This window comes from Pleurodeles waltl, chromosome 9 (genome assembly GCF_031143425.1).
Source record: "Pleurodeles waltl isolate 20211129_DDA chromosome 9, aPleWal1.hap1.20221129, whole genome shotgun sequence".
In the NCBI taxonomy this organism is placed as follows: Eukaryota; Metazoa; Chordata; class Amphibia; order Caudata; family Salamandridae; genus Pleurodeles; species Pleurodeles waltl.
Window position 1 is genome coordinate 893,586,644 of NC_090448.1, and position 144,179 is coordinate 893,730,822.

General features: G+C 43.9%; 1 protein-coding gene across 2 annotated transcripts; it reads left to right on the forward strand.

Moving 5' to 3' along the window:
* The first annotated feature begins 422 nt into the window (after window positions 1–422).
* Window positions 423–83,095, forward strand: OTUB2 (OTU deubiquitinase, ubiquitin aldehyde binding 2). Of its 2 annotated transcripts, XM_069208234.1 has the most exons (6): window positions 423–597; window positions 31,923–32,018; window positions 38,408–38,526; window positions 59,432–59,516; window positions 70,111–70,305; window positions 82,214–83,095. In XM_069208234.1, exons 1-6 carry the CDS (start codon window positions 595–597, stop codon window positions 82,412–82,414), a joined length of 699 nt encoding a protein of 232 aa, XP_069064335.1. In that variant the 5' UTR covers window positions 423–594; the 3' UTR covers window positions 82,415–83,095. The 2 variants fall into 2 exon arrangements, with proteins under 2 accessions (XP_069064335.1, XP_069064336.1); XM_069208235.1 differs by lacking the exon at window positions 31,923–32,018.
* Window positions 83,096–144,179: the final 61,084 nt, after the last annotated feature.

Here is a 144,179-nt window from a genome sequence, read left to right on the forward strand (position 1 = left end):
GTGCTTGCATTTCTTCGAATTGGGGAAGCGCGGCAGCCATCTTTGAATAACATACTGCTCACTCTAGCTCACCGGAAACTCGAATAAATAATTAATAAAAAATAACTGCCTTAAAAGAAACATTGGCGTGTTCGTGCCAATTAGAAAGAATGAGATGGGCACAGAATAATACATTAAAAAAAATACAACATTCACGTGTTGTTTTCTTCTGCATTCTATGGTATTTAATATCCAGCAAGCGTGTCAATTACTTCAGGTCGTATTCACAGTTTCGTAAATACAAACAAAAATACCGTCGTTTGTTTTAAAAGTACGTTAAACACGTTATCGCTCATCAACTAGGGAGAGGCTTGCACTTGTTCAAAAATAGGCGGCGTTCAGCATGACTTCTTCTCCCACTTCTGGTAAAACAGTTTGAAAAGCCACCGTCTTTCCACACCTAATATGGCCGCCAGTTAAGTTCAGCAAGAGAAATGCAACTGGGATATAGAAACTTATTTTACTGTTCCTTGAAGAGGAAATTAGGACACCGTGAATCAGAGGTTTGCCCGGAGACGCAGTGACTCCCCCTTCTGACAGAGGGGATACGACGCCATGGTTAGTGCGTGTTCGTGTAATTACGTATGTTAGCTGTGCAGTTTCTTGTCTCAGGTTTATATATAAAGATTTAATCTGGGTGGTGCACGCGCAACATGGTAACAAAAATCTTGCGAGATTTCTCCGGTTGAACAATCAACAATAGCTTGCAAAATCTTTCTGAAATTGTTCGCCGGAATAAAATAAAATAAAATGTATTCCATTAGTGTTAAAACGAAGATGTTCTGACTCCTACAATAAGAACTGTATGCTAAAAGTTTTCTTTATATAGCTATTATACAGGCACAAATTCTATGTAAAAGTTGGAGTTTCTCAGTATATTAAATAATGAAGCAAGATGTTTTTAATAATAATGATGAGCGTAGGGAACTGAATGGGCATCCCTAGGGGTTCGTGGCTAAGGTAGAGGTGAAAGTGCTCAATTTGATCAAGTATTGCTGGATAGAAAACTATAGGCCATGTTAACTGTGTTCGCTCCCAACACAGTGGCAGGTCTTGATTTCTAGGAGAATAGGGTGATCCTTAGTGTTGAAGTGGGTGCTAGGCAGGGCACAAATCCAAAAGAAGAAGTGGGGGGACTAACCCAGACTAACCAAGTTAGGCAGTATGCAAGTGACACCGAAGAGCATGACACCATGGCATCACATCTCGAGACCTCGCAGGAAGTGACATTACAAGAAATGACATCAGATCTTAAGACCTCACACGTGTTTTTCAAGTATATCATGAGTACATTTGATCACCTTACAATATTTAACAAATGAGATTTTGCGTTCTCCCAAAAAGTGATGCAACCCTGATGTGAAATCTGGGTCTCAATGTATACATTTATTTTTAAAAACTCTGCCACAAAGAAACTGGCAACAAAAGGAAAGAGCAGGGTTAAGAAAATTGGTGAGAAAAGTCAAATTATGTAGCATTATGCAGCACATTTTGTGATAGTATTATTTCATTATTTTGTAATTTTTTACCTCGTTAACGCTGCCTGGGTATTAGTGGCACTTCATTAGTACAAGTTTAACACCTAACTATAGCAATAAGCTACAGAAAGGTGACCAGTCAACCTATGCAGAGGGCCTTCCACTACTTGGCCACATGTGTCCCTGCGTTTTTAGTAAAGTTTGAACTGTTTGAGCCAGAAACATTTTTTGATGTTAAAATCTGCAGATTATGCAGCAGACGGATTATGTGGCAAATGCAGCAAATCTACAATTATGCAAAGTTCGCCAAAGCCTCATAATCGCATAATTCCAGTGGCCCTGCTAATGGGGTTAAGTCACCTGTTGCAGAAATCTTTGTGTGACCAGTAAATCTCTGGAAATAATAACAATGGTAAGAGAAACCTGGAAGTTTACATATTTGCTGGCGAGCTCTCTGTTTTGTATAGTTTCAGTTTAGAAGCGCAGTAGCATAGAAGGTTAATGTGTCTCCTACTAGGTTCTACAGATGACAGACTGTTATTGTATGTAGATAGGTAAGTGGGTCACTGCCTTTCACACAGAGATCCTTATGCTAGTTGCAGTTCATACATTGTAATACTTCCAGTATAGCACAATGAACTATGCAGGGCATGTGACTTCCTTACCTTGTAATCCTCACTGTCTAATGTAACACATCCTGTACATTTATTTACACAATGATATGATTTATTGTCAATGTATAATGTGTACGTGGGATGTAAAGTGCTCTGACACCATGCACTGGAAAGAGTAACACTATAAAAGAAATAAAACCAAATAGTGGTATTCATATTGTTATTTGTGTAAATACTGAGACAGACCAACACATCTGACACTCATACAGTGCATGCATATCTCTTGTATACAGTCAAAGGCATGCCTCTCACCTTTGATTCCCCTCCATTGCACTTATATCTAGGCTCCAGATAGCTCCCAGCCAGGATACTCCAACAAAAGGAGGCCTGATGGCCCCTTCAATTTGCCTTTGATTTGGCCCAGCTCGTATTTAAAATAACAAAGCCCCCGCACTGCCTGCACATTGCTGCTTACAACAAAGGCAGACAATGTGCAGGCGCTGCTGAATGTGTCTGAAAATGATACCCGGAGGAGTTCAGCATATTTCTGTGGGGCCCAAATTCTTGGCAGGGTGGACGACATCTAGTCTGTGAAAAGAGTAAATAGACACCGCCTGCCCACATATAACCTTAACTTGTGCTCTCCTGGTAGGTACGGTAGAAACTGGGGAACCAGGTTTGAGTCTCGCAGTGTTCAATGTCCTGTGATTCTGGGCTAATCACTTAGGACCTGATTTAGAGTTTGGGGAACAAGTTACTCCGTCACAAGTGTGACGGATATCCCGTCAGCCATATTACGATGTCCAAAGGATATACTGGACTTGTAATACTGCAGACGGGATATCTGTCACATTTGTGAGGAGTAACCCCATCTGCCAAACTTTAAATCAGGCCCTTAATCTCCTCGTGCCTAGAAACAAAAACAAAAATGGTTGTGTCCTTGTGTAATGTAACTGGTGCTTATCTAAAGCGCTCTGATACGTTGAGGTCGAGTTTGTGCACAGAACTATTAAAGCAGACTTCATCACTTGCTTTGGTTGAAATCAAGATTGCAGGGTAGACAGGTGAAAGTGGTAAATCCAAAAACTGTTGTAGGGCCATAGCTGCCACATTTTTGGTTCCTTATGTGTGAAATTTCAATGAGTTTAATTTGATTATGTGTGGCATTTCAGTGCGCTTTGAAAATGCACTTATGTGTGACATTTCCACTGGCTTAGTATGGTTATGTGTGACATGTTATTGCATTTTGTGTGCCACTCATCTCCAGATCTTGAAATAAATGTCATTTATTAGTACCTCATGGTGCTGTATTTTGTGGTCTGGAAAATGCATTAAAACTGCTGCAACGCTCCTCAAATACTTAATATAACATAAATACCTATGTCTCTTTTCTAACAAGATTGTACCTCTTACATTAGGAAATCAGGAGTGAGCTGAGGTGGTAAAAGCAACTGGAAGAAGGCAAGTTGTCCTTGGTTAAATAGCCAGTGTATGCTAAAGATGTCACTCATTCAAGAAGCAAGGGCTTGGAAGCCATTCCATAGCCTCACCACATCAATCCCTGACAGCTCCCACAAAAACTCTACATTATTTATTTACATGTATTTAATTTGAATGATGCCCCATCCTTGTCCATAGCACGCATACCTGCTAACATTTTACAAGAGCAAAGTGGGAGATTAAAAAAAAAAAAACGGGAGAATAATCGAATCATATTGAACAAAAGGCAATTTCAGGCCAGAAACAGACAAAATGAAGATATTTTTGGCTTAAAAAATCGGGACTCTCCAGCCTTAACCAGGGCTTGAGGCCTGGATGAGAAGGTTGCATTCTGGGGGATGTAGTTTCCATTTCTACTTTGCTCTTGACTACACAGTCCGAACATACTGCTGATGTCCGTTCTGAAAGTTTCTGTCACGGGGCTTAACCATTCCTGAACTTTACATTTTCTTGGTCTTTAAAGTAGTAGCGGAACAGTTGCGGTATATTTACATTTTGACTCTTCTTAAATAAAACAGCATTTTGAAAGGACTGCTTCTAATTTTGAGACAAAAAATACGACGGGCATGAAGGCCGTTCTGAAGCCCATCTCCTAGTCCGTAACAAGGGGAGCCTAAACATTGGCAAGGGTACAATTCCAGTACCACAGGGTGAAAAAAAGTACAATTTGATCTGCATTTCAGAACTGTTCAAGTGAGCTAACTATCTTATTACAACAGTTACAATAACACAGAAATAATTCAGGCAGCGGAGCGCTCCCAGAAGATCTGAGCACATGCTAACATTCAGTGTACCCACAGCCTGCACTCAGCCCTCCCTTTATGTCACTCGTCTGCCTCTGTTTGTGGTTCCAATTAGGATCTGTGGTGAAGCTAGAGAAAAATGAAAGGACGGGGAAAATACACTTTCGGCTCAGGAGTTTCACTCTTTGGTATTGTGATGGACAAGTCAGTAGACATTTGTTGAGAGCATAATTACACTGTGCAAAGAGGAGGCGGCCCACCAGGTCACTCTCCATGGCAATAGTAAAGGTCACTGATGGCAGACGGTCCTTTGTGATATTCCATTGTTCCCCAGTACCCAGCCTGTCGCATGCAAGCGAAACAACAGAGACTACCACATGGCCTATTTTGTTTAATTTACTCATCTCATTATGACATCCCTTCCAAGTACCATTATTTGTGTAAAATTGTCAGTCCCTGCGCAGATGCAAGCCTATTATGATTATGGGCTAATCTGACACAAAATGCGTGGCTCTTATTAGGGCTGTTGGGCTACCACTATTTTTTCCATAATTTTGCGAAGTATTGGTAGACCGCTAATGTATCTCCAACTAGAGTCAAATGTCAGTATGGGAGTTTCCAATGCAGTTTCAAGGTCAAAATTAATTATTACTCTTGATAAAGGTTTAGTTATAAGACCACGAAACAACGCACAAGTGTGTGTGTTAAGTAACTAGTTCAGATTCTGATCAAGGGGTGAATTAGTAGTTTTGAGTTGGGTCATTAACTTTGTTACTGTCTCTAAAGAAACTTTCTCTAATAACAAGGAAGGAGTAGGTTTAAGCTTGAGTATTGTAATCGGGAGGGCATCCGTTTGCGCAATAACCAGCAAGCCTCGCTTATAGTACAAAATATTTTCAGAAAATAAATTTACTGTTACATTTACTGTTTACTGTTACATTAACTTGAGACATCGTAATTTTTGGTTGACATAATTTGAGACGACAAACATCTGGAACACAAAAGAATTTTTTGCAGTTGTCTTGATACATTTTACACCTAATAGTCTAGTTTGGTAAGGGTAATAGAATCTTTGTTGAAAGCTACAAGGTTTGTGTAGTGAGTTTTATCTTTAGGCTGACCATGTGTACATTTTTTACTTTTGACTCTATGATACTGTTGTTTTAATTTGTTTAGCTTTACAGAATTTTATCGGTCAGGACTTGTGAATTCCACGAGGGCTATACAGTGCCTTGGAGGTGATGAAAAGATGATTTAAAGTTTGCTGATACCTTTTCACAAGTCCAGGCATTTAGGTGAAATGATACATTTTTTAACAAATTGGATAAGAATGGATTTATTGATTGGAGCTTTAAAACATTTGAAGATAGTCGGGGGTTTCAGTTTTCTTAGGGGAAGTTGTAGATGTGTATGCTCGAGCAAAGCTAACCAGAAAGTAATGCAACCATATGCCTTGTCATGGAGTGCAAAGTGATCAGGTTCTGGTTAAAGTAGATGCTTTTGCGCCTACTCTTAACTATCACCACTAATGGCGACATTCACATCTAATGAACCGAACCTTCATGAGGAGGAGGAGGGGGATTCCTTCATGGGCTTCTTCATTAAAGTAGCCTTACATACCCGGTAGTGGTGGTTAAAAAAGAATGCTTACAAAGCACAGCAAGTGCTCACTTCATATCTGTCTGAAAGCAGGATAAGAGCAGTTGTACAGGAAGCAGTGGTGACTGCACTGATGACAAAGCTCATGGAGGACGAACATCATTCTCTTTCAGCATTACTCTTCTCATTCAGTAAAGGAACGGGATAGAGCACTCATACAACCTGAGCACAAGGGCAAGAATATCAAGGTGGACATCTTCCCTCAGGCACTAGCTCATGTGAATGAGAACATTGGCTTTGAAAGGGAGGGAGATGCAGCCTCATCAAAGCACCCAGTCTTGATGCAATTACAGAATTCACAACAGATGAGATCTCCCCTTCAGGGAGAATTCAGAAAAGTGATTCACGAAGAGGGGAGAGACACAGACATGTTTCCTTCACAACTCTATTTTCTGCTGAGCCTTGAAGTTTTCTGTCTGGAGATGGTCATTCATTTCTGACCGGTATCACAGGATGCCTGCCCATCATCTTAAAGGGATCTAGCATCAGACACGTGCATCTTATACATAATAGTCCATATTAACAGACTTTTTAGAACTATGTGTCATGATACTGGTTAATCAGCTTTCCTGCACATGACATAAAAAGCAAAGCTATTATTTGACACTGTGTGTGTGATGGAATGATTGCATTCCTTTGTCTTTGGGTGCATAATTGCTGCTAGAAGGCAAGTGTACATTTGTGAATGGAAGACTATGAGCCAGAAACCAGAATCTCTTAAAATGCCTTTTTTTCCTTTTATGGGTTTAGCTGTCCTGGGAGAGAAAGTCTATAAGGAAATTTAAAGAATGAAAACATGTCAATGCAAACCTGGATCATCATAGAGCATCATCCTCAACATATAGACAACCATCCTTCCAACAACCATGCACTCTCAATCATCTCAGCGAGCAGATAGACCCATCAAACAGATGAAGCAGCCAGCACCCCATTTCCTGTTCTGAAGAGTCTCTCCAGCTCCATAGAGCAAGACTCATCACTCCTATCTATGGAGCTTGTAGACATGAACAGGCAACGGAAAGGTCTCTTTTTTTTAAGCAGTCTGGGTAGCAACATATCATCAGGTATTAAATATAACCCATTAGGATTACCGAAAGTATTTCATAGCACTTTTTCCTGGCAGAGAGACGAGTTTCTACTTGGCTAATGGTTCCAGAGAAAAGTGCAGGAATATTCGATGGTGTTGCTAAATTTGAGGAAAAATGTGACATTGCTTTGCATCTGGACCGAAGACATGGAATGGCTGCAGAACTTGCACGAGACATTAATCTATAGAGCTTGAAAAACGGTGTGATATTGAAATCCGAATGGACATGTTGAATAGAACTGCCACTTTTGTAGGTTGAGGATGTCTGTTGGCATCTTTGGATCGGAGGGATGCTCACTTACAAGTGCCACTCGATCGAGACGGTCAGAAGTTTGCACATAAGAAAGGCCACTGCCATTCACATTGCTATTTGGCTTGAAAACGTCAGTACAAGTTTACAGTAGTGCTGGATTCATTGACTGCTCACTTGCACAAGCAGCCTTTGTCTGTATTCTCATACCTTGGTGGCTCTCGCATTTCCAGATCTCATTAGCAGATGCAGGATGGCAATGGTTTTCTGTGTTTTACACGTACAAAGCTTCACAAGAGAAAAATCCTGCTTGACCCCACCTAAAAATGTTTAAGTTACATGGGCAATATTTGCAATGGCCACGGATTCATGATAACTGGCGTTTTGCCTAAGAAAAAGAAGAGAGTCAAGGCATCAGTTCCTGCCAAGATTTTAACTCCGGATTTCGGGGCTGACTGTCCTCCCAACATACTAACTTATTCTCAGTTACGTAACCTGATGGTGAACTTGGAAAATTTTATAGTCACGTCTTTTAAGCAATATCGCAACAGACTTTCAAAGTAGAAAGTGTTCTTGTCCAACTTACTAAGACATCTCCTGCTTTCACAGCTATCACATTGGCACCTAGGACCACACTTGTTGTCTGTAGCCACATCTACGCCATATTTGACCCCCTCTGTGGGACCTTTGCATCTTTCTAATGTTTCTGCAAAGTGCACGGAGTCAGAACGCAAAGTCAATTGCACTCGTGTCTCTTCCAGCCACTGAACGAGTGAAAGCCGTTTGCACGCAGGACAGTTTGAGGTGCGCACCTACTGAGAAGGCCTAGTCTGGTACGGGGATGGCTTCCTCTGGTTCTGACCTTTTGTGTTTACATCTCCCTTTGGCAGCTGCTCCGCTTTTTGTTTTGGCTGATATTCCTGTGCTTAAGGCCGGGACCACAGAGGATATTTAGCAACTAAGAAACAAGGTTGTCCACTGGCTCCATAGTCAACTTGGCTTTTTGTCAAATCACATCAATATGGTCATATGGGTTGCATGGTTGGATAATGGGCTCAAAATTCTAGCAGGCAGCTGTATAGTCATTAATTTCAAAATTGCCTTCTTTGCACGTCATATTCTAAGGGATCTCTTAGCCCAGCATAGGCATATTGCCATTCCCTCTGGATTCATTTTATAAAGATCACCTCGTGCGTGCTGTCAGTGCTGGCCTCACCTCCATTACATCAAGTTGTGCTACTCATTTAACTCATTCAGGTCACTCAAGCAGGATTAACTCTACTTATATCAAATGTTTTGGAACCCCTGAGTAACATGGATGCTAATGAATGACTTCCATTTTATCTTCATCCTCTGTACCCACTGTGTCCAAGGGCTCAATTATATCGGAGAACATCACCAACTCAATTAGTTCCTCATCCACACTTAATATCCTTTCCCAGAATATTGCAGGCACTGCAGGTGTTGGGGACGATCCCTCCTGGCTGTGTCTACTAAGGAGATTTAACATCATCTGTCTTCAAGAAACTTGAGAAGTTGACTACAGTATACTTCCAGATGTTTTTTGTAGCAACTCGATGCCTGCTGTTAGCTTACATTGAGGTAGGACTTAGGTTAGTCTTCTGACCGTGGTTTCTCTTGCCCTCAACTGCAAGCTGCAACAAGTGACTCTGGCACACCCAATATACTTGGTTTGCGCTTGACTTTCTCTAGTTCTCAAAGGCTAATAGTTGTAAACTTCTATTGTGCCAAGTGCTCTCACTTCTCTGGGGATAATGTTAGTGGTCTTAGATCCCTGTTTGATAAGCCTCTTCATGTTACTGATGTTCTACTGTGATTATGCTGGGTGATTTTAATACATATTCTTGGCAGAGCTGCAGACCTACCAACTTGGCTCTTTCTCCCTCCTCTGATAATCATTTTGACAACAACCCAAGGGGAATTGGTTAGTGCTGTGATTAATGACTATAACTTGTCAGCTTTGACCAATGATAATGTGCAGCCAGGTCTTAATGCCTCAACACCCACGTTCATTGGCAGAAGTGCTGCTACTGTGATAGATTTCATTTTTGTTGCTCTTGCCCTGGTTCCTTTGTTGTTATCATATAAGGGACTCTGAGACACTCGAGTGACAACAATCCTGACTGCTTAATTTTCATGGTCATATAACATGACTTTGATTAAGAAATGGCCCCGCAGGCCATTAACCTCACTTGATCAGGAACGTAGACTCAGGTGGCAGGGCATCAATTCTGATTTCTTTCATTACAACTTACTCAGACGTTGCTGTGAGGCCTTCCTATTTTCTTTAGTAGATAAGCTCCCTGGCAAGATTCTTCTAAGCTCTTTTAACACCATAACCCACAATGGAAGAGTCCTTCTTGCATCATCAAGGCATTACTCGCTGGTCCCCATGAGATTGTTTGATCGCTCCAGCTCCAAGGCCCACAGAGTTCTACTAAATGCTCTCAAGGAAACTCCAGGGGATCGGCTGAAAGTTGTCTCCCTTACAGCTTAGGAAGCGCAATTTGAAGCAGAAGGCTTGACAAGACCTTATTTATGCCCACAACTCTAGGTGCAGTTCTAACTTTTGGGAAATTGTCAACCACCCTTTATTTAACCCCAGTCTGGGTAACTTACTGACGCAGCACATTTCCCCAAAGGCCTGGGTTAAACATTTTGAAGGCATTTATGAGATGCCCTGTGACACTGGCTGTGTTGCTAAGAGCCTGATTTAGAGCTTGGCGGAGGGGAATACTCCTCCAGAAATGTGATGGATATCCCATCCGCCGTATTACGATATCCATAGAATTTAAAGGGGTAGTAATATGTTGGACGGGATATCCATCACGTTTGTGGCAGAGTATTCCCCTCCACCAACACTAAATCAGGTCCCTAAGTCTTTTTCTGCTATAGTGGTCTCTTACGCTCTTTCAAGTGGAAAGAAGTTAGACAAGCAACCCTAGCTCTGGCCAGCAAGAAATCTCCAGGCACCGATGGAGTACTTACAGGCTTATTTAAGGCCAAAGTCTTTTTATACTATTAAAATTAATGTGGCCCTTAGACATAAACGTTCTGCCTCATGGTCCAAGTCAGTCATTGTTCCAGTGTTTAAAAAGGGCCTAAGAGATGACCACAGTGTTATCTCCTGTTTTCTATAATAGATTCAGAAGTAGGTGCTAGGGAAAATGGTACTCGCTAGATAAATGACCTGAGCCAAAGATCCTCACCTGCTCTCTAAAGTCCAGTATAGTTTACGACTGTGGAAAGACACAGTGCTTGAACCTTACCTTGTAATTAATAAATACACTCTGGCTAAAGCAGAAGCTATCCATCTAGCCACGGACCTGAGCTCTGCGACAATCGGGGTCAATAGAGAGAATCAGTGGTCTATAATGATGGACTTGGAGACTGATAAGAATATTGTTCTGTTTTGTGTCACCTGCACCTTACCCTGAACACTTCTGTAAGACATGGGTCGAAGTGAGAATGCACTGAGCACTTAACACTTAATAGTGGGTCTGTCAACATTGCATTATGGCCCTGTTTTTATTTGCCCTTCACAGGACAGGTGGAACACGTTTTAAATGCATGGGGACATGATATGCCTTCGCTAAGTGGCAGGTATGTCCCGTCTTTGTTATTCACTGACAACAAAGTTTTAATTTCTTAAACGTCTTATAGCCTTCAAATTCTACTGAATATTTTCAACAAATATACAATATGGACCCGTTGGATCTGAGCATTAATTCTGTTAAATCCCATACCATGTCCATAGGACCTACGAACACCAAAGGAAGAATGTATTCTTGCAGGAGCAGTACTCTTAGCAAAGTCAAAACATTTCCTGACCTTGGTATTTTGTTTGAATTTTCTATTACTTGGTCGCCATTGACCAGGGAGAGGCGGCATGTCTTTGATAGAAGTATTGCTTCTATTTTTGACTTTGCAGCCAGATGTGTGTAAAAGTCAGTGGGAGCATTGCTGAAGATATATAAGTCCAAATTTGTGCCCATAGGGACATATGGTTATGATATTTGTGTGTATGCCAACACAACTAACCTACAATGTGTTGAGACTATGTTTCTGAAAAGACTCCTTGCCCCCCGCAGTTCTTGCCCATTTATTACCCATGAAGAGTTGTGGCAAGGCTTCCTGTGTGACACCATTGGAATGTGACCCCTCATTTTCTGTCTGGCTTAAAGCTGATCTGGATCTTGATAGGAAATTTGTTTTGGGCTGCATGTGTTCAAAAAGCAAACACTCAGCTTCCAGCAAGCGGGAGCTGTGAAAATGCTCTTCCTTGCTGGAAGCAGAGATTTCACCTCTTTCCCTGTCCGCAGACATGCGGGCAGGGAAAAAGATTAAAGTATTGCGCCCACACTCAAGGAGCTGTATTTCCAGCACCGCCCTGTGTGTGGGAGCAATGCCCGCACACGCAGGAGGTGGGGAGCCGGCTAGGACCACGATGGCCTTGACCCTCCCCGCAGTCCCCATTAAAGAACAGTGGGTGCCTTAGATGGGGCCTGGTCACCAAGTAGGCATGGCCAGGCCAGGGAGATGGAGTCCCCTGGGCCAAAATCAGCCTAGGGAGGGGAGCCCTATGCCCCCCCTCTATTTTAAAGTAAATATATGGTTCCAGGGAGGTTGTAGTACCTGGGGCCTAGGGCAAACAACACCCCCCAACTATTTTTAATTTGTTGCCCCATGGAGGTGGTGGTCTCCGGGGCCCTGGTGCTGTCTGTGTGGCCACCGAACAATTTTTTCAGGTAGCCCCACGAAGGTGGTGGTCTCTGGGGCCCAGGGGGGTCTGTGCACCCCCCCTATATATTTATGAAATGTAGCCCTGGGGAGGTACTGGTCCCCGGGGGGTCTGTGCGGCCCACTAAAAAAAATTCTTATGTAGACCAAGGGAGGTGGTGGTCCCCGGGGCCTGGGCGCATATCCTCACCCTTGTATATTTATTAAATGTAGCCCCGTGGAGGTGGGGATCACCGGGGCCCAGGTGAGTTCTGTGCACCCCCCTTAAAACTTTTTCTTATTTAGCCCCATGCAGATGGTGATCCCTGGGGCCCAGGGGGTCCGCGTGGGTCCCTGTATATTTATTAGATGTAGCCTCAGGGAGGTGGTTGTTGCCGGGTCTTTTAAAAGTTTTAGGAGAGGGGCCCTGTGCCACATAAGTAAAACTCGCACCCGCACCATGCACTCCTAATTGCTTCACATATTACAACACTCATAACATCATTGACAATATGAATGTAATATTTGCACTAAAGTTATTGAGGAGAAAACTGTACATGTCAGGGGCACGAGTTATAGTTACCTTAGGGCACGAGTTATAGTTACTTCAACTAACCAGAACTATAACTACTGAATTTTTATGGTTTTGTGTAAGTAAATTCAGAACCTAACTATAATGTCATAACCTTGAGTGAAAAAAAAAAAATTATATATATATATATATCTCTCTATATATATATACCATTTTATGCAGCCCACTATAGGTGAATGGCTGTCTAATAAACAAAAATCTTGAATTTGTTAAAGTGCTGGAATGATCTCCATATAACATTGTAAAGCACGAAGACTTCAAATAATATGAGAAATATAGGTTCTCGAGTAAGATATTGGATAAGCTATTTAATTCCTTTATGGGAATATGGAACTACTTTACATATGTGACAGATTTTAAATTGTGCTAATCACTCAGATAAGTAGTCATTGCAGAGTGAATGTGGACCTTTGACTATTGCCATTTGTGAGTAGCCTTCACTTGCACTGTATTAAAAAATTGATGTGTGAAACTAAGATACATTTCATGGATAACATCGCGCCAACTCAAAACTATCTTCAGTAAGGTTTTTCTGAATTCGTATTAAAATGTGTTATGATACAAAAGATCAGATAGCATGGACATACTAAATAGATTTCCCCATTGTCATCTTTATGATGAAGTCAGATATGAAACATGATACTATTACTTATTACAATGTGAGTTGTTAATATTTTTGCACAGCCCTAGAATTAGTGAATGTTATCTTTATAGTTTATATGACTGTGATGATGGTTTGGATTTTAACCTGTTATTATAGATTTTACTTACTACAATTTTATTGAAGTGTATGCATTGTGAGATATATTCACCATGCAATGTGGCTAGGAATTAACGGAAATAATTGTGTAAGATAACCTGTTTATCCTTTTTACGTATGACCCATTATAGCCCTGAAGTAATTCTCAAATTCTCAGTTTGTGAAACAAAACACTTTGGCTGCATTGTGCCAATTGATTTTGATATATGACGTGATATTGTTTGCAAAGGAACCTAATTGAAGTCTATTTTTGGCACAAACAAGCAGTTGATCTCGTATTTCTTGGAGCCACAGTGTATTAATGGATTATTATTTTATGACACTGCTTATGCTAATGTAATTACATGTAATGGTGCATGTGAGCGTGCAAGCCTAACACCCTATGCAGCTGATTTTTGTATCCTTTAAGAACACAGGAATGACTTAATGAGCCTAAGAAAAATAGATGAATATTGCAGTATAATACATTAAAGTCAGTGCTTAATTTGAAGTGAAGGTTGCAGGTGGGGCCCACTTATTTATCACCAACAGACTTCCAAAGCGAAAGTGAGAAAAAGAAAAAGAGGGAAAGAAGAAGGCAGAGAAAGATGAAAGATCAGTGCTAAAGCGAGACAGCAGGGTTGAAAAATCTGCAAGAGTGAAAAAAAGAGAAAGGGAGTGCCTTGTGGTGGACTAAAGATACATAACGTAAAATCAAGACCATGCATCCTTGGTATTTGGCACACCAACCTTCGATAGCCTTGGCCACTGGCTTCTGGGCAAAACGTTTGGCCCCACACCACTTACTGTTTTACAAATTGAGCACTGATTAAATTCCATATGTTTCCAAGTTGAACTGAGTCAGCCTATTCTGTTGCATATGGCACTGTTGAGAACCACGTGATCCTGATCTTTTCCCAGTAATGTCCAAGGTGTCCTGCAGAGAGCAGAATAGTACGAACTGAACATGTTGTTGGCCACTGAGAGTCCTGAAGGAATTAAAGAGGTAAGAAATATTTCCCAGCAACTTCACACATATGTTCAACATGGGTAACATGGGTGAACAGTTATTAGGCTTTCAGAACCTTCAAGGCTTAAGCAAAGGCTTGACACAAGGTAACCACTGCCGCACAATGTGTGATATTTTAAGGTGGAGAGAACTCGATAGATCGTAGTTCCTGCCACCCCTGATAACTAAAGCGATTACATATGCAGACATAATGCCTTCTGAAATGGCTGCGAAAGAGCCAGAGATCAAGCCTCATTCCTAAAATAAGGTCTGATGCCCAATTAAGTAATTTCAGAATCATAGCCATTTTCAAAGCAAGTCGACGCAACAGTCTCCCTGTTCTTTCGACATTCGACCGGCAAGCCCCTGTATAAGGCAGATTTACTTAAAAAATAAGATGGGATCATCTGCATGTGCCCACACTCGATGAAGCTGCACACCGCCGTGGGAACCTGCTCACCGATGAGTCCAAAATCGCCCGTAATTGAGATTTTCCTAGCCTTGGTGTCTGAAAGGCTAGATTTGATTAAAGACACGGAGGCGAGTATTATGCAGGCTTTTCTTGCTTTAATTTTAATAGCAGCCAAGAAGAAAACTACATTTCCCAACAAAATCTAAATTTTATTACAAGACCGGAGGCTCATATTATGCATGTTTAAAGCATAGCAATAACAGAATCCGAGACATGAGAAATTGGTTTACAGTAAAAGGTTCTAAAGGTACTTTCATTAGACCAGTCTGCAGACTTGAGAATATCCTGTAAAGAGGATCCCGCCCAAAAAGCCCGAGAAGCCATAGCCCCTCTGGCAGAATGGGCTCCAAAATAATTTATATCAATCCCCGCTAGAGACATGATCCATTTGACCCAACGAGCTAGGGTAGGTGAAGAAACAGGTTTCTGGAAGGAAATAAGTAATTGGGAGGCAGAGGATGATCTCAAATCTGCAGTACGAGTCACATAAGTTTTGAGACAATTTCCAACACACAATTTGGGTTGTGAGGGAAAAAATGGCTAATTGACCGATGCTAAATTAGTTTTAGTACGTCTTCTAACTTGAAAAGAAACACCAAGACGAGAGAAGAAAAAGGAGGTAACATCTAGGACTTTAACATCCGAAACACGTTTAAGTAAAACTAGACACAAAAGAATATTCAATTTCTCTGAAAGTTGCTTAAGAGAGAGGAATTCATTATCCGGCCAAAATGTAAATAATTTTAACACTAGATTGACATTCCACATAATATTATATTTAGGAGATGGAGGGAAAACACATCTTACTCCCTTTAAAAGTTGACAGAATAGAGGATGTTCACCAATCGGTATGCCGTTGACTCTGTGATGCTCAGCAGAGATGGCAGATCTGTAAGTGTTGATAGTGCGATAGGCCTTATCCTGGGAGGCCAAGGAAGCAAGGAAATTCACAACCAATACTACATCAGCTGAAAAGGGATCTTGTTAGACCTGACAGCCTTATGGTAGTCACCCCTAACTTTTTGCCTGCCTCCCTCAATTTTTTTGGACACTGTTTTTGCTGGTTTATAGACTCTGCGCACTTTACCACTGCTAACCAGTGCTAAAGTGCATATGCTCTCTCCCTTAAAACATGGTAACCTGGAATCATACCTGATTGGACTATTAATTTACTTATAAGTCCCTAGTAAGGTGCACTTTATGTGCATAGGGCTGGTAAATTAAATGCTACTAGTGGGCCTGCAGCACTGGTTGTGCCACCCACTTAAGTAGCCCCTTTTTCCTTGTCTCAGGCCTGCCATTGCAAGGCCTGTGTGTGCAGTTTCACTGCCACCTCGACTTGGCATTTAAAAGTACTTGCCAAGCCTAGAACTCCCCTTTTTCTACATATCAGTCACCCTTAAGGTGTGCCCTAGGTAACCCCTAGGGCAGGGTACTGTGTAGGTAAAAGGCAGGACATGTACCTGTGTAGTTATATGTCCTGGTAGTGTAAAACTCCTAAATTCGTTTTCACACTACTGAGAGGCCTGCTCCCTTCATAGGCTAACATTAGGGCTGCCCTCATACACTGTTGAAGTGGCAGCTGCTGATCTGAAAGGAGCAGGGAGGTCATATTTAGTATGGCCAGAATGGTAATACAAAGTCCTACTGACTGGTGAAGTCGGATTTAATATTACTATTCTAGAAATGCCACTTTTAGAAAGTGAGCATTTCTTTGCACTTAAATCCTTCTGTGCCTTACAATCCACGTCTGGCTGGGCTTGGTTGACAGCTCCTTGTGCATTCACTCAGACACACCCCAAACACAGGGTACTCAGCCTCACTTGCATACATCTGCATTTTGAATGGGTCTTCCTGGGCTGGGAGGGTGGAGGGCCTGCTCTCACACAAAGGACTGCCACACCCCCTACTGGGACCCTGGCAGACAGGAGTAAACTGAAAGGGGACCTGGTGCACTTCTTAGCCACTCTTTGAAGTCTCCCCCACTTCAAAGGCACATTTGGGTATAAAACAGGGCCTCTGCCCTACCTCATCAGACACTTGCTGGAGAAGAAACCTGAACCAGAAACTACATCCTGCCAAGAAGAACTGCCTGGCTGCTCAAAGGACTCACCTGTCTGCTTTCTACAAAGGACTGCTGCCTTGCTGTTGCCCTGCTGCCTTGCTGAACTCTTGTCTGGCTGTGAAAGTGCTCTCCAAGGGCTTGGATAGAGCTTGCCTCCTGTTCCTTGAAGTCTCAGGACCAAAAAGACTTCTCTCTTTTACTTGGACGCTCCGTGCAGCGAAAATTTCGACGCACAGCTTGTCTCGCGGCTAGAAAAACGCCGCACTCCGACGCTGATCGACGCGACGCTCTTGGGACGATCGAAGATCCGACGCACGGCCTCGCAAGGACAACGCCGCCCGACCTCTAGAGGAGAAATCGACGCGACGCCTGCCGTGAGATCGTAATTTCAACGCGCAGCCCCGCAGATCGAAGTCTAGAGGAGAAATCGACGCGACGCCTGCCGTGAGATCGTAATTTCGACGCGCAGCCCCGCAGACCGACGCGCAGCCGGAGAACAAGCAGGAAAATCCACGCACAGACCCGGGACATCTGGTAATCCCCGCGATCCACAGAAAGAGACTGTCCGAGCGCCGGAAAACGACGCGACTTCCCCGCGTGGAAAATAACGACGCAAGTCCGTGTGTGCTGGGGAGAAATCGACGCACCCACCCTTTTTCCACGCACCTCTTCTCTTGTGGCCCTCTGCGGAGATTTTTCCACTCCCAACCAGGTACTTGTGCTTAAAAGAGACTTTGTTTACATTCTAAAGACTTAAGACACTTTATATCACTGTCCTGTGATATTTCTACAATTTTCCATTGCAACTTTATTCTTTTTGACCTACAATTATCCTGATAAATATTATATATTTTTCTAAACACTGTGTGGTGTATTTTTGTGGTGCTATATGGTGGTATTGTATGATTTATTGCACAAATACTTTACACATTGCCTTCTAAGTTAAGCCTGACTGCTCGTGCCAAGCTACCAGAGGGTGGGCACAGGATAATCTTGGATAGTGTGTGACTTACCCTGACTAGAGTGAGGGCTTTTGCTTGGACAGAGGGTAACCTGACTGCCAACCAAAAACCCCATTTCTAACATTGGTGATCAGCGGTGAGGATAGGACTTGTATTTGTGCAGTGACATACAGTAGCTAAGTATTTCACTACCTACCCACAGTTGAAGGTCAACTTGGTTTTTATCTCTTTTTGAAAACCCGATTCTTTTCCTGACAATTTTCAAAAACTAAATCCTCACTCAACATGTCTCTGACTGGGTCTCAGACAGGGGACTTTGACCTAGTCCAGTTGGATGCATATACGGTCAAACAACTAAGAGGATTCTGCAGGGCATTGAGGGTACCCACCCAAGGGGCCTCCAGAAAGGAGGACTTTCAAGTGGCGCTGAGGGCCTGGGCAGAAGCCCATTTAGAGGATGATGAGGAAGAGGAGCCAGAACATGGTCCCTCAGAGGAATTTTCACTATCGGTAGATGGTGTTACCACTGCAATTGTGCACCCTTCCAGACCAGGGAGCAGTGTCTCCATGCAAAGCCTGACCGCAGAGGAAAGGAGAGAGGAATGGGAGTTCCAATTGCAAATGGCAAAACTGAAAATTGAGGCTCAACAGGAGGAGAGGAGGGCAGAAAGAGAAGCCAAACAAGCTGAGGCTGAAAGAGCAGCCAAACAGATTGAAGCTGAAAGAACAGCCAAACAGATTCAAGCAGAAGCTGAAAGGGCAGCCAAACAAGCAGAAGCTGAAAGAGCAGCCAAACAAGTGGAAGCTGAAAGAGCTTTGGCTGAAAAGAAACTATTGTTGGCTCATGAACTGAGTCTCAAGGAGCTGGAGATCAAGGCAAGACAGTCTGAATCCAGCAATAATGGTGGCAGCATACAGACAGGACCTGCTGGAGAAAAGAAGGTTGGTATACCCAAAAATGTGGTGCCCAGTTTTGTGGTGGGAGATGACATAGATAAATGGTTAGCTGCTTATGAAGTTGCACTAAGGGCTCATGAGGTTCCTGAAGGGCAATGGGGGGTAGCTATGTGGGGTTATGTGCCGCCATTGGGGAGGGACACACTTCTCACATTGGATCCACCGGATCAAAACACATACCCACTCCAGAAAGCCACTTTACTTGCCAAGTTTGGGCTGACCCCTGAGGGATACCGTCAGAGGTTCAGGGACAGCACCAAACAAACCACACAAACATGGGTAGATTTCTTTGATTTCTCTAGTAAGGCACTGAATGGATGGGTGCGGGGCAACAAAGTAGCAGATTATAAAGGTTTATATGACTTGATCCTGAGAGAGCATATGCTTAATGTTACTTATACAGATTTGCGCCAGCACCTAGTGGATAGTAAGCTGACTGATCCCAGGAAGCTTGCTGAGGAGGCGGACCTCTGGGTTAGCACCAGAGTGTCCAAAAAGGTACCTGGGGGGGACTCCCACAAAGGTGGTCAGGGTTCCCAACAGAAGAAAGAGGGGGGAGATAAACTTACAGATAAGGAACTCTCTAAAGGCTCCCAAAAGAATTCCCAGGGAGGGGGTGGCAACCCTTCCTTTTCCAAATTTGGGAAAAAGCCAGGGACATTTGACAAGTCAGGAAAATCTAGCCCCAAATGCATGGAGTGTTACCAATATGGTCACTACAAAGGCGATCCACAGTGCCCCAAGAGGGCACCGTCCACTACCGGACAGGCACCTGGGTTGACTAGTGTAGCACTTGGGGGGGAGATGGACCCAACTAGCTTTGGGGAGCAGGTAGAGATTTCCCTAGTGTCCCTGGGAGAAGGAGAAATGGTGCCCAAGGCCCACATGCCCAGAAATACTTCCAAGTACCGGCAGTGGGTCACCATTGATGGGCAGAGGGTGGAGGCTCTGCGTGACACAGGAGCCAGTATGACTACTATCAAGAGTCAGCTGGTGTCAGCAGAGCAGATAGTACCTAATACATTCCACCAGGTCAGAGTCGCTGACAATCGCGAGAGTCACCTACTGGTGGCTCTGGTTCCCTTTGAGTGGGGGGGGGGTCTCTGGTACTCTGAAAGTAGCTGTGAGTCCTGCCATGCCTGTAGATTGTCTGTTAGGCAATGACCTTGAGCACACTACTTGGAAAGAAGTGGAGCTCAGGTCTCACCTGGAGATGTTAGGGTTACCTGAGTGGGTCTGCATGACCACACGGTCCATGGCTGACCGAGAGGGAAGTCAAGGGCATCTGGAGCCTGGAACGATGGCCCAGAGAGCTGCCAGGAGGAGGGACCAGGGGTGCGGGAAACCGGCCCCAGCTGTTCCCACAGTGGCTGACGGGGCTCCTGAGGAGGAGGCTTCCGAGCCAACTGGGGAAGACATTGCCGCCCTAGGTGACTTACCTGAGCTTGCTGGCTGGCAAGTTGAGGGTGGACCCACCAGGGAGGAATTCTGCAAGGCGCAGAAAGAATGTCCCACTCTAGAAGGTTTGAGGAAACAAGCCTCAAACCAGGCAGCCGGCGACGCCTCTGGCGATCACCACCTATATTGGGAGAATGATCTCCTCTACAGTGAGCCTAAGGTTCCGGGCTTTGGAGCAGCACGTATGCTGGTGGTCCCCCAATGTTACCGAACCTTCCTACTGGGTCTGGCTCACGACATTCCCCTGGCAGGACATTTGGGGCAGGGCAAGACCTTTAACAGGCTTGTCACCCACTTTTATTGGCCCAAAATGAGGACACACTCAGACAAGTTCTGCAGATCCTGTCCTACCTGCCAGGCCAGTGGTAAAGCAGGAAAAAGGGTTAAAACCCCCCTGATTCCACTTCCTGTCGTTGGCACCCCCTTTGAAAGGGTGGGCATCGACATTGTTGGTCCCTTGGACCCCAAAACTGCCTTAGGCAACAGGTTCATCCTGGTTTTGGTGGACCATGCCACCCGTTACCCAGACGCAATCCCTCTGAGGACAGTAACTGCACCGGTGGTGGCCAGAACCCTGATGGGGATATTTACCCGTGTGGGATTCCCCAAGGAAATAGTGTCTGACAGAGGGACTAACTTCATGTCTGCATACATGAAGTCTCTGTGGGATGCGTGTGGTGTAATTTACAAGTTCACCACACCCTATCACCCCCAGTCGAATGGTCTTGTGGAGAGATTCAACAAGACCTTGAAAGGCATGATTGGTGGCCTCCCTGAGGCCATTAGGCGTAAGTGGGACGTCCTCTTACCATGCCTTCTCTTTGCTTACAGGGAGGTCCCCCAGAGAGGGGTAGGGTTCAGTCCCTTTGAACTTCTCTATGGGTACCCTGTCAGGGGACCCTTAAGCATTGTCCAGGAGGGATTGGAGAAAGCTCCAAAGACACCCCCTCAGGATGTGGTCAGCTATATGTTGGCCCTCCGCAACCAGATGACCCGCTTCTGGAAAGAAGCCCAAGATAACCTTGAGGCCAGTCAAGAGGTGATGAAACAATGGTATGACCAGAAGGCCACCCTGGTAGAGTTTCAACCTGGAGACAAAGTGTGGGTAATGGAGCCAGTAGAGCCCAGAGCTCTCCAGGACCGCTGGTCTGGCCCATTTGAAATAAAGGAGCGGAAAGGGGAGGCCACTTACCTAGTGGACCTCAAAACCCCTAGGAATCCCCTAAGGGTGCTCCATGTGAACCGACTAAAAGCTCATTGTGAGAGGTCGGAGATCAACATGCTTCTGGTCACAGATGAAGGAACGGAAGAGGAGAGTGAACCTCTCCCCGACCTCCTCTCTGCCCAAGAAGGTGATGGGTCAGTAAGCGGGGTCATTCTGTCTGACTCCCTGACTCTAAATCAGAAAGGAGACTGTTATGAGCTGTTGGAGCAGTTCTCCCCCCTGTTCTCCCTTACTCCTGGGCTGACCCACCTCTGTGTTCATGATATTGATACCGGTGACAGTCTCCCTGTGAAAAACAAAATTTACAGGTTGTCGGATAAGGTGAAGGCCAGCATCAAGGAGGAGGTCTCCAAGATGTTGACTCTAGGGGTCATTGAGAAATCCAGTAGTCCCTGGGCCAGCCCAGTGGTATTGGTCCCTAAGGCTACTGCCCCAGGTGCGAAGCCAGAACTCCGGTTCTGTGTGGACTACCGGGGTCTCAACTCAGTCACACGGACTGATGCTCACCCCATCCCCCGAGCTGATGAGCTCGTGGACAGGCTAGGCGCTGCCAAGTTCCTGAGTACGTTTGATCTTACTTCAGGGTACTGGCAGATCGGCCTAACTGAGGGGGCCAAGGAAAGATCCGTATTTTCAACCCCGGATGGCCATTACCAGTTCCAGGTGATGCCGTTTGGGTTGAAAAATGCCCCCGCTACCTTCCAACGGTTGGTTAACGGGGTCCTAGCTGGCTAGGATGCCTTCTGTGCAGCCTACCTGGATGACATAGCTGTCTACAGTTCCAGCTGGGAGGAACACCTGCTTCACCTCAAGGAGGTGCTTCAGGCCCTGCAACAGGCAGGCCTGACCATCAAGGCCAGTAAGTGCCAGATTGGGCAGGGTTCCGTGGTGTACTTAGGACACCTAGTGGGTGGTGGCAAGGTGCAGCCACTCCAGGCCAAGATTGAAACTATCAAGGCTTGGCAACCACCCCGAACACAGACGGAGGTGAGAGCCTTTCTAGGCCTCACAGGATACTACCGCCGATTTGTCAAGGGCTATGGTACCATTGTAACACCCTTGACAGAACTCACTTCCAAGAAGCAACCTAGGTTGGTGAATTGGACAGAGGCTTGTCAGAAAGCCTTTGACGCCCTGAAGGAAGCCATGTGCACGGCCCCCGTACTCATGGCCCCTGACTACTCCCAGGAATTTATCGTGCAGACAGACGCTTCAGAGCATGGCATAGGGGCAGTCCTAGCACAGCTGAATGAGGAGGGCAGAGATCAACCGGTAGTCTTTATTAGCAGAAGGCTATTACCACGGGAACAGAGGTGGAGTGCTATTGAACGAGAAGCTTTTGCTGTGGTCTGGGCACTGAAGAAGCTAAGACCCTACCTGTTTGGGACTCACTTCTGGGTTCAGACAGACTACAGGCCCCTCAGATGGCTCATGCAGATGAGGGGTGAGAATCCAAAACTCTTGAGGTGGTCCATTTCCCTACAGGGGATGGACTTTACGGTGGAACATCGCCCAGGGGTTGACCACGCCAATGCTGATGGTCTCTCCAGGTACTTCCGCCTTAGCGATGAGAGCTCCCAGGAGGTCGGGTAGCTCTCCCCACTTTCAGCTGGGGGGGACACATGTTAGACCTGACAGCCTTAGGGTAGTCACCCCTAACTTTTTGCCTGCCTCCCTCCATTTTTTTGGACACTGTTTTTGCTGGTTTATAGACTCTGCACACTTTACCACTGCTAACCAGTGCTAAAGTGCATATGCTCTCTCCCTTAAAACATGGTAACCTGGAATCATACCTGATTGGACTATTAATTTACTTATAAGTCCCTAGTAAGGTGCACTTTATGTGCATAGGGCTGGTAAATTAAATGCTACTAGTGGGCCTGCAGCACTGGTTGTGCCACCCACTTAAGTAGCCCCTTTTTCCTTGTCTCAGGCCTGCCATTGCAAGGCCTGTGTGTGCAGTTTCACTGCCACCTCGACTTGGCATTTAAAAGTACTTGCCAAGCCTAGAACTCCCCTTTTTCTACATATCAGTCACCCTTAAGGTGTGCCCTAGGTAACCCCTAGGGCAGGGTGCTGTGTAGGTAAAAGGCAGGACATGTACCTGTGTAGTTATATGTCCTGGTAGTGTAAAACTCCTAAATTCGTTTTCACACTACTGAGAGGCCTGCTCCCTTCATAGGCTAACATTAGGGCTGCCCTCATACACTGTTGAAGTGGCAGCTGCTGATCTGAAAGGAGCAGGGAGGTCATATTTAGTATGGCCAGAATGGTAATACAAAGTCCTACTGACTGGTGAAGTCGGATTTAATATTACTATTCTAGAAATGCCACTTTTAGAAAGTGAGCATTTCTTTGCACTTAAATCCTTCTGTGCCTTACAATCCACGTCTGGCTGGGCTTGGTTGACAGCTCCTTGTGCATTCACTCAGACACACCCCAAACACAGGGTACTCAGCCTCACTTGCATACATCTGCATTTTGAATGGGTCTTCCTGGGCTGGGAGGGTGGAGGGCCTGCTCTCACACAAAGGACTGCCACACCCCCTACTGGGACCCTGGCAGACAGGAGTAAACTGAAAGGGGACCTGGTGCACTTCTTAGCCACTCTTTGAAGTCTCCCCCACTTCAAAGGCACATTTGGGTATAAAACAGGGCCTCTGCCCTACCTCATCAGACACTTGCTGGAGAAGAAACCTGAACCAGAAACTACATCCTGCCAAGAAGAACTGCCTGGCTGCTCAAAGGACTCACCTGTCTGCTTTCTACAAAGGACTGCTGCCTTGCTGTTGCCCTGCTGCCTTGCTTAACTCTTGTCTGGCTGTGAAAGGGCTCTCCAAGGGCTTGGATAGAGCTTGCCTCCTGTTCCTTGAAGTCTCAGGACCAAAAAGACTTCTCTCTTTTACTTGGACGCTCCGTGCGGCGAAAATTTCGACGCACAGCTTGTCTCGCGGCAAGAAAGACGCCGCACTCCGACGCTGATCGACGCCACGCTCTTGGGACGATCGAAGATCCGACGCACGGCCTCACAAGGACAACGCCGCCCGACCTCTAGAGGAGAAATCGACGCGACGCCTGCCGTGAGATCGTAATTTCAACGCGCAGCCCCGCAGATCGAAGTCTAGAGGAGAAATCGACGCGACGCCTGCCGTGAGATCGTAATTTCGACGCGCAGCCCCGCAGACCGCCGCGCAGCCGGAGAACAAGCAGGAAAATCCACGCACAGACCCGGGACATCTGGTAATCCCCGCGATCCACAGAAAGAGACTGTCCGAGCGCCGGAAAACGGCGCCGACTTCCCCGCGTGGAAAATAACTACGCAAGTCCGTGTGTGCTGGGGAGAAATCGACGCACCCACCCTTTTTCCACGCACCTCTTCTCTTGTGGCCCTCTGAGGAGATTTTTCCACTCCCAACCAGGTACTTGTGCTTAAAAGAGACTTTGTTTACATTCTAAAGACTTAAGACACTTTATATCACTGTCCTGTGATATTTCTACAATTTTCCATTGCAACTTTATTCTTTTTGACCTACAATTATCCTGATAAATATTATATATTTTTCTAAACACTGTGTGGTGTATTTTTGTGGTGCTATATGGTGGTATTGTATGATTTATTGCACAAATACTTTACACATTGCCTTCTAAGTTAAGCCTGACTGCTCGTGCCAAGCTACCAGAGGGTGGGCACAGGATAATCTTGGATAGTGTGTGACTTACCCTGACTAGAGTGAGGGCTTTTGCTTGGACAGAGGGTAACCTGACTGCCAACCAAAAACCCCATTTCTAACAGATCTGCATTCCTGTCCATACACCAGCTGCACCAAATGGCCCATGCAGATTTGTAAGCCTTGGAGGTACCAGGGGCCCTGGCTTGTTGGATGAGTTTGAGAGCATCTTCCGAAATTCCTGGGGTTCTCCAGGACGACCTGAAATCTTCCAAGCAATGAGGAACAAGGAATTGTTGAGAACCAAATGATGTTGTCGACCTTGGGGATCTAAGAGGAGGTCGGGGAAGTGAGGAAGCCAGATGGGTCGGACGGTTTTTAATTCCAATATAGTTGGATACCAAGGCAGAGCCTGCCAAAATGGGAACTAGAACTAGAGTGGATTGGTGTCTGCGCGCTTGTGCAAGGACTCGAGGAATGAGAAGGAAGGGAGAAAAAGCGTAAAGAAGAGATGACGGCCAAATCTGAAGGAAAGCATCCGTGGCAAGAGCCTGCGGATCCGGCCTCCAACTGAAAAAGGAAGGAAGGTGAGAATTGAGGCGAGAGGCAAAAAGGTCTATGGACATTTCGCCAAAGATGGAAATAAGGTGATTGAATATTGAAGGGTGCAACTGCCAGTCGCTGGAGTTGTGAAGATGTCTGGAATACCAATCCGCAACTGTATTCAGATTACCGGCAGGTAAACCGCTCTGACCGAGATTTGTCTGAGGAAGACAATATTCCCAAAGATGTTTTGCCAGGGTAGACAGAATCTTGGACCTGGTGCCCCCTAGATGGTTGATATATCTGACGGCGGTTAGGTTGTCCATTCTGAGAAGAATGGTGCAGCTTACCTTGTCCTTTATAAAGGAGCGGATGGCAAAGGAACCTGCAAGCATCTCTAAACTGTTTATGTGCAAGAAGGACTCCTTCAGAGACCATGCGCCTCCAGTCGAGAACTGGCCACATCTTGCGCCCCAACCGGTCTGACTTGCATCGGACTCTAATACAAGATCTGGGGCGGCAGAGAAGATAGTTCTTCCGTTCCAGGCGTCTAGGTGAGTCAGCCACCATAGAAGCTCTTACTTGGACTCGGAATCCAGAACCAATGGATCGAAATAGGCCAGACCCTTGTGAAGATGGCGAATCTTCAGCCGTTGAAGGGCGCGATAGTGTAGCGGACCCGGGAAAATGGCTTGGATAGAGGAGGCGAGGAGTCCTACTAAACGAGCCAGAGTTCTGAGGGAGATGTGAGGAAGGGACAGGGATTGACAAATTTATTGTTTGATTAAGGAGACCTTGTGCTGGGGAAGTTGAAGAATTGAACGAGTAGTGTCTATGAGAAAGCCGAGAAATTCCAATTTTTGAGTTGGAACCACAGCTGACTTCTGAAAATTGATGAGGAAACCCAATTTGAGAAGAAGATCTTGACAAAACTGTAGGTGAACGAGGAGAAGGCGTTTGTCTTGTGCCATGAAGCGAAAATCGTCCAGATAGAGGATCAGACGAACACCGTGGGAGCGGAGAAAAGCCGCGACGGGTTTGAGAATCTTGGTGAAACACCAAGGGGCAGAAGAGAGTCCGAAAAGGAAGAACTTTGAATTGGTAGAAAGAGTTTTGCCATTGAAATTATTGAAGAAATTTTCTGTGTGAGGGGTGAATTGGAACCGTGAGGTAAGCATCTTGAAGGTCCAGTCTGACCAAGTAGTTGTTTTGAAGCAATATATCCTTGAGGTGGAGGAACGTCTCCATCTTGAAGTGCCAGTAAACCACAAAATTGTTGAAATTTTTTAGGTTCAGAACTAGTCGAAACTTCTGATTTTTCTTTTGGACCAGGAAAATGGTACTGAGAAAACCTGAAGAGTCGAACAGAACTGGCTCTATGGCCTGTTTGGTGAGGAGAGACTAAATCTCGTTGTGGAGAAGTTGATTTTGTTCTTAGGAAAACACAAGGGGAAGAGGAAAAAGGGACTGAGTTGGGGGTTGATAAGACTCTAAAAGGTAACCTTGAATGGATTGAATTATCCAGGGATCTGATGTGAGAAACAGCCATGAATTTGGAAATAGAGCTAGTCTGCCTCCTACTGGAGGAAGGCCAGAATTGGAAACACTTACCGGAGATTTGTTCTCCTTTGTTGACGTAGCCCCTGTGTCGATAGCCTCTTGACCGGCAGGGGTAGAATCATAGCTTGTATCCTGAGTAGGTGTCAAGCTGGGTTTGCTGGTTGTAGGAGTCTCGATTGGCATATTGACCTCTGAGGGAACGGCCGGCAAAGCGACTTCTGCCTTTGCCGGCCCTGGCAAAAACCTGAGATGAAAATATCTTTTTAATAGAAAGCTGAGCTTTGTCCAGGGAGGCGAAGGTGGAGACATACTTGCCCAGCTCCTTGATAAAGGAGTCTCCAAATAATAGGCCTTTAGCCGAAGGGCCCTCATCCTTAGAGGCCAAAGATGCCAGTTTAGGGTCAATCTTGAGCAGGAGACTTTTCCTTCTTTCAATGGACAATTGGGTGTTCGCATTGCCTAGCATACAGATAGCGCGTTGCGCCCAAAGGATCAATTGGAGAGTTTTCCATTTTGGCTTCCTCTGCCAAATCAAAAATCCTAGTGAGAGGACCCACCAAATCCAGAAGTTTATCCTGGCAACTTGACCAGGCTCTATCGACACCCTTCTTAGGGTCTTTACCAAATTTAGTAAAAAACATGAGCATATTAGGGTCAATCACCGGGGTAGCAGTGATATTATCAGGTAAAGAGGGACGGGGACATTCAGATTTCAGTTTATTCCAGGTAACTTTGTCTAGAGAATGGCGTAAGAAAAAGGAGACATAGGGGGTCATTCTGACCCTGGCAGTCCAAGACCGCCAGGGCCACGAATGACGGAAGCACCGCCAACAGGCTGGCGGTGCTTCCAAGCCTATTCTGACCGCGGCGGTAAAGCCGCGGTCAGAAAACCGGGGCCGGCGGTTTCCCGATGTTTTTGCCCCGGCTGGGCGAATCCGCCAGGGCAGCGCTGCAAGCAGCGCTGCCCTGGGGATTCTGACCCCCTTTACCGCCAGCCTGTTTCTGGCGGTTTTCACCGCCAGGAAGAGGCTGCCGGTAAGGGGCGTCCTGGGGGCCCCTGCACTGCCCATGCCAGTGGCATGGGCAGTGCAGGGGCCCCCTAACAGGGCCCCATGAAGCTGAAAAGCGCGACGGGTGCAACTGCACCCGCCGCAACACCGCCGGCTCCATTCGGAGCCGGCTCCTGTGTTGCGGTCCCCATTCCCGCTGGGCCGGCCGGCGCTAACTTGGTTAGCGCCCGCCGGCCCAGCGGGAATGTCCAAATGAGGGAAGCGGTATTTTGGCCGCATGACGGCCAAATGCCGGTTCCAGCCTGGCGGGCGGCTGCCGCCACCCGCCAGGGTCGGAATCAGGCCCATAGTCTGCCACATGGTCAGCAGGATACCATTCTTTTGAGTTTGGATGAACCATCAGGGAAGGATCGAACATGGGTTCACCAGAATGGTCCACCAATATCTGAGACACCGGGTGAGCGTCACCACCGTCACCAGGAGAAATTCTGCACCTTTTCTCCGGAGGCCCATAAGAAAATGGATCTGAAGATCCGTCCATATCATCTGTATGATTAGGAGAGTCATCATCATCATCATCCGCGTCTCTTAAATGGGTAATGTGGAGCGGGGAGAAAGGGGTTCCCGATTTGGATACCTCTCAGGTGGAAGGACCAGAAAAAACGCCTTTTGAGGGCCCCGTAAGGGTGGCCGCACGTTTCTTGCCTTTCGTAGAAGGCATATCTGAAGCAGACATAATCTTGGAAAAGGAGGCTTCTAAATTCTTTGTTATGTCAAGCATAGAAAAAGAAACTGCCTGTTGGACAGAATCTTTAATAAAGGACTTTAAAGATTCCTGAAAAAATTGGGAGTCGTCTTCTTCAGCCATCATGAAGAAAGTAATTTAATATATATGCTGTAAAAAACGAAGTTAAGCTGAAAAAACTACAAAAAATCCTGAAATATAGCTTCAACTGGTAAAAAAGGGGTTAAATAGTGAAGCCGTGAGGGAAGGGCGTGGCCCTAGGGGTGGGCGTGAGGAGAAAGTCGAGGCAGAGGAGCCCCTCTCAAGGGAGCTGAACCAGGAAAAGGGGCTTCGCGTGAAAGCGCACCCTCAATAAACAAACAAACGCGTCAACAGAGACGCGCGCTTGAGGAATGCAGCTGGCTAGGAAACAGGGCTTCGCGAGTGAAAACGCGCCCGGAATAAACAAAGAAACGCGTCTGAAGAAGAAGACGCGAGCCTAAGGAATGCAGCCGGCTGTCAAAAGGTGAGGCAAATGACACGCCGGCTGCGCGCGTCTACAACGGTGAAAAACAACCGTAAGTAGACGCGCCGGTAACTAGACTAAAGGAAAAATAAACAGTGTGCACAGGCAAAAGCAGAGCAAATGACACAAACATATAACCATACAGGCATATATAAAGAATGTAATTAATATCAAATGCACATGTTAAAATTTTGTAAAGACGAAAGAATGATGGTAGTTATCTTGACTGCGAGCAGCAAGAAAAGAGGACTTGTTGTTCGCAGTCAAGATACTAGTAGTGGTATTCGACGTCCTATTGGATGCTTCCTTTGTGATGTCACTTTGTAGTTTCTTATTTTGTTGGGAAATGTAGTTTTCTTCTTGGCTGCTAGTAAAATTAAAGCAAGCAAAGACTACATAATATGAGCCTCCGGTCTTGTAATAAAATAAAGCCTCAAAATCTCACAGCAGGAGCACGTTGCGAAGCGAAAGTCGAAACAGGCCCTGAAGCGCCCAGAAACCAGTGCACGAGCACCCACAAATTAAAATGCAAAATCATGCCCTGAAGTGCCCAGAAGGCATCAGGGCTGTGAGGCGGTGTCAAAACACGCAAGATCTCGCAGGACCGTGGCGGGCATCTTAATGTCAGGGAAGTCCCCATTGAAGTAAGTAGGAGCAGCCATTTTGAATTCAGGCCATCCAGAAACTGCATAGAACAAAGTGAGGGTGGTCATTTTTAAGTAAGATGAAGCCAAGTATTACATTGAAATCATTAGCAGCTGCCATTTCAAGGCCAGGCAACGACTACCAGCAGCAAATTAAAGCATGTAAAGGCCAATAAAGGAACGAAAACAAGGAGTACACAAATCAGGGAAAAGGAAGTGCGAAGCCAAGACCAGTACCGTGTTAGAGGAGAGGTCTGCAGAAAGCATCCCCAGCTCCATATTTTGACGCCCTCTCCTTTTCGACCTTTCTGACTCGCAGCCAAAGGGCGCAAGGTGGGAGAAGTGAATCAGGCGTTTTGAACGCTTCTTGCAAGCAACATGCAAAAACCACGCAGATGAACAAGCGAGAGATCTGTTCCCCCACCTCGTAGGTGATGAAGTGGAAGACTTGCTTGTGTCATTCCCACCTGAATCAACAACAATATACAAGGGCTTAATCAAATGTCTCACAAACAGCTTTGATCCACAGAGGAATGTTGACTATGAATGGTACACGTTTCACACTATGTGCCAAGGAGCAGATGAGTCCCTTGATGACTTCACCATTCGGCTGCGTAAGCTAGTGAGTTACTGCGAGTTCAACAGTGAAGAAGCAATAACGCTAGGCATCATTGAAGGGTGCTACTCAACAGGCTTCCGCACAAAGGTGCTGAAAAGAACATACACACTGGACAAAATACTGGCCATGGCGAGAACGGATGCCAGGGCCACATTTCGCGCAACCACCATGAAAAATGGCAGAATAAGAACGCTAGAACAAGCCCACCGCTTGGCAAGAAGGAGGGCCAACAACAATAACAGTCACCACCACTGCCTGAGAATGAGAGAACATGCTGTCGCTGTGGACAGGCATAACCCCCACACTGTCACCTGCCCAGCCTTGGGGCAGAGGTGGAAGCGTAACAGAGACAAACAATTTGCAAGTGTATTTAAAGGCACACACATAAGGACAGAACGAGGTCGTTCCAAATGGCTGAGCGCCAAAGCGAGTCATTACGCAAGACCTGTGGAAACAGGCAATCGCATTTCCTCTGCATATTCTGACACCCCCCCCCCCCCCCCCACCATGAGAAAGCAAAGAACGCCTATGCCTCATGATAGACAGTGCAGTTCCAGAGAGACAGTCAAAATGCGTACAGCTAATAGATAAGCAAGGCAAAAAAAACTGCAACTGTGGATCTGAGGGTAGACGGTCACACAGCACAGTTTGTGCTTGACAATTGAGCCACGTGCATCCTCATGTATGCTTCGGAATACAATAAAGTGAACCCTAATCCACAACTCTCCCTCTTTTCGGCACTGCAACAACCTGCAGTGTTATTTTAAGAAAGAAAGGGAAATGCCCTTTAATTGGATCAGAGACCAAAAGTAAGAGAAAGGGAGGGTTTGCCCTTACTTGGTGGTGTCAGATATACCCACAGAATGGAACGATTCTCCTTTTCACACTAAAATGTCAATTTAAAAAATAGCAAGATCAAATGCCGTGTCAGCTTTTTACATTAGTAGCCTCTTTAATGCATAAAGTTGTGATCTAGTTATTATATTAATATATCATCACAAGAGACACATCATTAACAGTCGTTTTTTTTTTTTTATAGTGCGACTGTGCTCCCCATCTAATATCAGAAAAGGTTGACATTTTATCAATTCTAAACGATAATGCTGAAGATGGAATTTACCAGAGAAAAATAAGGGTAAACTGTTTATTTTTTGTGAAGTGATATTAATATAACATCTGTGGTATTGGTATTCTATTTAGCTGATTAATTCCTGGTATGTTGTGAAGTATTTAAAAAGAAACACTCCACTCCACTTATTGTGTACAGTGTGTGCCTAGGGTCATCATATTGCCATCAAACTGAAACATAAGTGGTGTGACCCCGACAAACAAATAATCATTTAAAAAAAGCATTAGCATGACCATTTGCCTTATCTTTCTGTTATGAAGCAATGACCTAGCCCAACTTCCAACTACTAGCGTTCCTCCTAACTCACTAGTCCTTTCTCCATGTTTGCATAAGGATATTGGACTTGAGTTACAAAGATTGCCAACGTCAGGTCACACACGGCATTGGATCCCACACAGCTTGCTACACTGCAAATATATGATAGACATGGAATGGCATTGCCAGTAGAAAGAAATGCTTCTATGAGGCTTGGAAAAAATAATTCAGTAATTCTGTCTGTGCTTCATTCTTGTTCTTGTTAAGTAGCTGCAGCCTTTTAGATCCGGTATATAGCCCCAATCTGGGTGTCTTTATTAAACTCTTGACAGATAAAGCAAAGTGTATGAAACATTGCAGTTGCTTTGGCGGGGAGTATTTATATTTTGCCGCAGCCCTGCCGAGTACAACGCATTAGTGGTCCGCGCCGCCGCATTAAAATGCATTGTCACGCGTTTTTAGAGCCTTGAGCACCTGTGCGTGCTGAGCCTGGGTGCACTAAAGCAGGTAATTTAAAGTTACCGCAGCGCTCGCGCTGAATTATAGCAGAGGAGAATTTCTTTACAGCCCTGAAAACACAGCAGATATGCCTGCTTCCTGACTACTGTTGCTTATATTTTAGACAGAAAAGCAAGATCGTAGTTTACTAGGAAAAAGTGAAAGAACGTGTGGAAAAAAACGCGTTGTGTACTGCCCTCTTGTGGCAACATCTTTAATATACTGTCTGCTGCACATAAGTGATTTGGAATACTAGTAATGTTAAAAGGTAATTGTATAGCTCACAATTTACCAAGAACATACCTATTTCCACTTGTCAATTATAGACTTGACTTGTGACTTAATTGCTTCCATTACCTTGCCCATTATGCAGTATGTTTTTAATGTCAATTTCCTGTCCACCCGGACCCCCAGGAGTTACTGCTTCCACCTGGCGCCAATCAAAATTATAGGAGACAATGTCCATCCTCCTGACCTCGAAACACATGCTGTGCCCTGTCTTGGGCGGGGTCTCCAGGTGTTGTGTACGATCATGGTGTGAGTCTGAGAGCAGGTGGTGACTGTCTTTAAAAGGCACACATAGGGCTCTTATCTACAGCATCTCTCTGCAGCCTGGGAGTGTGGCTCAGGGAGACACTTAAGCAACCCATATGCAGCAGGCTTTATTTTCTTAGCTGCAGCACTGTTTTGACTCTCAGACTTTTGGTAGGCAAGTCCGAAATATGACGTTGCTGATTATAAATGTTCCTGCTTTAAGGTCTGAGTTTTGTGGCATTTTTGACTGCCATGATGTACTAGTGAAGAGAGGTAATATTCCTGCTGCAAAGAATGTGTACCAATGTGCATTTTCGAAAAAATGTATTTTATGAGGTTGGATACCTGTGTAAGTTGCTGCTTTTCTCACAGAAATCCTTTTGTTACTTGTGGAACTTCTGCGCATGACACCTGGCACTGAGCTGAGGGATTGGAGGATGGTTTGAAACATTTGTTTTACAGTGTGATCAGGTTACCAGGGCACATGGTTAGTGCCCTTCCATTTCTGGTGCTTTGCAGCAGTCTTAAGATCTTCTTAGGGTTTCTCATTGCTCAAATGAGTGTAATTTCTGATATTTATATGCTGCCCTGGCCTTCATTGCTTGATTTTGCTTGCAAGAAAGTGCCACTCACATTCGTTGAAATGTGACTCATAATTACACTGAAATTATGAAAATGTCACACATAGCAACCTGAAACCTTGACAGCTATATTTCTGTGCCAAGTCAAAGCGACAACAAATACAAGAAGTTTTAAAAAATGCTCAACGTTTGATTTTTTGAATGAATCACATACAGGTAATCTAGAAATGCACAAAATATTTGCAAACAAAATGAGTTAGTATCTTGATGTTTCTAACTCTCACATATTTCACATTAAATGCGTCTGACGTATATTCCAGTTCCCCTTAACGTGCTAGACTCCTTAGATACAGTGTACCTTGCTGTTCTAATAAAAAGCACATACCTCTTGGCATTACTGGAAACAGCTCTAACTGGTTCTCTTGCTCTACCTTTTAAAAACCTCTTTTTTGTCTTGGTGCACAGGCTGCTTCTCATACACCCCTTACAGTGGGCACCCTCATGACTCACTCTAAGCCTCTATACTTATCTATCTATATTCCTCTGTCCTGCATCACATTGTGTGAATTTAGGTTGTTGGTGAAGGGGGCAATCCCTTCTCACACAACAGCCTCAATCCCTGTCAGAGCGCACCACAAAAGTCACTAAATTAACCTGTGCTGGGAGGATTTTCAACTTCCAAAGAAGAGACTAAGTCCGAAGGTAGGAATCTTCATTGTGACTTCATCCTGTGGCTCCTTGACGGTGACACCTCCTCCTAAGACACCTCCTTCTTCCTAGCCCCACTGACTTTTTCTTTTGACTAGATTTTTGCAGTGAATAGCATCCCTATCTTGCAAAAACGTATTTTCTAGTGGTACCCTAACAGCCACATTGGTTATGCTCGGTAACGCCGACCCCCCAGAGTTACTGATGCTCCTGGTGTCAGTAATTCATAGAGTGCAGTTTCTGGGCTTAATTACGCGGCCCTATTAATGATGCCCTGACTGAAGTTTAGGAAAGCCTTAAAATAATCCCTGGATACAATATTTGTTTTATGCACGGCCTTTGTTTTTCAGCCGTCAAACACTCAGTAGCATCAAGAAGCCTTTAGGTGTAAGACTGTGGCTTATAATACCCCCTACCCCAAATTACAAATACAAATTATGCTCAAATTTATGGCTATATGTGACCACTAACCCAATTTTGTCGTTATGTACTGCTTTGGTTTCGAGTTAAAACGCTTCGTGTTGAAAAAATCTTGCTTACCAATAAGTTCAAATGCTATTCTTTAACATCAGATCTCCCACCTTTCTTCTCTTTTTGAAAAAGTTTGCTCCCGTCGATCAGACCTCTATAGTCCTGAAAGGCTTCGCCCATCCCCTTCTTGGCCAATGCTTAGAAAGGGCGCTGAACTGTGCTAAGACAATAATTTTATAGCTGCATGCCTACCCCATGCTCTATAGATCTTCATTTTAATGGCGTGCACAAGATTGATTCACTAAGAGAAAGGATTACTACGTTTTAAAATTGAAAATAAGCGAGAAGTGCTATGGAAAAACGAGCTGGCAGATCAGCAAGAACTTGGGGGCACATCATTCTAACTTCATGAACCCCTCCTGCAATTTTAGGTCTGCTCTGCTAAAACATGTACTAATAAAAATCTCTTTAAATTTGTATTCCTAATCACGTAATTGGGTCGGTCGGACTGTTTGTAGTGTACTGAATGTCTGCCATGCCCTTAGGTAGCACTGAACTAAAATAGGTTCTCAATGCATATATAGGTCAGGCGGGTGCTTGGTAACTCCAGGGCCTTGTGAGGATGGAATACTTCCCTGCATTTTTCTTTACTGCCTCTGGGTGGCAGGGTCGTTTCATGTACAAATCTGCACACTGTTTTTTTTTTTTTCACTAGATCGTCGACTCTGGTTATTGTTAACCTTTCTTTAGATGTCCTGGTAGCGTGTATGTTACAGCTGCCAGTTGTTGATGCTCCAGTTGTGTAGGTGATATGAGTACGAGTCTATCATTGCTGTGCCTGTGAGTTTATTGCACATGCTTCTGATGGTAATGTTGGAGTTGTTTGTTGCTTTTCTTGTCTTCGCCATGCAACATGTCCCTCTGTCTGCACTTAGTGTGAAGAGAGAGGTGTATTTGATCATAAATGGCATCTGCTCCATGTATGTTTGGGTAATTAAAAAATGTGTGTATTGCCCACCCCGTTAAGTGAGTTTATTTGGACCTTACACGCAGCTAAAGAAACATATCTGCTCCTGGAGAGTTTTTCTGCTTACTCCCCCGTTCTTATCTCCCTCCTGTTACTGGGTCTCCTTATACATAAAGAGTGCTCGCGTTTTTATCCTACTGGAGATCAGATCTTAATTCATGCAAAGCAGCTCACTTTTGTTACACGTCTCTTCTTATCAGTGGCGGCCGGCAGCTTTAGGAGGGAGGGGGGCGGGCAGGGCACACACACACACACACTCATTCTTTCACACCCGCACGCACGCACATCCATTAACAACATTCATACCATTCAAACATGCACGCATGCACCAAACATTCAATTTGAAACATCACACACATACACACACACACACTTACCTTCGGCCTCCAGGTCCCAGGAGGGTTGGGACTGCTGCCTTCCCTCATTGGCTGACCTTAGGTCAGCCAATGAGGGAAGGCAGCAGTCCCAACCTCGTCACAGAGTGGGATGGGGTCAGTGAGACTGCTGACCCCACCCCACTCTGTGACGAAGTGTCACTGATTGACACTCGCCCTGGGCACTTCAGGGCTTAAACCTGAAGCGCCCAGGGAGAGTGTCAATTGGTGACGCTTTCCTCGTCACCCAGGGGAGGGCCTTGAGGCACCTTTGCTGGGCTGAGGAGGTCACGCCCATAGGAGCTGTGATCTCCTCAGCCCAGCAAAGTTCAGCTCAGGCAGCCAGGAGTCTGCGCTAATCGCGCATGTCTTCTCCTGGCTGCCTGACCTGAACATGAAGAGTGTCTGTCAGGCTGACCTTTGTTCAGCCTGACAGACACTCTTCATGGGGGGCAAAAGGTGGGGTGGCGTGGCCCCTCCGCCCTAAAGGACGGGCCGCCACTGCTTCTTATGAGAAAGAAGTTGAAGCATAAATCTAATAAACTGCACATAGAACAACAACAATTGCATGACCAGGGGATGCACACACATATATATCAATTGGCATGGAGTTCCAATTCAAAATAACCCTAAACCAGTGATACTCATAGTACGGCCCGGGGGCCGCAAGCGGCCCTCCTGACCTTTACATGCAGCCCAGCGGCACTGGGCTGCTCTTAACTAGACTCAGCACTAACATTAAAAACATGTAAATAAACAGGCAAGCATTTATTTAAGGTGAGTTGAAGGTAAAAAAAATAGATAACGGAGGGGTTCTGTACACTGTAACATCAAAAACACCTTCATTTTTAAAGACGTATTTGAAGCAAAAATGTAAAAGCACGATCAAGTCTGCTCAAAATTAAAAAAAAGTGTATTTCATTAACATGCAGAAACGTCACCTTAGTACACCAAATTATATCAGTGCATTGAAGAAATATATGTTTTCAAAGTGATAATTTTCTAACCTGAATTTAGAAACATTCACACCCCCATCCCCCACCCCGACAACAATTCCTTTGGTGAGCTAAGAGGCAAGTCAGCCATGTGCACTCTTTGGGTGGCCTAGGTTTCAATTATACAAAAACATTATAGTTTATTTAATCAAACACAAAAAGGTTTTGTGCAGCACACATCCTGAAGTCATGCGAGGTCCCCATATGTGATAATGAAAAAAAGCAGGGAAAGTGAAATAAAACATTTGCTTAGGATCGCACAGTTTGGTTAAGTGGAGAAGCCGTGATTATTCCCAAGTTTATGGTTTCATGTTGTGCTATTCAGACACTAGAAGTATATCTTACACCCACTTTACTGCCAACCCCCGACTGCCACCCTGGTGGCATCAGTGCGGCCCTCGGTCACATCAAAGACCAAACTCTGCGGCCCCTGTGAAAATGTTTGTGAGTACCCATGCCCTAAACTATTGACTTAAAGTGAAAATCTACTTACTCCCATTTTTTGGCATATGCTATTGACATGAGTTATGGCCACGTTAGATCTGTGAGGAATCCTACTTGGTGGAAAACGTTTCAGTATGAAAGAAAATACTTATTTTGTAAGCGCTGTAGATTGATAATATTGTTACGTAGCCATGCCCGCACTATAAGGGTCTGTGCACCGCACTTGATTGGCACAGGCATCATATTGTAAAAGTTGTCATTAACTGTACGGTGCTTTCAGTCTCCTCATCTCGCTTCCTCTCCACCATTACGCATAGAGGCTTTGCTTTAGGCGCGTCAACCAAGTCCTCCCTGAACGTCTTTTCCGATCCTTAAGAACTTTGCATGAATGTTGGACGAGAATTTAATAGAATGGGGAAATCACCCCTGAGAACAAGTTTAATCTCTCTATTACTTTATGATCACAAGTATGATGTAATGAAATACAATTACTGTTTTACTTTCCAAGGAGCTCAGCCACAGATATACATTTGTTAGAAGAACCAGAGGAGACGGAAATTGTTTTTATAGAGCGTTGGCATTTTCCTACTTGGAGTCAATTCTTGGCAATCACAGACAGATAAGCAGGTAGGTTGCACATTTTTGCACTGCGTTTTAATGAAAGAGAAATATATATTTAAAATGTGAATATATTTGCAAAAATAAATTGATGTATTACAACGTCCGAGTGGGTATTAATTCTGACGGGGCCAGTAGCTTTGGTTACCAGCCCATTGTAATTACGAAATATGTAGTACTACTGCATAGCTCGTGTCTTTCTCCCACCTACTTAAAGCAGGTGAAAGAAGGTGACATACGGCGACAAAATGAGGCATAACCTGAATTACCAATCCTCCCAGTGATTGCTTATTCTGAAAGGGACCCTCAGGGTCCCACTTGTAATCAGCCATTAATGATCTCCTCCCGGGGTACTGGTACCCTAGTATTAGTACAAGGGTGTCAATTACCAGCTGCATTACTATGCCACTTACAATAAGGCCCTAGGTGGATATAGCAGGTTTGGGAAGGGCTCAGCAATAGAGGTATGCAAATGTAATGCTCTAGGGATCGAGTGTAACTGCTGCACCATGCCAGTGTATCAAAAGCAGTTTGTCAAATAGTAGGAAAAGATATATATTTGGAACTCACATTCAATGAAGCAATAAATCTAGCATTGGAAACGCGATTTAATTACACTTAATAAAATCGTATTTGTTACTTCCAACAGTTAGGACAAACATCCAATTTACAATATATTACAAAAGTCGTGTATAGACATTATGACAAACATACATAAAATATTCAACATTAAACATAAATCAATGGTCCAACATTACTCTCCTTATTCACAATACCATTTGGTGATCGCCAATAATTATACCAGGAACCCACATATAAGAGATGGTTGCCTCGTCCATCACAGCCCTAAATCAAAATTGTTTCCATCCCTGTTCGAACAGAGCTCTGATACAGAGTCCTTGGAGGGCAAATTAAATCTTCCTCGCAACCTCTCAGTGTACAAAGTGTTGACACGTTTCGGCCCCTTCGGATATGGGCCTCCCCAGGACTAATGGAGAGAGCCAAACCCCATGTTGAGAGGTACTAATATGTATCCAAAATTGCTTTGTACCTATCTTGTTCGGTTGAAGCAACACAAACCCATCTTAAACTGGACACGGCGCGTACCGGGACCTTCTCAATATACTTTTCACCTCTTGTGGGCCGGGCGTGTTCATACTTTGTATCTGCTGTTTTCACGTGGCCTTGCAGAGGCATGTTTTGGGCAACCACATGTGTAATTTGCTTGCCATGTAAAATACATGGCTCCCCATCTCACAAAAATATGTGTATGTCTTTATTTCGTAAAGTGAATCGTGGTTCTCTGCCCAGACCTATTTTTATATCAGAATGCAGTTTTTGAAATAGGTGTTATCTGGACACGATGCTGCTTTAAAGTAGTGCGTGCGTGTTTTCAAAGCTAAATGTTATTTTTCAGAAACCACTTTTTGTTCTTGAGTGCACATATTTTGTTCAGAATATATGATTATAATGTACTTCTTGGTAGCCCCTCTCCGCCTTGCAACATGACCTTTATATCCTGGGAAGGTAGCACAAGTGAAACCACTGCCACATCACTGCCTACCTGAGAGATCTACATTGGCTCCCCGTCAACAAGAGAATCACCTTCAAACTCCTCACCCACACTCACAAGGCACTGAACAACATTGGACCAGAATACATCAACAGACGGTTCTCCTCCTACACCCCGACAGCTTCGCACCACCGACCTTGCCCTCGGCACCGTCCCACACATCCGCAGAACAACCACCGGTGGCAGATCGTTCTCGCACCTCGTCGCCAAGACGTGGAACACTCTTCCCACCCAACTGCGTCAGACCAAGGGCCTCCTTACCTTCAGAAGACATCTCAAGACATGGCTTTTGAGCAGTAGCAGCCTACCCCCCTCAGTGCCTTGAGACCCTCACGGGTGAGTAGTGCGCTTTACAAATTCCCTGATTGTGTTAAACATTGCGAAGGTTATATTTATGTATGTTTTAATTTCAAAATTATCCAGCAAAGTGTGCATTTAGCCATGGATTTACCTCCTAAAAAGCCCACGTCTTGTGTGAAAACTTCAGATGGTCCTTACTTTTTAGCTAACAGACATTTGCATTCTCAGCTTTCACTTTAGCTTTTGGTATTTTAAGCATAAAATTACACCTACTTGTGTTCTAGACGTTCTTTGCGAAAATCCCATCCCTGGCTGAAAGTTTCACTCGTGAAACAGAAGCTTGCCAACTGGTGATGAGTGCATGGATTTTCACTTGTGAGTTCTGTGTGTGCCAGTAAACCTGCCCCTGTGCCAGGGCAAACGCTACTGACTGACTGTGCAGCTGTCCCACCCTGTTAATATTCCCTCGGTCCCTGAAGTTCCTTTGCAGTTCCTACTTTTGAATAAGATTGAAGGGACCTTAGTTTCTAGGGGCAGACTATCTATAAATGTAGTGCTCCATAGGAAACTCCTGCAATACCCTAAGATAAGAAGACCCTACAGTGGTTTCCACCCCTGTGGCATTGAGGGTGTAGACCCTTAATCCTTTTTACCAGGTCTCGCTTGGGTGGTATTTATGTATCCTTTGGACATGTTAGTTGCACCCAGGATGATTTGTGCTACCCTCTAATTCTCACTTAATCTCAGCTTAGATCAATGGAGCCCCTTCATTTTTATTTTTTTTAATGATTGTGAGTGTTCACAAACAAAAACAGAATTGCTTTTATAATAATAATGGACGGCTGATCATGATCACCTATGGCACACCTGACATAAAGTTTACCCTTAGATGACTGTGAACATCTTATTTGAAATCATCATTGACTGTGAAATTGAGGATTGTTCTTTCCCAAAGAGAAAAATGAAATCCTCAGTCAGTCTAAGGAGTCCGAGGTGCTGAAGCTGACATAGAGCATCAATAAACCTCTTTGCCCCTCACCAGCAACCAAAGTAGGGGTGTCTAAGAATTATTTACCTACAAGCGTAGGCAGATTGATGACTTTGCCTCCTAAGCAGTCTTTCTACTCATGCCAGTGTTTTCTTTGATCATCGACATGCCTATATTACTCTGGCTTGCCCATTACAAGTATCCAGAAGTCTCTGCTTATCTTGGCAAGATCTCAAGCCCATCACTAGATATTCAGCTAAGCCATACATTCTTCCATTCACCCACTTACACACCCACCCACATGTAATCATCCACAAGCTACATAACCATCTGCAAACCATCTACTCATCCACATGCACCTACTCAACCACTTCCACCTCACAACACATTTGTTGACCATCTACTAATGCACCATCCACCCAGTCAACCACCTCCCTATATAAGCATGCACTTACACATGCCCATCTATCCACTCAGCCATTCATATATTTACTCACACACCATTCACCACACATAATCGATCTTTTCAGCCTCTACTCACAAACCCATCCACTCACTTTACCACCACATACTTACCTGCACTCATTGAAGGCACCCTTACCCACTCACCTCCTCACTCACTTGTCTACCTTAACACTTATCCATCCACCTACACACTCATCCAGTCACTCAACTACTCACTTAACTATCCACCTACACGTGTCCCTACTGACTCATTCATCTACCAACACATGAATCCACCTTGTTATCCATCCAGCCACTTGTTTATTTACCCACTAATCTATTGGAACAATCATACACTCACCATTATGCCTACTTCATCCTGCCACACACCTCCAGTGTCCATGGTTGCACATGTCCATCTTTTCATTACTGATTAATCTTTTGCTTGGTCAGGAATTCGCCCAAATGTTTGATTGATGTCCTTGTTCAATGTTTCTATTGTCTATAAAGTTCTTTATGGGCTGCCTTATTTGATACACATTGGGGTATTAGGTGTGGGGTGAGAGCTCACCTCAAGTAATACCTCAAGTAATATAACAATCCTTGTCTGGGTGAACTACAAAAGTCACTAAATAAACCTACACTTAAACCTCTTTCAGTTTGGCACAGAGTTGTCAGGCTTAACATAGAGGCAATGTGTAAAAATATTTGTGCAGTACTTAAACAGTAATAAAGTCGAAATGCATAACAATAAAAATCACAAAACAAATTAGAAAATTAGTGTATAATTTATTTAATAAAAAGATGACCCCAAAATAACAGAAATGAAGTAAGAGGAACTTGACTAATGAATTGTGAAAGTTTTAAGTAAAATAGTGCCAAGATGCACAAAGCGCCAATAGTAGTTAATGATCGTGGTAGAACATGACCTTGATGCAATTTTATGCTGACTGCGAGGGAGCGCAAGTCAGATACACCAACCAGATTTGTCTTGGTCAAAGAGTTTACCTTCTGACTTTAGTCCTTTAAGTCCTAATCCACAATAGTACACATCTAAAGCACCAAAGAACCTCAGGAGAGGCACTTAGAAACTCACTGGGTGGCAGGTAGTGGCCACATCAGGGTAAAGTCTGATCAGCTGGGCAGTTGTAGGAAAAGGCCTCTTAAAGCTTTTTGTGTCCCTGTAGCTTTAACAAGGAGGTCAACCAGCTGACCCTTGGAGTCATCTATGTGGTCCTGGGTTCAAAGCAAGCAGGTGTAAGTGAGGGGGGACCCTTTGCCTACCCTTGAACGGGTTGTAGTCAATTCTTCCCTTTTTCCTGGGTTTGGCGCCAGCCTGGCTAGTGAAACAAAGGCAGGTGTAGGCTGGATGTCAGATTTCTTTGTATGTGCTGTGTCACATCCTTTTTAAGTGTAACTGGAGCAGGGCACAGTTCCTCCCTAGCCAGAACCACTCCCATCTGCACCAAGGCCCTTTAACACTCTCTGGCTCCAATACACACACTTCACAATGGGGAAGCCATCAACAGGCCAGGAAAGATGGCCACTCACAAAAAAGCCCCCAGAATCTTTAGGCAGGGAAATGCAAATGTCAGAAAGTGGCATTTCCAAAACAGTAATTTTAAATACAACTTTATAATTTAAGAGGGTTTTAAATTACAATTAAAATAAGTGGGAGAAGTATTTATTAGCTGTTTCCAAACACAATTAATCACTTGATAATTGCAGTAGGATTATCTAGTGATAGGCTATGAAGATTATCTCGTGATAGCCTATGAGAGGCCAGCCTTGACAAAGTGAAAAAATGACTTTTGAGGTCTTTCCCTGCCTGACATGTTAAACATTAAATACACATGTCCTACTTTTAAAATACCATGACCCTGCCCTATGAGTCGTTACAGCGTCTTTTATGGGTGACCCACACATATTGAAAAGAAATACTGAAACCTGGCAATAGGTTTATTTGATGGGTTAAAATGGCAGTTTAAAACTTCGCAAAATGCTGCAATGGCTAGTCTGACACATGTTTTTCAATGCTGCTTTAGGCGATGGCAAAATGAGTGCTGCAGCCAACTTCTAGCATTTAATGTACAGGGCTTAGGGGCGTATAGTATCATATACAAGGGGCTTATAAGTAAATTAAATGTGCCAATTAGGTATATGCCAGTTTTAGACTGTTTAAAACGGAGAGGATAAGCACTGTTAGTTAGCAGAGAATTATAAGGCCAACCATAAGCAAAAAGAAGGAAAAAACTTTGATGACCTTACAGAACAGGAAAATTACCAACATCTCTCTTCTTGACTTGCTAATTTTGAGTTGCCTCTTTTTATGATAGGTATAATGTTATGAACAAGAACCTTTGGGACTGAGATATTTTGCACAGTCTATTCATTTAGCTTGTTCATCAATTTTGTATAGGGCTACTGCACTGTACAGTATTAGTGTGATTTGCATAGAACCAAGTGGGGAAAATGCCACAAACAACATGAAGAGTTAGGCATTAGGTTAAAATGATCAAATAAGTAAAAACATAAGTTCCTAACAAATAGTCAAACATGTTGGTTGCAGAGAAAAAGTGCTCTGATTAGTTCAGGGATAGCCTAGAGTGATGATTTTTAGTCATTTGATATTTAAGATTAAGAGAGTTAAAACGTTATTACCCATCCCTGATAAAGTTTGAGTTCGTGCATGGGAGGATTTATATTTCAGGATTTCCAGAAGCCACTTAGTTCCAGAATTTCCTTACTTTGCTGTTAAAATGAAAGCAAAACTATATAAGAATCTTTGTATATTCAATACAAGACTGAATTAAATGTGTAGTACGCATATTTCTTGTGTTTGGAATCCCAGTTTTGGCTCTACTCACACACTGTAAGCATTTTCTACTGCACTGGACACATAACTCCAGAAGAGTCCTCCATAATTTGATAAAGCATTTCCAAACTGGCTATCAGAACCATTCATTCATGAATATGCAGTGCCACGATAGAACTCTACAAATATTAAAAAAAGGAAACATATACCTCCTCAGACACATCCAGTATAAAAAGTGTTCAGTGCCTGGAACTCTTGGATTAGTCTCCAATTAAAGAAGGTTGGTAACTCAATGTTGAGAACTAGATGGAAGCGAATCTTCCCTAAAGTGGTCCAACTTTCCTGAAGTTTCACAAACAACTTTCTTTTGAATATCCACTTACTAAAAGCTTTCGAATGAAGAAAGACTCGCCCTGCAACATCAGACCCACTCTCGCTTGCAAGAGATATTGTATACAACAAAGGGCTTGCAGCCCACCCTTTGCTTAACATTAGTTTGCTTGTGTTGTCACTCTTAATTGCTGCCCTCTAATGGGCCAGCACGTGCTGGCTTTACCTCGTCTTCTTTCTGATGGACCATGGACCAAATACTGATTGCTTCAACTTGATTGCTGTACTTCCGCTGATCGTGCTGTGATTGAGGCGATACTTTTATTTTTATTCTTCCCTGTCATCTTTGTTGAACCTCCTGCCATTTGTAGCTATGCTTTACTATGCCACACACACACCAAAGAAGCCATTGTCCCCTTTGAATTGGATGTTTTTTGTGATAACAGATGTTCTCTGGTTTTATTGTGGCAAATTATGTTCTCTCCTTCCAGATGTACGAAGACATGCAACTGCTTTCTTAATGTCATAGGATTTTTTGCCAACCGTCATATTTTTTATTTTTCATGCATGAGAAGATTAACTGATTTTCTCAAAATCTCATTGGTGTTGTGCCGAGATCCAGCAATCATTGGCAACACCAATAGGTCTCATCTTTGAGTCTATTGGTTCTGCCATTGCCTTTTCTTCATGCTGAGGCCTCGACAATTCATAAAAATGTCTCTAGACCTGCAGGTTGAGTAGCTTGAATAATCTACTCGACCTAACTGTAATGTACTTGACCCGGAAACGGGTCTCAAATTGTGTGATCTTAGGCAAATATTGTATTTTACAGCCGCCTTTTTCTTCCTTCTCACATATGAGTGCCCCTTCAAATATGTGAGCTCAGCATTTGTGATATAAAAAATCCTCTTTTGTTTGATTAAATACACTATACATTTGCTCTATGTATAATAAATCTAACCCGCATATAGGGTACACATTATCCATGCATGACTTGCCTCTTAGTTTACTAATGGCTTTGCCATCGGGCAGAAGTGTTTCTCAATTTATGTTTAGACACTCACTTTTAATAAATAGATTACTAAAGCATGATGTGGTAGTGCACTGTCATTTACAGAGAGCATGTTTCCCAGAAATGTCCAAAAACCTTCCCACTAACATTCAGCTTTACTGATAAAACTATATAGTGTATTAACAATAATCTGTGAAAATTGGGTTTCAGAAAACATTTATCATTTGCACATCACCAAGTAAAGTGTTATGACTTTTTTCATCCTATTTAAATATTTTTTTAATCACACAGAAGTACAAAAATGGTCTTTTGCAGCTACTGAAATATATTTTGAAATGTTTGTAAAATTGACTTAGTTATGTAAATGTTGTGTGTTAGGAAAAACCTGATACCAAAAGCCTTTCATTTCACATAGGTCAGACAGTTTACCTTACAAAATCCTGGAACTCTGCAGTCACAAGGAAAAGTATTTTCATTGCAAGAAGACAAACTGACTTTTGACCTCTGTCTCTGAACACAGAGCAAATGTGACAAGAATAAGATTTAAAGGCATCTTAATTGCTAATTCAGTTTCTAACTGAACAGAACACCTCTTCTTTGTCCACTCCCTTGAAGGGTCGAGTGGAATCTAAAAATAGCTCATAAAATAAAACTCACCATAGGGAGTGGTGGAGTAGACTGTCAAAATAGATCTATTTCTAGAAAATGCTACTAATTGGAACCAATGGGACAAGCATATGAATCTTCAAAAATAGCTGTTTTACACATAATATCCTGCATTGTATTTAGTCAGTGTTAGAAATGGGGTCTTTGGTTGGCAGTCAGGTTACCTCCTGTCCAAGCAAGGACCCTCACTCTAGTCAGGGTAAAAAAGAATCACCCTCAGCTAACGCCCGCTCACCCCCTTGATAGCTTGGCACGAGCATGCTGGCTTAACTTCAGAGTGCTAGGTGTAAAGTATTTGTACCAACACAAACAGAAACGTAGTGAAAACACTACAAAATGACACAACACAGGTTTAGAAAGATAGAGAATATTTATCTAAACAAATCAAGACCAAAACGACAAAAATCCACAATACACAAGTCAAGTTATCAAATAAAAAGCAAAAAGAGTCTTCATGTAATTTTAAATCCAACACTCACGCTGGGTGTGTCAAAAATAACCCCGCAAGGGTGAGAGTGCGTCAAAAAGGGCTTGCAAAGCGTCAATATCACTCACGAGCAAGACCTTGCACCGTTTCTCCTTCAGTCGAGTCAGCGTGCGTCGTTTCTTCTCTCCACAGGAGAGCGGAACGTTAATTCGAACCGCACTCTCGGGTCTGGGCAGGCTTTGCGTTGTTTTTACACGCCCAGCGATGTTTGCATCGGAAATCCTGCCGCACGATGATCTGAAAATGACACAGTGCGGGTTGCGATCTCACCAGCCTCCGTCAGCGATGTTGCGCGTCGTTTCTCCAGCTGCGTGCGCCAATCTTTCAGTCGCGCTGCAGACGAGCGTCGATTTTCAGCCGCGAAGCCAGCGGCGCGTCACTTTTTTAGCCGTGGATCGGAGTGGGGTCGATCTTTTCCCCGCAAGGCGTTCGGTGCATGGATTTCTCACTCTTGGTCTGCCAGCTTCTCCTTTCAGGGTCCCAGGAACTGGAAGGGCACCACTTGGCAGGGTAGGAGTCTCAGGAGGCTCCAGGTGCTGGCAGAGAGAATTCTTTGCTGTCCCTGAGACTTCAAACAACAGGAAGCAAGCTCTAATTCAAGCTCTTGGAGAGTTCTTCACAAGAAGGAAGGCACACAAAATCCAGTCTTTGTCCTCTAGTACAGGCAGAAGCAGCAACCGCAGAATAGCTCCACAAAGCTCAGTCACAGGCAGGGTAGTTCTTCTTCCTCAGCTCTTCAGCTCTTCTCCAGGCAGAGGTTCCTCTTGGTTTCCAGAAGTGTTCTAAAGTCTGTGGTTTTCGGTGCCCTTCTTATACCCATTTTTCCCTTTGAAGTAGGCTTACTTCAAAGAAAAGTCTCTCTTGTTTGTGAAATCCTGCCTTGCCCAGGCCAGGCCTCAGACACCCACCAGGGGGTTGGAGACTGCATTGTGTGAGGGCAGACACAGCCCTTTCAGGTGTGAGTGACCACTCCTCCCCTTCTTCCTAGCACAGATGGCTCATCAGGAAATGCAGACTACACCACAGCTCCGTTTGTGTCACTGTCTAGTGAGAGGTGCTACCAGCCCAAATGTCAAACTGACCCAGACAGGGAATCCACAAATAGGCAGAGTCACAGAAATGGTTTAAGCAAGAAAATGCTCACTTTCTAAAAGTGGCATTTTCAAACACCCAATCTTAAAATCAACTTTACTAAAAGACGTATTTTTATGTCTTTTTAAATTGTTAGCTCAGAGACCCCAAACTCCACATGTCTATCCGCTCCCAAAGGGAATCTACACTTTTATCTTTTTTAAAGGTAGCCCCTATGCTAGCCTATGAGAGGGACAGGCCTTGCAACAGTGAAAAAGGAATTTAGCAGTATTTCACTGTCCGGATATAAAACACATTACTATCTGTCCTACCTTAACCATACACTGCACCCTGCCCTTGGGGCTACCTGGGGCCTACCTTAGGGATGTCTTACATGTAAGAAAAGGGAAGGTTTAGTGGGTACACTTGCCAAGTCGAATTTACAGTTAAAACTGCACACACAGCATCCATCATTGAGGTGGTTATTCAAACAGCCATGTCTTCAGCTCCTTTGTTGAGGAGGGGGGTAGTCTGAGGTGGAGCGGGAGGGCGTTCCAGTCTGTGGCTGCAAGGTGGGAGAAAGAGCGTCCCCCCGTTTTTTTTCTTCCTGGTGCTGGGTACTTTGGTGAGAGAGAGCTGGGCTGAAAGTAGGGTCCTGTGGGGTATGTGGAAGTTGAGTCGCCTGTTCAGGTAGGCTGGCCTGGTATTGTGGAGGGCTTTTGTGGAGGGCTTTGTGTGCGTGGGTGATGATCTTGAAGGTAATTCTTTTCTCCTTTGGAATTCAGTGAAGTGTGCGCAGGTGTTGAGAGATGTGGCAGTGTCGGGGCAGGTCGAGGATCAGTCTGGCAGCGGCGTTCTGGATGTTCTGTGGTTTGCGGGTGAGTTTCTTGTTTATCCCGGCATAGAGCGTGTTGCTGTAGTCCAGTCTGCTGGTGATGAGGGCATGTGTGACGCTCTTTGTATGTTCATTGGGGATCCTTTTGAAGTCTTGTGTAGGAGGCGGAGGGTGCGGAAGTAGGTGGATGTGACTGAGCTGATTTGGCGGTCCATGTTGAGTCTGGAGTCCAGGATGATCCTGAGGTTTCGGTCTTGCTTCGTGGGGGTGGGCGGGCCTCCGAGGGTGGGTGGCCATCAGAAGTCGTTCCATGAGTCTGGTTGGGAGCCCATGATGAGTACTTCTGTCTTGTTCACGTTGAGGCAGCTGTTTTTCATCCAGTTGGCGACTGCTCCCATGCCTTTGCCGAAGTTGTGCTTCCTGCCCTCCTGCAATAGCCACAACATATTTAGTCACAGAAAAGGGTCTTATCATGCACTCCCAAGCCATTCTTATGTATACAACACCCACCTCATACATCTGCACTGACCCAGATGGTCCCAGTAAACGAAATAAGTGCTTGATGACTGACAGAATACCTCACATCTGTAGCCAGCAAAGAGGCCCCCACTACAGTGCATCCACATCTTTCCAGAGAACCATTAACAGTCAGCTGAATATGCTAAAACATTCAGTAGTACACAGACACAATTTATGTAAATGTATTTAAATACCTTTGAGTAGTGCAGAGGTGAGTTGTGACAGAAAGGGACTGCATGCTGTTAATTGCTGTGGCTTGACATTAAAGCACACTCTCTGAATTGTTTAATCATAAATCACATTTTCTTTTGTATCCTTTAACTTTACCAGTAGGAAACACAGGGTTTACTGGATGTTAGTAGGTTATTGATTTCAATGGTTTAGTATATTTATTTACTCATTTATTAAGTTGATCAGTAATGCATTAACATGTTGCCAAGCCCACTTCACAGAAAAATATTAGCACATGAAATTTCAGTTATTGAATTTGTAAGAGAGTAGGAGCAAGTTTGCATGCTGATCAAGTGAGGACAGATAAAAAGGGAACATCTAAAATGTCCAAAGGGGCCCTTAAAAATAAGGGATAGGGGGTTGTCTTGATAAGAGTCTGATCAGTAGTTGAATGTTTCTCTGAAAATCCTGGTTTTCAAAGCTTTTTTGAAACATGTTATGGGAGCTGTTGGATTCCAATGAGATTCAGCGAGTTCTAGAAGTGGGCTCCCTTTTCCCTGGTGGACACATTTGCTTTGCTTTATACAAGCTCATGGTCATGGTTGTAGAGGGGGTTCATGTCTCAGAGGTACTTGGGCCTTTTACGACAGTAGAAGTTTAAAACTAGCCTCAGACCTTTCAATGTTATCCTTTGTTCCAGTGGGAGACAGTGAAGCTTTGTTTATAACTGATGTGATGTAGCCACGTTTCCTCATATTGAGTTTTGTACGTTGGTTTTACATACTTTGGAGTGTTGGAGTTTGCATACTTTAGAGTTTGGGATTTTATACAATTTTATATAGTCTGCATATGTATGCATATAGGCTAAACATGTGCCCTTTTTGGGGCACATATGTAGACTATGTTGCAGTAGGTCTTTTAGATAGAACCAGAGCTTTTATTAGTTAAATTTACTGGTTTACATGCAACAAATAATGAGTTGAAAGTTGACATCTCTGCTACTGCAGTGATTTGCAGACTGGACAAGAGTTTGGAGTTTAACCCTGTCGCGTAGGCTCTCATTATTCTAATGAGACTACTGGATTTTGAGCAGCAAGATCGTCCACGGTGTGGGAGACTGAGTCTGACCCACTGTGGGTCACACCTGTCGCCCTAAATCCGGGTTTTGCTCCAGCTAACTAGCTGTGCCCCATCTCTACCAGAAGATAGGGATGATTGGGCAGCCGAGCGCATGACATCTTAGGTTTCTCAGGGAAGTCGTGGTCACTCAGGTCGCATCCGGTTCTCTCATTCTGACTTCGGTCTCATATAAAAATGACAATAAGAAGCAGTATAAGTTTTAATGACTGGTTTAATAAAACGACTGCATTTTATATAGCAAAGCGTGAGCTGCAATAACCAGGACGACACAACATGACAATATTAAAATGGTGATGAGGAGAGTGTAGCATACGAATAATGCTATCATATTGTCACTAGGATTTATGAACTATTTCCTATCTAAGTCATAATCTGAGCACAACATGTTAAGCTCTATTTCTGCCTTTCAGGCTCCCCCGGGAGGACATTAACCCTCATACCTGAGCAAAGGCCTGTAGTCTGCGTTAGCATCTGCAGCGAAGCATTCAGCAATCAGCATACAGTCGTGGTTCCCTGGCTGGAATCTCCCTCTTAACGTGTTCTAAGAAAATGTCCCTACGTAAGGCTGTGTATTTTCTACTAATGTTGGAGACTAAACGTCTACCACGTTCACCGGCAATGTACCAAACTGTAGCCTTGACTGAAGCACAAAGTGATGAAGAATATCTTGTTTGAGAACACAGTGCCGGGCTAAGCAAAAACAGTTAGATAGAAGAAAATAAAACAAGACCTTAAAACTGGTTATTGTTAAAATAACAATGCGAAGCCGAATAAAATATATCTAGGTTAAAGTGCACAGCGGCCTAGTGTGTTAAAGTAATGTGCATGGAGCTATAACTTAAATGGCTACACAACAACCCAACTCACATTTTTGTTTATTACGGACCTTACTGGTGTTGGGGCGTATTTCAGTTCCTTTGGGTAGTCGATTGGTGGCAAAGAGTCATGTGGATTTCCTGTATTTTTCAGTGTTAGATAAAACATCAGAGAAAAAAATATCTATGTAAATTATTGTGTCCAGCATATCGAGTCCAAAAATATTGTGAAGATAAGTTTACATAGCTAAGCCGTTTTACTATATATAACTCCACATACAAATACCTTGATGATTGATATATATATATATATATATATATATATATATATATATATGTATGTGTATATATATATATATATATATACATATTATTTTTAAGGCACGTACATGTGACTTTAAGAATACTAAATATATACTTAGCTATTTGCACTTACCTTCTTGATATTTCGGTCCTCAATATTTTGACATCATATTCTGTCCACACAATATTTTTATTTCCACTATTCTATCAGTGATCCATATTCATGTTTATTTTGGTATCATCCAAGTACAAGACTTTTTCTCATCCAGAAATATATAAGTACATATGCTTTAGTTCATTTGAGATACTACCACAACTTTGCTCTGCAGTGCCATTCCTGACACCATGCTATAACACTTTCCCCATACTATTGTCAATGATCACAGTAATACTTCACCCACAAACTTACACTTATACCCTCCAAGAAAGTACTATTAGCCCCTACCTCCGTCTACTTACACAACACCCACAATCCCACCCATACATCACCAACACACTACCCTTACTTTTTAAATATTGCCATCTTCAGAGCATCATGATTCCTTCCTACGCCACCGCACTAGCACCCTCCAGCACTGTGGCACCTTTCAGCTCTTTACTTCCACCACCACCACCACCACTTTCCTCCTCTCCTCCTCTCCCCAACCCTTCCGGACAGCAGTTCAATACCAGACACTGTATTACACTCATATTTCACAATAGAAGTTGTGGTGCCTTCCCACAAATATACATAAAACACATCTTCATGTTCCGGTATGAAAAGCCAACTCCCATTGGATTTCTGAACATAGGCTTCATCTGGCAGCTATTTGGACACCATTAATGGGTTTAAAGTGAAAAGAACACACTTGACTGCTAGTAAATACATATGTGATATGTAGAATGTTAAGTGCAATGTTTTGTGGCGGAAGTAGGGGCGCATGGAAGGGTGCTACGTTTTACAGTTTCCTTCGTTTTGCAAAATAGTAGCTACATTTACATTATTTGGGCAATTATAAACATCCATTACTCGTACTTAATAATATGTTCCTTTTTCTCAGAACTATCAATGATCCATTGGTTTTTGCCTCTGGCATGATGAATTGTTAGCTGTGTATTTTTCTTTAAATGGAACAAGCATTCCACCCAAGAAAATGCCACACAATAGAAAGTCAGTAGCTATATTTCTAAGATAGAAGAATATGGATAAGGCTTGAGTTATTTGTCACTCCACGAGGAATGCCCGAGTTATCACTCGGCAGAAAACCTATCCCCTCTTGGTAAACATGATTGACTCACAGCCCCACCTAAAATCTATGCAGGCAAACCTTGCAACCTTCCAACATCTATCACCCCCAGATCCTCCTTTTACCCCACCACTGTCTGTCCATGTATTCACCCCCCTACCCATGACACGGCGACCATTTCCGGCTCACCGAGCAATCATGACAACGATGCTCCACCCATCTTGCAGGCACATTGCCCACCAAACCTAGAGCTGCTGTCTAGGCCGGCAAGCATCTCCTTGATCAGGACCAGGCCTGTTCCAACAGAGGAACATCACCAACCACCACAAGCCTCACGGGCAAACATTGGTATCAACCCATCTCTGCTCCCTCAGCCACATCTGCCAAACCAACCCCCGACAGCCAACTTCACAAACCCCGGGCATTTAGGCAGGACAACTCAGTCACAATCTGGGGTACGACTTGTCTCATGGAACGTGGCAGGTCTGAAATCTATTCTTCCCCTTCCATCCTTCTCCTCATTTGTTGACGAACATGACATATGTCTCCTACAGGAAACATGGTCACTCGACCCACTCTTCCGAACAGGCTACTCAAATTTCCACATCCCCGCTGTGGCCAGCACGAGAGGCAGGCCCTCAGGGGGTCTGACCATCTGGATCAAAACATCGCTTAGCTGCCATATATCACAGCTACCTACCGCCTCTCCCGACCTGTTAGGCCTTCGTCTGTCCTTTGGGCCTGACTCTGTGGTGAACATCTTTAATATCTACGCTCGAGGGGTCAGGGGGGGTCAAGTCTCCAAAACCCTCAGCGCCCTCGTAGCCCTCTTACAAAATTATCCCCGCCATCATAAAACCATTGTGGCTGGGGACTTCAACGTCACATTCGAACCCCTTGACTGGGACGATCTCAGGTCCACCCGCGAGGAAGATCAAGCCTGGTCTATCCCCGCCCTGTCAATTCCACCCATCAAAAGGTGGACGTCAGTTGCCATTCAGGTTAAATCATTGACCATGGAGTTTGGACTCAGGGCGCTAAATGGCAGAACTAATTCAGACACCAACGGTAGTCACACATACAACAAAACGAACCACACCAGCAGAATCGATTATTGCCTATTCGATATAAGATTATGGCCTCTAGTCATCGATATGACAATCATCGAAAGGACCGAAAGTGATCACAACCCTCTCTCTGTCCACACATTAGCCCTAGGTAACCTCCCAGCCACGTCTAACCCCGCAGCAGTAGCACCCGAGGGTATTAACCTGGCCAACAACAAAAGACACCTAAAATGGGTCAATATTGTGGCCCGGCCCGCACTCATCAATGCTGCCAACAACACCCTAAAATCCACACTAAGGGACCTAGAGGCGGGTTCTGCAACACCCCATCAGGAAATTAGCTCAATCCACACCTCCTGCTTCAGGGATATCGCGGACCACTTCTCAGCTTCCCCAGCCCACGACGACAAACGACCCAAAGCCAGGCACCGCTGGTTCAACAAAACGTGCCGGTCCCTAAACAAGCGCCTAGTTCAAGCCATTAAATCCAAGGACCCCATCGCCATCCGCGTAGCTAGGAAGTCCTATAAATCTGCAATATGCATAGCCAAGCGTGATCAAGATAGCAAATGGTGGATAGCACTCAGCGACGCTGTGCGCAAGAGAAATTATAGTCTGTTCTGGTCCCTGGTAGCGCGAGGCCCAGAAACCAGTGGTTTGGACATCACAACCAATATTGCCCCAAGAGACTGGATAGCCCACTTTAGTAGTCTGTACTCCCCTGATCATGATAGCCCCACCTCTGTTTGTACGGGTCCCCTCCTACTTCACTCATTAGCACCAACCACCGCAGCACCCCTGTTGTTCTCCCAAAGTGATATTACTTATTCTCTAAGCACTCTAAAACGCGGCAGGGCCCCTGGTTCAGACTGCGTCCCAGCAGACCTATTCTCAACAGACCTAGCATCCTGGTCAAGATATCTCACCATTCTAGCTAACGCAATAGCATCTGGGGCGCCAATTCCCGACTCTTGGAAAGCGGCCATTGTTATTCCAATCTTTAAAAAGGGCGACAGATCTCTTCCCTGTAACTATAGACCCATTAGTCTAATTGACTGTGTCCAAAAAGTCTTCTGCCACTGCCTCCTAGGGAAGATAGAAGAATGGATAATTGACCACGATATCCTTAGCCCCCTCCAAGCCGGTTTCCGAAAGAAGATTTCCACCACTGATCAAGCCCTCAGATTCCTATTATTATATTGGAAAACAGTGTTCATTGATAAAGGCAGCCTTTATGTAGCTTTCGTGGACCTCAAATCTGCCTTTGACCTAGTACCTCGCAACAAACTGTGGGTCACTCTCTCTCGGATGGGAATCCCGGAACACATCCTTGCCATTTTGATACGACTCCACGAAGACAACTACGCACAAGTCAGGTGGGGCAACAAGGGCCAACTTACCGATAGAATCCACGTCTCTAGGGGTGTGCGGCAAGGTTGCGTACTTGCCCCGACCCTCTTTTCCCTGTACATCAACGAAATTGTCCCCTCCCTCCTCAGACTGCAGGCTGACGCACCTTCACTTGGCACACAAAAAATCCCAGTCTTACTCTTTGCCGATGACACTCTTTTGATATCTAAGACCCCTAGTGGTCTAAGGAAACTCCTTGCGTGCTTCGAGCATTTCTGTTCATCCCAGGGACTCGAAATCAACGCAACGAAAACCAAACTAATGACCCTTAATCCCCACAGATCCTTCAAAGGGAAATTTACTTTAGAGGGCTCCTCAATCGAGAAGGTGGGCATTTTCAGCTACCTGGGCATAACACTCACTGACAACATGTCCTGGAAGCCACACATAGGAAAACAAGCCCTTAAATTAAGACAAACAACTGGGGCTCTACTAAAAAATTTCCACCTCTCACACACAAAACCAATTCGCCCAGCATTACAGTTATACGAAGCCCAGGCAGTTTCCTCAGCGCTCTACGGGGCTGAACTTTGGGGTTATACCAAAACCCAAGACCTAACCATCGCTGAAAACAATTTCTTAAGAAACCTTGTGTCCCTTCCGCTAAGCACCCCACTGTTCCCTCTTTTCAAGGACCTCGGCATCAAACGCATTGGTCACAAAGCCCGCCTGCGACCTCTGCTGTACTGGCGGCGTCTCTGGACCACTCCGGAACTTGACATCTTCACCGAAGCTCTACAGGTCATCCTAAAAGCCGACCACCTGCACAGAATCCCCTGGCTACGATCCATCAAGGATTTACTTCACTCTATCGGGCTCGATGATCTCTGGAACTCACCAGCCGCGTCAGTCTTTCCCTCGAAAAGCGAACTAAAGAAACTTTACTGGCAAATGGCCAACAACGAAGACACTCGGGCTGCACTCCACACTACATTATCTTGTGACTTTGCCAACCTAAAAGAGTCATGCAAGTACGAATCTTTTTGGGACCTAATCACGGTCCCAAGGGAAAGGAAACTGTACTTCCAGCTCCGCATTGGAACACTCCCATTAAGTCTTTTCACCAGCAGCTGGTCACGCAACGAATCCACCGCATGCCCTGCTTGCAAAGCCCCCGTCGAGAATCTCCCTCACCTCCTTTTTGCATGCCCTGCGTATACTGCCCCCCGTAGGAAATGGCTGGCCCCGGCATGCAGACTACTGGGAGCACGCTGCTCTGCGCTAGCTCTGCGAATCCTTAGATCAGACACCAGGCCAACGCTAGTGATCGCTATCGCCAAATTCCTCGGAGCTAGTTGGCTTATTAGAGGGAAAACTCTCCTGGACAAAGACTCCAAATAAGACTGTCCCAACATCCTGCACAGTGCATTTCATTTCATTTCATCTAATTTTATTCCATTTTATTCTATCTCATTTTTATTCCATTTTAATTTTTATTTATGTTTTACTCCCTTTTATCACCATATTTACCTGCAATTTTATTTTATTACGTGCATTTACTTGTATTTATTACTGCTCGCGCTTTTTTGGCTCTTGTAGCCGCAATAAAGCTTCTTTGAATTGAATTGAATTTGTCACCCTGCCCCTGTTGCTGCCCCTGTTGCTTGCCATTTCTTCACTATTTTTGCTTCTCCTGGGTTTTTCTTTTCTGCTCATTATATGGTGTTATCCACTGTTTTATGCAGCATACCTTTTAAAGTTGTACAGAGAAATAAGACCACGATATTTGCTCCCACGTTTATTTGCCACAAGTTATCAAAATATTTACCACTACTTTTCTATTAATCAGCTGTAAGGGGGTAGAACAAAGTTCCCATTTCTGTCCCGCTGCAATTCTCAAGAACACATTTCTGCTTTTTAAGTGGATTCGCATTACCTCAAAAATCGTCAAAGGATTCTATGACTGGGAGTTATATTCCACACCCTGTGCTTGCCTATTCCCACTTTGATTCGAAACATCATAAAAAGGAATTTAAAAGATCAACGTGTTGTTCATTTTATTAACACTATTGTATGGATATTATTTAAAATTGTTTGTTAAAAAGGTATACGTAAATATGCAATTTTTTGTTATATTTCACATTAATTTTTATTATCCCATATCAACTTTTAAAACCTTTCTTAGCTAGATTTTAACACTTTCTAGAGGAATATCAGTTTAAAAAAAAAAAATATAAACCTATTTTTTATTTTAAAGTGATCTCTTTCTTGTTTGGTTTCTACTTTTTAACAACTCTATATAAATGTAATGCTTTTAGATGTGATAAAACCGAGAACGTGAGTGAGAGTGTGAAAGCTAACTATTTTAAAATAAATTGGTGCAGCGACATTGGAAGCAAACAAACATTTTTAAATGTTTAGAAAAGTGTTCAGTGACAGTTGCTGTTGAAATAAGACACCCCTTTTATCAGATAAAAAGTCTGCGAGCCCTGACTTGTACTTTTTTTCCAGCACAAATCTAACCTTAAGGAATGTAAACTTTAATTGGAAAATATTTTTTCTGATTGGATGGAATGACTCAAAATTTCTTTTCTTAGAGACAAGATTCGTCTGTTGTGAAGCCGCATGATGCCTTGATGCACACTTAGCACCATACCTAATGGATAGATTGATGTATGTATGCACACTGGCATGCTTAGCAAAGGAATAAAATAATAGCAGAATAGTGTAGCCAGGCATGATTAGAGTCCCATTTTGTTTATATATTTGTTAAAGGAACTATGTGCCTCATGTACTATATGTTTTGCAGTAGCAAAGCCAGGACCACAGGCCTCAAAACCACTAGCCACAAAGTACCAAAGACAGTTTGCGAGCCAGAAATGTCTACATTGTGTGGAGTGCACTTTGCATCATGTTATGCTTTGGAGGGAAGAAGAGACATGAAAATGACATAACTCTCTTTACGAATCGCAATGACATGTATCAATGCTTTGTGACCACAACTGCAGTTATAAGCCAATCATACCATACTGCTTCTCTAAAGGAGGTTGTGTTGGAATTGCAAAGTGGAAGCTGTCATTGAGGGACCGCTTCCATATTGTAACCGTGAGCTTAGGTATTGGGGAGGAGCAAACATTGGTCCTGGGGACCAATGCACGCTCCCAGCAATGCCTTCACAAAATATAATTTTTTGTCTGTTGTGAACGCTGATGTCATCAATACAGGGGCAGACCATATTGCTCCAGGCAGCCCCTTCATCATTCTTTTTTACACGCATGGAATAATGATGCCACCCTTTGTTTACTTTACAGTAATAGAGGCATACATTACAGTGCAAACCAGATGCCATTGTCAAGTGCTGGTTTTTGGTACAGACATTGTCCCTTCAAGAGATAGGGGCTGCAAGCAGAAAAAAGTTTGCATTTTGAGAATGCACATATGGAGGTCTTTTGTCTCATGCAAGCCTCAACGCAGCATTCAGAAGAGGTCTGAAGGAGTTGCAAACTGATTTCCATCCCCTTAACATTAATATGACGGGAGATGTACACATTTTTGTAACCTATCCCTTTATCGCACTAGGGCTTTTGTAGATCCTTTGCACCACGTGTACAAAGGCAGGTTACAGCACAACACATAAGTTGTTCTGTGTTCAACCTCTTTTGTACATTAGGCCTATATATCATTTTACTGCTGATGCAATTTTAATTTCTGTATGATTTATAGATCATAGTGATCTTTATATTTCTTTAACAATCATAGAAAGTATTTTTGTATTTTTAGATATATATGTATACTTTTTTAGGTTCAAAGACATTGTGTTGCAAAGCAAATATGAGCTCACATCAGCAGGATTTGAAGATCATGAATTTAGAAACGTTTTTAATCATGTGAGTAAGCCCTGCTAAACTATACTTTTTAAAATGATTTTATGAATGTGTTTCTGTCTTTTATGAAACAAAAAACTGAATATTAATGTATTTTCCTCCCCTCATATATTGACTTTTTTTTTTTTTTTTTTTACTAATATGTGCCTGGTTGAAAAGCCATAATTCAGTCTTGGACCATCAAACTTTAACAGTAATAATTATGTTCTCTTTTTGTGAGAATGGTAAAACGTTAATTTTATTGTCACCAACATTCATGCCCTATTCAGCTCCCATATTCAAAATTTCCATGTTTATTTTTGTAGCAAACTGTACTGAAGGCAGGGGTCTCAGATGATAGTTATTCCCAGTCGGCTTGCTTTCCCTACCTTTTTTATTGACTTGAAACAAACATACTATGAGGAGACTTAATGATAACTTCTTTAATCACTAAGTAGCATCACCACAAAACAACGTATCTTGCATACGACTTTTATATAAGATTTCTAAACCCACGTACATATAGTTTGATTTCATCACATTACTAAAGTGTGCAGCCAGGAGTCAGATCTTTCTGAACACTATCCAGACATCGATAAAAAAAGAGCAGTATCTGTGGTGCTCACTAGCAACTTTAGGTATTGATCTTACTCCATTATTTTTGTTTTGAAAAAAGCGAGAAGTGAAAAAGGTGTCTACAATTTAGAGAGACAGCAATGTGGAAAGGTATTATCCTTGTAAGACTTCACTTCTTCATTGCATAAGTTTGATCATTTTTCCAGAACATATCCTGTCTTTACATCAGTTCTCCTTCTTGCACCCAAGATTAATTTCAGGATAGATCTTTAGGACTTCTGGGTTCTTCCCTTCTAACTGCCGTAGCCTCTGGTATCTTTGATAGTTTTGACACTACAGGGTGTATGGATTCTCTGCACCCAACAATATACTTGTCAGTAACTTCAAATCCCAGGCCATATTGCAGCCTTCACAGAGGTAGTAGTTTGATTCACATCACAGTTAAAAAGGATGGCCTGGTGTGGCATTTCTAATACAGTGAAAACCCATTTGTTAGAAATTACATTATACTGGTCCCCCTTACCTGTGTCATTTGGGATGCACTCATTTGGTGTCTGGTACCAGATCAGCTGTCTACAAGGACTGGTTTTGCTACAGGGTGTCCTATAGTTCTGACAAGGGTCAATAGTTGGAATGACTTGGATCTGGGTTCTCAGTCTTTTCAAGTATATTTGGAAATCTTGAAATAGGGTATTAGAATTCTCGGTGCTTCAGATTTTTTACAGTCAAGTCCTAAAGGCATATCTAAACTATCTGGGCAGGACACGGTCTCAACGCCAGTTGAACTGAGCTCAGGTAATTTGTCCACAGATGGGGAAACAGCCACAGTCACTGACTTGAACATATGTACTGGGAAGGAAAAAAGTAAGCAGGCATCACTTGAGCCATGTATTGCTCTTCTCAGTCAATTATTGTTTCTGTCTGAAATTTCTCTCCTGTTTGACCTTCCATGATTTGATTTCTTTGCTCTGAAGAATAGTGATTTCTTCCAATGTTTAGTTCTAGGTAGCTCATCATATCGCATTGGTTGGGTTGATCCAAAGTCCCAAGGGCTTACTTCATTTTTTAAGTTTTAAATAGAATTTATTGGAAGAAAAAAGCACGACAAAAGAAGTCATCATAAAAAAAATTGGTTTATCTACCAATTAAATATAAATGAATGACAATAGAACAATATATCGTCCTGAAAGATAGAAGGAAATCAAAAAGAGGAATAAGTAGAGTAGTAAAAAACGTAAGTGTATAAGTTTATCACACAAATCAAGAAAAAAGAAGCACATTGGCCATCTGTAAGTAACTTAAATTACTACATAGCCAAAAGCATTACATTGAAACACAATGAATAACTATAATTACAAGGGGAGATGTAATTTGAAATACCATTCAAGGAGCTTTGTTAAATTGTTCAGGTGATGGGTGGTGATTAGTAGGGGGTTGAGAAGATGAGTCTATGAAATTTATAACAGGTGTCCAAATTGCGTCTCTTTGTATTGCTAAAGCCAAAGCATTAACATAAGCGCTGTCCAGTCTCTCATTGTAACATACATCATGCCACCATGTTTGACATGAGATAGTGAATTCATCTTACCAGTTTTTAGTTACTATTTGAAAAGTGACAGCCAATCAAAGGTCAATAATATCAGCAGTATAAGAAGAACATTTCCAGTCTTCTAATAAGATACCTAACAATAAATCTGAGTAGGAAAAGGAAACATTGGTGTGAAAAATATCATTAATTTGTCTCCACCCTTTCAACCATAATTGATATGTGCGTAGGCAGGAGAATATATTATGAAGAAAAACAGCAGACAAAGATTTACAAGCCCTGAATTCAAGGGATGGGTAGAATGGAAAGATTAATTTTATATAATAAAAATATGTATTACCAATAGTCTGTTATATATAACAAGTAATGTTTGGGTAATGTTTGCTACTCTAGAGGATTTATGTATTTTAATCCAAATTTTATTCCAGAAGTTTGTTGACCACAAAACCTTAAAACCTCTTTCCTTCTAGAGTTCAATTCCTGTCTTGTCTCTCGAGCCACTGGATGCAATAAGGGCTCTGTAAAGTATGGAAGCTCAACAAGATGATAATTGGAGATAGAAAGGTTGTGATGTTAGAGCATCCACCATGTTAGTAGAGGGGAGAATCAATAGTGCTTGTGAGCTAGAATCTATTATTGAAGTACACTTCTGATTGGAAGAATGAGGAATTTTTAAATTTAAAAAGTAATTGTACATGTTGGAAGGAAATCAACGTATCGTTCTGAACAAGTTGTTTAACCCATGAGAGGCCTTTGTTTCTTCAAGATTTCCAAAAAATTGTTCTATCCTTAATCTTAATTAATTTATTATACCATAATGAGAATTTTAAAAATCTATAATTTTTAGGAAAATTAATATCGAAAACTGGACGCAACAGTCTGCAAATTTATTTAAGAATGCAAACAGACAAGGAGAGAGTTCTTTCAGTGAATGATAAAAATTCAATGAGAATGGTAATGTAAAATAAAGTTTAACTTCTGTCCATAAAGAAGGATTGTCAAACATGTCATCCGAAGTAAATACTCGGACTGGTTCAAAAGAAAACAGTATGATAAGAAAACTATAGAAAATTAACTCCACCTAACTCTTTAGGTCTTTTTAATTTAATAAGTGACATCCATGGTCTTATATTATGCATAAAAATATTGATACAATAGAGTATTTGAATTTTAAATAATGATAACGGATTTGCACGGGAATGCTAGATAAAGTAGATAAAGTAAACAAAATATTAGTTATGAGCATCATTTAATCAAATCCAGTTTGCACCACCGTAATGGAAAACAATAGATGCCACTTAGATGTTAAAGATGCAAATTTAGCATGTACTGAATTTAAATTCAAAGAAATTGTATCTTTGATGTTATTTGCAAACCAAAGTCCTAGTTATTTAATTTTTTGAAGGGCATAGTTGGTACATGCAAATTCATGTTTAAAGCAAAATTTATTAAGAGGAAGGATTTCAAATTTATCCGAATTAAGTTCATATCCCTAAACAGTAGCAATACTTTCTAATTCTGTTATAAACACAGGTAGGGATAAGGTCAGATTAGATAGAAACAGTAAAATATCATCACCATATACAACCAATTTTACTTATTTCTCACAGTATTGAAATCGCTGAATAGCAGAGTTTCGACTTATTTTGAGTAAGAAAGGTCCCAAGGAGAATAAAGAGCAGCAGTTAAAGATGGCAACCTTCTCTTACTCCCCTATATAGTGGAAAGGAAGAGGACACTAAACCACTGACAAATATAGCAGTCGTATGGGAAAAATACAAATGAGAAATCAGATTTAGAAAATTAGGGCAAAAACCAAACCATTTAAGAGAAAAATGAAAGACCAGCCCATGTGATCGGTGCTTTTTTTTAGCATCAAAGGAAATAGCAGGTAAGGAGTGTTTATATTTATTAGAGTTGCTTAATACATGAAAAAAACTCTTTTGTTGTCTGATGTATGGCTACCCTTAACAAACCCCATTTGCTGTGGTCCGATCATTTTAAGTAGTAATGGATCAAGACGGAGAGCATCAAGCTTTGCAAAGGTTTGATAATCTAAGGTAAACAGAGATATGGGTCTATATTTTTTTACACAATTTAAGATCCTTTCTGTACTTGGGGATAGGACAGATTAAGAGTTCTGGAAACGTTCCCCCTGTATATTTGCTATTTATAAAAAAAAAGTGGAAATCATCTCACTATTTTGGGTAATAAGAATTTAGAAACACAAAGATAAAATGCAACTGAAAAACCATAGGGACCAGGAGATTTCCTATTCTTGATCAAATTAATAGCATTTAGATTCTAGTGACTAGTAATCTAATCTTTGAAAGGAAAAAGATCAATAGAGGAATCATGTTCTTTTGAATGTGAGGTGGATACTGTGCAATAGATTCAGAAGAAGGAATTAAATCAGGTGTATACAGGTTAGTAAAATACTTCTTAAGTTCCTCGAAGATTTCAGCATCTTTAAATAGAGACGTTATCGTCTTTCATAATAGATTCAATTTTAACACACTCCTTTTTAATCTTAAAATAGTTTGCTAAGAGTTTTCCCTTCTTATTTTGACCTCCCTAATATTTAGCACTAGATTTGAGCGAATAAGAAGCTGCATCCTCTGTAGAAATCTTATTATATTGAAATGTATCTTTGATTAACTCATCAAGACACAATTTGGAATTTGCAGTATAGTATAAATGTTCCAATTGTTTAATATTAGCAGAGAAGCCACGTGACTTTTGATTATTAAGTTTCCAATTTTTAGAATTAAATGATATGATGTAATCTCTGACAGTTGCTTTAAAAGAATACCAAAGAATTTGAGATAAAAGTCAGGAGTATCATTGAGGGGAAAAAAAAAGTTTACAAATGTTTCAAAACTTTGGGTAAACATGGTATCCAGTAAAAGAGACTTACTAAACTGCATCTCCTATTGCCATTAGAAACAGGGAGAAGATGTAAATCCACAGTAACTGGAACATGATCAGAGATTAATATTAACTCTGTTTTAGAATTCAGAAGATGTTGAGACAAAGATTTAGAAAGAAAGAAATGTTCTATCCTGGACTGAGAAGAAAGTACAGAAGAAAAGTATATTCCCTCAGGGAATGATTACAGAGCTTCAAGCATCCACTGGTAATCCTTGTTTTATAGCTCAAGTAAATTGTTTGTGGATAGTAGAGGGCACAAATGTAACTATATTTGCTGTCAATGAATGGGCCCATGGCAAGATTGTAATACTCACCAAACATCAACTATTCCTCTGAAATAGACAATAATTTACATGAAATGTCAGGCCAGAAATGTTTGTCTGGATGCGCAGGTGCATAAACATTAAATATAAAAAAAGGAATTTGATTAGTAAGTCATTTTACAGTAAGCCATCACTTATCCGCATCAGATTCCTTCCATACCAATTTAATTTCTGAAACAAAGAACAATAAGCTAATTTTTCTTACCAGAACCTGTTAAAGAAAACAGCTTTCCCACCCAATTATGTACAAGCTTTTGCATTTCAGATTCTGTAACATGAGTTTCTCATTAGGGAGGCACATTAATGTGTAACTCATTCTTAAAGACATTAAGATGTGTTTGCAATACTGGTGGTCTAATTACACCTTGAAGAGAAATAATGAGCAGTGTTTTAACTTTATGGAAGACAAGTGGCTATGCCGATGGAGAGTAAATACATAAAGGTAGAAGAAGAGTGCATCATAAGAGAAATAGAGGTGAGAAGAAAAAAGAAGATAGCAAAATAGGAGAGAAAAAGAAAATTAAAGATAAGGAAACACAAAAAGCAGAATGTTAAAACTTACCTATTGACAAACAAATAGGTAGTGATGGTGAAGCCACAGGAAGAAAACAATACAATCAGGGTCTGGGGCAAACCACGAGGGGAACCAGACCAACGACAATGAATGGATGACATCATCAGATTAAGGAATGTACCTAAGGGGAGACAAGCTAACTAAAGTTACCTACTGAACACTTTTATATATAAACAGAGAAAAATCTGTTGGAAAACACTTATTAGTACTGCATATGAATATATATTCAAAAACATGACAGCAATAAAATGCAAGGATCAGGTAGTCCAGAGGAAGAAAGTCTTGATGCATCCATATGTTCTTCTCTACAGTTATTCAAAAATACCTTTATATGTCATAATTTTAAATTTGTAAGTTTCTTTAAACATGCATAGATGAAAGAGGCGAATTCTAGCATTTAATGAGCATAGAGAAGGGTGCATTGCAAGAAATCTTTTTCGATGACCTACAGTATATTTTGTCAAATCCTGAGAAAAGTATAAATTATTACCAGACCTGGAAACTCAGCCTTTACGTTTAGCAGCTCTTATGACCTTAAATAAATCTCTGTATTCAACAAAAATAATGATGACTCCTCTGGGTTTTTGACAAGAAGATGGAACTGGTTCCTTTAACCCTGGAACAGACATGAGTACTACACTACCACCTATTGACAATGTACCACTGTCTTCTACCAAAGGATTACAGTAGCTGCAGTTGACTGTAATGTGTGGCTATAATTCAGTTCATGAACATAGCTATGAAACTTTGCACCCTGGCTCTTTGTGTGTATTTTTAGTGGTTGTGCCCTCCCTGAGACACTAGGCGATACCCTGTTGTTCTCTCTTTCTCTGGGTATTGTTGTTTAGCCCCACACCACCACTGCAAAGCATTGGGCTGGTAGGGCACGGGGTAATAAAAAGTAGAGAGGAGGAAAGCAGAGATATCTGTCAGGCAAATTAGAGACAGGAACTTGATACAGGGAAAGAAAGAAAGTGAGAAACCAAGAGAATGGGATTCAGATGGGCATAAAGGTAGCAAAAGTTGGAAGGCAGGGTATAGGTGCAATACCAGTGAGGGAAAATATATAAATGACTGGAAGTTCGAGAGGCTAGAAGGTAGAGAGAGGAAAGACTGAGTTAGAGGAGATGAAGACAGAAAAAAGTGGGGTAGGAAGCAACATCCAGAGTTCAATGTGGATTAAGCAGGAGAGAGAAAAGAGCAGAGGTGGAGAAAAGAAAAGAGGAAAGTCATAGTGCTGGTAGCAAAAGGGGAGAGAAGAAACAGTAGAGAAAGAACAACCAAGAAGGAGCAGAAATTGAAAGAAAAGGGAGATAGGCTAGCAAAGACATACTTAAAGATTCCTTTGTCTCAGGAAATAGTGACATGTATTAGGATTGCATGGTCCCAGGCAAGTCCTCTACCCTGTGGACACCTGTGGTTTGCCAAAGTTTCTTGGACTGAGAACCAAATTCTTCATACACTGTTAATGACATTAAAGCTGGCCCTAACACACATGTCGTAGTTCTCAAACTTTCCTAGCATACTATAAATCATAAACAGGAAAAGAAGGGAATAGTGTCACATTGAGTCCGTTTTACACCCTTTTAACGGAGTCAGATGGAGTGCCTGAGTCCATGATCTTTCTAGAGGATGTTATGAAAACTCTTAGCCCTAGAGTGATCTTCAAGTTTAAAAGATTGAAGTTTAAACAGATCCACCGGTTCTTCCCCACAGATTCCATTAGAGTTTTGAGACATAAGCAATGATTTATTCCCAGAGCAAGATCCTTTGAGGATGTCTCTGACTCCCCTTCCATAAAATCACACAAACAAGAAGGCAATGTTTACTGCCTCTTCCCCCTCCAGAAGAGGCAAAATCTATAGATTCCTGTCCAAGGTGAATTATCCAGTAGCATTCAGGGAGAAGCTGAGTTTATTTGTCCCTTATACCACTTCATATTAGTTTATATTAGTTTGAGGTAGGACTGTGGAAACCATAGTCCTCAAAGGTGCATATACTACTGTTTTCCTTATCATTTTAGTTTTTACTGAGGGCCTCTTTTGAGTAAAAAAAACTTTGCATTCCCCCCCTCATTCTGGTGTTTTTCCAAACAGTAGGAAATATGGGAAGTGCCCCTATGTATATGTGGTTCCTACGATGTAAGCCTCAGAGGAAATCCCCTCTTCACTTCAAGATTCCCACCACTTCACTGTCCCTTTACAGTTGCTCTTTCTTGTGCTCCGACCTCCACCTCTGTGGTTTCTATATTTAATACCTCTTTGCAAGCACGGCCATACTCGGGCAAATGGAGAGTGTCAGAGCTCCAGGCTGCTAGTTGTTCCTTTTCTCTGAACAGATCATGGATCTGCCAGTGTGCTGTGCTCCCCTTGCTGACCGCTGCAGAACAGACCTCCAAATGAAGAAATAGCCTGCTGGAAGGCCCCAAAGAGAGGTCACTTTTACCAGACCTTCACAGGGCCAGTGCCTCATGGCCGCCTACTTGGCCATGCTATATTTTCTGCTTCATCTCAATCTGGGCATTGGATTTTATCTTTTTTACAGCATCCAACAGCTCCATAGAAGGAACTGCTTTATAATTTGGACGTACTTCAGGTTCTTATGATCTGTGTCAATTGTACTGATGTGTTTCTTTTCTGGGATTGTCATTTTGTGATTTTCTTTGGTATGGCTTTGAAGAGTAGGAAATAGTTCTCATATACATAACAAAAATGGAGAGGCATTCTCAAACGTAATACAGAATACACTTAATTTGGATATCATCCTCAACACATAAGCTTGGTGTCAGGGAGTGAAACATGTTGGCTTCTGTGGCTGTGTTTTATGTGAAGAATCAGAAGTATAATAAATAATCCATTTTCACAACAAGCTCAAAAAGATTTCTAGACTTCTTTTTCCTATGCGTAAATGAGCTGTATTACATTTGACATTACCTCTCCGTTCTGTATTATTTCTGAAGTTTGGGTATGGGGCGACTGACCCAGTGAGGTGGGCTACACGTATGGTTAATAATAAGGGGAACTAGCTGATTAGTGCGGTTTGAGAGCCCTTAGCTGTCCAAAGGTAGTTAAATAGGAAATTGTTCTCACCAGCAATGATTAATTAGATTTACTTTACTGTTACCATATTCATTTGAATCTTGATGTTGCATTATCTCCATCAGTAGAGGGCTGTTTCAAGAGAGGAATGATTGCATCCTACATCTAAGATCCAAGAGGTCTTTGTTCATTGGTATTTGCTATGCCACCATCTCAGCACCCCCATTCATTTTTTTTACATCATTATAAACTTGGTGTGAGCGATCTGCATTGAGTCAAATATAGTTCTACAATTGTCTCCTATTTTAATTCAGCAATTGCATTGTCTAATGATACCTTGTTTTCTGTTTATGGTAATGTTCTTTGAAGTTCAGTGACTGCTCTTTTAGTAATTTACTAGTTTCTTAACACTAATGTTTATTGGAACCAATACTGTTTTTCTTGGCCACAGCCCTTGCATACCTTTTTTTTCCCTACAACTGTCCTGGTAGTCAGTGTACGACTATTGGCGATACAGGTTGGGTACCACAAACTGAAAGATGAGAGGATGGGTGTGTACATACATACGTTGCTAAATGGGTGGGAAAAATACATTTCTAAAGCTGCAAGTAAGGTTGCCTATCTCTTGTACATAGAATCTATCTCACGTAATGAGTAATTTAGCGAGAAAGAAAAAAAAACAGTGTAGTGAAGAAACTCCTGGTGAATAATTCACATATTTAATTTTGCACTCTGCATCAATATTTTAAGTTAGTGCAGAATCCAAGGATGAAATGGTCATGAAAACTGAACTGTATTATTATGTGGCATGGGCATTCCAAAGTAGGCACATGGCACAATGACATCGCAATGTCCTACCACTGCTATCTTTATTCCTGGAACTACATGAAGTGCCTACATTTTCTGTGCCTTTATTTCCATGGCTTTCCTGGTATGTCAGTGCCCTGGCGTTCTAGAACATTAAATCAGTTATAAAATATGACAAAGCTATGTTTCTGTATTAGTGTCTGACACCTGGCTTGGTAAATTTAAAAGTCAATCAGTCAGTAATGCGAAAATATATTGTATGTTTGTGCTGTGTAACTAGTTGATTGGTGTTACACCAAAAAGTATGCACAAGGATTTTAGTAAAGAGCTTCATCACTGAAATGATGACACATTGGAGACATTGTTAACATGCTTCCTTTGAATCTCACTTTATCCAAAAGGAAAAGAAACAAGAAAAAGAAGGGTAACACAAGAATTGACAAAAAAGGCACTGTTTGCGGTTGATAATTCTTTGGAACATGAAGATGAGCCAGCACCTTTGCTAGTTGGCGCTCCAGTTGTTCACACTGTCTATTTGAATTAGAAAGGTATACGGTTAGCAGCAGGGGACATTCTCTCAATGGTACTCTTGACTACGAAGGGCCGCTTCCATCCCCACCGCCCGAATGATATACGGTACTTGAGCTTCTACTCTGTTTTTCATCCACTTGATTGACAAAGCATTGTGAGTGGTGTGCTTGAGCCAAGACGTTGCTTCCGCCCCATTGATATATGTGTTTTAACTTCTAAACATATCTTAAAAATGTGAAAAGTTTTTCCTGCAACCAGTATTGTTTTATTTTAAAAAACACACTGTTTTTAGTTTTTCAGTGTGATTGAATTGGTGGAGACTGATGGATCGATTTCAGACCTCCTCAGAGTATTCAACGATGAGAACTGCTCGGATAGCATCGTCCAGTACCTCCGCCTTTTGACCGCAGCATTCCTTAAGAACCACACAGAGTTTTTCCAACAATTTATGGAAGACGGAATTGACATTAAAGATTTTTGTGCTCAGGTTTGTGTTTAAGAGTTAGTGGGACTGGAATGAAAAATGTTCTTATACTAACCAGTTATGTTATTTCACATTTCCTGGTCAGTTGTTATTAGGACGTACCTGTCGAAGGATATCCCCTATTCTCCGGAATTTCGAGAATTCCATTCATGGCAAAATTAGTGAGTGGTAACCATGCGAATGACCAGAACCTGAGTAGCTGTCATCAGTATTTTTGTGTTTTTGGAGCTATTTGTTTTAGAAAAGTATGGGTCCTCGCATGAAACACAAGGACACATTTCATGCTGAAATATACACTAAGTGTCATATTTGCAGTTTGCTTTCTAAGCAGAATTTCGTGTGATTTTTATGAAATGTCGCATAATCACGCAAAACCAAATTCCACAAATTTTGCAGACTCCTATTTTGGAACTGCTTTCACATCAGTGTTTGTGAATATAAAAACTGGGAATACAATTCCAGAAGGACTCTGTAGTTATGCAAGCCGTGCCATTGCATTCCCAGGACAATTGAAATCAGTTAATTTTGCATTCGGGGGCCCTCTGTTTTAAAACAAATTTAGTATAACCGAAAGTTGTGGTTTTAAAAGTGCCAACTTAAGCAAACAGAGGCATTCACAAATCTCTTTTACATGTGTTGTGTGCCCAAGTGCTAGTACATTAAACCCTGTCGTACTGACTTTGGTAATACAGGCAAAACGGTAGCAAAAAGGGATTCTATTGAATGGATATAGGACAAACCAGGTGTCAATTGAGTGTACTTTTCAGATGACAAAATAGCCCTCCATGCATTGTAATAGAAGCACTTCTGGGACTGCTGAATGATATGCCAAACAGTTAATAAAACGAGCTGCAGGAGTAATATTCATGTGAGGGGAGCCAAATCCTATCTATATTTGTTTTAAAGAATTGATAACAATGCATAATGCAAGCAGCTGGGTAGAGAAGCCAGAACTAAACAGCTATTGATTGTCTTTGTGACCCACCGTCTGATATAACTACTTTTGGTCTCACTTATTTGATAAACACCACTGCATATTGGCTCTTTAAAAAAAGGGAAGCTGACCCCCATTGGTGCAGGACATTAATGTAATCTTTTTTAATTATTGAAGTTGCCACATTTTAGTACATTATGATAATTACTGTTTTGGGCATAGCTGCAGAAGAAAAATGTCACTAGAATTTTAGAGGACCAGTGTACTGCAACCAATACAAAAATTATATTTCAACAGCCCTTCTAATTACAGGCGTGTGGCTCTGTTAGACGATGCAGTAAAACTAGGTAAGAGCAGAGAATTGCAGCCATCATCAAATAGCTTAGTTACGAGGTATACGGTGACTCCTCTCATAGTTGACAAGGGGCATGGTCCCCAACTCCAAGTTAGATTACTTTTTCAGTCTTCTGACTTCTACTCAACCATGACACCACGTGCAAGGCCTGCCTTGCCTTCCATTTGAAGAAGACTCTTAGCTACTGACGGGAGGGAAAGTGCGCACATCAGGGGGTGCAGAGGCAAGCCACCAACAACACACCCAATATTTTTGGTCCAAAAGGACTGTCCAGTTTCTCCCTATATTTAAGGGTATGCTGAAGCTTACCACAGATACCTTAAAGAAACCAGTCAAGGCAAAGGTGCTCACTCTATGGGTGGAGAAGAAGTACAAACCCTCCCCCAATGACCCATTTTACATCAGGGGGTCATGTCCAGCCCAATTCTCTAGTGGTCCATACCGCATGTAAGCGCACCAATGATCAGACCACAAACTATGTTCGTCTGACCGACAAGGAGAGCAAGGAGCTCAATACTGCTGGTAGGAGGGTAGCAAAAGGGGTTACCACCCAGTGGAGGGTTGACAATTCTTGCACCCTGCTTTCCAGGTACTATAGAGCACAATGAGATGAGATACAAGAGCTCATCAAGCATCTTCTAGATAAGTATAATAAAAGAGGGGAAGATTTGGTGGTGGAAGGAAAAAACATTTCCACTGCCACCGTCCATTGCTGCCTAGACGCGACTGACACCATGGCCAGAGGATTTAACACTAATGTTCTGATCATATGCCATGAATGCCTCCAAATATCAGGTTTTAAACCTAAGGTACAGTAGCATCTGCTCAACCTGCCTTTAGATGTGAACACCTCTTTGGGCCACAGTTCACAGATGCTGGAAAAGATAGAGTGTCACAGACACTGCCAAGGCCATGGGTGCCTTTCAGACTTTAACCCCTAGTGGCTCCTTTCGGATGCACCAGTACACAGAATGCTCAAAGGCCACTTTCTTACAACCTACTTCCTCATACCAGAAGCAAACACATGCATTCCAGCAGCAGTCACCACAGGGTACGCCACAAGTGCCTACAATGGCAAGGGCAAAGGAGATTCCGGTAAAAGGGCCTCCACGTCCAAACAGTCACTCCCTCACCTTTCGCTGATCACACAACACCTGTCGGTGCAAGGTACAGGATTTCCTCCCTCGCTGGCAGGAAATCACATCAGACAAATGGGTCCTCACCATGATCTCCAGCGGCTACTGCCTAGAACTCCTCATAGCAGCACCCAACATCTCACCCCATAGACACACTCAGCCTGATAGAGGAAGAGGTCCAAGAGCGCCTTCATAAAGATGCAGTAGAACCACTTCCCCCATGAGCAGGGCAAGGGAGTTTACTCCCTGTACTTCCTCATCCTACAAGAAGGACAGCTCTTGCAGGCCTATTTAGAGCACAGGCCTTTCAGCTGGGACATCCTTTATGAACACTTGGTAACACTGCAGGATGTCATTCCCTGCTGAAACAAGGCGACATCACTGAGGCACTAGAACCCAAGGATGCCTACTTCCACATCCCCCTTCATCTCATCCACCAACACTACCTTCATGGTAAATGGCCATCATTATCAGTTCAAAGTACTGGTTGGCATCACCTCTCCCCTAAGGGTCTTCACCAAGTACCTGGAAGGGGTCACTGCCCACTTAATGAGGGGAGGCATCCATGCCTTCCCTTACCTCGATGACTGACTGATAAGGAGTGCAAGCAGGCAATGATGCCTAGTGCATACCCAGACTACCATCTCCCTCCCTGACAGCCATGTGTTCACAGTAACTGCCACCAAATCCTACCTACTACCTCTTCAGAGCTAACGTTTCTTGGGCACCATAACATGTAGAAACAGGGTGACTCTCACTCTTTTCCCCTCTCCCTGCTGGTGCAGACCATTTGCACTGGGCCCTTTGACACTGCATCCACTTGGCAGAGAACCCCCCGGGGATGGCTGGGTGGAGCAGGGTGGTCAGTGACCTAGCAGACCTGCTCAGCAGATCGCATCAATAAGCCCACAAGTAGGAACTCTACTCACACTGTTGGAGAACTCCACACATAAACTTCTTTGCAACTCCGAAGAACTCAAAATGCCCAGGCTTCACCTATAGGTAACCAAACCCACAGTTCATGTCCCATGCATTATAGATGAACCAGTCAATTACATTTTGCTTACTCTTTTCCACCTTCCTCCCCCTTCCCTTTGTGTCGCAGAAGATGCAGCAAACCTCCCAAACCCTCCTTTTCATAGCCCCCACTGCTTCAGGCAGCCCCGGTACTCAGAACTCATCGAGATGTCAATCAGTAAAAATGAGAATTTCCCTACAGGCCAGAACCTCTCAGGCACCCAGGCCACAAGCACCTCATCCTAGCAGTCTAGCTCCTGAGGTCCTAGAATTTGGCTACTTATGCCTCCCACCGGAGTGCATGTGCATCCTATGAGAATCCCACATGCCAAATACATTTGCCTGCTACACTGCAAGGTGGAAAGAATTTGGCTATTACTCCATTCTCAAAACCTGTTCTCCATAAAGTATGCATTTCAGGACATCATATGCTACTTGCCTCAATTCCTAAAGTCAAGCTTAGCATATACCATGATACGCTCCACCTAGCAGCCATCGCAGCTTACAAGCAAACAGAGAACATTAACCCCTCTTCTGTGTTCTGGGAATTAAAGTCTTTATAGAAGTTCTCAAAAAGGTTGTTCGTCTAAGGATTACCCTGATCCAGTGTGGAACTTTAACATAGTCCTCACAAGACCTATGGGTCCTCCCTTTGAACACTTACACTCTTGCCCTCTTCTTTCCTGGAAAGTGGTGTTCCTCGTTGCAATAACCTCGCTTAGATACTTAAGTGAGCTGAAAGCCCCCACACTTCAGGAACCCTTTATTCAGGTTGACAAAGACTGGGTATTGCTCAGAACTAACCCAAACTTCCTCCCTAAGGTGGTCTTTCCTTTCCATCTCAATCACACAATAGAGGTCCCAGTCTTTTTTCCCCAACCAGACCGAGTGGCAGAAAGAACTCTTCATTCCTCAGATGTTAAATGCACCCATATACACTTCATCGACAGAACCAAGCCCATCTGCAAAGCAGGCCAGCTATTTATGACCTTTGTCAGCCGATATCTAAAACAGGCTTTGCCAGATGGATAGTCAAGTGCATTCACACTTGCTGTCATAAAGAGGAGAACCCTCTCTCTCACACTGAGGCTGTTGTCTACACATAAGAAGGCTGCAACTATGGTCATCCTGGGGAATATCGCCCTAGCTGACATATGTAAGGCAGCTACCTGGTCAAACCCAAACACATATTCACTAATATTGTTGTGTGGATCTCCTAGACAGACAGCAGGTCAGTGGTTGGCTAAACTGTCCTACGTAGCTTATTCCAGACATCTACATCATCCACATGCTATCCACCACGAAGGGGAGGGTTGTGTGTAGTGCTGTAATTCATATGCACCCACCCTCCCCTGTAGCGTGTAGTTCTGATCTGATATTTCTTATTTATAAATCAATTTCTTCATATTACACATGTGCCATCTACTGTATTCACTCTCTATTCCATACCACACTTTTGTGCTGTGCGAAAAAGAGTATGTGCCCATGTGTATTTCCAACTAAGGGAGGATTCACCATATACCTCATGACCCAAAAGACTTTTTCAAAGAAAGACCACTTTCAAACGCCCAAGCCCAACAGAAGTTGGCAGGAGCAAGCATAGCATGTGAGTCTACAGCACTACATGGTGTGAAAAGATGCTTTTTTCTAGAGACTTCTAGCCGCATATTACTCACCTTTTAAATATTTCCCTGACTTTAGGCTGGATCCGGAAACTTTTTAAGCAGTACCTCTGCATGCTAGAAAGTGGTGCCTTGTTGCACTAACTCCATTCTGCTCTGGAAAATATGTGCGGGCCTAGATAGGTGCACTCCCATGCTATGACGTCAGATTCTTTCTTTCTGTGCCACTAGATGTGAATCTGGAGCTCAGCCTCATCTCTTTGAGGCACTTACCATGATATTTCAACAAATTTCTACAGTGTGCAAAGGATGTCACCCCCTAAACATCAGGTTTCCAGCCCTTTAAGGACTATAGTAAACAATTGTCTGTGACAGATCCCGATTGGGTGTGGCTGTGGTGTCTGGGGTCGAGTCAAGACTGTTTGTGGATGAACCTGAAGACATAAGGGTACGTGAGCTGAAACTTTACATTGTCAAGCTTAAGAAGACTGTACTTTAGGACCATTCCAAAGTCTTGCTGCACATCCAATGCCCACTTTGGGTTCTATTCTCAGAGTCGAAGTAGCCCCTCCAGAGGTTAGTCTTCACCACGCTCCAAATCCTCAGGTAAGGATAAGAAACACAAGTGGAAGTGGGGTTCTGCTCCATTGTGTAATTCCCTTGAGCAAGTGCGGGGGCACCATTCTTCTCAATATCGCTCCTGAAGTTGTTGGACTTCAAAGCCGATCCCACTGCTGGTTCCTGTACAACCCAAGTTTCTGGGGCCTTCAGCCACATCACGTCTGATCAGAGTTCAGCTCAACCAATATTTGCCTCTTTGGATTTCTGCTGACTCTCTTTGGTGTGCTTTCAGGCCCCAAGAAGTTAAGAGCCCTTTCACCTGGGATACTGCCGGCGGGTTCACCCTCAGCTTGACCCTCCTTCCCGTGCCATATGGCCCATGCTGGCCCCTGGCAGGTCAAATCAGTGCTGACTGCCATCTCAAGAAGCAGCTCTCATTGTCCTCTCAGACACCAAGTCGACGCTGGTCAGACCCTGACTGACGCCGTGCCGGAATCCGCCTGAGGCGCTGATTTCACCCTCCCCCACCCCCTCCCCCTCTTGAATTACCACAAGCTTGACAAGACTCTTGGCATTCCCTTTTTTGGGACTGATTCTGATATTGACTATTACCCTGGTGATGAGTTTGCTCACCCCTACCAAGATGACAACTGCTACGAGGACTTACATTAGGCTAGTGGGCTCAAAACCACCTTGGAGACAGGTCTTTTTTCTCCCCGTGGCCTTGCCACAGAGGAATTTGCCTGCTGCATCATCATAATGTATAGGACAGCAGAAGTACTTGATCTCCAGCTCCCCACCTTGGATGTTAAAACAAGTGTCTTTACGGAGGTCCTTCAACTCGAGCAAACATCTTTTGGGCCTCTTCTTTCCTTTAAAAAAAGCACTGATGGATACCCACCCTAGGTAGTCATCAACCACTTTTAGACTAAGACGAAGCTCCTGCCATCTTTGGGATTCACTGGCAATGCGCGAAAGTCACACTTGACTTCTTCTTAGATGCTCCCCTTCATCAGAACCATTCTGGACACAGTTTGGTTTCCTGCTTTTCCCTCAGGATAGAGAGTCTAGGATATTTAAGCTGTGATCCTGATCTTTCACCATCAGTCCTGGTTTTCAGTGAGATTGACTCTAAGGCTGCTGATGACCTCCCTCCTCCTGGTGGCTGAGCACTTACGATGGCATATGCAGGCTCTACAGTGGGATCTGAAGTCCCAGGGGGCTCCAAATCAAGGAGACCTCTCCAACTACGTTCAAATGTCGAAAGAGACTGTGAAAGGTCTGCAGTGGTGGATACTGGACCACTACTGGGTCAGTGGCAGACCCCTCTCCCCTCCTCACCAAGAGCTGACAGTGGTGATCGGTGCATTGCTTCTGTGTTGAGGCAGCCATTTGGCATAGGTGGAGATCAGAGGCCTCTGTCAGAGACCTGTCTCTATATCAGCTTTCTGGAGTTGTAGGCCATCTTATTTGCCTTGAAATCCCTCCTTTCATCCATCCAGGGGAAGCTGGTGCAGGTGCTCATTGACAACACCACCGCTATGTAGTACTGCAACACACAGGGTGGGACGGGGTCATGGAACCTGTGCCAGGAGGCCTTGCGCCTCTGGAAATGACAGGATCACCAAGACATTTTCCTTGTGGTGAACCACCTGGCAGGATCATTGAGTGCCAGGGCAAACAAGCTCAGTTGCTGCCGCCTGGCGGATCATGAATAGCAGCTGCATCCGGAAGTGATGCAAGGTCTCTTCTGTGAATGGGGAGAACTTTGGCTTGATCTTTTCGCCAGCGCAGAGAAGTTGTAATGTTGATGCTTCTGCGCATTAAACTTTCCAAGGTCTCTCTCACTTTGATACATGTTCTGCCTCGTGTGGAACTCTGGTCTCCTGTATGCCTTTCTGCTGATGCTACTCTTGCCCCGGGTTCTCAAGAAGATCAGGACAGACCAGGCCTATGTCATCCTCGTGGCTCATGATTGGGCATGGAGAGTATGGTATCCCGAACTCCTGGGCTTGAGCATATGTCTTCCGATCAGGCTGCCCCGCCAGGAGGACCTGCTGTTCCTGCAACAGGACACTGGGCTTTTGCAGTCCTTACCTCCATGTTTGGAGATTGAGCTGCGCCAGCTGAACACTTTGACCTTCTTCCAGATGTTGTTAATGTCATCCTGGCAGCCAGGTGTCTTTTAACAAACACTGTATATGCCTGCTGGCTTGGTGCAGCACTTGCCAGACTGACCACCTCCAGGCCAAGTATTCTGATGTTCTGTCATTTGTTCTGCCTCTTGCCCTACAAGGTTTTGCTTTTGGGAAAGTTAAGGGTTATATTTAAGCCCAAGAAATCAAAAAAGATTACACACGGTTCCACCTAGTGTCGTGGGTTTCTTTTGAGGAAAAAATTCAACAAATCATTGAAAAGCGAACTTAATCGAAGCAAGAGCCCTCACTCACCATCCGGTGACATGCTTCATCATAGGGCCAGCTCCTCGTCAGGCTGGCACTGCAATACCTGACGGGCCCCGCCAGGGGGCTCTTTGCCGGAGATCTTTTAAGAATCGGTTGTGGCCGGTTGAAAAAGAAATGAAGTGAAAGATTGGTAAATAAGAAAAGGTTAAAAAATGTCTAGAGGTAAAAATTAATAAATTTTAATACTCATGACTCTACCTCTGACAAGATTAAAATCGAGTAAAGTTGGGAATTGGTAGGATAATGTCCGTAATTCCCATAAAAGCTAGGAAGGTATAAACGTCAAAGGACGGAGCACACAGGGTCCCCTGTGTCACTCTATATAATTGGTCAACATGTTTCTCGCTTGTCACCAAGGAATTACCTTATGCGATTCGTCAGGACCTTGTAACATACCTAATCCTTTAAATTGTGAAGTTATCACATATAACAGTCAAAAAAAACCTCCAAAAATTAGTGGTAGGGTCACATCGGGGGAGGCCAGGCTAAAAAAATCAATCAATTCTGATTTTTAGAAGTCTATGGACACTGCCGATAAACCTACGCCAAGTTCTTCACCCCTGGCGGGGCCCGTCAGGCATTGCAGTGCCGGCCTGACGAGTAGCTGGCCCTATGATGAAGCATGTCACCGGATGGTGAGTGAGGGCTCTTGCTTCGATTAAGTTCGCTTTTCAATGATTTGTTGAATTTTTTCCTCGAAAGAAACCCACGACACTAGGTGGAACCGTGTGTAATCTTTTTTGATTTCTTGTCCATTGGGAACCTTACACACGGGACCAGGAGTTATTCTCCGAATATCCCATTTCTCATGCCCCTCCTTTGTTGCTTTTTTGATTATATTTAAGCCCTACAGCTTTCTACGGTTGCCAGATCAGTCCTCATTGTGTAAGTCACCGGTGGCGATGCAATTTTTTGAAACGGCTACAACTTGTTTCCCCTTCTGTTTTTGTTATGCCCCAATAGTACTTTAATCAAGTCCTGAAATTTAATGTGCACTCTGTTTGAGCTACTTTTCAGCTGTCCTTTACAGTTCTTTACTATCAAGACTGTAATCCTCATTCCCATCACCTTGGCATCGAGTGTGAATGAGCTTCAGGTTCTATATGTCAATCCACCTTACACTTCCCAGACAAACTGGTTCCGTGGACACCAGCGTCCTTCCTACTGAAAGTTGTGATGCTGTTTCACGTCGGTCAAACTATTGCTTTACCTGCTGTCTATGCATCTCCTGACCCTTCTAAGGAGGAGGAGAGACTTCATCACTTAAACCCCAGAAGAACGCTGAGCTTCTACATGTATCTACCAAAGACCACAGGTTGGATGATTTGCTCTTTGCGGGGTTGTCTTGAATGAGAAAAAGTCAAGGAAGTGTAGGAGAGAACAATCTTCAGCTGGATCATGAACTGAACAAAGATCTCCCACCCAGTGGCCTCTGGAATGACTGCCTGCTCACTCTACCTGGGCCAAAGCTGATATCACTGCCTTGGCACTTGGAGTCCCTGTTCTAGACATTTGCCAGGCTACATGGCCAGCCAGCCATATGTTTATGAAGCATTATTGCCTGTTCAGTCCGAGAAGGGCATTTTGCATGGTTGGTCCTGCAAGGCTTTCTAGTTTGAGTTCATTCACAAACCCACCTCCAAATAGGTATTACTGTGGTATCTATTGAAAAGTTAAGGAATCTGGAGATAGAAGTCTCTCTCAGAAATAACTTACTTTTGATAACGCTCTTTCTGGTAGAGACTTTGTCTACCCACAGGTTCCTTGCCAACCGTCCCATTCTGCCCTTTCTGTGATTATATTCTATCCATTATTAAGATCAAAAGTCTAGGAATCTGCACACTGTCTATCAATTTGCTTTTGGGGCTCTGCATCTGGGGGTGCTGACAATCTCAAAAGGAATTGACATGAGCACACTGGAATGGCACCTATGTAGCCCCGCATGTCATTTCTGGAGCGGAACAGCATCAATGTGGTGCCGCCGGAAGCCACCTTCCAGCACTAGTAACGAAAATGTTCCCGATCCAGTTAGACACCAGGGGACTATTCAAAGGGTGAGAAATCTGTAACTAGATAGCATCACTACCAGGAATAGCATTACCAAAGGTAAGTAGTTTGTTCTTACAGGTTAGCATTTTCCTTCCAGGTGGGGAAACCCCTTCATGAAGATCATTTTTAAGAGTTTCCCCTTCCCCTTCCTTCCCTTGCTAGGAGTTTCTGTTCAGGGTCAGGAGGCGTGTGGGAGGAAGGTCACCTTTTGTGAATGCTTTCAGTGGTAAATTGTCTCATTTGCGTTTGTAACTCCATCCTGATCAGTAATTTGTGGAGTAAAATGAACACTAAATGAAATGTTTTAATGTGTAAGATCGTGCGTTATTTTATTGCTATCTGTCAGTCGACCACCGAGGCACAGCTGTGATTGAAGTTTGATTGACCCTTTGTCGGTGCACAAGTTAATCAGGTTTGTCTCTAGTTTGGTACATTCAGTGAGACTAAGAGACTTAGAATTTCTGTTGTAAAAGTATGGATTAACACAGTCATGGAACAATCAAGATATGCGGCCATTTATTTTAAAACAATTGATGAAATATTCTCTGCCGAAGAGACTTTTGAGCCTGTTAGGTAGGCAGTCTAAAGATTCAATTCTGTCATTTATTCTTATGAAATTCCATAGGCACACAGGGATTCGTAACATATTTTGTTTCTATTCTTTGTATGCTGGTCTTTGAAGATTTAAGTGACGGCCTTTTTTCTACCAGCTGGGTGCAGAAAGGACCTTGTTGAAGCAAGTGCTGTTCGCTCCGCCATTGATGACTTACCTCTTGAAAACCTTTGTGATAGAATATTTTTGAAACAGTTATTGTGACTTCTCTTTAATTACGGATTTGGTTATACTTGTTCACAGTTTTATTTTGTCAGATTTTGCTGGCTAGTTGGATGAGTCAGTGGAGTTCAGTACATTTCAGAATTTACACAGTTCTGGAATGTCTCCTTACTTTCCTCTACGACATGAGCAAAGTACACCCTAAAATAAGTCTGGGAGCTGGGAAACCCTTGCCGAGTGTGATGTAGGTGAGGCCCTGCTGTTCCCGTGGGTTTCTTGAAATGATTTATGATTAGGACTCCCGGTGTTATGGTAGTCATTTATCCATTTTTATTTTTGGACCATCACATTGCTATTTATTCATATTTATTTTGTGTCTTGTGGATAAACTCAATTGTAAAATGTTATATTTCAATATTTATTTAACCGGTAAACGTACACACAAAATATGCTTTGGACGTGTTTATCTGTGCAAAGTGGCCATATGTTTGTTAGGAGCCGAAAAAGTACTACAACCATAAGTGGGTAGATGGAAACTCTGAAGTGTACACCTATTTCAGAAAAGAGTGCTGCGTGTTTGTTTTTTTCTTTTACTAAGAACCCGGCCAGTGTTTTAAAACTTTATAATATTTGTAAGATGTGCATCTTTTGAGGAGTGACTTTATTGTGATGCATTTAAGATTTGTGATCTAAGTGTAGGATGTTACATTTTAAAGCCGCTTTGTACAACTGTGACTAACGACGGTTTGAAGTCTGTGGGGGACTAGGCATTTATCGGGTACCTCATTGCAAAGGGGAAAGAGTGAATATTTTATGATTCTAAACACCTTGTTTATTTTGTATGAAGTGCGTTATTACTGTTTTGTCTTTGGATAAATTATTGTGTGATTTATTTAATCTTAAAAATAAAACAATTTTACAATTGCAAGAGACGAATGCGAGGTTAGTGAGGGCATCCTGCTCCCTAAAATGTTTTTTTCTTAACTTACATTTTCAGGAAGTGCAGCCTATGGCCATGGAATGTGATCATCCTCAGATCGTGGCTCTCACGCAAGCCCTGCCTATACCTCTACAAGTGGAGTACGTTGACGATGCGGACACTGCTGTAAATCACCACAGGTTTCCAGAAGACGCAAGTCCGCACGTTTATATGCTCTTCAGGAGGCAGCACTACAACATTCTTTATTGTGCCTCTTAATGGCGATGTTCACTTTTTAATCTTCATTGACTAAGACAAAGGTTCAGAACAATGTGAAAAGGTGGCAGTCAAAGACATCTCTCAAACGTTTTCATCCATCACAGACCTGTTCTGCCTAGTTTGAAGGTCGTTGTTGTGATGTGTTTGACATACTTGGAAAACAATTATGCTCTAGGCGTGGCTATTACCAAACAGCCTTAATGGTATGGAGAATAAATATTTGGAGAAAATGTCTTATCCTCCTTGTCAAATCAGCAAGTCATCAAACGCGCTAGGTTATGTTGTAACGTTTTGTAAAAGTATGGGCATTTTACCCAGAAGCCACCTCGGTCAGTTAGCACAACATGTAAGGCCCCCATTGCCCTCGGTACTGGTGTAATAGGTACTAAGTAGAGAAGTGCTACTGATAAATGTTTGTAAAGAACTCTACAGTTTTTTCTTTGAAATTAAATCTGCAGCTATGGATAGTGATACACCTTTTACATAACTTTTTTACATTAATAAGCTGCTTTCAATTTTTAACTTAAAATTGCTTTTGGAGGCTTTTTTAAATACATTCATTAACTCAATATGTATATTTTTATGATTTTGGGCAACGAGTTTGGACAAAAGTATATAAATTCCCACACTTTAAAGACATTACTTCCAATAAAAAGCTTTACGATTGTGTTTCATAACTGAGCAATGCTGTTTATTGATTTCTGTGTATTTCAGTATGCTCTTGGGCCAAAATATAGAGGGTGTCTAGGCAGCCTAGGGTAAGGGCTGATACTCTAGTAGCCTAATGCAGGCCACTCGAGGCTAGGTGAGTGCCAAACAATGACCTTCTCCATCCTGAGGAAGTGCCTTCTATTTGACCGAGATGCCACTGCTTCCTTACCCCAGAGATTAGAGCACATAGAAATGAAGGTGAACGAACCTAGTAGTCTGAAGATATCACTCGGGCGAGTTCCATATTCAGCTTGTGGGCTCCACATTACACAGGGTGATGCAGCAGGCTGAGTTCTGATTGCAAGAGCGGTCAGCCTATTGATCTTTGGGGTTGAGCTTCTTCTGGGCCTAGTATCGCTCCAAAGGGATACCTTGATTCTTAATCACCCTGACGGGCACAAATTCCACCACTAGTAGGCCGTCATATACATGTAAGCAAACGTTCTAATTAAATCTCTTTCTGCCAACCAATCTACCAAAACTGTCTTCCAGGCCTTATTCCTCTCTCCAACTGTGCCCTTTTCAGGTCTCATTTAGATCTCATACCCTCACCTACCCCCTATTTCTTGTTTCCCCGGCTTTCTCCTTGATGCTTGTGCTTCAATCTTTCTTAATGCTCACCAGACACATATGTCATTTGACTGCTATACACCACTACTCCATTACCATATCTTATATGAGCATTTAATCTTCCTCTTATTTAAACATTTCAGGCCTGTATTTAGTGGTTTACAACAAATCAGAATACAATACCAAATAAAGAATACAATAAAAAACTTCATGTATTGTTTTCCAGGAAAATTAATGTAACTGAAAAATCTGTAGAGCTACGAGGCTTATAATGCTTTTCTAAAATTCTAGCATTTTCTCAGAGCATAAACTTCAGATGCGTTTACTATGTGGACCTCTTTCATTCATATTGATGCACCTGTCTTACATAGTAAGTAAAACTAAAGGGGCCTATCAGACACATCACACTTTGTAGTATGTTTAGTATTGCTACAATGGTCCTACACGTACCACAAAATGATATTCACAGAACTATGTGCAGAGTACTATGCCTCCGCTCCTCCTTTCTTTTCTCCATGGTTGCGGGGATCTCTGCACAGGTACACATACATGTTTGTAGTATCTGTGGGAGAAACGGGGGAGTGGCTGGAAAATGAGTGCCACTTACTGCAAAACGAGAGGGGGTTAGGGAAGGGTAAGAATGGCCTTACAGAAGGTCACGAAGGGGTTTAAGGAGGGGCAAACCCCACTCACAATATAGTAAGACATTGGTATCCACAAACACCACTTATAAAATTCATGCTGCCAAAAAGGACTCAAAACAGTAGTAAAAGTACTCCAGCCCCACCCTTGGAGTAAGTCCAGCACAACATATGGTCAACCACCAGTAATGCAACAGAATTGTGGAGCCACCAGGTAAATATAGAAATATATTGGAAATTAAGGTAACTTTTATTTATAAGGTCCAAAAATGTAGGCAAACTTAAGAAAATTCAGTGTAGTGTTAATACATGTTTTTTTAACCTACAATATTTTTTGGAAAGCTTATCCTGTTGAATTTTATAAAAACAAAACATACAAGAAACAAGACTTAAAACACTTGAACGCAAGTAGTAAAAGGAGTGATTTGCCTGAGCTCCACTAGCCATCTATAGCTGAAACAATCATATACAGTCTGACCAAATAAGGAATGAACTCACAAATCAAACATCTTATCATGTCTTCACTATGTTGGTGAATTTATTTTTGCTCTGGCTTTTTAGGGACAAAGGGCCAACATCTTTGGAATATCCAGGGAAGGAGTAATTGCAAGTTACATCTTCTCAGCTGAAGTGATCCTTGACATATTATGTTATTGTAGGAAACGGGGTTACTGTTCTGAGTTGGGAGGGTGAAACCCTACTCAAGCAGAAACCACAATTCTTGTCAGGGTGAATACAGAAGCAAACCACAATTTAACCTGTGCTGACCCATCTGTTAGCTTGGTACAAAAGTAGTCAGGCTTCACTCAGAGGCAGTTTTATAAAGTTTGTATGCAGCACTTCAAACAGTAATTAAGTGGAAACATAACACAAGAAAAATCACACACCAGTTTAGAAAAGTAGAGTACAATTTAATAAAATAATTTGAGACCAAAATGACAAAAATCTAATGGGTAGAACTGGAGATATTCCATTTTGAAGATTTAGGTATAAATATTGCTTAAATGCACAAATCGCCAACTGAGGTTATATGGTTGCACCGAACCAGGGCAGAGTTTATTGTTCAGGCTGACTGGGAAGGAGCACGAGCCGGATAGAGGGACCAATTGAGGCCCGCTGAACAAAGTACCTTATTTCCTTGCTGCTCTGCCTGTGTGGCATTGCGTTGAGAGGCTTCACATCATCCGTTATGAGTTCTGCTAAAGCTGTGCGGCGAAGGTTTGTGGGGCTTTGCATCGCTGTCGGTCGGTTCTGGGGAACTGTGTGACAAAGCCTGGTGTGGCTGTGTGCCGCTCTGCATCAGTTCTGAAGAAGCTGACAACTGTGCAGTGAGGCTTTGCTAAGCTCTGTGCCAATTCTGATGACGCTGACAGCTGAGTAGCAAGGTTTTGCAGGGCTTAGCATCACCTTCCGTTGAATGGCGAGGTGTCCGTCTGGATCAACGCATCGCTCTCTCGCAGGAGAGAAGAAACACGCACGACGACCCGACCAGAGGAGGAATGATGCACAGTCTCGCTTGCGAGTGAGAAATCAATGCATCGCTAGCCTTTTCCGATGCACACTCGCCCGTGCGGCTTTATTTTGATGCTACCCAGGTACTTTTGTGCAATAACGGCGTTCTCACTGTTTTCTAAGGATTAAGACTCCTATTATTTTCAAAATTCATAACTTGACTTGTGTATGTTGGATTTGTGTTGTTATGGTCTTGTTTTGTTTAGATAAATATTCCCTATTGTTCTAAATCTGTGTTGTCATTTTGTAGTGTTTTCACTGAGTTACTGTATGTGTTGGTACAAATACTTTACACCTTGCTTCTGAAGTTAAGCCTGCCTGGGCGTGCCAAGCTACCAAAGAGGTGAGGTGGGGGTTAACTGAGGGTGATTCTCCTTTACCCTGACTAGAGTGAGGGTCCTTGATTGGACAGAGGGTAACCTGACTGCCAACCAAAGACCCCATTTCTAACACAGTTCATATTGTTGGGGACATGTTTCATTCAATTTTAATGTTCAACCATATGAGCATTCACAACATTACACCGTATTCATGATTATGTTGAATAATACGTTTTCTGACCTCCTGAGTTGTTTTTCCAATGTAAGAAAATGGGAATTGAATTGTAATGTCCACAATAGGAGCATTAACAACATTACACTGTATTCGTGATTGATGATGAATAATCTGTTTTCTGACCTCCTGCGTTGTTTTACCAATATAAAAAAAAGAAAATGGGCATGGAATACGCTAAAAAACATTTTTAGAACCACATTTAGTTAAATGTTTCAGCTACCACGTCCTCTCATTTAGACAACATGTTTTTACAATTCTAGTGGAAGCACACGCACTGCAGTTCCCACATGGGTAATATCTGACCCTTGGTGCTAGCCCTCAGATGTTACTAAGTGTTTGTGGGTATAGTTCATTGTGGGCCCTCACTCTCTCAAGTTTTCTCCCCCTTTGAAGGCAAATAATGGGTTCTCAAGTGGAATGTCAAGAGAGGCTAGCAAATGCAAATTTTTCAAAATAATTCCATTTGACTCTGAACCAATAGTTGTAACACAAGTCATACAAGAGTGAACACCTTTCTTTTTGACCTGGAATAAGGCTTGTCGAGCATAATACCAGGCACGTTTCAGGGATCTTTCAACCATTCTATATGGATAGCCTCTCTTAATCAATTTGGACATTAAGGTCTTGGCTTCCAAAAAATAGTCGTCTTTCTTGGTGTAATTACGTTTAATCTTTAATAATTTCCCAATAAATTGCCCCTTAAATTCCTGTGATGATAGCTATTATAGCTCAATAGAGTATTTCTGGCAGTGGGTTTAGTGTATAGGCTTACATACAACTCACCCTATCAACTGTAATTTGCAAATCTAAATAATTAATTGAGTGGGTTTCATATTCTAGGGTAACTTTTAGGTTTGTATTTTGATTATTAATCAATTCACCAGTAGTAAGTCATTTATTGGACCATGCCAAACAAAGAAAATGTCATCTCTATACCGGAGCCATTTTGTGATGTAACTGCCATAAGGATTGCCCTCCTTATGGACTGCATGCTCTTCAAAAGTGGCAACATATAGATTCATAATAACAGGAGCAAAAATAGCTCCCATTGCTACTCCTTTTATTTGTGCAAAGAACTCATCATTGAAGAGAAAGTAATTGTGTTCCAGTGCAATCTGAGCACAACTTGTTATAAAATCAGTGGGGACCTTATAAGGTCTTGGTCTAGAGTCAAGAACGGTGGTAATTACTTCATGTGCCTCATCTTGTGGAATATTGGTGTACACGTTTTCTATATCCATCGTAACCAAGATGTCAACCTCAGGAATAAAAGGAGACACTTCCATTTGAGTGATCACAGACTATCTCTTGTGTATAACTTGGTTAGAGATACAAATGGTTTGATGAAAAAATCAACATATTTTGCAAGTGGTTGTAAAACCAGCTGGCAGCCAGCCACAATCGGTTTTCCTGGTGGCTTCTTGGTATCTTTATAGATTGTAGTTAAATCATAGAAGGCTGCTATGACAAAGTCATCCATATTAAGGTAGTCATATTACATGTTACTTAACCACCCACTATGCAGACTCTTGATAGTCATGTCAAGGATTTCACTTCTGATGGATGGTGTTGGATCTTTCTTTAATTTGTTGTAAAGTGAGGGATTATGTAGTTGTCTGAAAAATTCCTGTTCATAATCTGTTCTATCTTGAATTATGATGCTTCCTCCTTTATCAGTAGGTTTGATAACTATATTTGTATTCCTGGATAGGATGGTTAAAGCTTCATTTTGAGCTCTAGTGGGAGTCCACGTTTTAATGAAGCCCCCGGGTGGGCCAGGATGCTGGGGCATGTCAAAAATAAGTAGGGGGGGCGCACTGCCCCCACTCCCCTCCTGGGCTTACTGAATCACCAGGTACCGCCTCCTCCCTGGGGCTTAACATACATTAAAATGCAGAAGGGCACTCGGCCCCCCGCAGCCCCAGAGACTGCCACTTCAATGAAATGCAGGGAGACCACCTGGCTCCCCTGGAGCCTTGGGGAGTGCCACCTCCCTGGGGCCAAAGATAGTATTAAATACAAGGGGGTCGCCCAGCCCTCCTGCAGCCCCAGAGACCGCCATCTCCCCGGAGCCGAAGATAGAATGAAGTACGGGGGACACCTGGCCCCCTTCAGCCCCGTGACCACCACCTCCCCAGGGCCAAAGATAGAATTAAATGCATGGGGATCCAGCCAGCACCCTGAAGCCCCAGTGACTGCTACTTCCCCGGGGCTGAATTTGAAGAAGATAGATGGTCCATTGCTGACCCGAGGCCCTGGGGACCTCCACCTCCCTGGGGCTAATTCTAATGTTGGAGAGGGCTGCGCGGCCTGCCTCATGGCGCCAATAATGGTCCTGAGGACCACCACCTCCCAGGGCCGTCTCTTGCTATGTCCCGGGGTGCCCACCCCTGAGACATAGCTGTTTGCTCTGACTTGGAGGGAGCTGTGTAGCAAACATTTAGGAAACTATTGCTCTCACAGAGAGGGTGCTGCATCTTTAGCAGCTCCCTCTCTGTGACAGCAGTGCCGGCTCCCACAGGAAGCAGGGAGCTGGCAGGGTCAGTGGGGGGGCCTTCAGGCTTCCCTCACAGGGGACATGGCCAGGCCCTGGGGGAGGGGTCCCTGAGGCTGAGATCAGCGTAGGGAGGGGTGCTGCGCTGTCCCACCCCTCCACCCCTCAAAAAATGTTTAGGCTGGGCGATGGGATCCCTGGGGCCGAGATCGGCCAGGGGAGGGGGCCCGTGGCCCACTCCTAAAAAAAAAAAACACAAATATATATTAATGCCAGGAGATGGGGTCCCCGGGGACGAAATCGGCCAAGGGAGGGGAGGTAAAAAATAAATAAATATATTAACACACATGGTTAACACACGTGGTCCCACTTCCGCCCTAAATATTTATTTTTAGAAGGCTGGGCCCGGGGGCCACTAGGGCCGAAATTGGCTGGAAGAGGGGGGCCATGTGGACCTGCGGCCAACTCCTGCCTCGCATAGTCAAAGGCAGTGTGGGGTTGGGTGGTTAAGGGGGTTGGCCACAGGGACTGGCCACAGGCCATGCCCAGCAGCCAACCACTGCTGCACACCACCAAAGGCGATGGTTGAACTAACATATAGTAATTAAAATTACTTTGTTAAAAAAATATAGAAATTCACTTAAAAAACAAAGGTTACAGAGATGTTACAGTTAGGCTCGCCTTTTAAACATACAAAACCATAGAAACTCACCTGTTAGAGTAATCTCAAGTAACTGTAACTCGGGCCCTAAGGTAACTATAACTCGCGCCTTCACCATGCTCTGCTAATTACCCTACAAATTATGCCATTCAAGACATCTTTGACAACATAATTGGTAATATCAGTGTAATATTTGCAGCAACATTTTTGATGAAAAACTGTGCATGGCGAGGGCGCGAGTGTTAGGAGCCTGCTCATCCCACTGAGACACAATGTTGACCAAGCTGCTTGTTCCCAATTCCACCTAAACGCTGCATGCCTCGCACTTAAAAACACATGATTGGCACCGCATCGTCCCAGGGGAAAGGGATGGATGAGAGAAGGAGAGAGACAGTGGAGTCGCAGGGCTGAATCCGGACGCCTAGTCATGGTTCTTGAAGAACCGGTCTTTCCTTTGATAAATTACACATCTGTCAAATAACTAATATTGCATAACCCACATTTTCTCTACTGTTAAACTATGATGTGCAAGCTAGATGTAACGGTTTGGGTCCTCTTTCCCGCATGTGATGGCTCACCCTGTCTCTAGGAATTTTCGGAAACGATGTGGATTACATGTAATTAAATAGGAGCCTTGAACCTCCTATTAGGCTAAAACTACTCACAGTGTGATCCTTGATTAGTCCCCTGTCACTTCAATTAAGCCTACTGAGATGTTCCCTGACGTTCAGTGGATATCTTGCGGGTTTTACCTTAATGAGATTTCCCAAGATGCTGACTTACTCAACTCAGTCATCTATATAGGCAACAATAGAAAGAACAAGCTCTCAGGAAGTTAGATTCGCCAGATATTTATGGGTTAATCTTTGTACTGTGCTAGTATTGTGAGGAACGCAATTCAGTGTTTAAATCATACTAAAAACATAGGGTTAATATTAAGGATTACAGTTCACTTTCTATTACTATGAAAACATAGGGTTAATCAATAGCGTTCAACTTCATGAGCAACCAGCTTATCACTGTTACATCACAGCGTAATTTTGAGCATTGCAAAGATAAGCTTCTAATTAGTTTAAGCGTGACACACAGAATGTTTGGCATCACCAGCAACAATTTGAAATAATGCGAAAGCCACTTTGAACTCAGCGATAATAACCGTATTCACAGTAAATCGTATCGCTAACAACAATAGCAATTTCACATTAAACTCAGCAATAATAAACGTATTCACAGTATATCGTTTTCATAATATTTGTTCAATAGAAACTCCTTTCTGTGGTATAATGCAAGAAACTACAATAAGCGTTATAGCATGGCAACCCACAAACATCCCAATGACCTTAAAACCCAAAGAAGTGCTCTTTTAAGCGCATCGCATCCTGCAACATTCGCTTATCAAGTTTCAAATCTGCATGTATCGAGTTTTAGCAATAAATGTTCTTAAATCGCACGCGCAGCGCATTACCGCTTTTTAAGAGTTAATCCCCTAGGTCTTATCTTCTTCCAGAAGCGGCCTCCAAGATGCTAGACAGAAGAGAACGTGAAGATCAAAAGCAGAGGATCAGAGATTCCTTTTAAGCAACCAATGACATTTACAGCAAGGAATTCACTCAGGCCGGGTGTGGTTTAAATACCTGCTACATCAAGCCACACCCAGTGTGAGTCATAGGGAGCCACACCCAGTCTGAGTCATAGGGATGTTGGAGGCTTGTGCAACAGTGTTCCCAAACAAGCATTGCCCTCTAACAAGCGTTAGTTCCAACAACGACTGGTCTCTGCAAACAAGCATTGGTCCCTGTAAACAAGCATTGGTCCCCACAAAGGCAAATGATCAACTCAGAGGTTTTTTACTGGGGCATATCCAGGTTTGCAGGCCCAACAGCAAGTTTAGTTACCTTAGAGCAAAGTCAAATGAGCCTTAATGTGTTCACTGAAAGATTTGAGAATTTAATTTCGATATTTTGGAATTAGAAAGTTAATATGTCTATTTATAGAAGAAAATTATCAATGTAATTTAAGAATTCATGGTTGAGAGTGCACTCCAGAGTTTGTTTAGAAGCCTTTTGTTAGTGCTTATTATTAACAGGTGATGCTGTATATACACAATGGAATGTTAATTTGTTGTATTAATGTGATTAAGGTCATGCCTGCCGAAACACGTTATCTGTTTCCTCAGCTGCAATAAAATTCACCAAGCATCGCTGACTGGAGTGGGTCATCTTTACATCCACCAGTGAAGTTGTGGCTGTGTTTTTGTATTTTTTTTAGTGGCATTTGCCGTTGGGCCTCAGCCCATTGGGAGGGTGTCCCATACGCTGCACACTTGTGGACGTTTCTGTAAGGTGAATGATCAAGGGTTGTCCACGGTAAGCTGCACAAGTAAATACCATGAGCGTGACTGAAAGGTGGGCCTGTCTGGGACACCATACATGGCAATTGAAAAGCATCTGATACACAGCCAGGGTCTGCAAGGAACTCAATGAGCGGGGGAAAGCGCAGTCAGTGAGACGAGTGAGAAGTTTGTTGATAATGGCTGAGGATTTTTTGAAAGAACATGAGGCCTCGGCAGAGATGATTTTTAAACCCTGGATTGGCTGAAATATAACTAATGCTGAGATAGCGGCTGGAAATTTGAATCGGAAACAACATTTGAATCTTTTGGAAAGACTGAGATAGAAGGAAGTGAGCCGGTGGTGGGAGGCAGCTTCGTTGCAAAAGTACTTGGATGTGGGGAGGATTCCACGAGGATTACGTATTTTTACAATCCCTACCTTTTCCAATACTAAACCCCAACACCTCAATAAATGGGCGTAGAACTCTATAGCTTGCTCGCAGGGCACATTCAGGGTATTGATCAAACATGCTTGGAAGAAGCACCTCAAACTCGCAACACAAATAAACTGTTAATGGAATGAAAATGGACCCAGATCCGGAAGAATTGAAGAGTTTATTGAAAACAGTGGATGAATGAATGAAGAAATGCGAGCAGGAAGTTGTTGCTCAAAAGCAGTGCAAATTTCAATGAGATGCATTTGACTATGAGTCGGGCCAGGTCCTTACCTTTGTGAGAAGGTTTGACGAGGCTAGGGTACAGCTGTCCAGGGATAAACCATGCAAACCATGGATGGAAGTATTAGCAGTTTGATAATGGGTGTGAGCTCTGACCCAGGTTTAATCGATGATCCAGAGTCAACAGGATCAGGTAAGTTATCTTTTTCCGAAGAATTTCGGCTCCTCCAGCAAGACAACAAACATTCACACAGGAATGTACGTAGGGGCAGAGGCAGAAAAGACAAAATAAGAAACAACCTCAGCAAAGAAAGAGGGAAAAATGGAGGAGCTGGGACACGGGGTCGCAGGAAAGAAACTCAACAACTAACGGTAATCAATTTGTCCTCTAGAGATTTAAGTGAAGTGGTATGGAGGTGTTGAGTCTAGGATTGTCTTTCTGTACGGATGTTGCGAATGACCCACAAATTATAATTGTGTAAAATGTATGCCCAAAAGAAAGATAGAGTGACTATAAGAGGAAAGGGTATCCACTGAACGATCAAATCTGTTAATTGGCGATATTGAGGTATTGTATTCCCTGCATGAATTATGCAATACTCAGTCTTCAGATGGACAAAGTGTCAGTAAGGAGCCTTTTGACTCTGCAGAAATTAAGGAGATTTAGAGTGAATTTGGGGTGCATACTGATTGGATTGAAGAGTCTAATTTCAGGCAAACCTCTAAGTTTTTGCCCCAGTCACTAAGGAACAATATAGATGTGTTTTGTGATTTAGTTGCAGATGATTTATTAAAGCTGAGCAGGAGATACTGCAACATGTTAAATTTGGCGAAGAGCCAATAGGAAGCAATCTATTCCTTACGATTATACTCTGGAACACCGAATTAAAAACAACTACTAACCTTAACAACGAGGTCGGAACACCGACCTCGTCCTTACTACTAATGATTTTACCACGAATGCCTTAACAACGATATTTTGTTGTAAAGGCATTCCTGATAAAACCATTACTAATAGGCACCATTCACCCTACATCCCTCACCCCACCCCCCCAACCCCACCCCAAAACCTAAAACCCCCTGACTCCCCACCCCCTCCCCAAAACCAAAAACGCCCCCCCAGCCCCCCAACCCCACCCCAAAACCTAAAACCCCCTGACCCCCCACCCCCTCCCCAAAACCGAAAACGCCCCACCCCCCAACCCCAACCCCACCCCAAAACCTAAAACCCCCTGACCCCCCACCCCCTCCCCAAAACCAAAAACGCCCCATCCCCCCAACCCCACCTCAAAACCTAAAACCCCGTGACCCCCACCCCTCCCAAAAACGCCCCACCCACCCAACCCCACCCCAAAACCTAAAACCCCCTGACTCCCCACCCCCTCCCCAAAACCAAAAACGCCCCCCCAGCCCCCCAACCCCACCCCAAAACCTAAAACCCCCTGACCCCCCACCCCCTCCCCAAAACCGAAAACGCCCCACCCCCTCAACCCCACCCCAAAACCTAAAACCCCCTGACCCCCCACCCCCTCCCCAAAACCAAAAACGCCCCATCCCCCCAACCCCACCTCAAAACCTAAAACCCCGTGACCCCCACCCCTCCCAAAAACGCCCCACCCACCCAACCCCACCCCAAAACCTAAAACCCCCTGACCCCCCACCCCCTCCCCAAAACCAAAAACGCCCCATCCCACCATCCCCCCAACCCCACCCCAAAACCTAAAACCCCCTGACCCCCCACCCCCTCCCCAAAACCAAAAACGCCCCATCCCCCCAACCCACCCCAAAAACTAAAACCCCCTAACCCCCCACCCCCTCCCCAAAACCAAAAACGCCCCACCCCCCAACCCCACCCCAAAACCTAAAACCCCCTGACCCCCCACCCCCTCCCCAAAACCTAAACCCACTACTTACCTTAGTCAACCCCTTTTCACCTGCGTCGTCCTCCTTCGCCAACTCCCTTGTTTGTACCTTAACCACGCATGTTTGTTGTTCAGAACATACGTAGTTAAGGCACACAAAAAACAAAGTCGTGGTTAAAGAAAGCATTGTTGCGCTTTCGTTAACCACGACTATCGTAATAAAAAAGTCATAAAAAAGGATGTTTCCCATTCCTTACAGAAGGATGATAACATAGTTATCAAACCCTCTGATAAGGGAGGTAATGTTGTTATCTTGACCAGAGAAAATTATGTGGCAGAAGCTTGTACACAACTTAATGATGGATCATGCATTTGAGGGTCGATAAAAAACTTACTTGATGGAGTTGCAAGTGAAATATCATGAATGTGTGAAAGAGTGGTACAATACCCAACTTTTAAGTTGAGTTGAGATGAGATGCTATTTCTAAAGAATGATACACCAACTACTCCAACACTAAGGGCCTGATTACAACTTTGGAGGAGGTGTTAATCCGTCCGGGTGGGGGATATACCACCAGCCGTATTACGAGTCCATTATATCCTATGGAACTCATAATATGGCTGGTGGTATATCCATCACTTTACCATCACTTTTGGGACGGATTAACACCTCCTCCAAAGTTGTAATCATGCCCTAAATGTCCTGCCTAAGATTCAGAAGAATTGTCGACATCCTCGTGGGCGGCTTATAGTTGCATCAAACAATAGCCTATTTAAAAATACTTTGATTTATATGGACTATTTCCTGTTTCTTTTTGTTCAGACTCGGACATCCTGTCAGCGAGACCGGATCCTCGGGGTTTGCGCCTGTTCCCAATATGTCCACCTCTTGGCAGCTCCAAACTCTACTAGCCGTTATAGCACAGAGTTAAAGAATGGCCAAGCGGGGGATGGGGTTTAGGTTGGGGACAGCGGGGAAGGAGACCTGTGGAAGCAAGAGTTAAGAACACAATAGCAAGGTCATTCACGTTAATCTTCATGAACTTTGTTTTAACTCTTTATGCTCTAATAACATGAGAGATCAAGAACTTTTCAATAACGTGACCTTTTTATAATCATATACTCTGAACATTGAACTTTCTCAAGTTAATCCTTAGAATAGCAATTACATCACAACAAGAGTCAATGAGTACATTTGTTCCCAAATAATTAACTGCTATAGGATTCATGAATTATACTGTGGAATAGGCAAACTGACTAAACTTGTTTTGTCTAGAAAAATCACACTCTGTTTGATCTAAGTTTCAAGATTCAATTGCCCAGAAATTATTGCGCACCTTATTGCTAGACTGCGCATCAAGACTCAAGTACTTGGAATGATCGCGCGCTCTGCCGATCTGAACTGCAAGGGTTAATTTCCAAGAATGAATCGCACACACTGTTGCCGATTCAACCATCAAGATTCACATGCCTTGAAATGATCCTGCACTCTGCCGATCCGAACTGCAAGGGTTAATTGCCAAGAATGAATCGCGCACACTGTTGCCAATTCAACCATCAAGATTCAAATGCCTTGAAATGATCGCGCACTCTGCCGATCTGAACTGCAAGTGTTAATTGCCTAGAATGAATCGCGCACACTGTTTCCGATTCAATCATCACGATTCAAATGCCTTGAAATGATCACGCACTCTGCCGATCCGAACTGCAGGGGTTAATTGGCAAGAATGAATCGCGCACACTGTTGCCGATTCAACCATCAAGATTCAAATGCCTTGAAATGATTGCGCACTCTGCCGATCCGAACTGCAAGGGTTAATCGCCAAGAATGAATCGCGCACACTGTTGCCGATTCCACCATCAAGATTCAAATGCCTTGAAATGATCGCGCACTCTGCCGATCTGAACTGCAAGGGTTAATCGCCAAGAATGAATCGCGCGCACTGTTCCCGATTCAACCATCAAGATTCAAATGCCTTGAAATGATTGCGCACTCTGCCGATCTGAACTGCAAGGGTTTGGTGCCAAGAGTAAATCGCACACGTGGTAAATCACAAAGCCAAAAACTCAACTGTTTCTAGAAAACGGAGTTGAGGTCTATCCCAAACTCCGCCTTACCGCCCTGCTTGAAGATCAGCAAGATAATGAGGACAGGGCCAGGAAATGTCCAAGTAGGCCTCCGGAACTGGAACCCTGGAAAATTCTGCTGCTCTGCACCAGGACCTCTGAATAGTGAGCACTTGGAGCTGGGCTGGGTTCCTTAAATAGACCCTAGCCCCGCCCACCAGCCACACCCAGCCAGGCTGCAGGAAAGGCTTGAAAATGAACAATACATTGCAAACCGTATTAAAGACATTTCAAGATAAATACCTGCAATGCAACACGTTAATATGCAATATCAGCACACAATGCATGAATTATTACATTGCATAGGGTTTGTCATTTTGCATTATGTTGCCCGTAGAGCGCGCACTGTCCTGGTGTTGACACATCCTATGTAAGGAATACTAAAGATTTTATATAAAAAAATCCAAGGTATTCATTCGGAAGACACATTAATTATGGCGTGTCTCAATGTAAAAAGTCTATATACCAACATCAAACATGAAGATGTTTAGAATGTGTGTAAATATTTTTTACGAGCTTGGGGAATTCGTTTTCTCCAACATATGCACATTCTAATAGAGATGATTGATGTCTCTGTCAGAGAATATTTTCTTGTTTGAGAATACCCTCTTTAAACAGATACAGGGCCCAGTAATGGGCACCTGTTTCACCCGCAACTATGTCAACTTGTTGGTTGGTGTGAGGAACAGGTGCTCTGAGGCAGTAACTTGGAGGAGTGGACTGGAAGGATTGTGTTATGGATATGCTGCATTCATTATATTTTTTGTATATGTAATGGCTCGGAACAATTGTTGGTTGAGTTTGTTAACCCCTTCGCTACCAGGCCTTTTCCCCCTCAGATGGCAGGCCTTTTTTGGCTATTGGGGCAGCTCGCGCTTAGGCCCTCATAACATTTTGTCCACATAAGCTACCCACGCCAAATTTGCGTCCTTTTTTTCCAACATCCTAGGGATTCTAGAGGTACCCAGAGTTTGTGGGTTCCCCTGAAGGAGACCACAAAATTAGCCAAAATACAGCAAACATTTTGCTTTTTTTCAAACAATTCGAAAAAAGGGCTGCAGAAGAAGGCTTGTGTTTTTCTCTGAAAATGGCATCAACAAAGGGTTTGCAGTGCTAAAATCACCATCTTCCCTGCTTTCAGGAACAGGCAGACTTGAATCAGAAAACCCAATTTGTCAACACAATTTTGGCATTTTAATGGACATACCCCATTTTTACTATTTTTTATGCTTTCAGCCTCCTTCCAGTTACTGACAGAAATGGGTGTGAAATCAATGCTGGATTCCAGAAAGCTAAACATTTCTGAAAAGTAGACAAAATTCTGAACTCAGCAAGGGGTAATTTGTGTAGATCCTACAAGGTTTTCCTACAGGAAATAACAGCTGAAATTAAATAAAATTGAAATTGAGGTAAAAAAACAGGCATTTTTCTCCACGTTTTACTCTGTAACTTTTTCCTGCGATGTCAGATTTTTGGAATCAATATACTGTTACAGCCCCTGGACTCTTCTGGTTGCGGGTATATAAAGGGCTTGTAGGTTCATCAAGAACCCTAGGTACACAGAGCCAATAATTGAGCTGCACCTTGCAATGGCTTTTCATTCTATTCCGAGTATACAGCAATTAATTGTATTTTCAATATGGGCACCAGATAAGGTGTTGAGAAACAGTGGTTATTTGCACATCTCTGAATTCTGGGGTCCCCATACTAGCATGTGAATTATGGGGCATTTCTCAAATGGACGTCTTTTTTACACACTGTCTTCCATTTGGAAGAAGAAAATGTAGAGAAACACAAGGGCAGTAACACATGTTCTGCTATACTGTCTTTCCCCAGGTCTCCCGATAAAAATGGTACCTCACTTGCATGGGTAGGCCTAATGCCCACAACAGGAAATGCAACCTGGACACATCACATTTTCCCAAAGAAAACTGACATGTTTTTTGGAAAGTGCCTTGCTGTGGATTTTGGCCACTACCTCAGCCGGCACCTAAGAAAACTTACCAAACCTGTGCATTTTTAAAATCTAGACACCTAGGGGAATCCAGGATGGGGTGACTTGTGGGGCTCTCACCAGGTTCTGTTACCCAGAATCCTTTGCAAATCTAAACATTTGGCCAAAAAAAACACCTTTTCGTCACATTTCGGTGACAGAAAGTTCTGGAAGCTGAGAGGAGCCATGAATTTCCTTCCATCCAGTGTTCCCCTGAGTCTCTCGATAAAAACTGTACCTCACTTGTGTAGGAAGGCCTAGTGCTCGCGACAGCAAATGCCACAACATACAACATGGACACATCACATTTTCCCCCAAAAAACAGCTGTTTTTTGGCAAAAAGCCAAGCTGTGGATTTTGGCCTTAAGCTCAGCCGGCACTTAGGGAAACCTATCAAACCTGTGCATTTTTTTAAAACTAGACACCTAGAGGAATTCAGGATGGGGTGACTTGTGGGGCTCTCACCAGGTTCTGTTACCCAGAATCCTTTGCAAACCTCAAAATTTGGCCAAAAAAACACTTTTCCCTCACATTTCGGTGAAAGAATGTTCTGGAATCTGAGAGGAGCCACAAATTTCCTTCCACCCAGCACTCCCCCAAGTCTCCCAATATAAATGGTACCTCACTTGTGTGGGGAGGCCTAATGCCCTTGAAAGGAAATGCCCCAAAACACTATGTGGACACATTAAAATTATAAATTACTAAACTACCTGTTTTTGGGGGGTGGGGCCCTGCGTTTTTGGTCCTGGGCTCAGCAGCCATATAGGGAAACCTACCAAACCCAAATATTTCTGAAAATTAGACACCCGAGGGAATCCAGGGAGGTGCGACTTGCGTGGATCCCCCAATGTTTTCTTACCCAGAATCCTAAGCAAACCTCAAATTTAGCTAAAAAATCAAATTTTTCCCACATTTCTGTGTGGAATCACTGCATTGGGACAAATTTCCTACTACCCAACGTTCCCCTCAGTCTCCCGGTAAAAATGATACCTCACTTGTGTAGGTTGGCCAAGTGCCTGTGACAGGGAAGAGCCAAAAACATGTCGAAATTGAGAGGGACCAAAGCGGGTCCAAAAGAGCAGGTTGGGAAAAAAAAATGTTTGGCTCACAAGTGCAGCAGAATTTTTATCGGTATAGATGAGACGATGCTGCATGGTAGGAATTTCGTGGATTCCTGCAGATTCCGAAAGGTTCCATCACAAAAATGTGGGAAAAATTTGTGATTTCCAGCAAAGTTGGAGGTTTGCAGGGCATTATGGGTAAGAAAATGGTGCAGTGTGCATGTGAAGCACACCACCCTGGAATCACCTGGATGTTAAGTTTTCAGATGTGTCTAGGTCTTGTGGATTTTTCTACATGGCAGCATCCCAAAGTCCAAAAAGTGCAGCCCTCACCATTCCAAGTGTGACGATTTTGAGAGTTAGCCAAGCTCTCATGGCCCAAATGTAAAACCAAAACCCAAAATAATCAAATGTCCTCTTGCTTGCTGTCAGATAAGATGTTTTAGTGCGCGGGGAAGACTTGAAAGACTGTTACCCACTTCAGTTGGTGTGGGGGCATAACCAGGTCCATACTGGTTGGTAGCCACCACCCCACTAATTTTTTTTTAGTTCTCTTGTATCTAGTAGACTTTCTGCCCCCACGGGTGTGGATTGGGGGTAATTGCCCCCATCTGCCCACTGGTGGTCAGAACAACTTTGGCCCCATTTATTTGGGGTGGAGATATGGCCATGCCCCCACCCTCTTATTTTGAAAAAAACATCTTCCCTGGTCTCTGGCGGGAGATGGGCCTTTCCAAAATAGAGCAGTCTGGCCCCAATGGGGCAGATATGGCCAACAGTAATGTGGGGAGCGACCCTTGCCCAAGGGGCTGCCCCCTCCAAACAAAACACACACCTACACACACACCAATCCCTGGTGCCTAAGTGGTTTCTGCCCCCCCCCATGCCCCCCACGGGAGCAGATTAGCCTAATATCTGCCCCCAAGGTGAGCAGCAATGGCCTAAAATAAATTTGCCCCCCCAGGGGGAGCGAACCTTGCCTAAGGGGTTGCTCCTCTTGCGTGAAATTGGCACAAAAGTAAAATCCCCAGGGTCTAGTGGTTTCTGCCCCCCTTGGGAGCAGATTGGCCTAATAAAAATAGGCCAATCTGCCCCAAGGGGGGCAGAAGTGGCCTAAAATAAATTTGCCCTCCAGGGGAACGACCTAAGGAGTCACTCCCCTTGCATGAAATTGATGCAAAAAAAAAATAATCCCCGGTCTCTAGTGGTTTCTGCCCACCTTGGGGGCAGATTGACCTAATACAAATTGGCCGATCTGCCCCCAAGGGGGGCAGGAATGGCATAAAGACAATTTGGCCCCCAGGCGAGCGACCCTTGCCTAAGGGGTCGCTCCCCACATATAAAAAAATAAAATAAACAAAAAAAAATCCCTGATGTCTAGAGTTTTCTGTCCCCCCGGGGGCCGATTGGCCTGCAACCAATCCCCCCCCCCTACCCCCTCCCCCTGCCCCCCCCCGGGGAGCGACCCTTGCCTAAATGGTCGCTCCACTCATGTGAAACTGACAAAAAAAATCCCTGGTGTCTAGTGGTTTCTGCCCCCAGTGAGGGCAGATTGGTCTAATAAAAATAGGCCTATCTGCCACCAAGGGGGCACAAAAGGCCTAAAAGTAATTTTACCCCCAGGGGAGCGACCCTTGCCTAAGGGGTCGCTCCCCACATATAAAAAAAAAAGAAACAAAAAAACTGGTTTCTGCCTCCCATGGGGGAAGATTGGCCTAATTATAATAGGCCGATCTGCCCCCGTAGGGGCAGAAATGGCCTAAAAATAAATTGCCCCCCTTGGGAGCAGCTTTTGCCCAAGGGGCTGCTCCCCTTATTCAATAACCAAAAAAAACAAAAACTCCCTGGTGTCTAGTGGGCATTTCTGATGCCCGATCGCGTAGCAGAAATACAGAGAGAGACATCAAAGGAGCGAAAAGGCCTTTCCTTTCCTATAATGACTCTCTCTGCCCCTCCAGGTAATCGGAGGAGAAATGTTTTTTGAGGGATAGGCCTCTGATGAGGTGAGCGCACGCTGATGTCATCAGACTCCACGGGGAGTCAAGGAGGGGTGGGGGTGGAAGGTGAAGCTATTCCCCTTCCATCCCCGCCCTGGGGGTGCTGAGGCGAGGCTCATGGGGGGAACGCTAATGCTCCCCCTACGAGCCGGGCCAAGGACGTAACGGTTACGTCCTTGGCGCCTCAGCGCCACAGCCAAGGATGTAACAGTTACGTCCTTGGCTGCCAAGTGGTTAAACTCCTAAACCAGAATGAATTGAATCTAAGGTTCACAATAAATTTTAGCTGGGAATCAATAGAGTATTTGGATTTAAGATTATCAGTGAGTGATGGAACTTTGGAAACTGATTTATTTACAAAGGAGACAGCTGGGAATTCTAACTCACATGCTGCTAGTAACCATCCTCTTAAATGTAGGAATAGCATCCCCCAACAGCAAATCTGTACGTGCAAAACTGAATTGTAGCTGAGAGTCTGGTTACCAAAGAACTAAAGAAAGCATGATATAGAGGTTTAGGACAAGAGGCTACTCTAATAAAATACTACAGCTAGCCAGCTCGAAAGCAGATAAGATCAGCAGAGAGGAGGCTTTGTTTAAATCTGATCAGAAATCCATGATGAAAGGTGAGGAACCAATTAGATTTATTACTAAGTATGCTCGGAATGCATCGAGATTGCGGCAGATACTTGAGAAAAAGGTGGTACATTTTAGGGGAGGATCTACTTCAGATGTCAAGAGTAGGCTCACACCCGCGATCACTTTGCAGCAGAATGTTTCTCTGAAAGATCTTTTAGTATATAGTTTTTTTGTCACCTAGAAAACAGACCTGGTTGCACTCAGGTAGAAGAGGCTTTAAATGTTGCAGGAACTACAAAGCATGTAAACATAGTGCCAATGTTCAGGAAGTTACATTGACACAAGTACAGAAACAGTGGAAGATGCCAATATTGATTACATGTAAAACAGAATTTGGAGTTTATGCAATAATGTGTCCACGTGATATGTGGTACATCGGATCCACATCTTCTCCAGTACAAAAGCAAATACTTGATTATTAGTGAGACGTTACTATGGAGATATGAGCTACAGTAAAGCCAGGCATTTTGTTGAGCATCATGATGGAGATTGGAATAAGGGCTGCTTCTTTGATATAGATACAGTTTCCCCAAACCCCAGAGGAGGGAGTAGACTAGTAGCTCTGGGGAGACTGAAGTCTAGTTTCATTTTGCAAATTGGCTGTCTAGTTCCGAGGGGGATGAATTCTGATGAGGAATTGCACTCCCATCTCTAAAACCAGTTAGATTGCCGAAGCCTCATGATATGTTGCTTTTAATAGTAGGTAGTTTTTGCTCAGATATATGGCACTGAACAGAGTTGCGCAGAATGTAATAATGACTTGAAAAAGTTGTTTTAATGAATATCATGAGGTGTTTGAGTTAATTTATTGTTTGTATTACAGAAGTGAATTATGACGGACATGTGATTGGAGAGCGCTACACAGAACATCAAACGAGGTTGTGAAGTAAAGAGATTTTGGGGAGAAATAATTAGTATAATGTTAAGCTACTATAGCACAATTGGAAGACAAAGCATTATGGCCTATGATAATTTAAATAGGTAACAGTGAAGAAAAAAGGAGTGTAATGTATACAAATTTGCTACCAGAGCATTATTTTAAGATGTGATATCATAAATTGCGAAACCGATGGTGTGTTGAGTTTAAATATTGATGTTTGATCTCTCCAAATGTTTTCTGTCACCGATAAAGATTGGGCGAAGGAAGGGCACTAACCATGGGGCCATTGCAGTTTGAATACCTGCAAGTTATATGAATTCAGCCATTTTAGTCTTAATGTGGTGTCTTCTCTGAAAAATTTGAAAATTTAATTTTTATGTTTTGGAATTAGAATGTTAGTATATCTATTTACAGAAGAAAATTATGAATACAATTTAAGAATTCACAGTTGAGAGTGCACTTTAGAAGTCTTTTATTAGTGTTTATTATTCATGGGAGACGCTGTGGATACAAAATTGAGTGTTTATTTGTTGTAATCATGTGATCAAGCCCATACCGGCTAAAATGTGTTATCTTTTTCCTCGGCTACTATAAAGTTCACCAAGCATCGCTGACTGCAGTGACTCATTTTTACATCCACCGGTGAAGGTGCTGGCTGTGTTTTTGTATATTTGGCAGTGGTGTCTGCCGACAAGCCCCAGCCCTTTGGGAGGGCGAGTTATAAACCGCACAACTGTGGAATATATATATATATATATATATATATATATATATATATATATATATATATTCCACAAACCCTTAAATACTGTTGCCATCGTAAAACCTATACTCACCCTAAAATACCCTTACCACCCAAAAACCCATACCCACCTGTAAAATACTCTTAAAACCCAAGAACCAATACACACCCTGACCCCTAAAAATACCCTTGCTATCCCAAAACCCATAACCACCCTGAAAATACCCTTCCCACTCAAAAACCCATACCCACCCTAAAATTACCCTTAGCACCCAAAAATTAATACACAACCTGACCCCTAAAACTACCCTTGGCACCCAAAATCCAATACCTACCCTAAACACTAAAACTACCCTTCACATCCCAAAATCTATACCCACCTTAAAAATACCCTTGCCCCCCCAAAACCCCATACCCTCCCTAAACTCTAAAAATACCCTTGCTATTCAAAAACCCATACCCACCTAAATCCTAAGATATATATAAATATACGTACACTCTGTATATATATTTGTGTGTGTATGTATACATATATATATAATATATATATATATATATATATATATATATATATATATATATATATATATATATATATATATATATATATATAAAAAAACACTTATTACTTGCAAAAATATATAAATTTTTTACCACAAGTATGTCTTTACCTTTCTTGCCTTAACAACGAAATTTGTTGTAAAGGCATATGTGTTAAAGACATATTTGTTGTAAAAAGCTTAGTTGTAAAAACAGTTGTGGTAAAGACTGTTTCATTGTAAAGCCTTCATTGTAAAGACTTCTGTGTTTTTGCCGTCATTGTAAACTATTTTTCCCCTAAACAGCAATGTAGGAAATTGGGTTACTTTTTACGGGGGGGGTGGAATCCTACTGAAGCAGCAGTCACAGTTTTTTTCAGGGTGAAACAGAAGCAAACCCTAAATTAACCTTTGCCCATCTCCCTGGTAGGTTGACACAAAAGCAGTCAGGCTTAACATAGCGGCAATGTGTAAAGTATTTATGCAGCACCTCAAATAGTAATTAGGGGAAAACTCAACATGTGCAGCAAGGCGTTGTGGTGCCTTGTGTCGCTCTGCATCAATTCCATTGTCATTGGTAACTGCAATGTAAGGCTTTGCGGTGTTTCACGATGCTTTGCATTGGTTCTGATGGAGACCACAGCTGGGTTGGCAGAGCATCTTTATCAGCCTCATTTCTCCTATAATTCTGTTCTTTGTGGTATTTCGTAGAAAATGTTCTGTCTGGTGAAGGGCTTTTGCTTGAAATGCATTGGGATATTAATTTCAATGGTATGAAGAATATTTGTGTTGTGAAGGCATGATGAAATAAGAAGTTTCCTCTGTGATTCATGTTAGATTTCATCTTTCATTATTGACTGGGATACAGCAATATATTTATTTCTGATGATCATTTTTATTTACATCTTGATGGTGAGCATTTTTTGTGAGTGCATAATGGGGACATCCCCCAGGTTGGAGGGATGTGTTCTCGTTTTGTGAGAGCACCTTTATCCCCACTTTCAAGGGCCCTAGACTGTGAAGACACCACTTGGGGGGTTAGGGCTTACAGAAAGCGGTGTCCAGGTGCACGGTTCAAGATAAATGGAGACGTTTCTGTCCCTAAGGCTCTGATCAGCATGGCAGCCAACTCATACCCAGTCAGCAAAGTAGCAGGGAAGCAGGGTAGTCCTTCTTTCAGCAGAGGTGCACCACAGTCCTTCTTCTGAGTCTTCCATAGGTCCAGAAGTGTACTGAAGAGTTGAGTCTGAGGTGGTAGAAGCGTCTAGAGCACTCCCTCTGCAGAGGCATCTGGAATTTCCTGCCTTCCTGCCCTGGTCTCAGTTTGCCTGAGGGTACGAACGACTAATGTAAAACACTTTGTGAGTCTGCTAAGGCAGAGTCCTTGTGATAGACAAGTGTAGTGGGTGACAGCTCAGCTCCCCATCAAGTCAGAGATGGCCCATTCTGCCAGCTCCTATTCCTCCTTTGCCTCACTGTCTAGGAGTAATACATAAAGAGAGCTGGGTCCATGCCAGATTTTTAGCATATCCACATTTAGAAACATGTAGATTTCTGAAACATCTTTTTTCTCAATGTGGATATGCTAAAAACCTGGCATGGACCCGGCTCTCCAGGACCGACTTTTCAGAACCCTGGCCTATATAATGTTTAAGGAAGTTTTTATTAAAATCTTTAAAATGATTAAGATCCTGATATTTCTCTGTATTCGCTATCACCTGTATAGAATCCCTATTTGCTCTTACTTTGGAAGACCATGTGAGAGGTTCACCTTTCTGGTGGCTCTCCTTATTTTTTTCGTGCCAAAATGTTTTTTCATTACATATCACCTCAGCCGAAATGATATCCAAGGATCCTGACGCGCTCAAGACAATCTTTTGTCTTGAACTTCCCCTTGCTCGTTATCTTGCTTTCCTGCACAATATACTGTGTTTTGTAATTCCTGGTCTTTCCATAGACCTTTTTTGTATAGATTGGGCTTGTAAGCATTTATCCAAATTCTAAAACTTGCCTTATGCTTCCCACACTGAGAAGATCTGTGCAGAGTTAATGTTGAGTTGAATGGTCGCTTTTCTCTTCAAAATACGTGAAATTGAAAGAAAAGTCTAACCAAGATGCTGTATTAAATTGTTTTGAAAAATATTTATATTGTAAAGTATTGGGGGTATCTATGTGCCATGGATCATGCTGACAGTTTAGCAAAAAAAGGTGCAGTTTTTATTGTCTTTTCCCCTTTCTTGAGGTGGCTAACTTTGATTTTTATATAAAGTTAAAATCACCAACCAAGAATACAGGCTTAATGGCATCCATGGTGATCTTATTAAACTGGAGTAAAGCCTCTACTTCACTCTCAATGGGTCGGTTGTAATTAACAAAATTAAATTGAAATACTTCCACTGAGGATTTAACCCATTTTCATCTACCTAGTTCATCCTTCCTGGCTTCCCCTATTTGCTAAATTATTTTAGAGAAAAAATAATTTGCCACTCCCCTCAAAGCCACCCCAAAAAGGCAAAAAAGTAGGAGAAAGGTGCCCAGGAGTTACTAACATTGGATTGCTCGATTTTAGATGTGTTTCCTGCAAATAGATCATATTTGGTTTAAATGTACTCAATCAATTTATAATCAAGCCATGTTTATGCTTATTTAATCTACCATTCACATTGCACATTTTAACCTTAATTAATGGCACCATTTATTATTTAAAAAAAAACAAAGAAAGTATTAAGACAATTCATTGGATAATCTTAAACCACAATTTCTACACCAGTTCTGCAATTAAATGAACTTTCCTCAATTGGAAATGCTGTCAAAAAAGGAAAAAAAACAAAAAGTAAACAAATAAATAGATGCAGAACAGTGCACTCTCCTTGATCATATGCACAGCCCAATAGCCATCCTTGAGATCACTCCTCCTCCCCCCATGCTACCTTCCTTAGGCTGTGAACCCTGAAAGGAGTTGTTGCCCAGTATAATCCCTGGGTCATTAAGTGGCTCAAAACTATAGATAGCTGGTGCCATGACATTGTACTTGGGTCTGAACTTTCTCTCACAAGGAGAATGAGAGGCCCCTTCTACTGACACCCCTGCAGCCCTCAACTCTTTCTTAACCAATCAGAAAAAGAGAAAACCCCAAAAGAAGTACGCTGTCATCTAGAGTTAGTCCAGACCCATTGTGTACAAAACATGCTTACATTATATTACAATTTATCGAAATTGGACACCTCAAATCATAAAGCCCAAAAAGAAGGACACTGTCATCTAGACCTAGTCTAGACCCCTTGTGTATAAAAGATGCTTACATTATATACAGTTCACCAAAATTGGACATCTCAAATCATAAGCATTATCATTATGTCTGTTTGTGGATCTTTTGAATAGTGCTTGAGTTTCTGCTACAGATGCCAAAATCTGAAACTGTTTCTTAATTAGCACCTTCGCTTTTAATTGCTGAGATAGAAAAGCCTGAGTGTCCCTGGCCTTAAAACAATTAAATAAGCCCAAAAACTCTCACCGACGGCGAACAGCTGTGAATGACATATTAAAAAAGAAAATTACCATCAGGAGTTGCACAGGACTTCTGTTGAATAGGTACTGACAGAATCTGTTCTGTTCACAAGGAACGTATGTGAAAATTTCATATTTAATGATCGCTGACTGAACACCCTGTATGCTTTTATAATCAATGTCTTTTGGCAAATTAGGCAATATATATATATGACCTTACTAAGTTTTCAATAAGTTGAAATTGGCCTACCATTAACCTCCTAAATTTGACACATCCTCAGGGATGCCAACAATATTTCAATTTCACCTGCAAGTGTTATTTTCCAAATCGTCAATTTTATTTATTAGGAAGTTCACTTCTCTTTGCATTCCATTACAGTTTTACCATAAGAAACCAACTTGTCTTCAAGATCTGACAACATTTGTTCTACTGCTTGTAATCACCCTGGAATCTGGGTCAGACTCTCATCTATCTTAGCTAGTTCCTCACAAAGGAACATTTTTTGTGCTTGTATTCTTTTTATATCCCTGATCTCCTGTAGAATCAATTCTAACAGGTGATTTCAAGTTTTTGGGCCTCATTAGTAGTTTGGCGGATGGCTCGTGTTACGAGACCTCCGTCAACTAGACAGCCTCACCCCGTGGTATTACGATGTACCCACTGGGCTGACCGGCGGGAACATTGTATTAGGACGTCCCCGCCGGTCAGCCCGGCGGAAACAGTGGTACGGCATTGGTCTCTGCTCCATTAAGGGTACCCTGCACTTCCTTTCTGTCAGCCTTTTCATGACGGATAATCGACATGAAAAGGCTAGCGGAAAGGGTACTCGTAATCAGCATGGCGGTGCTGAACTCACTGCCGCCATGGCAGACCACAAGTCCGACCACCGTCAGCCTGTCAGGAACCAGGGTCGTAATGTTGCAGTCGACTACCTGGAGAGCACTGTCCGACCACTACCGCGAGGCTGGCGATCTCAAGACCCCCAGCCTCGTAATGAGGCCCTTTGTCTGTGATTGTTCTTCACCCCAGCTGCCCAGAGAATGTTGAAAAAACACTTGTGAAACCTTTACTGGCTCAGGCATAGAGTTTGAGCAAAGGGCCAAAGCTGTCTCAGGAGCCAGACTGAATATGCTATGCACTAGAACAGCTTCCTTTACTAGTTACAGACTATTTTGACTGGTTTGACTATTTTGATTGTTCCAGTCTCAAATTCAGCCAGAGTTGAGACTGCCTTCAATTAGACATTGATCTAATAGTCTTCCTTTGTTCAAAAAAAGAATAGTTTTTGGGTTTCATACTTTGTATAATATCAACCCCTGCTCTTCATCTCTTATCCTGAGTCCAGTGTTGTAGAATTAGAAACATTTATGATACCAAGCAATGCCCTTGTTCATTCTCCTGTGACAAGGGTGCATCCTTTGGTGAAAATCCAGGTTCAGAAATAGCCAGACTGCTGTTCTTGTTCTGCTCCATATCCATAACATATATTGTCTAGGATGCATTCTGCACTGTTGTCTTTATAATGGGGATTTTTACAATTTTTTCTAATGACAACCGCCCTTTTATAGCTCTGTGCTTTTTCTGATTTGATTAACAAAGAATGAACATGGGTGCCGGCACGAAGAACCCCCATGAATGATGAAGCTGCATTGGGTCCAATTAAGCTGGGTACTGTCTCAAATTGACAGACTATCTAGCTCCACACCTGGGCAGAGCAGAGCAATGACTCAGTGTAAAAGTAGCCTGCTGCCTCAACTCCACGAGGCAGAGGACACACTTACCTCTAGGCTCTGTGTCCCCCCCAAATCCTTGGGTGTCTCAGAGGATGCGACAAAATAAAATCTCACAAAGTTTGCTTTTTGGGGATCAACTCATTGTGTGCACAACATTACACAGTGTTTCCAATCACAAGCAGCTCCTTGCTCCTCTTTCTCTACTCTCCTGAACAACAAGCACTATTTCTCTTGTGCTTGCATCTTCTTCTGCTCTCCCTTACTTCAATAAATCGAAAGACTCTGTATATCTGAATCGCACCTGGGGAGCCAAGGGGCTCCTGACTAGCCCTCTCTGTTTCTTGTGTCAGACAACTGCAGTGTTTGTGAAGGATTTCAGAGACTTCCTCACAGGATTCTTATGGCACACTCCCTGCTCCAACACTCACTCTGCAATGACACAGAAGTGGAGTGAAGCATTCTCCGGAAGCTGAATCTTAGTGGCTAGACATCATGCAAGATCTGACCACCACTTCTTTTAAGAACTTTTCCATGTCTTTGTTGCCATTTATGCTGTCTAACCCCATCTCCTCATACTGTATAGACATCAAACACCACTACCTCAACATAGATATAGATTAATAAACACACCATTGTTGAACTGCACTTTCCAGATCCTTAATTCACAATTCAGATGTCTTGACCATACAGAGAGTGTCCTGTTGTTCTCCCCAGAAGTTGTATCCAAGACTGTTGAAGCCCATTGTCTGTTCCACCACATTGCCATGCTTTACACTATGAAATGGTGAATAGCCAAGAGTAGTAAAGTTACTGCACGTGAAAGAGTAAATGTACATGTGAGCAAATCTACACATGAATATATTCACCTTCATGAATGGGGCCCATTGTTTGTAGTCTCTGTCTTTATATGGTATCTTCTTTCTGTATTATTTTGTAGTGTTGCTCTCCCTATGGACATCACTTCAAGCTGTCATTGAAGAAATACCATTAAGAAAACTGAGATTAGGCATAAGGTGAAAGGCAGTAGGTGCACCAAAGAGAAATTTCCCTATAACTGCAAAATGAAACAAGCAATTTGAAGTACTATGATATGAAAATAAAATTAATTTGAATCAAAACCATTCCCATTGTCAATCTCTGTGGAAAAAGTAACATTCTTGGACTTCAGTCAACACAGACACAGTTTAGCTGGACCTATGGTTGAGCAGACAAAGTTCCAGCTGCCTTGCTTGACATCTTAGATAAACAGTATAATTCCTGGATTAAATTAGCCTTAGACAATATTGCCCCCATTAAAACCAGATGAACCCAAACAAGATGTACTTCCATGCCTTGCTGTTCTCCACATTTAAGCCAAGCAAAAATAATTGTAAAAAACTCAGAACGCCTCTGGAGATGGGATTGCCTATTCCCCAAACAGGCAATCTACCAAAGTGCCTTAAGAGACTGCAAAGTGTGCTTCTCATGATGCACCATGCATCTCTAACTCCCCCAACTCATTGAAACACATTCTCAAATTTGTCAATTCTCTTTCTAATGTGTCTATTCCATCATTCCTTCACAATTACTGTGCAACTTTCTTTCTGAAATTCTTTAAGACAAAATTTGTACTTTATGTAGCCCATCCCCTCATTAAATGCTGCTCAAAATTTGAGCCACGCATCTGATTCAAATTGATCCTTCTTTCTGGAATTGTGGTCAGGTTTCTTTCCACAAAACCACTGACCTTGACCTTACCATCATTACCAGTTAACCTCTTAACTGCTGCCTAGCACAAAAATTACAGCTCTGTATTTTTTTTTACTTTTTAGATTCCTCCTATCATGACAGGCATTTGTAATACATCTCTCTCTAACTGGATATGTTCCCATCTGTTGTAAATAAGCCTTAGTTATCTCACTCTTAGAAATAATATATTTCTCTTCTATTTTCCATCAAATTATTGGAAAGGAAAATATACCTCCAGTGATCAACTTTTGTGGAAAGTAATGCAAGTTTTAGAACAGTTTAGTCCAACAATTGCAAAGTAACCAAAAACTAACAATACTTGTTGAACTTCGGTTCTTGTTTAATGAGGGGGTTCTGCAGCTTTCATCTTATTGACCTCTCAGCAAACCCTCAACACAGTCTTCACACATAACTTTCACATCTTTAAGTAGAAGGTATACATGATAAAGTGTTATGCTATATCACATCTTATCTATCAGAACATGCAGAGGCCATTCATCTTCTTTCTTTATGATCCTCTCTCAATTGTACTGAGCAAGTTGTTCCACTACTCTGAGTCTTACTTCTTCAACATCTGTATGTCACCACTTGTGAAGCTTATTCAGTATTATGGTTTCTCTCTTACTACCTACACCAAGGGCATGAAATATGCAGTTATTCAACATATGCAAAATAATTTTCATAGAGTACCTAACTGAAATTGCATCTTTAGTGAGTGGCATCTCATTAAAATTAAGTATAAAACAGAGGTGTTAAGTGCAGGAAAATAGCAGTCTGCTTGACCAAGTGGTTGGGGCCCATCCCCTGTTCCAGCAGCTTCAGTCCTCTCTATAGACTTTTTCTTTGAACGTTTTTCTCTTTTCCACCCATTTCAGCCAGATTTCTTCATCATATTTGCTCAACAGTCACACTTTTCTCAACTGTGGGGGTCATTGCAACCTCGGCGGTCTTTTTACAGGACCGCCGAGGCACCACCGTGCTGAAGACCGCCAGTGGTGGCAGTTTTCCGCTCGGTGTATTATGACTGTTGGCAGCTCTCTGTCGTTTTTCTGACGGAGAGCCGCCAACAGCCATACTGACGGGCGGCGGGGAAGTGGAGGTTGCTCCACCTCCACCGCCACACCAACAGAACACCGCCCACCGAATCACATCCTGTGATTCGGCGCGGCGGTGTTCTGTTGGCGGTGTGGTGTCGACGGAGCTGCCCCCATGGCTCCTGTTCCCTCCCAGAGGATCGACGGAACAGGTAAGTCGATCGTCCGTTAGGGAAGAGGGGTGGGGGGTGTTGTGTGTTGTGTGGGTGCATGGGGGTGTGCGTGGGTGTATGTAGAGGGTGTGTGTGAGTGCGTGTATGCTTGCGGGGGTGTTGCGTGTTTTGGGAATGAGTGCGTGTATGTCTGTAGGTATGTCTGTATGGATGTGTGCGTGTATGTTTGAATGTGGGTGTGCGTGTCTGACTGTGTGTGTGGATTTTGGCATGTATGTCGGTGTGTGTGCGTGTATGTGTGTTGGTGGTGCCTGCGTGCGTGTCGGGTGTGTATGTGTAAGGTAATGTCGGGGGTCAGGGGGGAGGGGGAGCCTGCCACCTTTGGGGGTGGCAGGGGTGGTGGGGGGTGTAGGGGATGGAGTCGGGGTGGGGAGACCCCTATCAGTGCCAGGGAAGGAATTCCCTGGCACTAATAGTGCTTACCGCCATGGATTTCATGGCGGTTCCTACCGCTGGAAATCCACAGCGGTAAGCCGGGTCAAAATACCGCTGTGGTTCTAAAAATTCTGGAGTTGGTTGAACTTGTTCTGGTTACTAAATTCCACAGATAATGATATTTCATGCTGTGAACATAAGAGACAACACTTCACCAGTGCATGTCTATTTGGCTATAATGGTATTGAAGGAAAATAAAAAGAGATATACAGGATCAAAGTGTGTCACCTGCAGTTAGTCACGTTACTGCCCCTTCCCTTAAAGGAACAGGCAGCCCTACATTTATGTAGCCTTGATTGGACCTAAGGATGAAATTATAGATCTGTGACTCAAGGTGGCCTAATTTCTATATTACATTAGTTAATGATGTTCTGTTTCCTAAGTAGCATATGGCTTTTGTTCCTTAAAAGAAAACCAGGTTTTCATTTTTTCCTGAAGAAGGAACTGAAACATTAGCTAGGAGTACCGTATATGGTGTAGTCACCAACGGTAGAGTTAAAATTTGTGTAACTTTGGCCTTTGTGTATCACCCGTACTCTCGGTGTTGTGTCACATGCCTATCACCCAAATAATTTTTTTGTTCTTCCTATAGATTTTTTCTTTTGTTACTTCCCCTGACCAATGTCGCATCATGCTTAGTTATTGAGATTTTAGCTATGTCCTAGTCCCATTTCTCTTTTTCAAATTCCTTTCACCAGTCAGACCTTTTATTATTATTGATGTATTGTTCAGGTTCACATTTCCAGACTGCAGTGATGTACCAGGGACCCCCATGTTATGTATAATTCCCTTTGGTATGACCAGACTGGTTTTCAAGAATTTGCCTTAGGCCTGCTTCAATGTTTTCCAGCCTGACTGTCAGGGTAGCGATAGACTGGTTAACTGACTCAATATTATAGTAAGACAAGTTTTCCATCTCAATAGGAGATATCTTATGTTTACCTTTTTGAACATGACGAATTTTCAATGTCTATTTTAATTTGGTTTTCGGTTCCCTTCTGTTCCTGCTACTTTAATTTTTGGTGGGATCAGATGTGTCCTAATCATGCAAATGTCAGGACCCTCTAGTTCTTGTCTTTTTGTTTGCACATTTGACTATTAGCCTGTGTATTGCATAGTGCACCTGATGCACAGTTTTTAAAGGAAGGTTTCTACATGCCCTGATAATCGGTATCATGTGATTTCTCTATTGAGATGTTCTAAGATAAGGAGGAACACCTAGACTTAATCATTGAGGAAAATATGTGTTTACCCCATTAGACAATGCCACTGTGTGAGGAAATCCATTCAGATAGAATTCTCATGTAGCTATAGATGGCAGAGAATAATGGAAAGAACCCAATTAAAGATGCTAGAGACCCTGTTTTGCCCTTCTGCCTTTGTCTTTGTATTTTATGCCCATGGTGTATGGCTACTCCTTTGAAGATTGCAGACCACCTGCTTGCAGTCCCCTTGTTAAAAACCATGAACTGTTTTTGTACTAAATTGAAGGGAACTGTGGCACATTTCCTACGTCACTAGATTCTGCGGGTATCAAGTCATAATAACCTGCAGGACATTGATTTAAGCCTAATTCCCATCAGTGACAGCTACAGATGAAAGACGGACGTTTTGGCCCTACAGTCTCAGCACCCAGAAAGTAGCAAAGCTGGACAGCGATCGCCAGCGCATGGTATCGTACTTGCTCCATCAGACGGCGTTGGACATCACAAAACCAAAGTTTCAGTGTAAAAGAGCTAAAGAGAAGGATTCCTGTTGTTGATGGCAGAGCTGTTTTGAGGTTTCATTTCTCTACCTGTCATGTGCTGGTAACCTCTGACAGTGTGCAATCCCTTGAGCCCCTTGGCCTGAGTTTTGGCCACACACCCCCTTTTCTTTGCTCCAACTGAAGAAGGGCAGTGCACCGGAGATTTCAAGTTTGGAAAAAGGCACTATATAGTGGTGCCCATGAAAGAGCAGCTTGAGCGTCCTCGGACACTAAATAATGAGTGTTGGAGTCTGAAAGTGCTGCTGAGCTTGAGCTATTTCCCAATTAATGGTGCTTGGGTCTGCACAAGATGATTTGTGCCCTTGATCAATGAAGAGCACATTGTTTGTAGTGTCTGCCACAGGGGAGAGACACTGGTGCATTGCTTTAAGACATTGAGACTTTCGAGTGAGCTGTGGGTGTTTGCCAGGAGGGCACTCCAACTAAGCAGTACTTTTCTCACGTAGAGGCCTGAATTGAGAGGCCCATGCGAAAGAAAACAACAAAAGAAAATTTGATGGACAATAGAAGCCTGCCAGAGAGGCTTTTTGAATGGACTCTGGGCATAGTTGGTTTCACAAGAGGTTTCCGTGTGATTGTATAGACTAGGTGTTAGGAGACTGATTGTTTTGCTGGCATTGTTTTAAAGTACTATTCTGTTCAGTAAAAGCAGAATAAAGTCCATTTTCTGTGGAAAGAGTACCCCCTTTTCACCTTAGAGCATTGATGAGAGTCACCACTGTTCCACCTGAACATACCAAAATTACTGAAATGTAGAGGAGCCCTAAAAATGTTACTAGATAATTTTAGGATTTGCTTTTTGGTTAGGGTTGTGAAAAATTATTATTTCATTTGTAATAGTGGTCACTACTTTCTCCCGTTGTCTATGTGTTCTTAATAACGTGTTTTCTAGTGTCTTTTAAACATGACGTTGTCATTTATGGGTGGGATTGTTTTTCTCTACTCAATTGACTTCTGCACCCACTTCCCAACCTATGTCTTTTCCTACTATTGTTTCTTTGCACTCTTTTCACCCTTTTCCTGAACATGAGCAGGTTAGAAGATCAGAATTCGTAAGCAATTCTTTTGTACAGCTTCTGCATCAACACTAGTTAGTAGTGAACATCACTAATTGTTGGGTGTGTGATCTTATGCTACCTACTGCAGATAGAGGTATTCCTTACTTTGTCCTGCCATATGTGGCCTCTGTGTTACATCATGCATAAGGAAACCTGCACCAAGAGACGAGCTAAGGATGATGTTACAGCAACATCTCAACGACTTTAGAAACATAGACCTGGACTCAGATTAGCATGAGAATAGGTTTATTGCCTATGTAAGGGCAAAAGGAGGGTTTGTGGTTCTAAAAATTCTGGACCCATGTAATTTACTTTGCCACAGCAGTACGATTTTAGTATCAAAAGACCGATAATGACTAGTACACTAAGCATGAGCATTTTCGCTCAATTCCAGCAGCGTTTTCACCTCGAAATCGCCATTTTTGTCCTGCACTCGTGGCTCCCATTTTATACACGGCAGCCATTTTTAAAAGTTGCCCTCACATAGGCTTATAATACAGTCAGATTTGATTCCAAGGACACGTACACCTTGATTGACTTTTCTCTGACCTGGGCAAGCTGGAACCATTGCCTCAGGCCAAACCTGTTTGGTCAGTCCCTCTCCCAGTGGCCGAATCAGATAGCATCAAGGCACAACATGCCATAAAACCCTTATTATCGCTCACACACCCTGCCTAATCTTGCTCACACCTGCACCTGCTCTTTTCTTCTTCTTACTTTACGAGGGGGAGGTGCCCGTTTTTATTGGGGGTCCACACTTATCTGATGTAAAATACTAGGCCTTGCCGGGTAATTTATTATGGGTTGGATGACATGAAATATGAGGTTTCATCATGACACTGTTTTTTCCTTTGTAGTGAAAACATGTGAATGACCAACCAAAATGTCAAGAATGTTTGCCTGAAGCTTAAAAAACTGTATATAAGGAAACCTGACTTTGCATTGAAACACTGGGGGTCATTCTGACCCTGGCGGTAAATACCGCCAGGGCGGAGGTTGGCGGTAGCACCGCCAACAGGCTGGCGGTGCACCGCCGGGCATTCTGACCGCGGCGGTACAGCCGCGGCCAGAAGCGGAAAGCCAGCGGTGTTCCGCCGACTTTCCGCTGCCCATGGGAATCCGCCATGGCGGCGCAGCTTGCTGCGCCGCCATGGGGATTCTGACACCGCATACCGCCATCCTGTTCCTGGCGGTTCGCCCACCAGGAACAGGATGGCGGTATGGGGTGCCGTGGGGCCCCTGGGGGCCCCTGCAGTGCCCATGCCAGTGGCATGGGCACTGCAGGGGCCCCCGTAAGAGGGCCCCACAAAGAATTTCAGTGTCTGCTTTGCAGACACTGAAATTCGCGACGGGTGCAACTGCACCCGTCGCACCTTCCCACTCCGCCGGCTCCATTCTGAGCCGGCGTCCTCGTGGGAAGGGTGTTTCCCGCTGGGCTGGCGGGCGGACTTTCGGCGGTCGCCCGCCAGCCCAGTGGGAAACCCAGAATGACCGCCGCGGTCTTTTGACCGCGGTACGGTCTTCTGGCGGTTCCCGCTTGGCGGGCGGCTACCGCCGCCCGCCAAGCTTAGAATCACCCCCACAGTCTCCTGAGAACATACAAACCGTGCTGTTGTACTTCTAGGACACTTGTTACTTGGTTGCAGCCAATAAATTCGATCTTTGACTTCACCTAGAAGACTCTGAGTTTCTGTGGTTTGAATCAGGAAAGTACCCGAGGCCTTTGGGTGTACCCTGGCACCACTGGGTTACCGGATCAGTACCGGTTCTGAAAAACCCAGTACCTCACCGCCTGCGGTATTGTCACGGCCGCCAGGCTGGAGACCCAGGTCTCCAGCCCAGCGGTCGTCTCCGCCCTGGCGGCCGGTACGGAGAAGCGGCGGATGACCATGGCAGTAACCGCCATGGTCATAATCCTCAAAAAAAGACCTCCAGCCTGTTGACGGTCTTACCGCCACTTTAACACCGTCCGGCAGGGTTGTAATGACCCCCTGTGTTCCATTCTTACATCTATGTTTCCAACAGTTTGTGGTCCTTTTTTACTGTAATTCACTGTCTTTTGGTCTTCCATCTTGTTTATCAGCTAGACTTCAGAGCACCAAAATCACAGCAGCCTGACTTGTTCATTGCCTTTAACGCTATTGACACATTTCTTCCCATCTCCATTCCTTGCCTAGGCTCCCACTGTCAAAACTGTTGAACCATTTTAAAAAGTCTGTTCCTAGTAAACTAAAGCTTTCATCAGTGTGGCCTGCAGTATTACGGTCACGCTTTAAGGACTACACTCCAATCCATGCTCTTAGATCTTCTCATTGTCTCCTGGTTTTCACTTCAGTTAATAACTCATGTAGGAGAATGCTCCTACTCAAAATTGGCAGTCAAACACCAAAATCATCATCCAGCTGCTCTACCTTTGACTGATGACCTCCTCGCCTTTTGCAAAGCTCTTAATTCTTGGCTTTTCTCTTCTCACTGGTTTCTATTTTCTCTTCTATCTCAGTGTCACAATTCCACAACACTAGGATACCTAAGTGACTTATAGCCACACTTAGTTAATTAAACATTTACGGGGTCATTACAACATTGGCGGTAAATTCCGCTTACCGCCTTGCAGAAGACCGCCAACACACCGCCGCGGAATTCCGCCACAGCTATTTTCGACCCACAGCTCGGAATCTGCCAAAATCCAGACACCCACACAAGTCCGCCACACCAAAGGTCAGTGATAAACTGGCGATAACAAAACCGACACCGTCACGCCAACAGGAATACGCCCACACTATCACGACCCACGAATCCACGCGGCGGTATTTCAACCGCGGTATTCCATTGGTGGTACACACCGCCACGCTCAAAATACACACACATTTACAAAACACAACCACATTGGACAAATCGAAATACACACATCTGATACACATATACACACCACTCCCACACACCCAATACAATCTAAAACACACACCCCCATCACCCACAAACCCTTACGACCACAATTGCGACTGAAGGCCAGAGAGAGACACCACCATCTACAAACTAGCATCCACAGGCACTCAACACCATCACTCACACAACATCCACGCACAAAACACTACACACCCCTAAACATCACCCCACGCATCACAGCACACACCACCCCACACATCAACCACACCACCCCATGGCACCGCAAAGACACCCCACGTTTTCTGAGGAGGAGCTCAGGGTTATGGTGGAGGAAATCATCTGGGTAGAGCCACAGCTATTCGGATCACAGGTGCAGCACACCACCATAGCTAGGAAGATGGAGCTATGGCGCAGAATTGTGGATAGGGTCAACGCAGTGGGACAGCACCCAAGAGCACAGGATGACATCAGGAAGAGGTGGAATGACCTACGGGGGAAGGTACGTTCCGTGGTCTCAAGACACCAGATTGCAGTTCAGAGGACTGGCGGCGGACCCCCACCTCCTCCCCCACAACAAACAACATGGGAGGAGCAGGTCTTGGCTATACTGCATCCTGAGAGCCTCACAGGAGTAGCTGGAGGAATGGACTCTGGTAAGGCAAATCTTTAAATACTTCATCCCCCACCCTACCTGCATGCTATCACATACCCCCACCCTCGCCCTCACCCCCATCACTTCAACTCCTCACATATGTCCCACTATCACATACCACCCATCCCAACACCAAGCCCTGCATGCAACAACAGAGCATGGACACCCATCACCAATGCATGTCCACTACACATACCCACACAGATCCCCAAACCAAATATCACACAAGGTCCTACACAAGAATGCAAGCACTGGGGTACAGGGTCACCCACCCATTGCACACCATGGCACACACAGATGCAATAATCATGCCATTACACCCCTGCAGGAACCCTACTCAACGTCACCGGACAGGAGGTTCCAGACATGTCCACTCCACCCACAGAAGAGGCCCACAGTGATGACAGCAGCCCTGTTCAACTGGATCTAAATGACCAGCCCGGTCCATCTGGGACCTCGGGACAGTCGGTTCCCCTCACACTGGCACAGGCCACCACAGAGCCTCCCCCTTCTGGAAACACCAGCACAGCACCCACCCAGCGGGCCCATACCTCTGACCCCAGGACACGTCAAGCAGCAGTGTGTCCACCACTACAGAGAACCCAGGCTAACCCACCACCCCAACAACACCAGGGACCTGGGGGCAGTGGGCACACGGTTCAGGGGACAGAGGCCCAGGAACACAGGGGAACAGGGAGGGCTGCTATGCGACAGGGGGAGGACAGGCCTTAGGGAACCCACTCTCCACGAGGCCCTCTCCAACATCATGGGAGCCTACCACCATTCCCAGGAGACGATGGCAACGGTACTGGCCAAGTTTCAGGAGACCCAGCGGCTGCAGGAGGACAGTATTTAGGGTTCAAGAAAGAACTCAAATCCATCAGTACCACCCTGGGCACCATTGTAGGGGTGCTGAAGGAGCTCGCCAACACCAGGAGGGACACTGTGGCACAACAAGGGGCCCCTAACACTAGCCTGGATGATGAATTGCACACCACCTCCGCCGGCGCTAGTGGACAGGAGGCACCGCCACAGGACCACGACACCAGCACCCCACCCCCTTCAGATGGAGAACCACCCCGTAAGCGGTCCCTGAGATCCAGGACCAAGACAGAGAACAATGCCAAGACCCCCGCCAAGAAATGAGACCACCCTGATTGTCATCCTTCTGTCCCACTTTGTCACCCTGTCCATCCTTAAACTGCCCCAGCTCCACTTCCTATGCCCCTTTGGACAATGCACCTGTGAGACTAATAGACTGGATTCTGCCATGGACATTCCTCCACCATCACCCCTGATCATTTTACAACCCCCTCCACTATTTAGCACTTAAATAAACACCCTTAAATCACAAAACTATCTGGAGTCAGTCTGAGCTTTCGAAAATGTGTATTTGCAATAACTGTGGAAAACTGCTATATCCACTGTATTGTCAACATACCAATGTCACACAGCTCTAGTCCATGAGGAAACAAAGCAGATGTCACAGAGTGGGACCCACATCTGTGAAATTGAAAGGGAAAGTGACAACTCAGGGGCCATACACTGGGTGAAAGTGACAGACAGATGAGAGGTAGAACAAGGGTATCAGATGTAGCAGGCAGTGATGTCTTGTTACCTGTGTCTCACTGGAAGTATTGATGAATCACTGTGTTTCTGTTGTCGATATCCTCTTCTTCTGCTTCCTCGTCTTCACTGTCCACAGGCTCAACAGCTGCCACAAGACCTCCATCTGGACCATCCTCCTGTAGAAAAGGCACCTGTCATCGCAAAGCCAAGTTGTGAAGCATCCAGCAGGCCACGATGATCTGGCACACCTTCTTTGGTGAGTAGAATAGGGAACCACCTGTCATATGGAGGCACCTGAACCTGGCCTTCAGGAGGCCGAAGGTCCTCTCTATAACCCTCCTAGTTCACCCATGGGCCTCATTGTAGCATTCCTCTGCCCTTGTCCTGGGATTCCTCACTGGGGTCAGTAGCCATGACAGGTTGGGGTAACCAGAGTCATCTGCAAACATCGAGGAAAATCTGTTAGACACACACTAACTCTTAGGGATATCCCCAAACCCAGACACCTGGTCACACTGTATAGTGTCCATGTCCTCACCTAATAGCCACACACGGTGCCTCTGGAGTTGCCCCATCACATAAGGGATGCTGCTATTCCTCAGAATGTAAGCGTCATGCACTGAGCCAGGAAACTTGGCATTCACTTGGGAGATGTACTGGTCGGCCAAACACACCATCTGCACATTCATCGAATGGTAACTCTTCCGGTTTCCGTACACCTGTTCACTCCTGCGGGTGGACCAAGGCCACATGTGTCCCATCAATGGCACCAATGATGTTGGGGATATGTCCCAGGGCATAGAAGTCACCTTTCACTGTAGGCAAATCCTCCACCTGAGGGAAAACTATGTAGCTACGCATGTGTTTCAGCAGGGCAGACAACACTCTGCACAACACGTTGGAGAACTTAGGCTGGGACATCCCTGATGCTATGGCCACTGTTGTTTGAAAAGACCCACTTGCCAGGAAATGGAGTACTGACCGCACCTGCACTAGAGGGGGTATCCCTGTGGGATGGCGGATAGCTGACATCAGGTCTGGCTCCAACTGGGCACAAAGTTCCTGTATTGGGGCACGGTCCAGTCTGTAGGTGACAATTTCATGTCTCTCTATTCCATTGTCGACAGGTCTACCAGCGGTCTGTACACCGGAGGATGCCGCCATCTCCTCACCTGCCCCAGCGGACGTGCTCTATGGAGGAGAACAGCGAGCAGAGAGTCAGCCAACACTGAGGTACGAAAACACAACTTTATTCCACAATTTTTAAATCCGCTATGTGCCTGTCTTAGTGTGTATGCAAGGCCTAGATATGTGTGACGCATTTAAAATTAATGCCATGTGGCCCCCTGAAATGGCGGCTGCCTGACCTGTAATGTGGGACAAGGGGATATGAGGTAACTGCGCTAGCGTTGTACAACGTCGCGGTAGGCGATAGGCGGTCGAATACCGCGGCGCAATCCTGCATTGGTTAACATTGGGCCCTATGGGTCCCAGGAGGCAATGATGATGTACGCCGGCAGTGACGGTACGCACCGCCGCGGACGTGACCGCCATTTTCTCTTTGTTCACTCTCTTGATACCTGATCTTCGACAGGAGAGGACCTACACTGCAAGTGCTGCTGTGACCTCAGTCTGGAAGAGACAATGGCTCATGTGTCTGGGGAAATGGCCCCTGCCTTCAGCACGGAGGAGTTGGAGAAACTATTGGATGGGGTCCTACCCCAGTAAACAGTACTCTACGGTCCTCCCGACAAACAGGTAAGTACACTGTGATCATGCTGTATGGGCAATGCCTGTGTGGAGTGGTGTGGAGGGAAGATAAGGGGGGGAGAATGAGGCATGCATGAAACGATGGTGAGTGGATGTGCGTCATGTCAAGGTTAGGGATGCAGGCCAATGACTGTGACAGTGCGGACGGTTATATCTTCTCCTTTTCCCCTGTACTATTCCTGTAGAAAAAGGATATTTGGCGTGCCATCGCCAAGGAAGTCCGGACCCTGGGGGTCCACCACAGACGGAGCACCCACTGCCGGAAAAGATGGGAGGACATTTGCCACTGGAGCAAGAAGACGGTGGAGGCCCAGCTGGGGATGGCCTCCCAACGTGGGTGGGGTACCCGTCGCACCATGACCCCCCTGATGTTCCGGATCCTGGCGGTGGCGGTGGCGTATCCGGAGTTGGATGGGAGCTTGAGGATATCACAGCATCCACAAGGGGGTGAGTACACTCTCATTCCGCTGATTCAGCGCACTTTGGTGGTGTCTGGGTGGGGGAGGTGGGCTGTGGGTTCCCCTAGGCCAGAGCGTGTTTAGTAGGCAAGGTCCCTTCGTAAGGCAGGCCATGTGCACCCCACCCCACCTGTGTTCAGAGGCAATTACACCTAGTCAGGCTCCTGTGACTTCCATGTGTGCAGCAATCGGGCATAGGCCTTGTAACCCATGTCCCTGTGATTAATTAGGGTACTCAAAGTGCACAGCGCTTCTGTGTCTGTAGCGTCCGCTGACGGTAGCGGTATTGCATGCACTGAACATGTCTTTCTTCTGTCTTCCCCCCCCCCCTTTTTGTGGTCTCCCTGTTCTTGTGTGCATTAGCATCATCAGGCGGAGGAGCTGTGCCACCGGAGCAGGAGGGAGCTGCATCCCACATGGCCCTGGAGGGCGACACAATGGAGTCTGAAGCCACCAGTGTGACGGAGGGTGAGGGGAGCTCCATGGCGGGGACGGGAGCAGAGACCAGCGACACAGACTCCTCCTCTGATGGGAGCTCCCTTGCGGTGGCGGGCCCCTCTGTGCCCCACATCTACAGGTACAGCCTCCACCCCCCCCCTACCAGCACAGGCCTCGCAGCAGCCCCTCAGCATGTGCCCCGTGGCCGCTCACCCAGGAGGGTGGGCATCTCCTTCGCCTCAGGCACCTCAGCCCCTGCCCCTGTCAGCCCAGCTGCCCTCAGTGAGGAGTCTATTGACCCTCTCAGAACCCTCACTTTTAGGCAGTCTACCATTTTGAATGTCATCCAGGGTGTAGAGAGGCAGTTGCAACAGACCAATGCGTACCTGGAGGGCATTTATTCTGGTCAGGCAGCCCAACAGCAAGCTTTTCAGATTCTGGCCTCAGCACTGATGGCAACCATTGCCCCTGTGTCCCTGTGTACAGCCTCCCCCCTCCAACTTCCTCCACCCAGCCCCAATCCCATGTACCTCAGCCTATCCCAAACACCATCAGACCAGCATGCACACACCTCAACACACAAGGGAAGCTCTGGCAAACATAAGCACCACACATCCCACAGGCACTCACACAAGCATCATACCCATGCACACATACCAACATCCACTGCCTCCACTGTGTCCCCCTCCTCCTCGTCTCCCTCCTCCCTCCCTGTCTCGTCTCCACTCACACCTGCATGCACTACATCTTCAGCCACTACGTCCATCACCAGCACACCCATGACCACACCCCACTCACGTGCACTCACCACCCCCACTACCATTCACACATCCCCTGTGTCCTCTCCCAGAGTGTCTGAGCCCACCTCCCAAACTACACAAACGCAGGCACACACCCACCCAACAATCATCCACCTCACGACACCCGCCATGCCCATTCACCTTCACCCAAAGTCACCAAACATACACCTCCTACAACCACTACCTCTTCCTCCACTCCCAAACCCCCTCCATCTACCCGTCCCAGTGTGTCCCAAAAACTTTTCCTGTCCAACCTTGACCTCTTCCCCTCACCTCCCCCACCCTTTCAGTCCCCTAGGGCCCGCCTTTCCAGGTCCCAACCCAGCACCTCAGCCACCACATCAGCAGGAACAGTGGTGCCAGCAGTAACCGGCTTCTGGAGTGCGCCAAGCAGCAGGGCAGCCATTGTGACCAGGAGCCAGACCACGGACAGTCCCCCACCTCAGAAGCATAAAAAGTTAGCCACTGCCCGGCGGGAGAAAGGCAGCACATCTGGCACCAAAGGCTCTGCAAGGAGTACAGTTGGGAGTGGGAAGATAGCTGCGCCCCCCATCCAAGGTGGGGAAGGGGCACAGAAAGAAAGGCAAGTCGCTGCAAACCTGCACGGCGGACAAGACCGCCACCAGCACTGCTGCCAAGGACACCTCAGTCACCAGCACCGCTGCCAAGGACACCGCCGCTGCCAAGGACACCGCCGCCACTAGCACCGCTGCCAAGGACACCGCCGCCACCAGCACTGCTGCCAAGGACACCGCCGCCACCAGCACCACTTCACAGGACACTGCCGCCACGAGCACCGCTGCCAAGGACACCAACGCCACCAGCACCGCTGCCAAGGACACCGCCGCCACCAGCACCGCTTCACAGGACACCGCCGCCACCAGCACCGCGGGTCAATGAGCGCAGAATGCTCTGACGATACTGAGTCCGCCACAAGCAGGTTGTAGCACTCTGGGTACAAAGCCCCTTCCAGAACCAGTGGAGAAAGACATCCACTACCTCAGTCCTTGGCAGGATGAAGCACTCTGGGCACAAAGCCCCCTCCAGAACAGAACCAGTGGAGTGTCATATCCACTACCTCAGTCCTTGGCAGGATGAAGCACTCTGGGCACAAAGCCCCCTCCAGAACCAGTGGAGAAAGACATCCACTACCTCAGTCCTTGGCAGGATGAAGCACTCTGGGCACAAAGCCCCCCTCCAGAACCAGTGGAGAAAGACATCCACTACCTCAGTCCTTGGCAAGATGAAGCACTCTGGGCACAAAGCCCCCTCCAGAACCAGTGGAGAATGACATCCACTACCTCAGTCCTTGGCAGGATGAAGCACTCTGGGCACAAAGCCCCCTCCAGAACCAGTGGAAACTGTTATCCACTTGAGAGACTGTGGCTTTGCACTCCCAAGGATAAAGCAGTGGGCAACCCACCCACTGAAAAGACCTGTGAGACTGTGGCTTTGCACTCCCCAGGATAAAGCAGTGGGCAACCCACCCACTGAAAAGCCCTGTTAGACTGTGGCTTTGCACTCCCCAGGATAAAGCAGTGGGAAACCCACCCACTGAAAAGACTTGTGAGACTGTGGCTTTACACTCCCCAGGATAAAGCAATGGGCAACGCACCCACTGGAGAGACTTGTGAGACTGTGGCTTTGCACTCCCCATGATACAGCAGTGGGCATGGAGCCCCCTCGTGGATCTGGCGTTGTGCACTCATCCGGCTGAGGTGCCCCCCTTCCCTTCCCCCTGAGGTGCCTGTTTTATTTCAATCTGATGCCCCAGCAGTGTTCTTTCCGTTTTGATCGGGTATCTTGTGTGGGCCTCGCCCATACATTTTGGGCCCAGTGGTCCACGGACTTTAATGGTGCAATACCTGGACTTGCATTCTTGGTGTATATATTTTTTTGTAGTGTATATATATTTTTGAGTACTGGATTTTAATAGATTACAAACGTTCAAAATTTTTTATTTTGTCTTTGCATTCTTCCGGGGGGTTTGGAGGTGTAACTGTAATGTATCAATATGTATTAGTGTGTGTGTTGTAGTGGGTGTGGGTGGGGGTGTTGCGTGTGTGTGTCACTCTTTTTTCCCTCCCCTGTGTTGTAGGTGCAGTACTCACTGTGGTCGTCTCCGCCGGTGTTCATGCTCCTGGTAGAGGAGCAGGAAGACAAAGGCAGGGAGAATCTGGAGTTCCGGTTCCATGGCGTCCTGGTTCCTCGTGGGGTGTGTAGAGGTGAGCGTTTTCCCTTCCAAGTCCTGTTTCCGCCGTGTTTTTGTTCGCGGTGAATCCGCCCCGGAAAAGGTGGCAGATTGGCCTGTTGTAATACTGTGGGCGGTACATTGTGTTCCGCCTGTCTGTTGGCGGTGACCGCCATGCTGTTTGTTTCTACCGCCGTGGCGGTCGGAGTGTTAAAGTGGCTGTCTATGTTGGCGTTTTCCGCCATGGTCGTGATTCCATTTTTTTTACCACCAGCCTGTTGGCGGTTTTACCGCCGCTTTAACACCGACCGTCAGGGTTGTAATGACCACCTTAATGTTTAACATGTTTTAAAAACACAGTGGTACTTGAAGTTGAATTCTGAATACTACTGGAATTCATAGTTTCACTTTGTTGTCTTTCTGTACAATACTCTGGATTGGCTATGGTTTGCACCTAAAGAATGGCTGCATCTGCCACCAAATAACCAACCCTTGTAGATTCTGGTAGTGATTGACTGCATGTAGGTTTTCCGGGGTCCAAGGCTGGGCATTTCAGTTTTGGTGTAAGATTGGCATGGGCATAATGCAAAAAGTGTATCCAAGCCAAATTTGTGTCCTTTTTTCCCACATGTTGGTGGTTCCAAAGTAAACCAGGGAATGTTGATTCCCTGGATTGAAAAATAACAGCCAAAATATTGCAATTGTGTTTTAAATGTGCTTTGCACAAAATCTGTATTGGTGTCTTTCTATTAATGACCACAACAAAAGATTTGCTGTGCTATGGATGCCCTCTTCCTCACTTCTGGGGACATACATAGTTATAAAAAATGTTATTTATCACAGTTCTTGCAGTTTTCACAATGGTAGTCAATATTTTCTATTTTTGTGGTTTGTGGGAACAGAGCTTTGAAAGCCATTCATGATAACCTGAAAGCTGTACATTTGTAAAATTCTGGATTCACAAAGGGTTATGTAGTGTAGACAGTTCCTGGTTTTCCTGTACTAATCATTGAAATCAAAACGTAAGGAATGTAGGTAGGAAAAAAACAGAAATAGGTGACAATATTTCCAACTATATTTTTTTCAATGATGAGCAATTTACCAAAGTAATATACTGTTATGTCCATCAGACTGTTGGATATGTAGGGCATCATTATGACTTCGGCAAACGGATTACACCATCTGCTGAAGTCCCCACGGGCAGGTTGCCGCCAGTGCAGCCGCCTCCCCACTGGCCCCATTACGAGTTTCCCGCTGGGTCAGTGGGAAATGGCCTACAGCATTGTCTCTGGCTCATAATAGAGCCAGCGGCAATGCTTTAGTGCCTAGGGTGCACCAGCACCCGTCGTTATGTTCACTTTCTACAAAGGAGACGGTGGACATCGCGAGGTGGCTGGCCGGGGGGGAGGGCCTGCTCTGCCAATGCCAAGTGCATGGGGCCCCTGGGGCACCTGCACCCCTTCTCCGCCAGCTGTTTCATGGCAGTGCTACCACCATGAAACCGCTGGCGGAGATGGGAGTCTTAATCCCCAGCAGCGCTGCCCTGGTGGATTAGGACCGCCAGTCCATCCTTTGGCAGAAGAGTGGTGGTGCTGGCGGTCCGACCGCTGCAGTCATAATGTGGGGGGTCAGACCGCTGCCAAAGCGGTCGGACCTCCACTTTGACGGCAGTCAGACCGCCTCCGTGACCCTGTCAGTCACAACACCACCAGGGTCGTAATCAGGGCCATAGTGTTTGTGGACTTTCTAAAAACATGCAGTAGGCAGAGCCTTCAACGAGCTGCAGATTATAATGATTTTTAATGTTTATCGACCATTCAACAATTTATAACTTCAAGTCTTATAAATGAAAAATGAATATGAAGGAAAGCTGTACATTTTTTTAACTGTACCCAAGGATCTAAGTTTAGTAATACTGGTTATTTATATGACTCTGAATCTGAGTTTATCATGTGAATCAAAGGTCATTTTGCAAAAGGTTCTTTCTTGCACACTTTGTTACATTTGGAAAACAAAACAGAGAAGAATTCAATAGATAATAACAAATATTCTGCCACTCTGTGTTCCCACATTTCTCCTGATAAAAGTAGTACCCCTACTGCATTGTAAGCCTGTCCCCCTGCAACAGGAAAGACCCCACACCTGGGGATGTATGTAGTTGTGGAGTTTTGGCCCAGAGTCAGCCTACACCCAGGAAACCTTCCAACCTTAGCAATTCTGAAATGTAGACAGCTGGGGTAGTGTGACTTACATGAATTGCAGTATTTTTTCTTAGCCATAAACTTTTAACTATGTGAACTTTTGGTTGAAATCACTGGCCTTCTGAAGTTTTGTGTGGGAAGTTTCTTGAACCTGCTGGGATCCAAAAAGTCCTACCAAACATTGTTCCCACGCAACTGCCAATCAGAATGGTACTCCACCTGTGTGGGTCGACCTATCACCTGCAACAGTAAATTCTTTAAAATGGAATATGGAGACATAAAGGGGGTCATTCTAAGTCTGGCCAGACTTCCCCCACCAAAATACCGCTCCGCGGTCGAAAGACCGCTGAGGGTATTTTGGGATTTGCCCTGGGCTGGCGGGCGACCGCCAAAAGGCCGCCCGCCAGCCCAGGGCAAATCATCCTTCCCACGAGGGCGCCGGCTCAGAATTGAGCCGGCGGAGTGGGAAGGTGCGACGGGTGCAGTGGCACCCGTCGCGTATTTCAGTGTCTGCATAGCAGACACTGAAATACAAGGTGGGGCCCTCTTACGGGGGCCCCGCGGCACCCCCTACCGCCATCCTGTTCCTGGCGGGAGACCCGCCAGGAACAGGATGGCGGTAGGGGGTGTCAGAATCCCCATGGCGGCGGAGCGCGCTCCGCCGCCATGGAGGATTCACAAGGGCAGCGGAAAACCGGCGGGAGACCGCCGGTTTTCCGCATCTGACCGCGGCCGAACCGCCGCGGTCAGAATGCCCTGCGGGGCACCGCCGGCCTGTCGGCGGTGCTCCCGCCGACCCTGGCCGCCGGGGTCAGAATCACCCCCAAAGATTTTTCCTCTAAATTTCAATCATTCTGGAAAAATGGGTAGCTGGAGTATTTGGGCTCAGGTCAGTCGGCAACCAAGGAAACTTTCCAACACCAGCCATTTCAGAAAACTAGACATCTGGGAAACTCCAGAAAGGTATGGCTTGTTTGTATCCGCTACTTTTTCTTTCCAAGAATGCTCAGCAAACATCAAACTTTGGTTAAAATCACAGATTTTTCTAACATTTCTGTAAAGGAATATTCTGGAATCTGAGGAATCAACAGAAGTCTTACCCCCAGCATTTCCCGACATCTCCTGAAATAAATGGTACTCTATGTCTATGTATAGGCCTATCACCTGCAACAGGAAAGCCCCCAAAATGCAACGTGGAGACATTATGATTTTACAATTAAATTTCAATGTTTCTAGAGATGTCAATAGCTGCAGGATTTGGGCAAGCAGGGATTCACTAGGGAGAGATACCGTTAGAAAGTGGATATTCTCCCTTTTCCAACAATACCTCTCCCTCTACCTCTCTAGTCATTTTCATGGGAAGATCCAGCACCTTTTATCGCATCTTTGAACCTCAGCATTCCTCTGACTCTAGATTTCATCAACCTGGCTTCTACCACCTCCACTACGGTGTTTTGGCCCACCTTTTTCCCATTCAGCCCTGAGGAGGTGCTCTCTGTTAAATCTGGCCACCTAACAACCCCTGCTCCATCACATCTCTCTATGACACAAGTCCATTGGTGTTGCCCTTGCCATTCTTTTCAGTCTTTCACTCTCCTCAGCTTCCTAGCCTACAGAATGGAAGCATGCCATGATTCTGCTATTAATCAAGGAACCCTCTGCTGCTCCTCAGATCTTGGCTAAAGTTCTTGAAAATCTAATCAACCAACTACTTACCTGCCACCTTGAGTCCCACCACCTTTATTCCTCACAGTCATTTTCTAGAGCCAACCACAGCACTGCCACCACCCTTGTCACTGCCACTGATACCATCAGCCTCTTCACTGACAAGAGAGCCACATGTCCTTATCCTTCTTGACCTGTCTGCAGCATTCGATAAAGTGCCCCACTCTATTCTCCTCAAGAGCCCCCACAATGTGGGTACTTGCCTCACAGCCCTCCAGTAGTTCTAGTCTCTGCTCTTTCACAGGACCCATGCTGTTTTTCTCATCCTTTTCACCCTGACCCCATCAACATTCTGTATGGCTGCTATCAGATCCTTCAACTTCATTATAATTTCTTCAGTGGATGACACACAGCTGATCCTCTCACTTTCTAAGGACACTCAAAATCCCAAGACCAACTTTACTGATTGCCTGACAACAGTAGCCAACTGGGTGAGCAGTAACTGCCCGAAGTGTAACAGTGACAAAACTGAAGGAGTCTTACTTGGGAAAGACAACTTTCTGGTCTAATGTGTACTAGCCTGTCGATCTACGGCCACCTGCTCAGCCATCTCAATCCACTAGGAAGCTAGAGATCATTGTCCACAGCCAGCTTGCAATCACCAACCATGGAACAGCGGTTTCAGCCTGTTGCTTAAGCATCCTTAAGATGCTCAAACATTGTTCAAGAGGTTGCTACTGGACTCAACAAGGACTATCACCCAAGCAATCATTACTAGCAGACTAGACTACAGTAACGCTGTTACACATGTCTACGTACATATGTATATTTGCTCCTGAGAAAATATGCAGAGTGATTGCAAATTCACTTCCCTTACACTCCCTTTGTTCCTTTTCTGGAAAAAGTTTTATTTCTGCCTTCGCCAGGAGTACATTTGTGACCTTTTCCAGTTTGTTTTAGAGGTTGGAGGGAAGTTACTGAATACCGTTAAAGGGAAGTTTGTATGTGTGCATGGACTCACAGGATATTCCAAACCTTAGACAACAGCTTCATGCCTACTTCCAGCCAGTGCACATAGATATGTGGAAAGATGGCAGAATCAAAGCCTTGCAAGAATGCAAACCTGGCATAATAAAAGTCCTGCCATATTCTGACAGACTATTATCAGTGCTATGATATAATGAGACCCCTACTATAATTTGTCATCTCAGTGCATGGTACCTAATGAAACTTTTTTTATAGGAGAAGTAGGTTTCTCAATCTCCCATCCCTTGCAAAAGTAGATATTTTATAAGATGTCACACCCCTGCATTAAGAAGAAAACGTGCCTAAATAGCTACTATTCATTGGAAGAAAAGTTCTTCTTTTTAATGGTTGTACAAATTTGCGGTACCCACTTTTTAGTGCAGTTGCTATGGGAACTTATATTCAGAGAAACACTGTAACTGTTGTTTTACGAAATCCAATTATGAAATAAGGAAGGCATTTGCCAGCAGAGATGCACGACAGGGGACCTCATAGAACCTCTAACGCAACAGGCAGTACATAGAAACATAAGTATAGTGCAACCCTTAGAGCAATAAGAACCCATTACCACTCTACGCACAAAGGCGCCTATTGCTGTCTTGCTTCGCTTTCAAGACTGCAGGCCCCATCCTTCTGCTGTGGTTTGGTGTGGGCGGAAGTACTAAACGATCACAACAGTGGAGTAGCTTGTGTGAAAAGGTGAAGGGCATTTTGCCTCTCACTCGTTGTGCCAGTCCACGTATGAAGAGCCTTCATAAAGGTTTATTTCAACATTCTCCCCTCTTCAAGGCTCGTGTTGTGACTGCATAATTATACGGTTTTAACCAGCAAGATACAGATTTCGAGCAGTGTAAAAGTACAAAAACGTAATTGTTTCTTGGATTTCATTACGTGTTGAATCATAATATAGAACCCTTGTCATTTTTGTGAGCTTTGCTCCGGTTATGATGTATGTTAATTTAAGCAAAAGTTGTGCACTTTGTATTCCACGCACCAACTGCATAATTTCAAATCTCTATGAGGGCACTTTTCTCCAAAAATTTCCTACATTTGTATGAAAACTGTTTGCACATCTAAATTTAACTGAGGTGCCGCATTTTCAAGTGTTAATTCCGGTTTTGTGTTCAGAAAATAAGACTGTACACTTGCTTTGTAAAATATGCCCACTGTTCTCATTCTAGTGCAGGAATGCCAATTTCCACATTTTCGTACTTCTTAAGTTCCTAAGCACGGTTTCTTCAGCACGGAGTTTGTTAAATTGTTTTCTCCTTAACTTGAAACCATTTCAGATCACGAATAACGAAGAAGTTTGGTCCTATGTGTGCAAATACTTAAATGCTTTATCGGCTACCTCATGGGTAAACTGAAGACCACTGATCTGAACAGGTGCTCCATCAGCGCGCCCAAAAGTCAGCAATTAGTCTCCTTGTTTTTCCATATTCATAATTGTGGCATATTCTTACATTTCTCAATTCCTGGAGTTTATTAAAAGAACTTCCAGTAAAATTTGAATTTAACACGTATTAACTAATGCCCTAAGTACGCCATGTAGTACTGAGACATTTCTAAGAATTCTGTTAGTAAGAAAGTGGGTCAAATCGAAGATTGACTGCACACTAATTGTCTCCCCAAAATGCGTCTGCCTGGAGCCTCCTGAAGTACGCTGCTGGAGCCCTTGAAGGGAGGAGGTAGCCTGAAACAGTGGAAGGTTATTTTTGAGAATCTCTTTGCAAGGACAGAGTGGGAAAAAAGACATGACTAGTGTGGGGAATGTACCAAACCCAGCAGAGATGCGATAACATTCCTCCGGAAGTCACATCTACTCAAAACCAAACTCGAAAAACAATATATTCGCCCAAAAGCAAGTGGAAATAATATTCTTACATTGTTTTTTCAGGATACATTTTATTATATTTTCCACATAAACTGGCCTGGGTCGTAGGATACAGAAAACACGTTGCAATTACAAACGTGAAACAATAACACAAATCAAGCACAAATAGCTACCAATCCACCGCCCACACCGTTTAAATCCCCACAATCCCAAAACTGTAGTTTATATATCTGATGGCCTTGGTCACATCAATGAAGCACAATAATTCCTGACCTCATCTTCCAGGTGTAAGTGAGTGGTGTGTACTGGTGGCATCACAATACCCCTGTAGTGGCCCCACCTCTGCCATATTTTGGATGTTTGTGTGGGCATCCCCTCGCTTGGAATACCAGTATTCTGAGTCCCATACAGTAATCCCGACCCTGCTTCCACTCATTTACTGAGGGTGCACAATCCGACTTCTATGCCCGAGCTACGTCCCTCTTTGCAGTGGTGTAGCCCAGCGAACGGAGTGCCCATTTGTATCTATTACTTCCAAGTACATCACAGGTGTGTAGTAAGATCAGTCTGGGGTTTTATTGTAATGGTCCTTGAGAGAACTTCACTAAGGCAACCAGTGACACCCCACCAGAAACGATCTAATGTGAGGCATCCCCACACCGTATGTATGAATGTGCCATCTGTTGTCTGACACAGAAGGCATAATGGGGAATCTACCACCCCCATGCGTTATAGGCAAAGTCTTGTGTAATAGGTCTTATGAAGATATTTTAGTTGTATAAGGTGGAGGCGTGCCAATACGGCCACCTCCTGGGGTGCCTGTATCTCCTCATACCAATTGTCATCATCCAGGGTGTCAACGTTAGTCTCCCAGGAATAATGGAGTGCTGTATGTGTGTGTGTACCATTGACCACCAGGGAGCGATATATTTTGGAGATTTTGTGGTCTCCTAAGTCACCAAACAGGAGTTTGCCTTCCAGAGGACTGAACACTGGGAGTGTGTCACGGTGTTTGATGTATGGAGTGATGGTGTGTCTTAACTGTAGGAATTGATGAAATTAGCTGCAATGTAATTGGTAGTCCTGTTGTAGTCCCTGGAAGGATTTCAGGACAGTGCCGTCCATGATGTTACCAAGGGTTGGAATGCCTATTATTTCCCACTTCTCAAACCCCTCCAGTTGAGCCACCTGTTATAAAATTCTACCATGCCATAATGACATCAACTCTGTGAGCTTGCCCCACCAACCCAAACGTTGTTATGAACCTCACCATGTGCTGCTGGCTACCTGTGTGGCAGGGAGAGTTGGTAAATTTTCACATTACCATACAAGTATTCGTGTAGTGGGGTGTTCCCCACAACCCACTTCTCAGATGTATGCCACGTGCCCATAACGGAACACCACAATTCATTGATGATCAATAGTTACGAAGCTGCATAATAAGAGTACACATCAGCAAAGGCAATGCCTTGAACCAAGTGGCAAGAGCAATGCGGGGTGCGGGTGCCCACTCATTCCAAAGGAACCCTGCGAGGATAGAGTTGATCTGATGGAACAAACCATGGGAGGCAATGTAGGGATAGTTTTGTATCTGATATAACAATCTAGGTAGGGAGACCATCCTAAAGATAGCTGATTGACACATCAACAATAAAGGGAGGAGCAACCATGCCATATCTTCATCCTGTGCCAGAACCACTGCCAGTTCAATATTTCTAGCCCATGCCCACCCCCTGTCAGGGAATAAGTACACCCCTAGGTATTTGAGGCCCTCACCCGCAACTCGTATATCCGGCACCCATGTAAAAGGCCCGATGTATCTATTTAGAGGTAATAAGGAAGATTTGGAAATGTTTATGTAGAGGCCTGACATGTTGCTAAATACTTGCATGATTTGGAGAATGCGTGAGCCTGTAGGTTCAGGGTGAGTCATGAAGAACAATATATTGTCCTCATACAGCGTGATCCTGTCTGAGTGCTCCGGGCTCCACTCAAAGCCTCGTACTTGAGCATCAAATCTGACCTATGCGGCAAAGGGCTCAATCACCATCACAAATAGCAACGGGGAAAGAGGGCATGCTTGGCGTCTCCACAGCTGAATTGGGACGCGACCCACAACGCATACAGCTGCTGTCAGATTGGTGTATAGAAGGTGTAGATAGGAAGTAATTTGAGCCAGAAGTTCAGTATCCACAGTAAGGTGAACATGTACTCCCAACTCACCAAGTCGAATGCCTTATCCAAATTGGCTGAAAGGATAATGACGGGCTGTCCAGGGCGACCAACTCGTGCTTTTGAGGCCTGCCGAATATTATGTTGTGTAGCGTGTCCCAGCATATAGCCAGCACGATCAAGGTGTATAAGTTCTATGATATACAGGAGCAATGTATTAGCTAGGGCCTTGGCCAAAAGCCTGGCTTCCACATTCAGTAGAGATATCGGATGATAAAAATGTTGTAAGGTCCTCCAGGGATGACAAGGTTTGGGGAAAACCGTAATTTCAGCATGGCACTGCATCCATGGAAGCATGGACAGCCTGTTGGATGTTCCTCTCTATTTTAAGGAACTCTCCAGGAATCCCATTTGAGTTTGGAGGTCTACCTGACCGCAGCCCAGCCAGCACCTACCATAGCTCAGCCTTGGTTAATTCCTCATCAAGCTTTGTTCGGGCATCACTCAACAGCATCTGTAAGGGCAGCGCGTCTACAAAATCTGCGATGTGGTCATGTGACAGTAGGTCCTGCCCTGTGTATGTCACCCGAAAGGACGTCTCAAACCTAATTAACTATCTCTTGAGGATCACTAACCCAGACGCCCCATCTATATCTAATCAATGGAAGGGCTGCTGTTTCATTCGCTGCCTAACACAGCCTATGAAGTAATTTACTTGATTTATCACCCACTGGTATATTCTGTTCTGCATCGCCCGCCACACAAGCTTGACCTTTGTCTAGGAGGAGCTGCCCATATTGCTGCTGAACAAGACCTAACTGTGCCCAACAACTGCGGGCCTCAAGGTTATTAATTTGCGTCTCAAGCTCAGTCAGGCCTCGCACTTTGCGTCTCCGCTTGCCCACACAGAAACTGACGTCTGTCCTGCACAGGGTGGGTTTAAAGGCTTTCCAGAGCATTGTGACATTTGACACTGTGCCTGTGTTGAATGCAAAGTATTTGTCAATGCTGCACGTAAGGGTCTTCTGGTATGTGGGATTTGTTTGATTCCACAGTGATAAACACCATCAGAAGGGGGGACTCTCAGATCCCAGAATAAGCCCCATAATCAGTCGGGAGTGATCTGCTAGGCCTCGCGCTAGAACCGTCACATCTGCTACTCTGTATGCATGTGTGGTGGGGACCAGAAAATAGTCCAAAGGGAGATGGAGCTGTGTACTGCTGAAAGGTAAGTGTAACCTGGTCATGTTGGATAGTGGTCTCTCCACACATCAGCCAATACCAGGACCATTGCCATTACAGATAGTTTAGCTCTACCAGGTTCAAACGCCATATCTCGCGTGCGGTATGTGTCTATCTGTGGGTCCATTGCATCATTCCAATAATCTCAAATCACTGCAAGCGTACCACACTGTAACTAGGGCCTGTCCCAAGGGAGCAGGAGAGCAAATATGCAGCATAATGTGAGGGCATTGTAGTAGAGCATAGCTATCACAACTGTGTATTTGCCTAAGCAATCTGTCCAAAACTGCACTAATTGAAAGGGTGCTATCCACTGTAATAGGATACTGGTGCCCCTTGACCCCTTTGTAAATCCTGAGTGATATATCCGGTCATACTCGTACCGAGCTAGACTGGGAGCTTTAGCTCCCAAAAGATGGGTCTCCTGTAACATCAAAATCAATAATCAGGTCAGATCCCACGAGAGTAGGGGTAGGCCTTGTTGGGATGTATTCACAATGAGACCTCCTCAGTAGATAACTCCCACCTACAGTGGTGCCCCAGTTGTCCTAATTAGATTCTCGCTTCTAGGTGAGACTGCTTGTTTAGGGGAGACAGCACTTTTGTTTGCAGGCAACTAAGCAGCTCCTACAACAAGTCATAACTGTCGTCCCAACCCTCCCGGCTCACAAGAAGTACCTCACCAAAACTCTGAAAACAAAGGTGATTATGTCAATCTTATGCATGGACTCTAGATTGCAACATCTCAGGGAAGTCGCAGTGGAACGGAAGTTACCAGTTTCTCACATTAGCAACAAGTCTCATTCTCGCACAGGCAATGAAAAAGATTCAGGAAAGTTTTCAATATGTTTATTGAAATGACTGCAACCTGCGATAAAGTGCATGTGCTGCAATGATTAGGATAATAATCAGTAAAAGAAGCATAATTATGAAGATGAGAGTTGGGAATATAAAAGCCCCCAACATCTTACAATAAAAATGAGATATAAAATTCTAGAACTTACTCTCTAATTTAATGAGAGCTAGGTATGATAAACCCAAGCTGCTGGTACCATATCCAGGAGAAGTGCCCCCCCCCCCAACCTTGTTACTTTGGAATGAGGTCTCTGGGGCAGACTCCATGGTGACACAGCGGCTGAGTTCTGCAGCAAGGTGACATGCAGTGCAGAAGGCATCTGGAAAGAACCCCTCTAATGACCTTGTCCGGGTGAGATCTATTTATAGAGATCATATGGACCCCTTATGAAGGTATGTTGCCAAACAACTGATTAGAGACTTGTGGCGGCCTTTATATAAACAATCCCCAACAAGTGTAGATTATGTTCCGATCACACGTAAGTGAAAAAGGGACATAATGATAATACCTACATGCATTACTGATCATTACGCTAATAATGACACCTTCACAGAGTGGCACTGATAATGCAAATCAAAACATCTTTATAAACTATAAACAAAGGCAGCCATCTTAATGGACTAAAACAGAGCAAGCTAAGTAGGTTAAAAGGCACTCGGTGACTGGGGCACAGGCCTGCAAGCCAAAGGCTAAGCTAAACACCTGAGTCCCGATAAGAACTAAAAATGATTCACCACACCCTCCCCATTGCTGAAACAAGGATGCTAACTGGTTAGCGAGGGTGAATGCGTCCAAGGCTAAAATTCTCTGAGCTAAAAAGTCTAAAATCTAATTAAGAACTAAGCCAAAAACACACAAAGAGATAAAATGTCAACCATGACAAGCACAGCAGACCATATTTGATCCGAATTAATAAAGCAATTTAGTTTTATATTTAAAATTTTGAATAAGGCCAATGGTTGAAACATTCACCAATAATCATGGTCTTCGAGGAATGTCTCTGAAGTCATCAAATGGTTGTGCGTCCAGGAAGGCCTTCACAGCGTCAGATTGATCATAGGGTTGGCAGATGGATCCATGGAGCAGTAGTGCACAGATGCTGTAAACGCAGGATCACACATGTAGGCCGCACCATCCATAGTGCCAGATGTCATAGGAGCCAAATAGTTCACAAGCGGTGGCTCATAAGTGGCCTCGCAAATCAATCTCAACCTTATGGGGCACGATCGTGAATAAACCCTCATCGGGAACACACCAGCAGCACCTTGTAAACAGGAGGCACTGGTTGAAAAGCAAGACACACTGAAGGTAGACACTCAAAGAGGCCCAATGTGCAATGAAAGACAGGTTGCATGTACTGCCGCATAGGCTCTCAATATTCTAATGAGACTACTGGATTTGGGCAGCAGAATCACTTGCACTATGGGGGACTGAGTCTGAACCCACTACAGGTGACACCTGTCGGCCTAATCTGGGTTTTGCTCCGTTTAACTAGCAGTGCCTCATCTCCACCCAAGAGCAGGGATGAATGGGCAGCCGAGCACATGACACAATGGATTGTTCAGGGAAATCGTGGTCACTCAGATCGCATCCGTTTCTCTCAGTTACATTAGTCTCACGTATACAAGTATAATCAGAGGCAGTGTATATTTCAATAAGGTTTTAATGAAGCAACTGCATCTTAGATAATAAAGCATGTACTGCAATAACGAGGACGATGAAGCATGACAGGATTAAATGTGTGACTAGAAGAGTAAAGCATAAAAATAACGCTATCATATTGTCACTAAAATCTAAAATAATTCCTACCTAGGCTATGTTATAGCACAGCATGTTAAGCTCTAGTTCTACCCTTCAGGTTCCCCTGGGAAGACATCATCCCTCCTACCTGAGCAAGAGGCCTGGAGTCTACACAATCAGCTGTAGCGAAGCACTCAGCAATCAGCATACAGTTGTGGTCATCTGGCTGGAATCTCCCTCTAACGTACATGAGTCAAAGTAGTGTTTTATAATAAAACAGCTGATGTTCCAAGAAAGGATCCCTGCATAAGAGTGTGTATGTTTCTATGAAAACTAGAGACAAAGCGTTACCATGTTTGCCAGCAACCTATCTTACTGCAGCCTTGAGAAAAGCACAGAGTGAAAAAAATGTCTTGTTTAAGAACGCAGTGCTGACCTAGGCAAGGAACAGCTAGATGGAGAGAAATAAAACAAGACCGCAAATGTGGCTATTGCTAAAATAATAAACAAAGCTGAATAAAATATATCTAGGTTAAAGTGCACAGCGGCAGGCCTAGTTCGCTAAAATAACTTGTATGAAGCTATAACTAAAATGGCTACACAACAGCACCACAGGACTGGTCTGAATGACAATGGCCAATCATGATCCAATTCTTCCAGCAATGGAGAACCAAAGAACTGTACGATGCGATCACAACACAGCTGGCCTGTGGTAGCTCCATCACTCCGCTTAGCTGAGAAAGTGCAACCACTGCATATTAGGAATAGCAGTCGTAATATTCCGCCAGTCAGTGCCAAAGTCACAGGAAATCCTCCAGACACACTTGAAAAGAGTGAATGGATAGGTGAAGAAATGATTCTGAAGACAGTCTAGAAGGTAGAAACAAATCCAGATCCAACAGCCTTAAAGAAGTGTACAATCCCTGCAGTGCTCGAGGCATTGAAAATTCTGCAGACCAGCTTTCCAAAGTGCTTGGGGAAGTTGGTATTTAATAAGGATTGTATTTCGGCTGATGATCTCGCTATCTGGAGAGCACATGTCACCATGGCAACTGTTTTTGGATCAGTAGCTCCTTTAGTTTGCTCAGCTTTTCAAAATTTACATTAGTAGTATCAATGAGAGGCCACATTTCTGCTACTCTTATCTCTTGTGTGGGGGGAATAGAACACGTCCCCAACAAGTTATAATTTGAGACACCATAATTGCGTAGGCAATTCCTGGTCTCATTCCACAGCAGCTCTGATTGTTCAAGACCACATAACTCCTATTCAAAAGTATATGAAATGCTGGATGAATCAAAGGAATGGGAGTTCCCTTCAGAAAGCATGCCAAGTTTGCGACCCCTGCATTGCAGAAACCGTGAAGTGAAACTTGTTTGCAGATCATTAAAGGACTAACAGTAGTCTCACATTCGCTTCTGCTAATGAAGACCTCTGTTTCACCGTTCAGACATTTGAACTCGAAAGGCAACTCCCACTCTTCTTTAATATAGATATCTCCTAGCTGCTCATATCTGCCAACAGCAAAGTGTCTTAAACATTTTGTAAAATGAAAGATGGTAATTGTCAGATTTATAAACCCATGTACGAGCCGTACTGTTGATAGTGTCTCTTCTACAGTGAAAGGCAGCTTTTCTAACTTTTCTGTTCTGAGCATGTTGTAACTCGCTTCCTGTTTAGCCATCATCTGATGCTCCCTGGACAAATTAATCACAGGAAAAAGGTAACTACTGTTAATGTGTTTCCGTGGGACGAGGACATTTTTTAGAATCTGTAATGTCCAAGCCAACTGCATGATGGAACGCAGCTGACTTTGCCCATGTTGTAAAAGGGACATGTCATTCTGAATGATATCAATTGCAGGAGACACTGTATTGTTAAGTGTGTATATTCAGGTGGACAGAGTATTCATGCCATTATCGACAAAAGCTAAAGCCTTTTCCATATTATCCTTATCTATCTTCCTCAAACGTACAGCTGCTTCCATGTGAGAAAGTTTCCAGATCTCATTGTACATGGCATACAGGAATCATTTGGAGCAGTGTTTTCATGGACATAGCAAGACATCTTGCAAGTCTATTTCCTCTGACAGGAGACTAAGATGTTCTTTCACTGCTGCTAAGGTGTTAGTGCATAACCATTGTTGGCACAGTTTACCCACACTGTATGTAGTAACTATACCAGAGTGTTGACCCGAGGCATAGTGAGGGTCCGGCCAACTAATCTTGAATACCCCTGGGGAATTAACAAAATGTGCCTTACACCCATTTGTGTCTATTGGCCACAGTAACCAGCTGCTGGGACTTAAAAGTGTGGAATTATAGGTACCATTCTGAACCCAAGCATTCAGTTATTCGTCGGTGACATTTAGGAATATTTTCCAATTGGTAAATTTGTTGGTGTGGAGATACTGGGCGCGTTCATTTCCTTTATATTTGCTAACCCTAGACAGGATGTTTGTTGAACTGTGTCATTTAAAAATATAATTTGAACAGGAGTAAGGCATGCTCTAAACAAAGTTTCCCTACCCTGAATTTGCCAATCTTGTGTTCCCCATAAACTTTTCACATCTATAGTGCTCTTCCAGTATTCATAACTTTAAACAGCAAGTCGGGAACCAAAGGAATCTGAACAGATTAATTTGGTGTCAGTTAGCAAGTCTTCCTCTATTTGAATAGTGGTAACTTGAAATAATATGACTCTGCATTTGTAGTGTCATGCCCAGAAAAGTATGCACATTTGTGTACATATGCGTTGGGGCTCCCCACAGATTGAGTTGAACAATACTCCCACTGTGTGTAATTGAAAACTGATCTATGACTAGTTGCTCAGTGCAGAAAGTAATGACCCAATGGTGATACAGAACAATTCCCCATAATTCACTGTGTTCATACATCATCACTTTCAAATACAGTGTTATCCTGTGATTCAGCAAGCATAGAATCAACTGTTTTAACATCCCAGTCATCGGAAACAACACCAGGTGTAATTACATCAGTCATTGTAATTTTGAATACATAAGGAATTTGTACAACCTCAGTAGGCCCATATGTATCAAAAGGAACATCTGGAATTGGTACTGCTGAAATGCTCACTAGGGACAAGTCTCTTCAGACCTTATGTGAGGAAAGATAGGGTATTAAAACTTCATCCATTGGCTCAACAGAAGAGCGTTCAGGAAGATAATGACCATTTATCAAGAGAAAGAAAACAGTCACAAAACCAATCCATAACAGAAAGGCAAACACTCTCAGTCGTATCCACAGATAATTCCCTGGATAAACCAAATAGTTATTTTTAAGCCATATGTACAGCTTATGTGTCTTTGAAACAAGTTGAGTTGCAGATGTAGATGAAGTTGTAGAGAAGCCATCCTGGTCGATGAAGTTCAAAAGCAGTCTGTGCAAACACCGGAGCAGGTGTTAAGTTGGTGGCTGGATCCACTTCATGTGGAGGTTCATAGTAGACAATGTTGTCAGTTTACGTTGCTTTGGATTAATAGACAGCCACATCTTGGACAGTTCTTGTCGGTGAGGTGGTAACAGGAATGAGCAGAAGCTCATTCTCCACCCTCACTATGCTCGAGGAGGCATTTGTAGCATTGTTGTACAAGCTGGTGTATTCAGAAGTGTTGTTGTTTCTTCTTTGAAGAGATACATCCTGTTGAGTAGTGAGAGGGGACCAGGAACTACCAAAGGGACCTCAGGGTCTACTGTGCAGGATCGGCCACATGATGCAATTTGATGTTGTCAAAGGAGACACATCTGTTCCCATTGGAACCTGGCAGCATTGGTAGGATGACAGTTCTGGTACCTTGGACTCCCAGGACTGCAACTGGTGCTCTATAAGATAGGCCGAATTCCTTCTTCACAGCAATATTCTCACGAACCAGAGCCAGAATCCAGCCTGTAGAAGTTGTTGGCAAATCCCTTATTCCTAAAGTGGCAGCACTGGCAGATGAATTATCATCACAAAATTGTTGAAGTTCCTGTAAGACAGTGAGATGTTCATTTACATCAAAAGGTGTGTCTGCGACCACCATACCAGGGTCATCTAAATCTGGAACATACATAGATATCCCAAAGAGGACCTCGTAAGGAGTGCACCTCCCCAAGGACCATCTTGGCAGTTTATTCAGTGCTCTCTGGACTACATATACGTGATGAAGCCAACTGTGGCCTGAACCTAATACTCTACCTATTAAGGGCTTCTTTAGGCCACAATTCCTCCTCACCACAACAGAATTAGCCTCAGGATGATATGAGGAAGAGTAATGGAGTTTAACACTCATTGTCCTCATGGTGTCCCTGAATGCCCTAGAGACAAAAGCAGGGCCATGGTCCGAGTGGAATGATGCAACCTCATATGTATTGCTAAAGACCAGCAAGTCTTTCATAACAGTTCGAGCATCAGCCAACCACTGTGGCCATACCTACAATAATCTAGAACAAGAATCAACAGTGACTAAGATATATTTGTATGCACCATCAGGTAGTAAGGGACCACAATGGTCCAGTTACACACATTGTGGTGGCCTATTAGACACTAAGAGGGATATCTGAGGTGAGCGTTTGATGTTCGAGCCCTTGATTTGCTGGAAAATGTCACAGCAAAGGACATATTGCTTGGTCGGTTTATATAGACTCGGCCACCAGAAGCGTTTCTGTAAGAGTGATATTGTGGCCGCGACACCTGCATGAGCAGATTCCCATCCTCCTGCACTGCTTTGATGAGATGTAAACTCTGGTGTTGGTTGGGGATCACTCAATTTTCCAC

Excerpts from the sequence above, each read along its gene's own strand:
- OTUB2 (XM_069208234.1), top strand. Across the intron at positions 38,527-59,431 it reads AATCACAGACAGATAAGCAG|GTTCAAAGACATTGTGTTGC; the intron begins GTAGGTTGCACA and ends ATACTTTTTTAG. Across the intron at positions 59,517-70,110 it reads TTAGAAACGTTTTTAATCAT|TTTTTCAGTGTGATTGAATT; the intron begins GTGAGTAAGCCC and ends CACTGTTTTTAG.